General features: G+C 41.5%; 2 protein-coding genes and 2 long non-coding RNA genes across 8 annotated transcripts in view; 2 read left to right on the top strand and 2 right to left on the bottom strand.

Moving 5' to 3' along the window:
* Positions 1–3,878: 3,878 nt before the first annotated feature.
* Positions 3,879–19,574, bottom strand: LOC119872180. The gene is made up of 3 exons (XR_005360807.1): positions 19,537–19,574; positions 18,379–18,455; positions 3,879–3,992 (listed from the first exon to the last, which is right to left on the bottom strand). It is a non-coding gene; the product is annotated as an uncharacterized LOC119872180 (long non-coding RNA).
* Positions 19,575–23,037: 3,463 nt separating this feature from the next.
* Positions 23,038–94,153, bottom strand: USP31 (ubiquitin specific peptidase 31). 3 transcript variants are annotated; one of them, XM_038540046.1, is made up of 16 exons: positions 93,494–94,153; positions 65,214–65,351; positions 63,773–63,861; positions 63,589–63,681; positions 62,808–62,943; positions 60,138–60,282; positions 53,513–53,690; positions 50,584–50,695; positions 49,904–49,998; positions 48,236–48,313; positions 47,373–47,502; positions 43,422–43,541; positions 40,912–41,137; positions 34,941–35,099; positions 33,314–33,466; positions 23,038–31,221 (listed from the first exon to the last, which is right to left on the bottom strand). In XM_038540046.1, exons 1-16 carry the CDS (start codon positions 94,151–94,153, stop codon positions 29,651–29,653), a joined length of 4,083 nt encoding a protein of 1,360 aa, XP_038395974.1. In that variant the 3' UTR covers positions 23,038–29,650. The 3 variants fall into 3 exon arrangements, with proteins under 3 accessions (XP_038395974.1, XP_038395976.1, XP_038395975.1); XM_038540048.1 differs by lacking the exon at positions 93,494–94,153 and adding an exon at positions 78,495–78,535 and having other exon boundaries at positions 65,139–65,351; XM_038540047.1 differs by lacking the exon at positions 93,494–94,153 and adding an exon at positions 78,495–78,535.
* On the top strand, positions 78,588–84,133 carry LOC102152938. Of its 3 annotated transcripts, none has more exons than XR_005360805.1 (4): positions 78,588–78,728; positions 78,971–79,273; positions 82,767–82,882; positions 83,922–84,133. It is a non-coding gene; the product is annotated as an uncharacterized LOC102152938 (long non-coding RNA). The 3 variants fall into 3 exon arrangements; XR_005360806.1 differs by lacking the exon at positions 78,588–78,728 and adding an exon at positions 82,507–82,636 and having other exon boundaries at positions 78,819–79,273; XR_005360804.1 differs by lacking the exon at positions 78,588–78,728 and having other exon boundaries at positions 78,833–79,273.
* A 26,864-nt stretch (positions 94,154–121,017) lies between the features above and the next one.
* Positions 121,018–121,896, top strand: part of SCNN1G (sodium channel epithelial 1 subunit gamma) — a 26,961-nt gene continuing 26,082 nt past the window's right edge. The window contains exon 1 of the mRNA XM_038540045.1: positions 121,018–121,110. The gene's annotated coding sequence lies outside the window, so the exon portion shown is untranslated. The remainder of the gene's footprint in view (positions 121,111–121,896) is intronic.

The raw sequence follows: 121,896 nt of genomic DNA, 5'->3' as shown, positions 1-121,896 counted from the left end.
ACCCACAGGGAGCCTGCTTCTCCCTCTGTCTGTGTCTCTGCCTCTCTCTCTCTCTCTCTCTCTCTGTGTGTGTGTGTGTGTCTCATGAATAAATAAAATTGAAAGAAAAGAAAAAAAAGGAAAGAAAGAAAAAGATAGAAAGACAGACAGCTCCTCTGGCCATATAAGCATAAAATTCTGTACTCCCAAAAGAGATGATATCCAAGCAGGGAAAAGAGGCAAAGCTTTGCAACAGCCCCACCTGGTTTTGAATCCTGGTTCAGCTATTTACCACCCATGCAACCTTGGGCGAGTTAATGTCTCTGAATCTTGAGACATTGAATTTTAGCCTCATTGGCTAAAATCAGGGTATTTCCGTTGATCTCATTGAATTACTGTGGGATAATTTATCCACTCATTCCACAAATATTATTGAGGTCCTACTATGAGCCAGGCACTTTTCCAGAAACTGAGAATATAATGGCAAACTGCTATAAAGTTCTTACTTTCTTGGGACTTATTGGCCAGTGGATTGGATAATATGTAAAGCACTGGTACAGTGCCTGGAATATAGCAAACATCCCATGGTTTTCTCTCCTGTTTCCTGATTACTCTCTCTCTCTTCCCCAGTTAAGACCTTGCACTGGGGCCGGAGCTATCCATCTCCTTAACCAGGCTTTGACCACCATTCCTTAACCGTCAGGTCACAGCTCCTTTGCTATATCCCTTTAAACATTTGTCTAGAGCCTGCAGTTTCTGCTGATCCTTTCTCACTGCATACATGAGGAATAAAAGACCTGAGTTAATTAGGATATCAGTGCAGCTGTTTATAGGAGAGACATCCAAAATAATAGTGGCTTTAAAAGTTATAAATTAATTTCTCTGTCATTAAAAAGTCTAGGTAGCAGGCAGTCAGCGTTTGGTATGGTGTCTGCACAATCACCTAGATACGAGGATCCTTCTAACTTGTTTCTCTGCCTCCCTCATTGCATGGCTCCATCTTATGGCCCAAGATGACTACTCTAATCATTACATCCATATCCCAGATAGTAGAAAAGGAAAAAGTGGGGAAGGTGTGCCCCTTTTTCTGTAAAAGCATAACTAAGAAGATACACCTATGGTTTATCCCCACATCCCACTGACTAGAACTTCAATCCATGGCCATGCTCAGCCAGCTGCAAGGAAGGCAGGGAAGTGCAGTCTTTGCCTGAAAGCCACACATCTTTCTGACCCACTGCAGGGGGTTTTGAATGCTGCTTATGGTTGCTAATCTTGGTATTGACCTCATGGTAAAACAGGTATTGGTGAATGATAGGGCCTTTTACATCATATAAGATTTGATGGTTGTTTTTCATCCAAACAACCTTCTCAAATATTTGTAACGTAGAAGGTCCAAAGAAGAGCTTACAAGTTAGGGGAGTTTCTAAGGAAGGTGGCCTTCTTGAGTTCCAAAAAAGCCTTAAAGGGTGGCATTTGCTTGGTGGTCAGTCCAGTTCTGTTTTTAAGGCTGAAATGTTGTCCAGACTTTGCCAGTGGACCCATTTCTCCAAAGTGGACTTACCTGAAACAGAAGTTGGTACGTAAGGTGTAATTTCAAAATATTCATTTACAATGAGAAATATGATTGTCTGGGGATCCCTTGGTGGCACAGCGGTTTAGGGCCTGCCTTTGGCCCAGGGCGCGATCCTGGAGTCCCGGGATCGAGTCCCACGTCGGGCTTCAGGCATAGAGCCTGCTTCTCCCTCCTCCTGTATCTCTGCCTCTCTGCCTCTCTCTCTCTCTCTCTCTCTCTCATAAATAAAAAAATAAAATTAAAAAAAAAGAAACATGATTGTCCACTCGAGCCCAATGGCCATCACAGTCTCTACTATAGAGAACGTCACATGGGAAGCCAAACTATAATCAAATGTTTGCCAGTGGGGGAAAAAAAACTGAGCTTGATTAATCACTCTCAAATGTGGTGGCCACAATGAGTTTGGCCAGAAGCCAGGGCCTTGGCTTCTTATTCTACTGATAAATGTCACCACAGGTTCTCAAGAGAAGGAATGCTATAGGCAAAATCAAGCTTTGTACAAAAAGGCTTTTGTCCCAAAACTAAACTTTTTGGCCCATTCTAAAGGTAGATCAAAGTCCTACTTTGGTGCAAGCAAGTCTTTCTCCCTGACCTCTTTCCCCACCTTTACTTCTTGATCTAGGGGCTTGTAGAAGACCCAGAGATACATCACTCAAGTCTCCCTTTGAGAGAAGCAAGCTGCCCAGTGGCAAGGACTATGAATAATTGACAGCCTCCATCTGGTAGCTCCTTCAGGGTCCTTACCTTTGAATCAAGGTAACACTCTTTGTGGGTTGGCCCCTGGCCAATGACTGAGCAAGGTTGTAGTACTAGGGCCTCGTCATTTTTGCCCATGTGGGACTCCTCTGATAGGCAGCCTGGGCTCTAGCACTCCCCCTGGATTGGGAGAAACCTTATGAGGTCTGCAATGTAGTCTCAGGGCTCCCCTGACCCCATCTTGCCTTCTCCCTTCTCTCCTTCCTTTTCTTTTACAGTGCAAAAAACCTTTGCATTCTGTCTCCACTGTGGTGTTCCAAGGAGCCCAACCTGCAACAGTGCTCTGAATCAGAGGCCAGCAAATTATGGTCCATGACCCAATACTGGTCTGTGGCCTGCTTTTGTAAATAAAGTTTTATTGGCACACAGCCAAGCCTACTGCTTACTGTGTCTATGGCCGCTTTTGCACTACAGTGGCAGTGTTGAGTAGCTGCCACAGAGCCTTGCAAAACCTAAGATATTTAATAGCCAGGGGGCCTTTACAGAAAGTTTGCCAACTTCTGCTCTAGATATTACAGTTGATGACAACCCAAGTCATGCAATGAAAAAAGAGGGTCTTTTCTCAAGGCCTGGATCCATGAGCCTGAGACATTACTCTGTACCTCATTTTATGTGTGTTCTTCCCTGGCTCATGTCTTGAACAATATCCTAAAGTAGATAAGTGAACTTCAAGTCAGAGTTTGGAGCCTGAAAGATATTGGAAGATCAAGGGAAGGGTCTCTGTCATCTCATGGGGTCCAAACTGTCTCCTCTCCCCAGCTGCTGCCTTTGTGATGAAGCTACAACAGCAATCCTACTATGCCCAATGTATCTAAGCTTAAATAGACTTACAAGTTTTTGTCATGACTGTGAAAAGCAGGAGGCAAGGATGTCGGGTAATCTCTTACTGCACCTAGCCAACATCTACTTTTGGAAACTGTACGCTGATTTTCCTCTGGGAAGCTACCCTTCTCCCATTTATAATCATGTGATTAATGTAGGGGCTAATCCCCCCTCTGGATCCAGGGATGGGCATATGACCCTAGTCTGGTCAATCTGAGTGTTCCACTCTTCTGAGTACCATAATCAGATTGCAGATGGGCACGTAACCAAAACTGTTTTTGACTAGAGGTATTAGAAGTCATTTCTCTACTGCCAAATTGCTGAAAAGACTGATATATAAACCTGGCGTTTCCAGAAGCTGTCTTGCTGTCACCCAGGGAATGCTTGTCTGTGAATGATGCCAACACCAAGGAAAGCAGAGTAAAGACTGAGGTGGATGCATTCCTGTGGGCTTCATTTCCACACCTGGATCCAGTCATGCCCAAGGCTAGATCCAGCCCCCAGAATTTTCAGTTATACAAGCCAACAGGTTCTCCATTGTGCCTAAACAAATTTGAGTGGGATATTCTGTCACTTGCAGTCCCAAAGACGTGACTCATCTTAGGACTACATCCACACCAGACCCTATGACACACTGGATATTCCAGAGAAGAGACGGGAACTTCTTGAGAGGAAAAAGACATTGAAAGGATACAAGGAAGAGGTGACCCAGACTTGCCTCTCTACATCCCCAGGAGGATGTGCAGGTGTCCTGGCTGCAGAGACTCAGACCGCAGTGATGGATGATATCTTTATTCCAAAGCCCTCTGCTGTGATTGTGGTGCCCTGAGCAGATGGTTTTCCCAATGCAGTGAAGCAATCCCTTCAAGAAACAGTCTTAACGTTATTTCCAAATCCTCAAAGGTGGGTAACCAGGGGGATTTTATTAGACATATTTATTCTATAATCCAGCGTCTCACAAGACATCTAGAAGCTTCTTTTAAGCTGCCTCTCCTGCCTCCCAGCTATAATTCTCGTGTTGCTTCCCAGACATTAAAAATAAAATGAAAAAGCCCCTGTTGTGCAGGATGAAACAGGCTTAGCTGAAAGGCTCTCGCTTCCGCCCCCGCCAGCTGGTGGACATCCCTGCCTTCTACCTCCTTCCTGTCTGTGCTAAGTCTCCTTGTGTCAGGGAGCCTTCACCTGCCATGGTCAAACCGACTTTAGATCTGCAAGGCTGAGGCAATGGTTGAAATGCAACACAAAACTACCCTATTTATATTTTCATTTCTATTAGACCTTTATAATGATTCCTTATTGAACTGAAGCTTAAATGGCTAAAGACTGATCGTAATAGAACATTTAATTGTTTGCTTGTCTAACTCTCTCAGCCCTAATTAAATATTGTTTTTCATTGAGCAGCTTACACGGCGATGTTTTTTTCCTGTCACTGAAGAGAGCAAGGGGGCTGAGGCAGAATTCAGATGAGCCCATGCTCACTCAGTGTTCTCATCCTATTCGGTTTTCATCCAACAGTGGGGAACAGAGCCCTCTGGAGGGAGAATCAGAGTTCTAGGGAACAGCTTTCCAAGATGACCTCATGCAGGCCCTCAGAGGGGAAGGAGTTAGAAGATGAGGGATGAGAGCTCATGCTACCTTGCAGGGATTCCTACAGAAGGTGCAAGATCTGGGTGTGAAAAGCTGGCATTGGAGCTGTCACTGTCACCTTTCTTCACACTCCCCTTCTCACCCACCTCCAGGCCGTCACCCTGGCCCACGCCACCATCACCTCTCACCAGATTATTACAGAAGCTTCTTGATTGGCCTCCTATGTTTATCCCAGCTTCACTACAGTATGTTTCCAGCACAGCAGCCAGAGTCCTTTCACGTCACTCCCCCTCCGAGGGTCCCCCAGTGGCTCCCAGCTGACTCAGAAGAAAGCCAGGGTTCTGACAATGGCCTCCACCCTGCTGTTCCCTCTGGCCTTGCCTCCTAGTACTCATCCCTTTGCTCATTCAGCTCCAGCACCACTGACCTCCCTGCTGTCTCCTCGGATCCTCTTCATAAGCTTCCTCTTTAGGGCTTTTCACTTGCCATTCCCTCTGCCTGGAATATGTCTCTCCTGGAAAGCTTCAGGGTTCACTCCCTCACACCTTTATCCAAATGTCACTTCTCAGTGGGGCCTCTACGCCTTACATACTCCCTATCCTCCACCTCCGTTTTATTTTCCCCCATAGATTTTACTACTGACATACACTTTAGTTCACCTACTTATTTTGTTTACTGTTTATCTGGCCTACTAGATGTTAGCTTTAGGAGGGCAAAGATTTTCCTCTGTTGGTTTCACTGCTGACTCCGGCACTGAATAGTTATGCAAATAAATATTGTTTTTGACTGACTGAAGTGAACGAATAAATGCAAACATGCATAAATGAATGAATTCATTTCTGGCCATGAATCCCAGTGGCCAGGGACTGACTACTCTAGGCCAGGAGCCTGGATGTATCTGCACTTTGCATTCCAGAATTCTGGGCATTAAAGAAATCTTCCCATGGGTGATGAAGGTGCTAAGGGCAGAGTAAAGTCCAGAGCTCAGAATGAGCCCCAGCCTTCTAGCTATAAATGCTGATTAAAGCCTAGGGCAACACTGTGAAAGAGGAGGGGGACGTGAACGTGAGTTCGAAAAGGCCTTGGTTCATAGCATGAGAAGGGGCAAGTTGCCTCAAGGAGATTCTCTGAAGGCATCAGGCAAGGACAGCTCCGTGAGTGAAGCCATTACTGTGAACACCCATGGAGACCGGGGAAGCTCTGGGAGCCTGGGGATGGTTTGTCTGTCAATTCAGAAAAACATTTCCAGAAGGGAAGAAGGAAGTAAGATATCTGGGATCACCCCCTTTGTACAGGACCGATTCACAGGATCACGGGGCTAAGGTCATATGGCCCGTCTCCAGGACCAAAATGATTGAGACACATCTTTCTCCAAAGGCTAATGGAGAAGGGGGTTCCAGTTTAACCCTGTTCATCAAGTCTGGGCTTCCAAACTTCTTACAGAAAGGTAGTATTTTCCTATGAGACTTCAACATTTCAGAACCTCATTCAGTTCAACCCAACATTTATTCATTCATCAAGTTTTCAAGGTATGCACATTTTACATTTTGACAGTTGTGTCAATCCACCCACCAGAAATATTGTAGCAGTTTATATTGTTCTTTTCTCATGCCTTACATTGAGTATCTATCTATATTTCTACCTGCTTTGAGGGAAATCACACTTCCCAGAAATTTGTCTATTTGATTTATCCTTTCAAAGTTCTGGTCCTTGATTTGATTAATCAATTCCACTGACTTTTTTGCTTTTGATTAATGTAAGCTCTTATCTTTATTAATTTCTTCTTCTCACTTTTATTTTGCTGTTCATTTTCTAGCTCCTTATTTTGAATTCTTAATCCAATTATTCTCATCTTCAGTGTTCAAGCATATTTATTTTAGTAATAACAGCTTTAGATTATGGATTTTACTAAGAATAACTTTAGTCACACTCCCGTATGTATTTTTATAGAGTGTCCTCATCATCTTAAATGTCTAGTCTGTTTTTTCAGTATCGATTTCCACTTTGACAGAAGGGCTATTTTTTATTTTGTCTCATTTCCAGATGGCTACCACTTATCTTAATTTAGGCATAGTCTTGCTATTAATGGGATCGGGAAATATAGTTTGTAAAATTTTAATTTGGGGATTTGTTGTGCATTGCTTTGCCTGGGTACATACATTGTATCAGTCAGGATGGGTTAAGGTTAAGCTGCAGTAACAATCAAAAATTCTCAGTGGCTTAAATAACATGGGTAAACTGGGTATTCTTCTCATCATGCTCACTCAGGGACCTGAGCTGATAGAGGCTCCATTTTGACACATGCTTCCATGATCACAGGGGCAGAGAAAAGAGAGCCTGGCTCTTAAAGCCACTTCTGTGTCCATTTCATTGGCCAAAGAAAGTTTGGAGGCCTGAGTTCAACAGAGCATGGCTGTCTTATCCTCTCAATGGAGGACGGCTGAATATTTGTGAATAAATATTTTACCATATGCATTCAACAGATATTTATAAAGGATGATGAAGATACCTCCCACTATACATCAAAAACTGTTAGAGACATTGGGATCCTGGCAGATATTGTTGGTTGGTGTCCTGCCTCCCATTCTCATCCCTGACCCTCCTTTTCCCATCCACTTTCCAGCCAGAGGTGGCTATGTGACCCAGATGTAAGTGGAAGTTGGTGGGACTCCTGGGAAAGCTTTTTCTTCTTTTTTTAAACTTTTGCTTTTCTGATGTTAGTGCCGCCTTGTCTTCTTCCTTCTTCCTGTCTTGACTGTTAATGTAGAGGCACACCAAGAGAATTCCATAAATATTTGCTTTGACATTGTTGAGCATCTATACCAATATCAGCAGCTGCCTACTTTCAGATTTCTCATATGAAGAAAATAGTAGCCTCATGTTCGTATAAGCCACTGTGGTTGGGTTTCTTGTTACTTGCATCTGAAAGCATTTCTGAGTCATAAAAGAATTCAGCATGTAAAACAAAATAGGGATCCCTGGGTGGCGCAGCGGTTTGGCGCCTGCCTTTGGCCCAGGGCGCGATCCTGGAGACCCGAGATCGAATCCCACATCGGGCATCCCGGTGCATGGAGCCTGCTTATCCCTCTGCCTGTGTCTCTGCCTCTCTCTCTCTCTATCATAAATAAGTGAAAATTGAAAAAAAAGACTAAAAAAAAAAAAAACAAAATAGACAATTCCCATCTTCAGTGAATAATAATTCTTTAAAAGTATTGTTATGAAATAATAGAAAAGAGATACATTGGTTTCTGCCCCTAGTTCCTGCACAGAACTCCTAAAACCCTTGTAATTTCCTAAGTGACCAGAGCACTGAAAACTTATTTTGTTCTAATATTTGACCCCAGTTCCTGACACAGAGTTCCTAAATGCCTTGGAATTTCCTAGGTGATAGTAGTGTCTTTTGGTCTAATGAAAGAACTCCGGGTGGGCTCCTGGGTGGCCCTTGGATGGAGGCTGGTCACCAGAAAGACCAAGATATGATTAGAAGCCTGGAATTTTCAGTCCCACCAACTCTCTCCTCCTCATTCCCCACAGAAGGAAAAGGGGTAGAAATGGAGTCAATAACTGATCATGCTGATATGATGAAGCCTCCATAAAAATCTCAAAGTATGGGGTTTGCAGAACTTCCATGCGGGTGAACATATCCACATACCAGGAAGGTGATGTACCCCAATTCCACAGGGACAGAAGCTCCTGTGCTTGGGACCCTCCCAGACCTTGCTCTTTGTATCTCTTTATCTTTTCATATGTTGTCCCAGTAAGTGTAAAAAGTGTTTCTCTTAATTCTATGAGCTGCTCTAGCAAATACTTGAATTCAAAGTAGGGTGGTTTATGTATACAATGGAATATTACTCAGCTATTAGAAATGACAAATACCCACCATTTGCTTCAACGTGGATGGAACTGGAGGGTATTATGCTGAGTGAAGTAAGTCAGTCGGAGAAGGACAAACATTATATGTTCTCATTCATTTGGGGAATATAAATAATAGTGAAAGGGAAAATAAGGGAAGGGAGAAGAAATGTGTGGGAAATATCAGAAAGGGAGACAGAACGTAAAGACTGCTAACTCTGGGAAACGAACTAGGGGCGGTAGAAGGGGAGGAGGGCGGGGGGTGGGAGTGAATGGGTGACGGGCACTGGGTGTTATTCTGTATGTTAGTAAATTGAACACCAATAAAAAAAAAATGAAAGTAAAAAAAAAAAAAAACAAAAAAACAAAAAAACAAAAAACAAAGTAGGGAGGTGAAGGTAATCATGAAACCTCTGATTTGTAGCCAAGTCAACAGAAGTTGTGGGTAACCTGTGACCTACCACTTGTGAATTGCATCTGAAGTGGGGAGGGGGGGCAGTCTTGTGGGACTGGGCCCTTAACCTATGGATTCTGTGCTACTCAAGTTAGTGTCAGAATTGAATTGACTATCCAGTAGGATACCCAGCTGGTATCATGGAGAGTTGCTTTGTGTGGGAAAAACACCATACATCTGGTGTCCAAAGTGTTGTGAGTGTGGTAGTTGTGTGAGAGTAAAGGAGAAAGACGCAAGAGGAAGGAGTTTTTCCTACTCATCTATGGACAGCTGAAAAGAATGCTAAATATGTATTCTAAATATGTAAAAGCTTATATAGTCCCAGATTATCATTGATCTTTAAAAATATGCTATGAGATGAAGTAAGACTGTCAAAATGTTGATAATTGTGGTACAAAGAATCTTCTTTTTCCCAATAAAACGTTTTTCTCAATTTTAATAGGCTTAACCACCACACTGTTACTTGGCCAACTCTAATTTTCACTGATATCAGTGATTTACCACTGTTATTTTTATAACAGCTTTATTGAAACTATAATTCACATATCATATAATTCACCAATTTTAAATGTACATGGTTTTCAGTATATTCAGAGTTGTGCAACCATCACCACAGTCTATTTTAAAATATTTTCATCACTCCAACAAGAAACTCTGTATCCCTTAGAAGTAATCCCTATTTCACCCAAACTCCCCCCACCCCCTCCACCCTTCCTCCATCCCACTTCTGCCCACAGCCTTAGGTAACTACTAATCTATTTTATGCTTCCATGGATTTGCCTATTCTCAACATTTCATATAAATGGATTCATATAAATGGAATGATACATTACGTGGTCTTTTAACATCAGCTTCTTCCACTTAGCATGTTTTCACAGTTCATCCATGTTGGCAGGTATCAGTACTTTATTTCTTTTTGTTCCTGATTATTCCATTGTATGAGTATACCACATTTTTTCATCCATTCATGTAGAGGCACACCAAGACAACACACACAACACACAACACACACACACAACATTTCAATTGTTTTCCTTTTTTAATATTGTGGATAATGTTGCTATAAATATTCATGTACAAGTTTTTGTTTGAACATCTTGATTTTGATTCTTTGGGGTATATACCTGTGAGTGGAATTACTGGATTGTTTAACTTTTTGAGGAACTTCCTAGCTGTTTTCCAAAGTGGTTGTACCAGTTTACATTCCCACCAACAGTGGATGAGGGTTCCAATTTTTCCTCTCCTCTCCAACTCTTATCACATCTTTTGTATTTTAGCCATTCTTGTAAGTGGGAAATGCTATCTCGTTGTAGGTTTGATTTGCATTTCCCTGATAACTAATAATGTTGACATCTTTTCACATGTTTATTGGTCATGTGTATATATATACATATATATATATATTTTTTAAGATTTTATTTATTTATTCATGAGAGACACAGAGAGGTAGAGACATAGGCAGAGGGAGAAGCAGGCTCCCTGCAGGGAGCCTGATGCCAGACTCTGACTCCATCCAGATCACAACCTGAGCCAAAGGCAGATGCTCAACCACTGAGCTACCCAGGCATCCCAGTCATGTGTATATCTTCTTTAGGGAACTATTTTTTTTTTTGCCCATTCTTAAAAGGAGTTGTCTTTGCATTTTTTAGTTGTAAGAGCTCCTTATCTATATTAGTACAAGTTCCTTATCAGAAATATGATTTGCAAAATTTATCTCCCATTCTATGGGCTGTCTTTTCACTTTTCATTTATGTCCTGAGCATAAAAACTTTTAATTTTGATGATGTCAATTACTTTTTTCCTTCTGTTTGTGTTTTTGGTGTCAAGGTCACAAAGATTTATATCTGTTTTCTTCTAAGAATGTAAGAGTTTTAGTACTTAATATCTCAGTCTTCAAACCATTTTGAGTTAATTTTTCTGCATGGTGTGAGGTAGACATTCAACTTCATTCTTTTGCATGTGAGATCCAGTTATCCCTGCATTTGTTAAAAAGACTATACTTTGGGGCAGCCCCAGTGGCGCAGCGGTTTAGCACCGCCTGCAGCCCAGGGCGTGATCCCGGAGCCCCAGGATCGAGTCCCACGTCAGGCTTCCTGCAGGGAGCCTGCTTCTCCCTCTGCCTGTATCTCTGCCTCTCTGTGTCTCTATGAATGAATAAATAAATAAATAAATAAATAAATAAATAAATAAATAAATATTTTTTAAAAAAAAAAAGACTGTACTTTCTCCCGCTGGGTTGTCTTGATGCCTTTGTTGAAAATCAATTGGCTGTAAATATGAGGATCTCTATCTAGATTTTCAATTCTATTCCATTGATCAACATGTCTATCCTTATGGCAATACCACACTGTCTTGATCACTGTAGCTTTCTAGTAGGTTTTGCAATCAGGAAGTGTGAGTCCTTCAACTTTGTCCTTCTCTTTCAAGATTTGTTTTTATCTATTCTGGTTTCCATAAATTTCCATATGAATCTTAGCATAAGCCTGTTGATTTCTTCAAGAAGTCAGCTGTGATTTGGACAAAGATTTCATTGAATCTATAGATTAATTTAGGGAGTATTGCTATGTTAACAATACTGTCTTCCAATATAGAGCCTGTTTATTTAAATCTTGCTTAATATCTTTCAATGTTTTATAGTTGTAATGTAGAAGTTCTAAATCTCTTTTGTTAAGTGTATTATTATTTTTGTGTTTTTATTATATTTTTCGATGCTATTGGAAATGGTATTATTTTCTTCTTTTCATTTCCAATTTGTTCATTACTAGTATAGAAATACAATTGATGTTTGTATATTGACCTTATATGCTGCAGTCTCACTGAATTCATTTATTAGTCCTAATCATTTTTAGTGGATTTTTTATGATTTCTACACACAAGACCATGTCATCTGCAATTAGAGATAATTTGACTTCTTTGTCCAATCTGGATGCCTTTTATTCCCTTTTATAGCTAATTGTCCTGGCTACAACCTCCAATACAATGTTGAATAGAAGTGGTGAGAGCAGACATCCTTCTTATTCTTGATTTTAGGGAGAAAGCATTCAGCTTTTCACAAGTATGATGGCAGCAAGTCACCTCAATAATATGAACTCAGATGTGGTTAAAGGGGCTTCGTATGAATAACAAAAGACACTCCTTTCATATTTATCACTCTTCTCAGGAAATTCCAAAGGTTTTAGGAGCTCTGTGCCAGGAACCAGGATGAAGACCAAATATGCATTTCTTATTATCAATCACAATATTATAAATGTCCTCTTTTTCATTCTCAATTTTAATAATTTGAGTTTTTTTTTTTCTTAATCAGTCTAGCTAAAGATTTGCCAATTTTGTTGGCTCATTCAAAATATCAACTTTTGGCTTCGTTGATTTTTCTCTATTATTTTTCTAGTCTCTATTTTACAAATTTCCACTGTAATCTTTATGATTTCCTCCTCCTTGCTTTGGGTTTAGTTTGCTCTTCTCTTCCCCTAGCTAATTTTAGTATCTTCTTTTTATACTTAGAATTTATAAAAATCCACAAAACATCTCCAAGTGCAGAGTTTTTTTTTTTTTCAACTAATCCTAAGCATAAATCAGGAAACCTTTTGACACAAAATTTAAGTATTCAGGTCAACCAAATTTCTCCTTTCCTTTGATTATTTCTTCCCCTCCATCTACTTCATTATGTATTTCTGGAACTCCTTTTTACATAAGTATTGAATAATTTGATCTAGTTTCATATCTTGTCTTTTATGATTTTTGTCTTTTTAAACCAAATTCTAGAGGAGTTCCTTGATAAAGCCTTTTAATTTATTCAGTTGATTATGCTATCCCATTTTTGAAATTATGCTTTGTATCTCCAAAATTTCTTTCGCTCCTCTGATGATACCTTTTCATAGGACCCTGCTTGTGCTTCTGTCATTACCTTACTCCCCTATATCTCCTGGCAACAGCATGGCTTTGGCTTCACAGTGTATACCTTGTCCTGAGTCTTCTGGGTACTTTCCCCTCCTTCACTTTGATGAATTCTTTCATGTGTCCAGAGGTTTTTCTCAGAAATAGGTGAAGATAGTTCAGTGCCAGTAGCTGAGAGTGAGCTTCATTAATGACTCCTCTTGTGGATGGATCATGAGACCAGAAGAAGGAAATTCTGCTTTGTTTGATCATTAGGTTGTTTGTCTAACTGACCTCAATTGCAGAAAGTTGAGGTAAATATGCCCTTTGGTTTATGGCATATTATCATATTCAGTCTGTGAAAAGCCTTCTTTTCATAAATAATTGAAAGTTCTTTCTCTTATTTATGCATATATTTAGTTATTCCCCTCACCCCCCAATAACCCCCTCCCCAAGGGGCTAATCACATACAGTACAGGATAGGTACTAATCACACACTACAGGATAACCCCTACCCCTATAGGTTGTGAATGCCCGCTCCAAGATTGTACTGTAGAACCCCTACTCCCTAGAACTCAGGACTTGTCCCTTGGATTGTCCTGTACTCAATGGTCCTTTTCTCTGTTGGGCTGGCTGAGAGACAGGGGCACCCAAAATGGCTGATCTTCCCACCAAGGCAACCGTGACCACCACATCATCTCCAGTAAATCAAAACCTAGTTGGAAAACTGAAACTTTCCATCTGGGACTTTCCAGCCAGGGTCCACCCCCCCATCGTCTGTACTATCCCCACCCCCAGCCAACCACCTAGGGACAGACACGGTGTTCCCTTGCCTAATTTGGCAAGGGGCCCACCCAGATCCAGACCTGGAACCAATAAGGCTTAAAAACCCCCATACTCTCCAACCCCTGCGCAACTTCCCCGACTCGGGCCACCTCTAGGAGTCACAGAACCTCACCTGGGAGCGCTCCCCATTAAAGCATTCTCTAACCTACTGCCTGGCTCTGCCGTTTTTTTAAATTTCTCCACCATTCATTTAGAAAAAAACCTAACATTCTCTATCCTTTCACTGATTCCACAGATGCTATGGGAAATGTGCTGTAGAATGAACATGGAGGGAGCCATAAAAACATCCTGCTACCCCACCTTCACCTTAGACCAATCAGAATCTTTAGGTGAGGGTTCTAGACATCAGGAATTTTTTTTTTAAATCCCTCCAGGGATTCTAATATGCGATGAGGGAAGAGATCCAGTACCTGAAGATTACTACTAAATTTCCAGAGGGCAGGAAAGCTATGCTCCTTTCTCTGTCATAAGAAGACAGTGCCTTGCTCAGCCCTGGTTTGGGTCAGAGTAGTTCACCTCATAAACCTAGCATCACATTTATACTCATGCTTGGTGGGGAGGGGAGGCAAGAGGGACTTTTTTTTTAGTGAGTCAACCAGAGAGAAGAGTATGTATATTTTCCCAAGGCCATTCCGGAGGTGAGTAGGCTCCTAACTCTTGGTACACAGCTCTGACTGCAAGAACCTTTTTGATGTGCCTCAAGGCTAGATCACTGAGTTCCATGGCCTTCCTTGTCCACTCACCTTTGATGAAGGTCAGGGAAATAATAGTCACTAACCCGATTAATGCCAAGCCAGACATTTTTCTAAATACATATGTGACACTGAGGCACAAAACTGCTAAAAAAAATTTTACCCAAGGCCACAAAGCTAGGAAGCGGTAAAGCTGGGACTTGAACCCAGGCAGTCTGGCTTCAGAATCCATGATTTCAGAACTGCTCCATTAGACCATCCCTGCTGCAGGAAGTGTGTGGCTTTTCCTACCACTAGCACCACAAGTCAGAAAGAAGCCAGCATGAGATTCTGAGCAAATATTTGTGGAACATCTACATGTGCAGGAACAAATCCACATAGTCTCACGGAGGTTCTGAGGCATCGGACACTCAAACCTCTCCTCCCTGTCCTTGTGCACACCTGTTCCCCTGGAGCTTCTCTGGCACATCTTTGCCCTACCTTGCTCTCTGAGAAACCTCTAGGTGGCTGCCTTCCTTCTGCTCCTCTGAGCTCAGGATGGCTCAGCAAAGACTGGGAAACTGGTCACCCAGCTCTGACCACTGCCACTTTTACCCTGGGAATAGCACACGTCAGACATGGGGCCAGAGCAACTGCACAGAGAAAGACTTTCTGTCCTGAGCTCTTACAGAGGGCCTGGCTGCTAAAGCCCCATTAGCCCAACCCACAGGCTTGGGGAGAAGGCATTCAGGGAACACAAGAGTGGTTGTTAAGTAGAAAGTGCCACGCATGTCGCCCCTTTGTTATCCTCTTTCTGCACTGTCACTCTGACAAGCTCTGCCTGACACAGGGGCATTAATTTTTCATGCCACCCTGCTGCAGACACACAGATTTGTTTGGAGCGATGATAAATGAAATGCAAATGTGGCTGGGAGCCCAGTGCTGAGATGCTGAGACTACAGGTCACATCATGCTTCCGCCTCATCCTCCTGTCCCCATGACACCTCCAGCCACTGCTTTACATCTGCTACATCCCGTGGCTCTGCAGAGCAAAAGGTGACTGCTGAGGAGAGGGAATACAATATTCTCGGCGGGTAGCAGCAAAGTTGATTAAGAAAAATTCACTCCCTCAATATGGTTTCTGATCTCATGTTTATCTTCATTTGAACCATCCTGGGTAGATGTGTTTTAATTGCAAGCAACAACCATTCCTTTTCCAGAAGCAGGCAGGGCATAAATTATAAAATAAATAAATGATTAAGAAACATCTAATTATTGTTATTAGTTTCTTACTTGAAGGTACTTCCAAGCCGCTTCTTATTAAAGTCATTCATCAAGGAGCCACCGTGCCCTTTCTGGAGGCGCTGCTCCCAGGACCAGTGCAGGACTCACTGTCTCATGCAGCACGCAGTGCTTAATAAACACGGAGAATATTGATGGCCGTGAATTCCTCCCTCAGCCTAAACTCCAGCATGATGGATTGATGCTTCCTAAACATGGCGAATATTCCTCCGGCCATTCATCAGCCCTACCACAAATACAGGTGTCAGCCGGAGCAGACGTCAGCCTCTAACTGCCTTCTCCAGAGCACACATACAGAGAAAAGCCCGCATTTCCCACACAGGGACCTCATCAATTTTGCATGTGCTGCAGTCCCTTGACTTATTAAATATTTATAACAATGTCATTATTTACCAAACAAGCTACCAGGCTGTGCCCACGGCCCCCAGAGCCATAAGCCTGAGTTTATGGAGCAGGGACCTCCTTTCAGGGCCTCCCTGCCTCTAGAGAGCCTTTTGAGTAGAGGCAATTGGGTCTAGCAGATAGGTTTCTCTGCCTTCCTTCAAAAATGCATGTGAAGGTCTCTCCATGTTTTGGAGAAGGAACAACAGGGCCAGAGGTGCATCATCCTGGTGGAGATCAAAGCACAGTGAAGTTTAAGGGTGTCCAGAGCTGGGAGCTCTCCCACTGGGAACCCGCATTTGCCATTCTGCCATCCTTGCCAAGATGTCCTCACCCTTCCCCTGATCTACTCTCTAAGTCACTCTCTTCTCTGATTCTACAATCCAGAGCTCTAATGCTTCCATGTAATGGCCAGTTATGTCTTTAGGCAAGAGACAAAGAACCTCATTCACTCCACAAAGATTTATTGAGATTTACAAAGATTGAGTTGCAAGGCACTGCCTCAGATGCTGGGCTGTCTCCCCAAACTCACTCCCCCAGGCTTCTCTGCCAGAGCCCACCCTTCTACCCTCCCAAATACTGGTTGGAAATGTCAGACACTTCCTTCGATTTTCTTGCAATTTGGTCATAAGTAGATAACCAAGATCCTGGTCAACAAGAGGGAAGTATTTTTAGAGGAGGCTGGGGATGGTCTCTGGGAAATAGTCTCTTACTGGTCGAGAGACCTAGGCCATTATGTTTACACAACTGTGGCAGCCACAGAAGACCAAGTTTGCGGACAAAGGCTACCATGCTAAGAATGGCAGACAGAAGAACCATGGTTCTCAATGACACTGATGAGCACTGCTCTAACCCCTGCACCTGCTCTGCTTCTAGACTTCTTACAAAATTAGGTTCTTAAAATGTCTTTCTTTTGCTACAGTAATAAAAAATCTCGCAGGCAAGATCCACTGATGGATTCTAAAATTTGAGTTGGCCAAAGTCTGAGATCTTTACATGCTAATAATATCTCTCCCAAGACATTTATTAAGTACAAAGGGGAAAATTAGTAATTTTACGGTAGAGAAACCCAAAAACATCACCTTAACCAAGTGACCAAGATTCTTATATAACCAGTAATATGACATAGCAATATCATATAGTGAGAAGGGGATATTGCTTCTGTGATATTCTTGCCAAGAAACACAAAACCCCAATCTAATTGTGACACTGCATGAGAAGACCCAAACAAAGGGACATTCTACCCAACTGGCTGTGTTCTTCAAAATTGTCAAGGACATAAAAGACTACGAGTTGTCACAGATTGGAGGAACTGAGACAATTAAATGCATTGTGGGACCCAAGACTGGACAGGTGTGGAAAAACTTGTGAAATCCAGGTGCCTGAGTGGCTCAGTGGTTGTATATCTGCCTTTGGCTTAGGCCATTTTCCCAGGGTCTTAGGATCAAGTCCCGCACTGGGTTCCCCATAGGGAGCCTGCTTCTCCCACTGCCTATGTCTCTGCCTCTCTCTGTGTGTCTCTTATGAATAAATAAAATCTTTAAAAAAAAAAAACCACCAAAAAACTCGTGAAATTTGAATGAAGTCTGTAGTTTAGTTGACGGTGTTGCACCAGTGGTATCAGTGATTCTGTTGCACCAGAAATATCAGTTTCTGATATTAAACGTTGTACTAGAGTTACACAATACCCTAACATCTGGGGAAGCTGGGTGAAGAGTATATGGGAATTCTCCAAACTATTTTAGCAACTTTTCTGTGTCTAAAGTTATTACTTTTTGTTTCAAAAAAAATTGAGCCAAGGAGGTTCTCCTAAATTCTGTTACCAAAAAAACAGAAATTTCCTCACTTCTTGAATTTGCCATAATAAAAATCACTCAGAGATTACAAAGAAAAGGACTTTATGCAATCCAGATTCTCCTTCTAGTAACTGCATGGCCAAATACAGTTCTATAGGTTGATTGTTTAATTCTTTTTTTTTTAGCATCATATAGGGAATTGGATGTAATAATGTGAAAAAAAACCCACAAGCATTGTAGAATTAGGCCTAATTCACATCCAACACCTACTACTCATTATCTGTGTGATCTTAGGTTAAGTTATTAACTCACTCCAAGCCTCAGTCTTTATATGCATAAAACTGAAATAATGGAGCCCATGAAATTTAAATAGGGTAATGAGATAAAGAATGAATGCAGAGTGAGAGGACAGCATTGGATACGTGGGTCCAAAGAGGACTTCCTAGGTAGGGTGCCACTGAGAGGAGAAAGGACTTGTATGAATACCTGGGGGATGAGCATTCCTGAGAGGAAGCACCAGGTGCCAAGACCCGCTTCAAGATACTAAGAAGTAGCTTCTGTGCCTGAAAGTGAAGAAAGGAGGATATAAAATGGGTTGGAAAAGAGGGCAGATTTAGGACATAGCTGTGGGAGTAGATCTGGACAGGGCTTGTGAATGGATCTGATGTAAGGATGGGAGTTGAAGGATGGATCCCTGGTCTGGCCTGAGCAGCTGGGGTGGACAGTAATACCATATACTAAGTTCTAGAATGTGCTGGGAAGATGGATCAGAAGCAACATTTAAAGAGATAATGGCTAGGGATTTCTGAGTGGCTCAGCAGTTTAGCACTTGCCTTTGGCCCGGGGCATGATCCTGGAGTCTTAGGATCGAGTCCCACATTAGGCTCCCTGCATGGAGCCTGCTTCTCCCTCTGCCTGTGTCTCTGCCTGCCTCTCTCTCTCTCTCTCTCTCTCTGTGTGTGTGTGTGTGTGTTTCTCTCATGAATAAATAAAATATTTAAAAAAAATAAAGAGATAATAATGGCTAAAAAGTTTCCAGGCCTGATTCATAAAGTACAGGATAAAAAGACACTTAAGTGAAACTAATGGAAAACAAAGAGAAGCATCTTCAAAGCATTTAGAAAAAAAACTTGCAACACATTTTCAAAGGAAAACCATGAGATGAATAATCAACTCACTTATCAACAGAAATAACAGCAGAGACCACGGACTGAAAAGGAAAGAAAATAACTTGCAACCTAGAATTCTATTCCCAGTGAAAATACCCTCCAAAAGTAAAGGCAAAATAAAGACCCTTCCAATCAAACAGAAGCTAAGAGAGTGCATCGTGAGCACAGGCTGGGGAGAAAAAAAGAAAGAAAGAAAAAAAAAAAACACTAAAAGGAATTCTTCAGGCAGAAGGAAAACAATTGCAGGAAACACACTGGTAAACAGGAAGAGGGGGATAAGCAATGGAAGGTGAACGTACTGGTTCATCTAAATGAATGCTGGCTTTCAACATTCGTAATAATGTTAGTTACGTGTATTATGTATCTGTGCTTGATAAATACACATGGAATTGTAATGCATGGCAACCAGTAACAAATGGTAAAAAGGGTAAAATGGAATCAAAGTGTTCTGAGATCCTAAAGGGGCAAAACTTACTAAGTTTTCTTAGATTCTTCTGAATCAGGGATGCTGATACCACAAGGACAGCCACTAAAAAGAAAACAAAGTTAAGAGGATGAATAATAAGCTAACAGAGGTGAAAAACTGGAATTTAAAAACTGCTTGATTGATCTAAAAGAAAGGCAAGAAAGAAGAGAAAAAGAAACATAAAACAGGTGGGACAAATATCAAAGGAATGGTAAGACAGGAGATAAAATCAAATACACTTGTAATTAATGTAATGTATTAAATGTAAATAAACCAACCATCCCAATTAAGGCTTCCAATGAGCATGCAGACACTAATGGCCACATTTTACAGGTGAAGAATTTGAGGCACAGAGAGGTTAAGTAATCTGCCAAAGGCTGTCCAGCTAGGAGGTCATGATACCAGAACTGGAACTAGCAGCTTGCCTCTGGGACCTAAGCATGTCACCCCTCCAGGAGCAGCTCGTGCCTCTCTGCCCACCCACTATTTTAGGTCAGCATTTCACAGACTGCACCCAGATTCCTGCAACAAGCTTCTAACCCGAGCTCACAGGTGCCACATTGTTGCCATGGTGACCATGCCAAGGCACAAAATGGATCTCATCTCTCTCCTAAATTAAAATTTCTTCCTGGATACTCATTTACTTCAGGACAAACCTAAGTCATAATAGGTCTTTCTAGATGAGGCCTCTGCTGGCCTCCCTTCTCCCTCCATCTACACTTCCTGCTTTCCTGCCCTACTTTCCTGGAATGTAGGATTTTTCCTGGAAAGCTGGATTCCTGGGGTCCCCAGTCAGGAAGATAGGAGCTCTGTGCCAATGGCTCCTCCTCTATGAAGCTCCCATGAGGGTCGGCCCCTCTCCCCATGCCTAGTGTTATGATTATGAATGGCAGTATTCCCTGAGCACTTTCTCTATGCCAGGTACTGTGCTGGATGCTTTATGAGCATCCTTCCTATTGTAACCCTCACACTCCATGAACCCGCACAGTTTTTCCTCATCTTCTAGATAGGAAGGGGGCTCAGTATGGTTAAGTGAATTACTCAAGCAAACCCACTGATTCAGGTAGTCGATTTTTACTAAGTACTAATATGCCTGGCACTCTCTGAGGTACTGGGAAAAGAACAGCAGGTAAACAAGCTCTAGAGATGAGCATACCTACTATATATGTTTACAGACTCTATGTTGTATATCACATATAGACTATATGTTGCATATAGACTATATACTGCATATGTATTGCTTATAGACTGATACAGCATATATACTACTGCACATAGACCAAATATTACATATATTGCATATATTCCACATTGCATATATACTGCAGATAGACTGATGTTGCATACAGACTGCATATACACTGTGGTAGTTAGTGACAAGTTACATGAAGCAAATAAAGTAGAGAAGAGGGAGAGAACATGAAGTAGGTTGCAATGTTTTAAATGGGTGGTCAGGGGAGGCCTTGCTGACCACTGACCTCCACTGACTTTACTCGATGACATCTGAGTAAAGACATGAAGAACATGAGGGCATGGGCCATGTAGGTACCTGGAAGAGAAGCCTTTTAGGCAGAATTCCAGGAAGTGGGCTGGAAAGAGGGACGGGAATGTGGTGATGCCTTGAGGGAAAAGCAAGGAGTAAAGAGCATGGCGGTAAGCACTGAAATGTTTATTATCAACCAACTTGACCAGGACTAGACCCTGAGCTCTTCAGGACATGGTCATATCCCCAACACATAGACATACAGGAAGCACTACTAAATGAAGGAACTTGCACTTCAGTCTTGAGTGCAACAGTAAAGGGGCACTTTCCCCACCACGAGCATTCATGGACTGGGAACCCTGACACTGGTGCTGCCCATCCTCAGCCACACTGTGCCGCACCCACACGTGCCTTCCCTACCCCTCTCTGAAGGGACAATGAATCTGAGATGGCCTAGTATACTGTGGGCTTCTACGGATTCTTCTGAAAGGCACAGGAGAGCCTGCAGTGGTGGAGTGGCCGGATTTCTGACTACAACCCTGGTTTCACTCACAACTTCCACTTAAAGAAAAATCAAGCTGTTATAAATACAGAGAACATGTCAGACTAACATCACAGCCTTGAACTCTGGAAGAAATGAGGTGCAAAGCCATCAGGCTATATGGCATGATGCAAAAACCTATCGCTTTGGGAGAGAGCCCCTGTTGTTTCTCTATGTAGGGAATGAGAAACATGGCTAAGACCAGACCAAATCAAGATTGAATTCCAGAGGGTTCTAGGTGAAGCAGACCCAACCCACCTAGAGAGGGGAGTTCTGCTAGATGAGATGACCTGTGCAGAGATGCCTGAGACCAGAAGAGGGCTGCAAAAAAGAAAACCAAAATCACTACTGGGGAGAACGCAGGAGCACGCCTCAGAAAGAGAAAGGGGACACTGAGGGTGGGGAATAGGCCTAAGCCCCATGCTGCAGAGCTAGTGGCCTAGAATCACTCCCTGGGCACACAGGAACATGTGGTTCAGGGCCAGTGGCTTTATCATGCCTTTGCTTTCTCCAGGAAGACTGACAGAGGATGGAAAGTGTACAGGGGGAGATACTGTTCATTTCTATGGAGACAGACAAAATGACCCTTAAATACCTGTGTAACTATTAAATGTGTGTACTTTATGACAGGTACTTTTAGGCATAATGAAGCCTCTTGAGTAATTGGTGTACTACATGGTTAAACTCTTTATGGATTCTAAAGCAAAATTTCACTACTTAAAATGAGAAAGGTTTGTAAGTGCTCTACCTTGGTTTTAGGGCATGTGGCTCATACCTGCCCTTGGTTAGGAACTGTTTCTCTGCCCCAACCCTAAACCATCATGCTGTGCTATAGAAAACAAGCTCTTCTCTATGACCTGCATTTAAGATTCCAGGAAAAATGATGGCTTAGTGGTACTTATCTAAACTGAAACCCTTGCTCACTGAAAATGCACTCAACTCATAACGAACAAGCATTTCAACAGAGAGGTGAAGAACGCAATTAGACTTTTAAACTACATTTGATGGTGGCGATCTTTGGTGCCCCCAAGTGGTCATAAGTAATGTGACATCTTCAACAGGGAGTCCTGTCCTGAGGGGAAATAAAAGACTGCCAGAAAAATTTTATCAGAACACGGTGGTTAAAAAAGAGGTTATCTGGGGGCAAGAGAGAGACCAGAAAAGAATGGCTCCTTCATTAGAACTGAGCCAGACTGTGAGTTCCTGCCCAGCCCCATGGCCTAGGACACATTACCGCTTGGAGAAAGTGGGAATAATAATCCCTGATTGTGAAAATTAAAGCATCGTTGTATTGTGATATCTTTAAAATTTTACATATAGAGTATCTGTCTATATTCTTCTGTAACTTGTTTTTTTTCACTTAACACTGTGGCCTTAAAGCATTTTGTAGAGATAAGTGTGGTACACAGATAATTTCTGCTTAATTTCCAAGGCTAGTCAACACCAAAAAGATACAGGTTGGCAAGGGGAGAAAGAGGAATATGGCTTAAAGAGGGCATCATGTAATAAATTTATTATATTTTGTTACATTTTCCACTTTTCTCTTAATTCCAACTGTATACTATATAATCAACTGCTGTTCCAGAAATAAAACGTTTTAAACATAAAAATATAAATTTTGCTTCTTAAAAGTGCATACACCTTGAATAATAAAACATACAAATAAATAACAGAAATCAGTGACATATCTCATGCACTTGTTCTAAAATAATTTAAAATGTATGATACACTTTTCTTCCAGCCTCAAGGAAAGATATCTGCATTCCATACTACTGTACAACTAAAGAAGAAAATTATACAGAAATCACTATGAATGGTGCATGAACAATACCAAAGTATTTTGTGTACAGTGACAGGACATGCAGCTTTTAAGACAACTACAGAAATTCCAGTGTAAAACTAAAGAGTTTGCTAAAGAAACTATTTTTATAATGGGGCTTGAATTTGATTTTAACCAGTGGTGAGAGGCACAATTGGTGAGCAAACCGATAGGGAACACAAATACATGTTTGAAAGGCCTACAAAGATAATGTGAGCTTCAGAAAACATAGGAACTGCCTTCCCATTTGGTACTATACCGTGCCACTTAGAATAGCACCTAGGCAACTTCACACCTCATTTTCACCACAATAGGCCACTCTGCTTCAAGGAGGATTTCCAACTTGGATTTTTACTTAGATTTCATTCCTTGAAATGTTGAAAATACCAGGTAAATTGTTTCTTTCTTTTTTTTTTTTTGTAGGCAGCATAATGCTCAACAGGATGAAACCACCTGAGAAGCACAGCAGACTACTTTGAAGATGTTTAAAGTGCATTCAGCTCACCACAGATTAAAACTAAATTTCATTTGCCTCCATAGGTAACATACACTGCCAAATTTTTGGATATTATTTTTTTTAATTACTTGAAAAAACAGAGGGTTACCAAAACAAAGACTCCCAAATAAAATGCTTCACATTTGTTTTTAAACTAAAAGTCAACTCCTAAAACGACACTGTGGATAAGTAGAGAATGAGCTAACTAGGAAATTAGGTGGCAGCCTCGAGTTTGCTATTGTAATTACTATGGAGACATTCTATCAAAATCAGGAACAGGTTTTCCAAGGCCATGAAGGTTTTACTTCAGCATTTTCTAACTCAGAGTGACTTCCCAACTCCCCTGTGGGTCTGGCCCTGTGGTGGTAGCCAGAAAAAAAGGCTCTGTGAAGGATGCACACCCTACAGGGGACTCTTGACTGCTCCAGCAAACTGAAGAGCACCAGATCCCACGAGACTGGCAAGTGTTCCAAGCACCCAAATAGGGCCTCAAATCAGAAAGGCTCCCTTATTTCAAACAGAATATTAGTATCAGTAGTTCTCAATCTTTTACTTCCTCTCCAATGAAACAGGAGTCTGAGTCACTCCTGAGTGCTTCACATGGCAGTGATTCTCACCATAGGGACAGTGTAGCACAGTGGCTCTCAATTCTGACTGAAATTAGAAACCCCCAAGAGCTTTAAAATATATGGCAATTCCTGGGACCTGCCCCTACACTAATTAGATCAAAAGCTTGGGAGTGGGACCCAGGCATTTTTAAAAGTTCTCTAGATGATTCTAGTGAATGCTGAGTATCAGAATCTCAGACAAGTCATTCAGAAGAGGCCTAACAGAATCCTGTGGAGAGTATGTGTATGAGACTTGGAAAAGCCTCCTAAGCCTGCAGTGGATCTCCTTTCCCTCCAAAATTGGGAAATAACAGTTTTAAATGCATGTGAAATAGATCTATAACCTAATCCACTGTAGAATGCTACCATAAATTCCATGAGCTTAGTCTTAATTGTGACCAGTGATTGGGAAGCTCCAAAGCTTTCCAAAACACCTTTAAGTCTCTACAAAAGCATTTTAAAATTGTTAGCACTATTAGAAGCCACATTCTCTTCTTGTGACCACGATAGAACCCTAGAAGATATAAAAAATTAAAATCTATAAAAAATGGCAGGTTATTTTTAGAACAAAATACTTTAGGAAAGTCTTCAGGCTAAATACAGTATATAAACCCGTGTGTGTTCAACATATCCAATTCCACTCCTGCTTGCAAAATACTTATTTTACATACAATCTTGCCAACAATCAAAAAAAAAAATCAGCAAAGAGAAACATGTGCAAAGCAAAACAAGAAAACACATTCATGCTTTTCGGTACTGATGATTAAGCCACATGTAAAAAATTACAAATTCAAAAATAGAGCTCCATAATCCAAGAATTGCCTTTTTAAAAATTTACATTTAGCGTATTTTTTATTAGTTGTTTGCATAGGTTGTAAGAACATGCTTTCTGGGTTAGACGGAGGCCATGCAAAATTGTTTTCATTACTTGGGGGAAAAAAATGACTGGTCATGCTCAAATTGCAGCTGCAAAACAAACACTATGAAAGTTGATTAAAAGGCAGTGTGAAATACTAAGTGTTCATTTAAAGAAAGCATAGGATTTCCCTCCCAAAAATGTAGTGAAGTTTAACAATAATGTACCCTTTATGAAAGTAAAGATGACCAGTCTGCACAGTAACAGCTACTTTATGTTTATGATATAGGCACTGATTTGTCAGCAAATTTTGCTCTTACTTCCAAATAATACAAGTTCAACACACCTCACAGAATATGTTTTATTGAAACTGTGCTTATGATTTCTGTAACTATCTCAAAAATCCAACCCAGAAACACTAATTATCTTGACATTCAATAATTCTGATAACCTATGTAGGAAACAACAACTTTAGCTGTTGGGTAATTTGTCAGAATGAAATGTAACATCATATGTCAATCTATTTTTAAAAACACATTTATTTGAAATAAGTGAGCTCTGTTCACAGCTCTTCTCTGTTCCATTTTTCCTCAAGGCTGCCACTGCTGCTTCCTTTACATACTGTCCCTAGTTTTTTCCATGATAGTTTCTTTAGAGGGATGGCAATTTGTCCCCCGCCCCCCCATCCCCATATCTGTTTCATACAAACATGGATGACCAAATTCTAATGGAAAGTGACTTTGTAATGGATTTTCAACCCCTAAGTAGCAGAGACAGCTCAGTCTGAAAAAGTAGATGTAAGAGTAAAATGTCTCCAAAGATGAAGAAGGGCACTTTTGGTTTCCGGAACAGGAGAGACTTGCTCAAGAGGACCACAGGCCTTGGCCAGTTCACCAGAATCCACTTGCTCTCTTTGTTCGGGGGTCGGGGACCGTCACTCCATTTGGGGTATCACAAGCATCCCTTGGCTCATCAGCTGCGCTCCCAGGGCTCCTCGGCTACAGCAAATTCCTGATGCTTTCTGCTCGCCTTTACGAGCAAAGCAGGCCCTCAACGAACGTTTGCAGAATGAATGAATGAATCAATGAATGAATCAATGAATGAATCAATGAATGAGGAAAGAATAATTACAAGGGTTGAGGGCAGCCTCATATCAAATTACAATATTTTACCAGACCACAAATATTCCCACGTCCGTTTCTATTGGTCCAGCAAGGTATTCTTTTCAGTTAGGCTGCTTTTAGGATGGGAAACCATAAGGGCTGGGAGGTGATCTTGAGATGAAGTGAGCTTAACGGTTTCTTTGTGCTTCCACATTATATAAGGGATTACAGAGGCAAGGTGCAGGGCTGTCTGAAGGAATGACATAATCTCAGTGCACTGGATGTTCACAGGAAAATAAATCAAAAATAAAAAGTTTTTTAAAAGCAAAAAACAATACAGAACAGCACTACTGTCAGGGATTATTCTGTGCCTACCAGGAAATGACTGCTCTACTCAGACCCACCTAGTTGTCAACCAGAAACCCAGGCCCACCATCCTTAGCAGATAATTTTTAACCTCAAAGCATAGATATGCTCAATGTGCCAAACATCACTGGGAAAATAAAAAACAAAGCAAACACCAAGTCCCTACCAAACAACTAACTTGCCTACCAAACAACTGAATTGAACCAAGTAATAATTTTCCAATAAGATCTTCCACACCTCAAAGAGCATCTCCAAACTTTTGGGCAAATATCCTTTTCTGTGGCTTAAAGGTTGTACCTGTAGCTAGGGATGTAATTTTTATTATTTACCAAGGCCAGAAATGAAACAGCTTAAAGATGCCTAGACAATGCCACACTTCCTGATTTTTTTCATTTATATCCAAAAAAGGGGACTAAACTCCATAGACATATAGTTTACAGATGCTTAAATTTTATTTCTAGATCCCATGGAAAATTAAAGACATTTGGAGAATTGTTTTTGCTTAAAACACTAGATATAATGGAAAATCCATTCCTGGAGGACTCGAGAATAAAAATATTTGCCACTATGAAAATTAAACTACAATCTACTAATGCTTAACTGATAGTAGCCCTAGAGAAAGGTGTTATTAAAATCCTTTTTGTAGTCAAACTCAATTCCAAGGCTATTGCAGAGCTTCAGATAGATTTCACAGGATATTCACTTATTTCAAAGAAAGACAAGAAGCTCCAATCAGACAAACATTCGATTCCTGGTACTGACGATCCCATACTTGGTGTATCTTTTCCAGGAAATAAAAGTGACACTGAAAAACTAGCAGTGGCCAAACACTGATGGGGCTGTCAGTGTCCCCGCAGAGGCAGGAACAACACTGATGGCAACCGGTCTTACACAGTCACACTACAGCAGAGGAGAGGAATGCTGCTTTGGGAAACCAGACGCCTGTGCAGTGAATCAGGGACACCTAGTGAAGGGGTGAGTATAGGACCAAGCGCACAGGGCAACAGGCTCACGTTCAATGAACTTCATGGAGCACTATGGTAGCTTTCACAAGGCTGAGGAGCTAAGTCTTAAATATTGCAAGGGTCTAAAATTCTAGCTATCCTCAACATAAATGGCTTCCAGACTTGCAAGTTACCTGCTAATGCTCAAAATAGCAGCAAAATAAAGTTAGAAACCTATGGGAAATACTTCCCAAGAGGTACGGGGGGGGGGGGGGGGGGGAAGGCAGTGCAGAATTCATAACTATTCATGTGCATGTGTTCTAACTACTTCACACACAGCAATACTGAAAAGGAAGGTTATAAATGGATCTGTGCACCAAGAGTTCAGGAAGAATTGGAAGGCTTTAATTTTTTTTTAAAAAGTTAATATTTAAAAGCATATAAACTTAGCATGCTATACTTCATGGCAAAGTGACAAATGCAATTCAAAGAGAATCAGGACCATGACTCTCGACATTTTAAAAAAATATAAAAATGGGGGAAAAAAAAGGCTATAAATAGCCAGGATACCTCTAGAAAGCTTGAAAAACTACATATCTTGCTTATCTGTGAGATTCTGTGAGGTTCTCTTGTTTTCTAAACAAGAAATGTAATTTGCACTGACAATGCCAGATGGAACATGCCCCACTCCTACTTTTGAGTTCTGGTTAAGAGATGAAATCTTAAGCACAAAGAAAAAAATGACTTACTGAAAAGCAATCTACAACTTTGACTGACAGGCAGGCAGGATCAGAAGTACACACGTAATACTGTGTCACACATTGCTTCAACACGCCATCAACTAACTGACTTTTGGCATTAGGCAACTTCTTTCTTCTCCAAGTTACAAGAAACACAGGCATGTGCACGCAAGGCAGCATGGAGCTTTCAGCTTCTAACACAGAAAAAGGCAACACCAGAGAAGGAAAATGGTACAGATTCATGCATCCAGTTCAGAATCCATTTTTTTCCAGGAATCTTTCAAATGTGTTAACTGCTCTACTGCATTTCAAAATCCCAAAGGCCTTAGTGTAGCAAATTTAGAAGAAAAACAAAATGAACTAGTGACTGGCTCTCTGGCTGTCCAAATGTGCCACCTCTTAGGACATATCCTAAGAATCAAGACAGCTTATGATACATACATCTGTGCAGACATGAAGGTATGAAAGACTTCTTTCCTACCTCTAGAAATTTCTATCTGTGGCAGTCAGAGAAATGACAGTCACCCCACAGGCCACCTCCTTCATTAACCCTTTTACTGATGCGCATCCACTCTAGACTAGCTGAGTATATACCTGAGAAACATTAGTGTTAAAATATTGCCCTTTACAGAGACTGGTAGATGGGGCCAAAGTGCAGAAAGCAAAGTCTTCTCTCGGTTTGTTGGTTTCACTGTTAGTGTCACAGTTTTTAGAGCTCCTGGTGCCACACGACAATCAGCTGTGAGGACAAATCCTGCTCAGATGAAACCCAAGTCAAATAACCCAATCCTTCTACAGCACACACTAATGACAGCTTAACTGGTTCACAGATTTCCAAACCCTAGTGTCCAACAAAAGTCATTAGAGTTCTCTAGAAAGAAGTATGTACAATTGCTAAAGGGACCGCCCAGGGTCTCATCTACATTATTCCAGTTAGCTTGTATCAATGCTTTGCCTATGGCTGTTATTTGGTTCAATGGCAGAATAAGGCGACGCTTTTAACAATCTGCAGTTGAATTCTACACACACATACACTCGCGCACGCACACACACGCACACCAGGCACATGACCCAAAACATACAAAAGCATAGAGGGCTTTGGTGGGAGGGAAAGGGTTCTAAATAAATAAACATCTTTACAGATAAAACACTTGGATTGCAGAAACATCACTGAGGTTTTTGAGAAGGCCGTGCAGAGGTTTGCATGCTAGAAGATAACTTTTTTGAGGATTTCTCAGCAGACTGCCTGCCACCAGGAGACGAGGGCACTCCAGAATCTAGCTGGGAAGACTTGGATTTACGAGCAGACAGCAGGGAATGTTTAGCAGAAGCAGGGTCCTTAGAGACAAACTGCTCTTTTCCAACTGTACTTGCATTTGGCTGCTGGGCACCTGGAGACTGGTAGCCTTTCTCTGCCTTGTCGTCCATGCCACTCTTACCAGCCAGCTTGACAGAGCTCCCAGCAACCTTCTTGGAGAGCAAGGTTGTTTTGCCAAGGTCAGTTGACCGCCGGGTTTCCTTCTGTCTCAAGGCTGACTTGAAGAAAGACAGCCCCTTGTCCTCCGACTTGCTGTCCCTCTTGAGACCAGCCTTCATGCTCGTGCTGGGGGAACGCAGGCTGGCCATGGAGGAGCTCCTGACATGCTTTCCATCCCCGCGGCCCTCCCCTGCCCTGGCCTGGCTCACCCGGGGGGAGTTGGGTTTAGAGCTAGAGGTAACGCTGGCTCTATCCGAAGCAAGGCTTTGCCTGGAGCCCTCTCTACTTAAGCTCCGGTCTGAAGTCCTGCTCTTCCCAGGAGGGAAGGGGCCCCTTGCAGCAGGGCCCGAAGCTTTTTTGGCAGATGTAGAGGAAGCGGTGTAGGTGAGGGAGGAAGAAGACTTTTGCCGCTGGGGCGAAGGAGATGACACGGAGTCCTGGGGTTTGGGGGAGGACTCCTTTCTGGACTGGCCAGGGGCAGGGGAGGAATGCCGTCCACTGGCCCTGGAAGAAGAATCTGCTTTGCTTCGGGAGCGGGAGGGCTTTACAGAAACTTTTACAGGAACAGGAGAAGAAGGGGATGTACTTGAAAGAGATGATTCCTGGCTTGCCAAGACTGGTCTCCCCTTCCGCAAGCTTCTATCTGGTTCAGAAGCGCCTTTGGAACTGGGGGATCTCTTGGCTGTGCTGTCTGGTTTCTTTGTGAGGGAGCCCGGGTGGCTTGTGGGTTTCACCTCTTTGACTGGAGAGCTGTCTACAGAATCACTCTGATCCACATAAGCAATCTGGTTATTGTTATCAAATGGATCGGAGATGGGGGGCACACGATCCCCTTGTGCTGAGTTTTTGCTCTGTGTGTCTACAACACTGGAGTTCAATTTGCGGGTGTCTGATTCATCTCTGAACACACCTTCCATGACAGCCAGAGGGGCCCGACCCACAGCCTTGTGCTCACGTCGGCTGTGACTATCACTTGGTTCCTGGTAACTGCTGGAAAGGTTCCGCAAGCTGCCAAAGCAGGAGATGGAGACTTTGTCATCCACTGCCTCCCCAATCTTCTCCAAGGTGGAGGCAGAGGTGTGGATCGGAGAGTCCCCTGAGAACCGGGAGGGAGAATTGGAGCGCATCTGCAGCTTAGCGGACAGGGACCAAGAAGGTCTAATGCAATTGTCATTAACGGCCAAGGGGCTGGTGACAGAAGATCTGGATGACAAGCTCTGACGCTGGACACTTCTCACGAATGGCCGAGTGGAGAAACCGCCTGAATGTAGCAGAGAAAATAGCATTAAGTTAAACTGAAAACATGTCCCAGCAACACCTTAAGATAACTGAAGAAGGGAGGAAGGCAAGCCTGGAATGACAGGAGCGTGACCTTCAGAGCCAGCACATCTGGAGTCAAGGAGCAGCCACATGACTTCAACTTTTCTGGACCCAGTTCCCCTATCTATAAAATAGGGACATTCTAACTCAGGGATCGGCAAACGGTCCCTTTACCTTCTTGCTGTACATCAGGAATTGAGAGACTTAAGGGCCCAGACAGTTAATACTCTAGGCTTCGTGGACCAACCACTCAACTCTGTCACTGCAGCATGAAGTGACACCACAGAAGACACATACACAAATGGGTGTATGTGGTTGTGTTCTAATAAAACCTTATTTACAAATAAAGGTGGGGGCCAAATTTGGCCCATAGGCTGTCATTTGCTGACCCTTGCTCTAATTTACAGGGCTGCTCTAAGAACTAAATAAAGTCCTAAAAGTCCTGTGCCCACCTGGCACTTCACAGACGCTCAGTAAATGTGAGCTACTGATCTGGCTTCTTCAACTAAGAACCAGCAGGGCCCACGGAAGTCAAGTAGTGGGCTCGAGATTACACAAAATCAGAGGCAGAGTTAATACCAGAACCACAAACTCTTGTCCTTGACTCAATGCCACATACAGGTTGGCCTGTAATTACGGCCTATAACAGCAGACTGGTGGAAAGAACCAGAGATGATACACTCTTATCCTGAGTGATTTCAAACTTCTGAAGAAAAAGTTCATAATTAGAACTATACACTTCTATTTTGAGTAGCTTAAAACTTCCTTCCAAAGAAAATATTCTAAATTCAATTCCATACATACTTGGCCCTGTAGCTGTGGTATTTATAAAACTGTCCAGATAAGATCCTCAGAGACAGACTCTATTCTGTGGGCACCACCCAGTACCACTGTGATGATGATGCTTAAGAGGATCCTGATTTCACCAACTACTCTGTCTAAAAACAGACCAAGGGCAAACCAGCTTACTGTTAACACAACAGTGAATTCTAAATTTAAAGGCTGCATTGAGAAAAACCTCTACTTAAACAAGCAAAGATTCACTGGCCAGTTTTCCATAAAATGCCAGGAGCTTAGCAATTCCAGCTAAGTACTCTTGTTAACTTACAAATGCAGAGGCAAAAAGCCAGAAGCGAGAGCAGGCGTGGAGCTGCAAGGACACAGACCTCCAGGGCCAGGCGGCCCCTTCCAGGCTCCTGCTGTTTCCCTCCACTTTGAGTTCTTACAATCAACCGTCACCAGACGCAGATTACAGCAACTGACATGTTAGCCGCAGAAGGAGACTTGTTGGGAGATGAGTCACCGTCCTCGTTAGAGAAGCTGAGCTCACTCTCACCTACTCCCTGCCTCACTGCCTGGACTGCCTGATCCTTCCAGCACCACCTGGGGTTCCTGTCAGAACCATGGGTTCTGCTGCTATTACTCACGTGGTAAGGAAAGGTAAAAAACACAACAAAAACACAGTTCTATTTGTATCATATTTCCCAAGTTTTTGCCATGTGACAATCTTCAGAATTCTTAAAAACTATCTTTATGCAGAGGCAAGAGTTTTTGTTGTAGGTGCTTCTGTACTCAAAAGAACACGATACAAATTCCTCTAAAGGAAACCACGGTGGAAAGGGGAGACGAGTCAGGAAGTCCAAAGCAGAGTGGAGTCAACACAGTGACTCCTCCTTGCCAGGTGGCCCTGAGCAAATCACCACCTTGCAGAGTCCCCTTACAGATTTTAGTGACTCTGAAAAGCACTTTCAAAGAAACGAATACACATTTTTGCACAGAGTTAAAGCCCCAGCCTCCACACTAGACCTTAGAAATGGAAAATAATGAAGTAGGAGAAAGTCTTCCTAGAGGTCACAGAGGAAAAGCAAATGACCCCGTTTATAGAAAATGGCACTTATGATTGTAATGCACAGCTACGCAGCTCTTTTACCTTCTCCCGCAGTCTTCTTGGGGCTTAGTTTCTAAGTACGAGGGACCCTGTGCCATGTCTGTGAGACACCATTTTGGAAATGTGTTACATAACCCATACCCACCATCATCTTCACTCCTCTCCCCGGCCATCTCCACCGACTCAGACAATGAGGCCAGGGAGGTGCGTCTGGAGGAAGCTGCGGAGGTCACACTGGCTTGCTTGCTCCCCGGGAGCCGGCTCACCCAATGTTCACACAAGGAGGAACTCGTGGAGCCTGTAGGAAAAGGAAGCAGGCACTGAGGTCAGGCCAGAATCCTGGGCCAGCTGCTTGGCACACACTCTCAGGAAAGTGCTGCTACCAAGCTGGGAGGTGGCCAATGTCAGTATAACTCACTCCTAGACCCCACGCTGTGCCTGCTTGAATATCCCATTCAGATGAGAAGGAGGGCAGACTCTCACACATGTTTATAGTAACAAAATCCAAGTATAGGCATGGACACTTCATAATGCAAAGTGCAAGTCTTAAAGTGATGACAACAGAATCATTCATACTAGTTGTACAAATATTTTTTAAGTACCTACTGCCGGGCACTGCTCTAAGCACACACAGGAAAAATTCTGACACAGAGCAAACAAAAGCAGCAGTGCTCCGTTATCTTCTTAGTCTCACTGCTTTGTGGAATCATTAAGTCATTTTCACAATATTAATATACAAAATACATGCACACACCCAGGCTATCTGCCAACCTGTAAGTCCATTCCAGGGATGCCCTGAAATATATTCTGGAGCAACAGAAAATGCTCTTGAAATGGAGAACACGACTCAAGTAGACCTCAAGAGGGTGCAGTTTCCAAGCATATCTCAGGCTCTGGAAAGCACTGGGGGAAAGCACAGAGCACTGGAGTGCTCACTGTCTTAACGGAGTGAGCGGCTATAGAAAGGCAGGTATACTGAGTGGGGCTTGACTCCAACAGAGGGTCACTCTGCTTCAGCAGTGCTTCCTTTTCAGTAGCTTCAAACCCACTCCTCGCAAGCTTCTAGGGGATCCAGGGTAAATACTCTCTAATGTGATCCCACATTACCATATCCCTGTCCTCAGCCACAGTCTCTTAAATTCTGCATTAAGAAGCATGCATCACCTTGTCTGGACTATCTGTGGCTACATCGAGACTAGACCCTATCCAGCTACCCAGCCCATCTAATAGGACTATAGCCTTCAACCCTTGTAACAAAACAGTCCGACTTCACAGGGGAAAAAAAAAAACATTTCTAATGGTGCCATACCTTTTCTAAAAGGCTCTAACATACACTGACCTAATCTGATGCACAGAATGGCCCCATAAGGCAGGTATTATTAGTACTCCAACATTATAGAAGATTAAATATGTGGCTTGGATGGGCCGTGCTCCCAGATGATCCAACCAAAACATGGCAAAGCCAAGTTTCATTCCTTCTTGCTTTTAGAATAGCATGCTATACTGCTTTTTTTCATTCACTCATTCCACAAGCAAACATGGCAACCTCATTTTGAGACAGGCTCTCCCGGCTTCCATGGGAACTCTGCTGGTTTGTGGATTCCACTCCTATTTCCTTGACTGCAATCATTTTGGTTTCTAGATTAAATGCAAATATGAGAATTTATCTGATCAACCCAAAAGAGTAATGAGACCTTGTGGAGAAGTTCTCTGGACCATTAATTATAATCTTCTGTTCTAGAAAAAACTGCCAAAGAAGAAGTTGGTCTTACCTGCCACTGAGCTATTGGCTGACCATGATGGAATAGCTGTCCGCCTCTGGTAGAAAAGGATGTATGCTGTCTGTGTGCAAACCTCATCTTCTGATAGCTGTTGCACATCACTGTCATCAAAGCAGTACCAGAGGCCATCCACAGAGTTCTTACAGTACGCTGCCAAAAAAGAGTCTGTCATGAGGACCAGGGACGGTGGGCACCAGCCACTCCACTCTGTCCAAACCAGTGCTTTGGCTTATATAATTAATTCAAGAGCTTTTTAAGGTTGTACATAATAATGCACAAAGTGATTTAAAAAAAAAATCCAAATGGCCTATCATGCTCAGGCAAAATTTTTTGAGAAATTCTAAACTATTCCAAATGGACAAAATTCTATTTAATCTTAGAAAACACAATATACTCATTTATTTAAACCAGTGGGTCTCAACCTGGGACAATTTTGCCCCTGTAGGGACATCTAGCAATGAATGGAGACATTTTTGACTGTCACACTAGAGGGTAGGGTGCTACTGGCATTGAGTGGGTAATCAAGGATGCTGCTAAACATTCTACAATGTGCAGGACAGTCCCCATGGCAAGAATTATCCAGCCAAGCTGTCAAGAGTGCTGAGGCTGGGAAACCCTGATTTAAGTATGTTGTCACATTTTAGCATTTATTAGATAGAAAATAGAACTAGAAATGATGATACTAATACTAAAAGCAGCTACTATTTGTTTAGCATATATTATGTGCCAAACCTCTCAGTTAATCCTATGAGATTTGCTCTACTATTATTCCCATTTTACAGAGGCTCAAAAAGATTAACCAGTTTCCCCAAAGTCAAGCAGCTGGTGAAGGGCAGGGCCCAGCTCAATTCAGGTGTATCTGGTCTCTGAGCTAACACTTAAACTACCCCACCCTGCTTCCCTGAAGGGTAGCACAAAAAAATGCATCCATGAAAGTTCCCTGGCAAACTAACATTTGAGCTCATAAATGCATGCATGTTTCTCTTCAGTTCAAATTCTAAGCCCTGAGAAAGAAAGACCACTCAAGTACCAGCAAAAGCAGACAAGAACTCAGTGTTCCTGGAAACCACATGATCTTGTAAGGATATTTCAAAGGGTGTGATAAGCTTGATCCAGAGGGATACAATTCTTATCACACTTTCTAAAAATACCCATTTATTGGAGTAAGAATAAATGAGTGCTAGAATATTTAGCTGAACACTCCAGGGACAGGGCATATAGGGTTCTGAGAGGCACCCAGGCAAGGAGGGCTACACCAGATAGGTCCCCAAAAAGAGCAGAATAAGAATCTTTTGATCATGGGGAGGGAAATCACGTACAGCTATGGACCCCTAAGACCAGAAGGGGAGAGAAGCAGCAATAGAGGCACCTGATTAAACAGCAACTTGTCATTGGTGTCAGGCCAGGTGTGAAATAGAAATGACCCGGCTGGTGAGGTGGCTGCTATTCTGGAGTGGGACATCCCTAAAAGAAGGAGACAGAGGGATCCCTGGGTGGCGCAGCGGTTTAGCGCCTGCCTTTGGCCCAGGGCACGATCCTGGAGACCCGGGATCGAATCCCACGTCGGGCTCCCGTTGCATGGAGCCTGCTTCTCCCTCTGCCTGTCTCTCTCTCTCTCTTCTTCTCTCTCTCTCTCTCTCTGTGACTATCATAAATAAATAAAAAAAAAAAAAAAAAAAAAAAGAAGGAGACAGAGCAGCCCAGCACTAGCATCAATCTATTCCTCTTCAGGGTGGTCTATTCTCAGTCACATCATGGCAACTAAGGCAGCACAGTAAATCATTAATGGTTTAACAGTGTTTTTACAAAATAATTCTACTTGCTTTTCTTCCTGGCAGTAGCTTCTCAAATGTTTTCTAGACAAGTGTTATTTAAATGGTGGTTCGCAGACTGGTCCTGGTCCACAGCAAGATAAGCACCCAAACTGAGATAAGCATTTAAAAACTTTTATAGCAATCTGACACTGTTATGATATTTTTACAAAGGTACTGACTCATTAAAAATTGGAAATTAGGGCAGCCCCGGTGGCGCAGCGGTTTAGCGCCGCCTGCAGCCCGGGGTGTGATTCTGGAGACCCAGGATCGAGTCCCACGTCGGGCTCCCTGCATGGAGCCTGCTTCTCTCTCTGCCTGTGTCTCTGCCTCTCTTTCGCTCTCTCTGAATAAGTAAATAAATAAATCTTTAAAAAAAAAAAAAAATTGGAAATTTAAAAAAAAAAAAATAGGCAGGCTCTTCATCATAGAAGTTTGAATTAGAATCCGTACACAAGTTAGCCATAGGGCAGCCCGGGTGGCGCAGCGGTTTAGCACTGCCTTAGGCCCAGGGTGTGATCCTGGAGACCTGGGATCGAGTCCCACGTCAGGTTCCCAGCATGGAGCCTGCTTCTCCCTCTGCCTGTGTCTCTGCCTTTCTCTCTCTCTCTGTGCCTCTCATGAGTAAATAAATAAAATCCTAAAAAAGATTAAAAAAAACAAAACAAAACCACAAGTTAGACATACACGTAACCATGTGATTAACAGCCTGAACTAGTGCAAAATAAAATTCCAAATGAAAACTTAAAAACTCATCTTTAATTCAACAAGTGAAGGCATTTAAAATGTTGTCTAAACTAAAACCCTACACTTTTATATATCAGAAAAGCAGTGGTATGGCCTAGGCATCAAAAAGGGGAAATAATGCAGACAGTGCCTAAGCTCTTCCTAGGGAATAACAGGTCCTGAATGGCAGGCCCAAGCACTTCTAGATCACCGGTGTAGTCACCAAGTTCATATAAAGTCACCTGCTGTAGGTCACAGAGCATGGATGAGGTGTCTAGCTTCTAGCCCATGCTCCTATCTCCAAACTGTGCTATCTCCAAAGTACCTGTAGGTTTTCTGGCATTTTCCCAAGTCCATTCTATACAAAGAGTAACATGATAGGTTAGAATCCAGTACTGTCCTATTTTTCTCAATACTCTCTTGCTAGAAAGTGCATTATTTTCCCAAGAAACAATATCAAAGGAAGACACATTCTTTACCAAAGCTGAAGCTAGGTGAACACTACCCAGGCAAAGGTGCTACTATACCTGCTACCCAGTGAAATTAAATAATCTCTAAATCCTTTCCATCTGAAGAGTCTAAGAGTATATAATTCTATGACTCAGTATCCAAGAAAAGACATGACTGGTAATGCCACAAAGGCAAATATCCAATCAGATACATGACATTTATTATACAAGTGGGCCCCATAAAATATAAACACAAAATCTACAAGACATAAAGTCTTATCAGATTTTAAATTTGATTTAAACCAAAATATAGGGATCCCTGGGTGGCGCAGCAGTTTACCGCCTGCCTTTGGCCCGGGGCGCGATCCTGGAGACCTGGGATCGAATCCCACGTCAGGCTCCCGGTGCATGGAGCCTGCTTCTCTCTCTGCCTGTGTCTCTGCCTCTCTCTCTCACTGTGTGCCTATCATAAATAAATAAAAATTAAAAAAAATAATAAATAAACCAAAATATAAAGTAAACTGTATCTAAAAGTTTAATTAACATTTAACTTTTGTCTTCTATGGACTTCAACTTCTCTCATTTTTCTCCCTGAGTGTGCTTCCCAGGGCAGGCAGAGGCAAAACAAACCATTCCAGTATGAGATAATACTTGGAATTGGTATAATTCCTCTCACAAATAACTGTTGCCTACAGCATCTAAGTACTGCAAGAACTAAAAGGGTTTCAAGAATAAAAGATTACTGTATGCAGTCATTGGTGGAGGGGTTCAGGAGCCCAACATGCTTCTTCAGCCTGCTGAGCGGGGGTTTTGGAGCTAGCTGCTAATGGAAGTGTCTCACAGAATTTGAAATACTAACTGGTGAAGCCCAACCTCCTCCACCTCCCCTGACCTTTATGAGTCAATGGCACCCTGAATTTTGTTGCGTGAAGCACTGAGTTCAGGAAGAAAGGAAGTCCCTGGAAGTACCTATGTGAAATGCGTTGAGTCTGAAGGAAGCAAAAATCCAAGTCCTGGCCACTCACCCATACAGATTGCCAAATTAACAGCAGTGCTCTGTGGACTCCCCCACACACATAAATGTCCAAGGAAGAGTCCCCACACCTGCCTGCTCCCCTGAGGTTCACACATGTCTTTAAGCCAGTAATTCCAGCTCTGAGACTCAGTCTCAAGGAAATACAAAACTGGAATATAAACTAAAAGATATGCATCAGTGTTACAGTTAAAGTTAAACACCAGGGCAGCCCGGGTGGCTCAGTGGTTTAGCGCCGCCTTCAGCCCAGGGCATGATCCCGGAGACTAAGGGATCGAGTCCCACATCAAGCTCCCTGCATGAAGCCTGCTTCTTCCTCTGCCTGTGTCTCTGCCTCTCTCTCTCTCTCTTTCTCTCTCTCCCGCTCCCTCTCTCTCTCTCTGTCTCTCTTGAATAAATAAAATCTTAAAAAAAAAAAAAAAAAAAAGTTAAACACCAGAGACAATAGACATGTTCAACAATGGGGAACACCTATATAAAACTAGAGTTCCACCAACAGAATGTTCTGTGGTCATGAAAAACAGTGTTTATAAAAATTAAGCACCAACATCCAAATACTTCTATTATAATGGTAAGCATGAAGACTGGGATACAGGGAATGCATGGAGGACTTGCACTTCATTGCGCTTCTGATTCTGATACTTTTACTGTCTATCTCCCTGTCAGCCCATACAGTCCTGAAGTGCAAGCAGCAGGTTACCATCCCCATGGCTTCTCCTGTGCCTCCGATACACTCTGACCATGCTCCCACAGGCCCTTCCTCTACTGCCCAAACACATTTCCACCACAGAACGTATTACACGTTACTGATCTTACATATTATCTGGTCCCCTACTTGAGTACACTCCTGGAAGACAGAGGTTGAGGCCTATTTGTTTCTGATGTGCCTCTGACAGCCCAGGGCAAGCTAAGTAGGACATGTTCCATGAATGTTCACCTAAATAGAACCTACCAGTACAATCATGACTGTGTAAATTAATGGCCAAAACATCTAAAAAAAACACCAGAAGAAATGTTACCTACATACAATGGTATATTATTCAGCCTTAAAAAAAAAAAAAAAAAAAGGAATTCTGACACATGCTAGAACATGGGTGAATCTTACAGACATGCTATGTGAACTAAGCCAGACACAAAAGGACAGATACTATATGGTTCCACTTATAGAAGATTCCAGGTGTAATCAGATTCGTAGAAACAGGAAGACTAGTGGTGACCAGGAGATTGGGGAGAAGAGGAGAAAAGGAAGTTGCTGTTTAATGTTTCAGTTTGGGAAGAAGAAAAACGTTCTGGAGAAGGATGGTGGTGAGGGCCTCAGAACAACATGAACGTACTTAATGCCATTGAACTCCACACTTCAAACTTGGTTCAAATGGTAAATTTTGGTATGTTTGTTAATCACAATGTTTTTTAAAAAGTTACCAATCATTATTTTTGAGTGATGAGCCTAAGGATGATGGTACTGTTCTCTCTCTCTTGTCTACAAATTTTAGATAATGAACATAACTTTTAAAAATGAAAAATAAATTTAGCCCTAAAACAAAGAGAAAACTCTTTGAAGTCACTTTAAAGACAGTATAAAACTGGTTCATATAATCACTCAAGGGAGAAGCTGGAATTTCAAGGAGGTAGAATGAAACCTCAAGAGTGGAGTGCAGGGGAGGTAACCAAAGTGAGCCCTCAATGGCCCAGACAGTGCTGTCTGCATGCACCCCTCCTCAGTCAGTTCAGACAGCTACTGGATGATCCAACTCAAGAAAAGAAGGAAGAATTTTCATTTTTTGTTCGTGGACAGAGATCCTGAGGATGAGAACTGCTCTCAAAGTTGGCACAGTGCCTACTAGAAGAGAAAGGGAGATTTTAAAGCAAAAATAACCCTGTCACAAGCAAAACATGTGTGAAGGAAGGGTCAGCATAGACACCCGGCCCCTCGCACTGCAGACCTGTGTAGTGCCCCCCTTGCATGGTGCCATGATGATTGCACACAGCATACAGGTCATAGACGTAGTCCTCAGGGTCCCTCCCGAGTCCATAGGGCCGTCTCCACGGAGACCAATGGGATGGCAAGCTCCAGCTGCTCTGACTTCTCTTAACCACATGAGGTGTCATGTCCAGGCCAGTCAAGGGGAACTTGACCATGTTCTGAAGTTTCATACGCCTGTCTCCTTCCTGTTGCAAGAAGAAAAACAAGTTCTGATGATATTTTCATGCAAGTGGATGGCAGATCAGTTGTGTGTGGAATGTGGACCCTATCAGCAAGAGTGGTTTTAGTTACCGATCTGAGGTTTCCCAAGATACATACAAAATAGGGAAACACATTAAAAGCTTTAACTATCTGGAGGAACAGGTTATAACAGCACTAAAAATAGAACAAGCAATGACCTACATGTAAGGGGTGATGAACTTCTTTGAGTCTCCTTATCTGATAGAGGAGTTTTAGGTTTTTGACATACAAAATTGTCAGTATCAGGCAGTTCATCCTAATACCTCTGTCACAGAGGCATGAAAAGTAATGGAGTAATCATGTATGTGAGAGATGAAGCACACTGCTGGCATAGAGTAGCCACTGGATAAGCACTGCACTCCTTTCCTCTCCATCTCTTCCAACAAGCATGTTAATGCTTAAACTGACTTAATATATTTATTTAGCTGATAATCTTGGGTAATCTGTATTTTCCATTAAGGCCACCGGGAAATCCTGAAATCCGTCAGCTCAATAGCTGTCTTCTGAATGCTTCCTGTGTCTGAGGAAGCTTTAAGAAATTAACCAGGCATAGATAAACACCCACCTCAAGAGCTGTGAATCTATTAAAAGAAGGAAAATGTTTATAAAAGAAAGGCAGGATGAGCCCTGGACTGTCATGAAGGTCAGACTAAAGAATCTGGACCTTACTTTGCAGTCAAGCGCTAAGGCTTGAGGGAGGGGACGTCATTAGGGCTGTGTAAGCAGTGTGCAGGGCATGACACTAAGGGAGGAGCAGCTTAGGTTAAGAAATCAAGTAGAAGACAATGCAACTGCAACCAGCTGGAAAGTATCACAAATCTGAAGTGGCACACTGGCAGCAATAATGAGGGAAGGGGGCACACTCAGGAGGCACTGCAGAGGCACAACTGAACTGAAGAGATAATTGGGGAGGGTCCAGAGAGAAGTCAAAAGTGACTGCCTTCAAAAAAAAACAGAAAGCAAAGGAAGTTAGTGTGCGTGTGTCGAAGGGGCCAGAGAAGGCTGAAGGCAGGGCTCTGAACCTCACCAACTCTCTACCTGCAGATCCCAAGGGATGCATGCAGTTGGGATACTCCACCATTATAGGAGCCAGACCCCCAAACCTTTGAGTGAAAGCCCAGCCCTAGGGATCCTGGGCGTGTCATCCCAGATACCTCCACTTCATCAGCAAGTCCTAAACATCTGCTCAATCTATTCGGGTCTTATCTACTGCCACAGCTTCATACAAGCCATCAGCATCCTCCCTTGGATGGTTGCCATGGCTCCCTTCAGATCTCCCTAGCTTCATTTGTGCAGCCTCACATTTTCCATACAGCAGCCAGAATGGTCTCTTCAAATAAAAAATTTGGTCATGTTGCTTCTCTGCTTGTAATCCTTTATCAGAATCCCACTCTGCCCAAAAGGTTCTGCTTGGACAGCCAGTCCCTAAGCAGCCCTTCTACCTTAACTCACACCTTCCCCACCCTCCAGAAGTCTAGCCAAACTGGCCTGCTCAGTCTTTGGCACATGCTATCTCCTTGCACACATCGTTCCCTCTGCCACTGTGTACATGGCCCTGCGTCCAACTCACCTGGGAGATGCCCAATCCTAATCTTTCAGATACAAACCTAAAAGCCAGGCCTCAGACTTCTTAAACATTTACCTCCTATTTACCTCTCTTACAATGGGGTCTGCCCAGGACATTCCTAACTTTAGGGAATAGACAGCCTTTTTGGGAAAAACTGACTCAAGAGTAATACAACTCAAAGCAGATTTTCTTTGTATACATTTATGACTCATCTTCCCAACTACATGACAGCTCCTGGGGAGCAGGATGACACCCATTATTACTTTAGGTACAAAGAGAATTCTACCCACCCCCAGAAAGGAGCTCTACATTTGTATGTTTGTTTTTTTAAATCCCAAAGTACACTTAGCAAAATTTAAAGCATAACATTTGTAAATCTAAAACACAACATTTATAAATCTAAAGCAAGTCCTCAAGAACACAGTAAAATATCTGCAGGATGAACTAAAATGTTTAGAATTTAAAGGGTCACAGAATGTTCACATTTTGCTCTGGGTAAGATCAAAACATGTCCCCAAACACTGAGACAGATGTGTCTGTAACAACATGAACAGGACCACCAGACCAAAGAGGGACAGCCAAAGAATCCCTATGCAGTCCACTGGTAGGGGCGTAAGAAACTTGGTCATAGCTTTTCTTGCCATGACGGAGGGTTTACCTACCTGTCGAAATCTCTTTAGATGTATAATAAGCACATCAGGCAGAGTCCAGAGGCTTAACGTAATGCTCCCCTGCTGCAGCTGCTTACAGTGTGGGCAACGCCAGGCATCATCTGGGGCAAGCTGAAAACAAGGAGCATGAAATGACTTCCATTAAGCTCCACTTAAGGCAAGACTTTTTTTTTATAGGAGACCACGGCACTCATTTCTTGCTCAGGGCATGGTACAACTCAGAATCTCTCTGGAAACCACATTTGATGGGGGAGTCAATGGAAAAACACAATCACAAGAGGCACTTGGCCAGAGCTGAATAAATTCTCCCTCAAAAAGGGATGACTAACAGGCCAATATTATACAGAGGATGTTCAATGTTACAGAAGAACCTCAAATTCCACAAACTCCTGAACTGAACCTGTTGCCTTTCCATCAATATACTTCCTCTTCCTCTTCTTCTATGTCCTACATTTGCAACCACCTCTGCCACCCACTAAAAGCAGCACCAGCGGCAGGAGCAGAGGGCGGGTATTGCAAACCCTCAAACCCTTCCCTCTTCCTCCTGCCCCACATCTACCCAAAGTAATTGTCTCTGCCATGTCTCACACCTGTCTCCTCTACTCCATTCCCACTAACATGGCCTTCACTCAAAGTCCTCACCCAGGCTCTTACCTGGACTTCTGCGAGTCTCCTAACTGATCTCTCTCTCCCAAGCACTGAACGACTCCAATCAATCCTCTCTACTCCTGCTATCAATAAGGTCTTTCTGAACATTAATCTGAGGCTTCAGGTCCACATGTCACCTCTTCAGGATGGGGACATATTCAGTTAGAGGTGCCCATGAGGCATGTCTGGTGAGAGATTTAAATCTCCTCTGGAGTTTAGAAGAGGTATCAGATCTGGGACCATGAACATGATGAAGTAAGGAAACCATGGTATGGATGACAATCAATGCCCACTGAGATGGAACAGACAGAAGTCAAGAACAGAATCTTGAGGAATGCCTCTTTCAAAAAGAAATACTAAAGCTGAGAAACCACCAGAGTCTGAGGATGCATAGTCAGAAAAACAGGCAAACCAGAAGCATTCCCTTTTATGCACACCAAGGAGAGACAATGGCAAGATCCTAGAGAGGTCAAATGCAGACGGAGCAAAGGCCACAGAAGCGAGCAAACCAGGGGCCACCGAGAATTTCAGAGAGCAGTGTCAGAAGTGCAAGTGAGATGGTGGGAAGGAAGGAGCTGAAACCCCTAAAGGGGAATGAGGCAGAAAGGAGGAGGAGAAAGGCAGGCATGGCTCATTGGAAAGGAAAGCAGAACTGAGGGGATTTTTTTTTCATACAGGGAGATCCAATCATGTTTGTAAGAAATATGGGGAGAAAAACAAGTTTGGGTGGGTGGAAATGACTCAGACACTTAGACTGGCAGGGACCTACACTGTTACCCTACACTGTTACGCTGCACCTCTGGGTGACATATTTATAGTCTCCCTATGTGGCCATGCAGCCCAAGGCTTGTGGTAAAGGGCCAGGTTGTTATTTGTTTTAATTTCCAATACAGATACTTTTATAAGATACAATGAGAATGTCCTGACAATGTCTAACAGCTATAGCAGTTTTTAAAACATCTCTCATTTCTGTATTATCACACTGTAAGGTGCTACAAAGAGCTCCTAGACCTGCAGACCATACTTGGAGCAACACTGGTCTAGCTAACTGCCTAGCAAACAAAAGGCGGCTGTCTCAGTAGGCAGCTATTTCGTTTTCAGAAGGTCTGTCAGAGTTCTTCCTCATATTAAGACAAATTCATTCTCCCTGTAATTTTCAATCCTTAAGTTCTGCTTTTTAGATAGAATTAAGTCCAATCCCTCATCCACAGACAGTCCTTAAAGTGCCTAAAAATAGCTATCAGATCTCTACTTAAGGCCTCCTCTGTCAATTCAGCATGTTATGGTTTCCAGATGCACCATCCCCTAGCCACTGTCTCATGCCCCGGTTTGTCAGTCTCTTAACCATGAACACTTAGGTAATGAAAAGAGCAGTGCTATCACCATCTGAATTCTGGACCTGTTTTAAAGCATCCTTAAGGCAGCAGCTGATAGTGGCTGACACATGACACTGCAGATCAATACTGAGCTTGCAGATAACTAAACTCAAAGTTAACCATCTTATGGTCTGCGGCTAAATCCCTAACTCCCTAAATCCCTCCTCCATACCTCTACTACCCAAGTAATACACATTCATTCATTCTAATATGTACTTACTGAATGCTTTCTCTGTGCCAGGCACTGCTTATAGATGCTAGGGTTATTTTATAACCAGGACAGACTGTCACAACTCTCTCCCTTATCCCTGTGTTCCAGCCACATTGGCCTCACTCCTGTTTCTCAACCACAGTAGGTTCCTTCCTTGATTTACTTATTTATCCCCACTAGACTATAATCAGCCCAAAAGCAGAAACACTGCCTGGCTTGGTCCCTGTTATATCTGCAGTACCATGGGTAGCACCGAGCGCATAGTATAAACTCAGTGAACATTTACTGAATAAATGAATCCCTACTAAAATATATCTTGCCAGCTTGAACTCATCCTTCTAAATCAGTGAGATGTTTTGTGGAATACAAATATTGTCATCTAGTAGATCTGCTCAGTTTTAAGCTTTGTAACATTCTCAAACATCCCCTCCTCAACCAAAAAAAAAAGCCCAAAATAGGACAAGGTACCACACAGAGTCTGCCATCAACCTGTTTTAAAGTCAACTAACTATTTTATAATTAGGCCCCAAACTGGGAAAAAAAAAAAAAAAAAAGATCTTATGAAAAACTATTATTAAAGGAACTAGCTATGAACAGCTTGGGGGAAAAGGACTCTATTAAAAGTATTTTCAAATATTTAAAGGGTAGACAAGTGGAAGACAATTAAGACTTGTACTCAAAAAAAAAAAAAAAAAAAAAATAGACTAGTCCTCAAGAATCCTTAACGAACTCAGGAGAGAGAACACCTGTTGGTTGTAGTAGCCTCGGGCATATTTCACGAAGGGCAGCCTCAGTGACCATTAGAGATATCCAGAGATGAAATGGTGTGTCTCGAATAGAGACTAATGCCTCATAACTAAGGTATTCAAACAGTGGCTGGACAATCACCTATTTGGAATCTGATAGAAGAACTCAACCATTAGAAAAAAGGAGTTTTAAAGTCCCCTCCAACCCTGAAATTGCAGGGTTCACTACATACAAGTGTGCGCAGTAACAATTAGTGGTCAAAATTATGATCCTAAACATGAACTCAAGATTAGCTGAACACCCAGGTGCTCTAGTCAAGGCTGCTCAAGGTGTATGAACTTGGAAAGTTTTAAAAACTACACAGGCCTTGATCCCATCCACAAAGACTTATTCATCCATGTATCTGTCCATTCTTCCATTCAAATACTTACGGAGTCCCTACTATCTGCAAAGCACTGTGCTAAGTGGTCCAAACCATGCTGTCTGATAGAATTTTCTATGTATACCTGCACTGAGCACTCCAAATGTGACTAAAGCAGCTAAGGAACTGAACTTTTAATTTTAATTAATTTAATTAATTTAAGTTTAAATTTAAATAGGTCCTGGTACTTATGTTCTTAGTACCAAAAAATTAAGAATCACTACTCTGGTTACTAAGGCAAATGATTTAAAATCTCCAAATCGAAACAACAACAAAAAAAGTGTTGTTAAAAAGAAAAGAAAAAAATTACAAAGGTTTACTTCTAGAGCATTTCAATCAAGGTTTTCTAATAATCTAAATGACTTTATGTTAAAGTCCTAAAAAGGACAGCACTTAGGTGCCCATTATGTGTGCAGAACTTACAGGAGTATAGTATGTCTGGGGACTTTTCTGGGGCATAATTTGCTTCTCTGGTATCATCCTACCACAGTTCCCTCCCTGCTACCCTCACCACCCAAGAAGTGCTGCCGGGCTCTTACCCGCTCCTCTTTGGTGTAGAGCTGGAAACACTGGGATAAAGTGCAAGTCTGAGGCTGATGATGACGCTCCCTCTGCAGACGGACACTTTCTGCATCAGGAATATACTCATCTTCAGTATTTACAAATAAGCTGCAATGGGGGGAAGGCAGGTATTCATCAGAGAATGTCTTGCAAAACTGACCCAAAAACTGCAGCTTTACAATGTGACTATAAATTTATAAACCAAAAAGAACCAATGTGTAATGACACCAACAGGTTATTCAGCTGGTCATGCAACTATTCTGTGTTCCAAAATACGCTTGAAAAGTTCCGTATCTGTAAAGTTATTTTCAAGAAATAACTTTATTATTTCTTTCATGGGCTTGGCCATGAACTGTTAATTCATAGATCCTTGTCCTTTGTATATAAGGGTATATGCATTTGGTGTAATTTACTAGAGTTAATAGGCCTACAATAAAAATCAAAGGGGTGCCTGGGTGGCTCAGTTGGTTAAGTATCCAACTCTTGATTTCAGTTTAGGTCATGATCTCAAGTCATGAGATCAAGCCCTCCACCCAGTGTGGAGCCTGCTTAAGATTCTCTCTCTCTCCCTCTCTCCCAGTTTCCTCTCTAAAAAAAAAGTAATTGGCCCTGTACAAGGATAAGTAAATAGCTCTGATAGCAGCAAACAAATGTTTTGAGGTCTTTGAGATCCGGACAACAGAAAGTATAGGAAAGAAATAACCAGTTAAATAAAAGATTAGCAACTCATTTGGATACTTAAAGAGAGATTTGTTTCAGCTAATCTGAAAGATCAAAGGGATGCTATTAAAATGATAATTAAAACAATGATTCTATAAGCACTAAATAAAAAAATACTCACAAGTCTTTTGTTTCCTTGTCCCATTCTACCACTAACTTCACATGTGCAGTGCCACCTGGTCCACAAGATTTTAATGCCCTAGAGGATGGAGAGGGAAGTGACATATTATGTTCTAAATAAATTTTACTTACATGATTACCTGCAATTTGATATCATAACAGGATTACTGAAAATCTTCATCATTGTTCCTCATCAGGAAAGGTTTCTGGAGAGACTGTAATGATCTCATATTTAGAATAACTAGGTTACAATTGGACAAAAAAATCCTTAAATTAAAATGTCCGGTATAGAAATAGATTAGAAAAAATCAGCCACATGTTATAAGGCTGTGCACAATCACTTTTAGATGTTCTTTATGACCTTTCCAACTTTTTGTCTCATTTCTCACCAACCCAAATAGAAACCGGATGATAGTTCCTCTGGGAACAAAGTCTGCTCCTGCATTTCTCCTCTCCTGTAAACCATGCCTGGCCCTTGGACTGTGCCCACGCCAATCTAAACTGACCTTCCTGTAAGGTTCCATCTCTGTCCTTTATAAAGCCCTCCCCCTAAGCTCCCTGTCTTATTGCCATCTTCTGAGAAACTCTTCAGCATTACTAGTCAATATTAATTACCCATCTAGAATTTGTTATGCTTTGCAGTATTCTGGATAACCTAATCTCTTAACTCTTGTCTCGGGTAGCCCTGGTGGCTCAGTGGTTTAGTGCTGTCTTCAGCCCAGGGCCTGATCCTGGAGACCCAGGATCGAGTCCCACATCAGACTCCCTCCATGGAGCCTGCTTCTCCCTCTGCCTGTGTTTCTGCCTCTCTCTCTGTGTCTCTCATGAATAAATAAATAAAATCTTAAAACAAAAAACAAAAAACTCATCTCTAAAACCAAACTTAAACTTCTTTCAAACAGAACCAGGTTATATGTGTATGTATGTATATATATATTTTGGAATCCTAAAATGAAGAAACTATAATATTTGTTACAAATTATAATAAAAACAATGTGAGCTTTTGTATTTATGTATCCATATATGTATTGTGTATATATACACACACATTTGTATTGTTTTATTAATACAGTAGGGTGTCAGAAGCATGTAGAAAGCACAGAGGTAGCAGAGTGAAGTGACTGTCTACTGAGGGACAGGAGGGACAGAATGATCAACAAATGACACCACATGTGCAAAGGCACACACAAAGCTGTGCCATACATTCCAACAATCCTCATGCTCTGATGCTGCTGAAGGTTTAGAGAAGAAGAGCGGGACCTGACAAATGGGAAGCAAGCAGGGTTCAAACTGTGTAGAGCTTCATAGACCGTGGAAGTCTGGGTTTTATCTTTTAGGCCACAGGTTACCATTTAAGATTTCCAGGAGGAAAGTTGCATGATGAGAACTCTACTTTGGAAAACTTCCATCTTGATTAAATATGGAAGTGTAATTTATCTGTAGTCCTGGGAAATGCATTAATTTGCTTTCCTGACAGGGGTACTCCAGGCTTTTCTGATTTTAAAAAAAAGATCGTAATATCATATTCAAATATGAATGAAAAGTAAAATAAGTACATCTAAACAAGCCTAAGGAGCCTACCACACTTAGGTGAAAATTATACCAGACATCACTAGAAAATACACAGGAGCATAAATAAAATTCTGGAAGGTGAGTTACTGATTTTTACCTTTCTACTGTTGGGTGGCACAGCGGCTGCTCCTCCTGGGGCAGCAAGTATGTTATCCCCACAACACTGACAACACGCAAACTGAATGGACACACCTGCAATCAAACAATAAAGGAAAATGTGGCTGAGTTTCTCTTCAAGGCCATGTGCGCCACAGTGGCTTTTCCAAAACAGAAGGACAGCAAATGGTTTTGCAAAACTTCTGATGTTCTGTTACGTTGCTGAGCCACTATTATACACTTTAAAGATGATTTACCTAAGTGCAACTCACATATCAAATATGTTATACAGGACAAGTAATATGCTGCTTTAGGCTGAACATTAACTTAATATAAGTCTTAAGTTATCTTAAGGATATCTTAATATAGTAATCCTAATTTTGAAAATACACAGCTAATCATGTGCTAATCTTTAACAATAAATATGTATTACAAAGAAATACCTAGCAGTTCAAGGAAATTCTTGCAATGGCCAGAAAATGAGGAATTAAGTCCTTAGTCTTGAAAATCTGAACACAGCTGATTTTATCAAACAGCTTTCCACCAGGGCTCCTCAACATCCCAAATCCATGCCTAGTCTTCCCTAAGCACAGGGGTCCAAAATTCAAATTTCATCACAGTGACTGTTCCTTCACTGGGTATGCACCCATGCTATGCTAGAGTGTCAAAACGCTTACCCACCTGAATGCAAACTGTGGGCCTCAAGAAATACTTCATCTTCTCCAAGATTTCCTTCTGCAGAAGGTCCCATGCTATTGTCTTCTCTAAGTGCAGAACAAAAGGCAGTCCAAACCTAACACAGATAAATATTGCAATCACCTTAAAAGTACGGCCATCCCTTTAATGCTGTAATTTTTTATTTATGATTTCTTAAAATGGAACAACTACATTATTGGGTTTAGGATGGTTCTCAAAATAGGAAATTTAATAGTTATTTTCATAAGTGGATGAAAAAGTCAGAAGAGAAGCTTAGATTGCTAAATGAAATTTAATAGTTCATGTGCTAAAATGGCGACTGGGGATACTACATAGCAAGAGGACAGGATCAATGAATACAGTGAGGAAAGAAGACAGAAGTGGACATAGTCTAGCAAACAGTATGGGTCTACAAAGAACGGGTTGGGTGCTAGAGGAATAGACAGGGCTGGAAGGTCTGACATGCAAGACAGCATTACCCTGGTAGTCTGACAAGGAAGGCACTGGCAAGCAAGTCACAGTAAAAGTCAGCTGCCAGCCTAGGGTAGAAGCCATGAGGCTCCTGCCTATGCTAGGCCCCCAGGAGTTAGAGAATCAGAGGCAGGGCCACAGTTCTCTGCTCTGGCTGTACACGAAGATTACCAAGGCAGCTTTAAAACACCAAGATGTCCAAGGGCACCTGGGCGGCTCAGTGGTTGAGTGCCTGCCTTTGGCTCAGGGCATGATCCCGGGGGCCCAGAATTGAGTCCCGCATTGGGTTCCCCACAGGAAGCCTGCTTCTCCCTCTGCTTATGTGTCTGCCTCTCTCTTTCTGTGTCTCTCATGAATAAATAAATACAATCTTAAAACAACAACAAAAACCATGACGCCCAAGTGCAGCCCTCCAAGATTCTGTTGTAATCACAGTGGTATGTGGCGGGAGCACTGAGATTTGCTGAGGAACCCCACCATCAGAAGTGGTTGTGATATGCAGCCAGGCTGTTCAGACCTACTCTTTGTGCCTTACATGTGTCCTACCCACTCTCTGTGCAGCAACTCCCTCCCGCCCTGCCTCTAGGCTATCTCCCCTTCACCACATCAAGACCCTGCGGAGGGATTCTTCTCCAGGAAGCACCCTATTGATTTGTTCCTTGGGCTATCTGGGCCATGGTGCTACAAGTACCCTCTATCTTCCTGCCTCTACCAGTAGACAGAGTTATCTGATAGCAGGAACTGTGATTTATTTATCACAGTAACCCAAAGAGCCAATGCCTAGAAATCAATAAATGCTTAATGAATGAATGAACAAGCCAAGAGTTTGAAACCCTGACTCAGGCTGAAACAGGGGCTCTCAGACCAGGAGAGCTGTTTCTAACAGCCTCCGTACACACAACAGTCCTCCATACACGGCAGGTCTTCCACACGTAGCAGCCCTCCACATACAGTATTGTGATGTGAAAGAAATTACAAGTGTGTATAAATCAGCCACTCCTGTTTTTCACACGGTCATGTCTTCACTTGTAAGAGAAGGGCATCACAAAAGGGACTCCACAAGTTTTTTAGTTTGTTTTTTTGTTTTTTGTTTTTTTAAAGATTTTATTTATTTATTTATTCATAGAGACAGAGAGAGAGGGAGGCAGAGACACAGGCAGAGGAAGAAGCAGGCTTCATACAGAGAGCCCAACATGGGACTCGATCCATGGTCTCCAGGATCACGCCCTGGACTGCAGGCGGCGCTAAACCGCTGCACCACCGGGGCTGCCCAGTTCTTTAGTTTTTATCAATGCGCTGAGCTGCCTTTCTTTCTGCCCCCTTTTAAACATGCCAAGCTCCTCTTAGTCTTAGGGTCTTTGTACTCATGTTGTCTCAGTACAGATCCTTTTCCCCAGAGGTTCCCATCACTCACACTGTCTCCTCAGAGGTATGCTACTTCCTCGGGTGGATTTCCCCATCCCCCTCTTTGGTGCAGCCTGGCTACACCCCTGACCAGCACACTCTATCACACCAGTAAAGACACTTGTATACGGCCAGTCTGTCTAAGCTCCACAAGAACACAGCCTGTCTCCTTCACAGCTCTATCCCCAGTGTTGGAATAGTGCCTGACACTGTAAACACCCAAGTATTGGTTAACAAATATCATAAATATACAAATCAACACATTTTGCACTTATGTTATTTAACCATTATTAAATGAGGAAGTTATCTCAAATCAACATTTGAAAAGGATAATAAAATGTTACCCTGACAAACAGGAGAAACAGAGTCCTTTGTCCCTGAAACATACCCATATCTCGTGATTACTCAGGTTACATTACTATTGTGATAGGGCTGCTTTAAAACACAGTCTAAAAAAATAAAAAAATAAAAATAAAATAAAATAAAACACAGTCTAAAAGTCCCAACAATTCTTAGCAGGAAACAGACTTGAGAGAGATATGCGACTCCCAAATTTCTGACTTAAGCAGCTGAATGAATAGTGGTGCCATTTGCTGAGAGAGGAAATACTGGAAGACCAGATTTACAGGGAATGAGAGTCTGTTCAGTTTGGAACATAAGACTGAGGTGCATGTACCATCCAACAAGATATGTTAAGAATTAAAAAAAAAAAAAAAAAAAAAAGCTGTTAAGAAAGTAGCTGGATATAGGCCTGAAGGCCCCACGAGGAACCTGAACTAAAAAACTAAAAATAAATACATCCATCGAGCCTTTAACAACTAGATGAGCTTGAAAAGCCTTTCTAATTCAGATTCTATCATTCTAATTTTATATTCTCCCCTTCTCAACTCCTCAAATCAGGTCAACTTATACGTATACTTTTTCTAAATATCAGAATCAAAAATTAATAAAAGTAAGGGGTTTTCGTGCCCACATTTTTAAATGTTTGAAAATATTAGACTTTTACAGTTTCAGCACTTATTGGTAATCTGGTTTTTACCTCTTCCCTTGTTGCCCAGTGCAGGCTCGGTTACACACTAATAGAACAATCTTGTCGCCTCCTGCTCTTGTTGGGGGCAAGTCTGTTTTCCCTTGCTTTGCTAATGCTTGTGTAGAAGACAGTCGATGATGATCCAATCCAAATTTCAAGTGGTTTAGATTGTTGTTTAAGTGGATTCCTGGAAAAATAAAAAAATAAAAAACAACTTATTCAAGAATTCAAAATTCTTTTTGTCATTCATTACAAAAAATTTACCCAAAAGAGAAATTAAGAAGTTGCATCATGTAATTTAAACTATAATCAAAAAAGAAACCAAATGATCTACTTTGAGATAATGCATCTAGCCATTAAAACAACTTTTTCTGGGGATCCCTGGGTGGCTCAGCAGTTTAGCGCCTGCGGTTGGCCCAGGGTGCCATCCTGGAGTCCCGGGATCGAGTCCCACGTCGGGCTCTCAGCATGGAGCCTGCTTCTCCCTCTGCCTGTGTCTCTGCCTCTCTCTGTCTCTCTCTCTCTCTCTATCATAAATAAATAAATGAATGAATGAATGAATGAATGAATGAATAAATAAATAAATAAATAAATCTTTTTAAAAAAACCACAACTTTTTTTTTAATTTCATTTTCAAGTAGACTCCACATCCAGCGTGGAGCCCAAGTGGGGCCTAAACTCACAATCCTGAGATCAAGACCTAAGCTGAGATCAAGAGTCAGAGGCTTAACCAACTGAGCCACCTAGGCACCCACCATTAAAATAATTTAAGCATCATCGTTTCCTTTAAATTAGCTTTAGGTCTTGAAAACTGAAATTTAAAACTGTTCACTTGAGGGCACTGAGGTGGCTCAGTCAATTGAGCATATGACTCTTAATTTCAGTTTAGGTCATAATCTCGGGGTCCTGGGATCCACATTTGGTGGGGAGTCTGCTTGAGGATTCTCGGTCTGTCTCCCTCTGCCTCTTTCCCGTACTCACACACACACTCTCTCTCTCTCTCAAATAAATAAATCTTTAAAAAAAAAAAAACAAAACTCTTCACTTGAGTGAATATTGGATACAGTTTTAGAAGAGCAAGTTTGCAGAGATGATTCACCAAGACAAATTTAGGGTGAGACCATACAACCAGCAACTAAATAAATTAAAAAAAAAATAAGACTAGTAAATGTGGAATGATCTTCAATATTCTAACTGTAGTTTTTTCTCCCTAAAGAGCCAGACTTTAGAAACAAAAGATAAACCACACTTACTAGATTCATAGTCATTATAGGGCATGTCACCCTTAATAAAACCAACCACACTGGATGGACCTACATTTAAAGTGAACAAAAATATATGATTGGTGGGCATGAAACAGGCTGTTGAAAATCAGGTCTTCAGAAATGCCTGAAAGCAGTGCTATCAATCAGAGCTACTACTTAGCAATTCAGCACCTAGTACAATGCCCTGTACTTAGTAGAAACTCAGTAAGTGCTTTATTAAACAATTGTTCATTTCGATAGAATACTATTCAGCCATAAAAAAAAGAACGAAATCTTGCCATTTGCAACAACATGGATGGACCCTGAGGGCCTTATGCTAAGTGAAAGAATTCAGACAGAGAAAGACAAATACTGTATGATCTCACTTATATGTGGAATTTAAGAACAAAACCAAGCTCACATAGACAGAAAACAGATTAGTGGTTGCAGGAGGGTAGAGTGTCAGCAAAATCAATGAAAGGGGATCAAAAAGTTCGAACTTCCAGCTAATAAAATAAGTAATGAGATGTAATGCACAACATAGTGACTATAGTTATTAATAATACTGTATTGTATATTTGAATGTTGCTAAGAAAGCAGATCTTAAAAGTCCTTTAAACTCATACCAAAGTTTAAAGGAAATCATACTCCAACTTATAAATAGAAGATAGCCCTCCAGAAATATCAGGGAGGGAGACAGAACATGAGAGACTCCTAACTCTGGGAAACGAACTAGGGGTGGTGGAAGGGGAGGTGGATGGGGGGGGAGGGTGACTGGGTGACGGGCACTGAGGGGGACACTTGATGGGATGAGCACTGGGTATTAGTCTATATGTTGGCAAATTGAACACCAATAAAAAATAAATTTATAAAAAAAAAGAAGATAGCCCTCCAGTACACCTAGGTGGCTCAGTCAGTTAAGCATCCAGCTTAATATAACTTAATATAACTTGCAGCTATATTCTCTTGGGGTCCATGATCTTGGGGTCCTGGGATGGAACCCCACATCAGGCTCCCTGCTCAGCAGGGAAGAAGAAAAAGCCCTCCACTGCCACCATCACCACACACACACAAAAAATAAGCACAACACACAAATAAGAACAACAATAAGAAAAGAAGAATAAAATAAAAAGTGGCTTGTACAAAACCAAAAGTATTCATAGCAGTATTTTGGCAATAAACTAAAAATCCATCAATATGAGATTTGCCAAACCTATTAAGGACATCAGCATTACAGCAATTTAAAATGACCAGTATGTGATTAATATAAAAATAAATTTCAGAAGAACTCGAGTTTAAAAAAAAAAAAGTATATAGAAACTAGAAAAAAGAAAAAATGGAATCTTCATCAGGCTATTAGAGAGAAGAAAAAATTTTAAACTAAAACACCAAAAACAAATTACAAAAGGAAGAACAGATTTCACTTCACAGTCACTTTAAACTTTGGTATGAAAAAATAAAAATAAGAGGATTTTGAATTTGAGACAATGAACGACCTGACTTCATTTCCTAGCTCTTTTGCAGAAGGCTGGTAAGACCTGTTCTAAAGTGATGAGGGTCCCTAATGAGAAGAGGGGGTACCACTCAACTGCACAGAAATCAAGCTCTGTGTTCAAAAAGCACACCCACTTACTACCAGCTGCATGACTGGGATGGTTACTCAACTTCCCCAAGTCTTAGCTCCTTCATGTGTAAAGTGGGGAAGGCAGCAGCATCATAAATCTCAAGTAATTCATTTACAAGGCTTAGAACAGAGGCTAATACTTAGTAAGTGGTATGGTCAGTCTTCTGACAGGGGCATTCTCTGGTTGGTAGATGACAACCTTGGACCTCACCAAATTCACTTAAAAACAGAAACTTAGGGCAACCCGGGTGGTTCAGCAGTTTAGCGCTGCCTTTAGCCCAGGGCATGACCCTGGAGACCCGGGATCGAGTCCCACGTCGGGCTCCCTGAATGGAGCTTGCTTCTCCCTCTGCCTTTGTCTCTGCCTTTCTCATGAATAAATAAAATCTTAAAAAAAAAATAAAAAAAAAGAGCTCAAATTCTTTTAAAAAAAACAAAAACAGAAAGTGTTAACTCTTCACACTAACAGGGGTGCACAAAGGGATTTGGGCAAATTTTCAGTTGAATGGACATTAATTGGGCTCTTATTGTGCATTAGGAACTATACTGAACTGCTGGGGTATAAAAGTTAAAACAAAACATAGCCCCAACCGCAAAGAATTTCACAGTGTAGTGGAAGGACAAGAGAAGTACACACAATGTGCTGCTGTCAGAGATTAGCAGAAGACATGATGGAACAAGAGGAAGGCAGCCAGCCTGACATGGGGGAAGTGAGGAAGAGCTTGCTGGAGAAGGTGATAATGGAGTTTTTTACTGTAATATAATTAAAAGTAGAAAACAATTTCAGCAAACAAAGCACGCACATGAAAATGCAACTGGAAAAAAAAAGAGCTGCTAGGTCAAAAAAAATTAAAGCTGAAATAACAAACTACCTAGAAAATAGTAATGTAAATATGAATATACCAGAGATAACTGAATCTTAGTCTGGCAGTTGAGAAAGCTGACCAACCCAACATAAAGAATTACCAAAAAGTTCAGAAACTGGGGCATCTCCGGAAGTAGGTGGTGGAGGAAAGGAGGAACTAAATTAAGGACTTACAAAATAAGGGCACCAAGATCATTCAAAGCAGAAAGAATGGTCTCTCCAGCTAGGAGAGTGCTAGGAGCTAGGAGTACTGACTATTTACATACAACAAAAAAATGCAGGTAGACCACCACCTCAAACCATATACAAAAATTAACTCAAAATGGTGCAAAGATCTAAATGTAAGAGTTAAAGCTTCAAAACTCTTAGAAGTAAACACAGGAGTAAGCTTCATGGTCCTGGATTAAAGGATGAAATCTCAGATATGACACCAAAAGCATAAGCAACAAAAAATCAGACTTCAAAACTAAGAACTTTAAAAAAATAATAATAAAAAAATAAGAACTTTTGTGCATCAGAAGTCACTATCAAGAAAGTGAAAAGGCAATCTACAGAATAGAAGAAAATATTTGCAAGTCAGATATCTGATAAGGGTCTAGAATCCGTCTACCATATATAAAGAGTTCTTACAACTCAATAACAAGAAAAAATTTTTAAATTTAAAAATGGGGAAAAAATTTGAATAGATATTTCTCCATAGAGGATAAACAAATTTCCAACAAGCACATGAAAAAATGATCCATCATCATCCAAACACAATGCATGAATAAATGCAAATACAAGAACAATAACACATCACTTCACACCCACTAGGATGGCTATAATAAAAAAGATGGAAAATAATAAACGTTAGCAAGAATGTGGAAAAATTATAATCCACATATATTGGCGGGATAAAAAATTATTCACCTGTTGTAGAAAACAGTTTAACAATTCCTCAAAAGATTAAACACAGAATTACCATGACCTAGTGTTTCCACTCATAGATGTGTGTGTATCCCAAAAGAACTGAAAACAGGTATTCAAACAAACACAAATAGTCATAACAGCACTATTCCATAATGGGGAAATAACCCAAATGTCCATCAACAGATAAACTGATAAACCAAACATGGTGTATACATACAATGAAATACTATTCAGCCATAAAAAGGACTGCAGGACTAATACACACTACAACAGGGATGAACCCTGAAACATTATGCTAAGTGAAAGAAGCAAGTCAAAAGAGGCCATATATTATACAATTCTGTTCACATGAAAGTCTAGACTAGTCTACAGAGATGGAGAGTAGAAGAGTGGTTGTTTAGAACTGGGTGGGATGGGGAGACTACAGGGAGGTGTGTGTAGAGGAGACAAAGTAGGAGCTGAGAAAGGAACTGGAGAAATGAATTCTCAACAGAGCAAACCAAACGTATAAAAGTACATGGCATTCGAGACATACAGAGTAACCGAGATGGGATATGTGGAGAAGGAGACAGAATATAGTAAAGAGACTGGAAAGAAAGGTAAAGACCAACCATGGCAGGACATACATTCTTCTAAGGTGCTGATATATAATCTCAGACAAAGGGGGAAACACTGGCAATTCGATAAGCATGTAATACAATCAGAATATATATCCAAGTAAGTCTGGTGGCACCATTATTTCACCAAAAATAACTGAACAGAAGAAAGCTTACAGGTAAAGCTATTACTAGAGAAGTTACTAGAAAAGCCCAGTTGAGGCTGGTCTGAGCTGTATCAGTGGCAAGAGGACGAGGAGGAAAACTGTATAATGTTTAATAAGTTCTACATGAATTTTGAGGGAGAAGTGCTTGGGTTCACCTTGGGTGAAGAGAAGGATGGTGGCATCATGATTCCAGAGAAGAAACACAGAAGGATTGGGTCTAAGAAATGCTGGGTATTAAGATATGTTAAGTATTAAGATGATGCAGGACTTGTAAGCAGATTTCAACAGACAGTTAAAAGTCAGGGAATGGAAGCATAAGAAAAGACAGAATGAGCAGGGAGGTTTCAGTTCTAAAAATCATGGCAGTAGAAAGACATTGTTGAGCCTGGGTTCTCATTTCAGCAGTTCTTGAACTTTGGTGTACATTAGAATCACCTGTGAAAAACAGCATGCTGGGCCCCATCCCCGAGCCACTCGTTCAGTGGGCCTGGAGTGGGGTCCAGGAATCTGCATTTCTAATCAGTTCCTAGGTGCCTCTCATGCTTTAATAACTACTGGAGTAGAGAAAAAGAACAGAGGCCCCAGAACCATGAAGAACACTAAGGCCAGGAACAAAGTTGGAGTTGCCTAGCAACTTTCAAAATCAGAAATAGCCCCCAGATCCTCCAAGCACAGTAGAGAGAGAGATAGGCTAAGTTCCAAATCACAGCCCAAACCACAGGAAAAGGAACAGAGTCCTTACTCTCTTTTGCTGCCTTGATGCGAATTCCTTAAAAGCAAGGTATCAAAAAACATTCTATAGCAAAGAGTTAGAGTTTAGAAATTAAGCATCAGAGCAGATAACAAAATGCAAAAAAGAAAAAAAAAAAAGAAAAGAAAAAATGAAAAGAAAAAGAAAAAGAAAAAAAGCCATCATGCATCCTCCCAAATACTGTTAAAAGATGCTTAAGAAGCCACTTAAGGGAGGATTCAATCAGGTTTGAGCCTCAGACAGGGGCTGCTCCAACTGTGGGCAGGAAAGATTAGAAACTAAGGAAATATCCTTGCCTGAAACAGTGAGAACTGCCTTCTTCCAGAGAATGTTACCATAAAATTTATGCCATCACAAAAATAAGTATTATGTGTATTTTACCATAATTTTAAAAAACTATGCCATCATATAATAGACATCTCAAAGGGTAGACAGTTGTGAAACCTGAAAACCCTTATGGAAACAGATGCTCATTTACCTCTTTGACTGAGAATTCCTTCAGGCCTAAATATTTCTGGAGTCTCAAAGGCAAAAATGCAGTCGCTTTCATGGACTGTTTCCAGGTCGTCTGTGTCACAAAAGGAACGATGGAACCCATCATAGTACATTTCCGTTAACACAATCTAAAAATGGGAAAAATGTAAACAGTTGGATAACTGGAAAGTCAATACAAATTGATCTCCCGATTCTACCATGAACTCCAGCCCATCAAGGCTTACGGCGATGAGAGGGCTCTGAAACACATCACAGAGACCATACTATCCACTTTCAGTAAGAGAATCTTAGAAGCAGGATAACCTCTATACATGTATAATATACTCTCATTTCAGAATGCTATGGCACTGAATCCAGAGTTCCTCTAAGTTTTCGTGAAGAAGAGTCCCAGGAAATGATAAAGGCTAACCCCCTTGTCTCACAAGGGGAAGAAATTGAAGAGAGGTAGGAGACTTGCCAAAAAGTATCAGATTATTCAGTCTCTTGCAGCAAGAAGAGTCCACATCTGATTCCAAGACTTTCTCCTACATCATTAACTTTTCTTCATTTCAGGTTTAAAAAATGTCATACAACCATAGATTTTGTATTAGGAAAAAAAATGAAATAAATTCAAATATCTAAAAAAAAAATTTTTTTTAAATTCAAATATCAATAGGAACTAGTTAAATATGTTATAGTCCTACTGTAATTATAAAGCTATTACAAAAAAAAATGAGCCACATATATTTGCACTAACATGGAAAGATATCCTAGTAAGTAACATAAAGAGTAATGTGTGTAAATGATTCCATTTTTTATAAAATAACAAATGTAGTAAATGCACAGGATAAAATAGGAGTGAATACACAGCACACTATTAGAGTTAGTAACACTTAGTTCTAAGATACTTAAGACACTTCTACTTTCTAAGTCCCATTTCTGAAATGGTTGAATATTTCACAATAAAACAGAAAAACAAAAGATGGGAGAAAAAACAATGGAAACATTTAGATGCTCATTACATGCTCAGTACCACTGTCTAGAGATAAAGCACTGGATTGGGCATGAAGAGGTTCCAGTCTCAGCCTGCCACCAACCAGCCCTATGTTCTTGAACAAGCTACACGGTTTCTCTGGGCTTCCTTCAAATGAGGGGGTTGGAACGGACTCCTAAGATCCCCTCTTCTAACGCAAACACACTACAAATCTGTGAGGTGAAAGAGGCTGGTGGCACATTCCACAAATAGTCCAAGAAAAATATTCCTGGCACATTCTTCTTCTAATGATTATAATGACCACATTGTTTTTCTGCAGGTGAACATTCAAGTGTAATTTACTTTCTCTAGCAAGCTAAGGTCAAAAACAAACTTGTAATTCTATCAGCCATTTAAACCACATTGCAAAAAGAGCCAGAAAGCACTGGAAGCTTTAAACATACAACCAGATCTGCCCTCAACACAGCCCCTCAGCCTGCTTCCCTCTTTCAAAAGTCTTTCCTCCCATCCTGAAGGGAAAAAAAAGAATCCATAAACACTTAAGAGTAAGGAAGGACATGAACATTTTATTAACATGCCAGTACTTGCCTATGAAAATGTGAGATACTCACTATATTAGAGCAACACCACTGGTTGCATTTGTTTTACTGTAGTATCTTCCCAAATGAAGCCACATGAGGCCAAAGTACAAAATACTTCTATTAATCACATGATTCCATAGCAGCTTCCTGAAGCTATCTAGGGAAAAGTTATTCTACCACAGAATCATCTTTCTTAGTAAATCTAAAATAGGAAATGTTTTTCTAAATAAAATCATAATAGTGAATGGAGTAAAAACTGTGGCAAAAATGTCAAGTCACAAACAGGTAAAAAATACTTAGGGTCAAATCTTTAAATATGGGGATCCCTGGGTGGCTCAGTGGTTTAGCACCTGCCTTTGGCCCAGGGTGTGGTCCTGGAGTCCCAGGATCAAGTCCTACATCGGGCTCCCTGCGTGGAGCCTGCTTCTCCCTCTACCTGTGTCTCTGCCTCTCTCTCTCTGTGTGTCTCTCATGAATAAATAAAATCTTTTTTTAAAAAAATCTTTAAATATAACTACTTATCAAAAATTTACCCCAAAAAAGGCGGCAGAAGAGGTACAACGTTCCTTTCTCTCATCTAAACAAAGTGTGTCTCTAACCCAGCTTTAAGCAGAAAGTGAACCATACTGAGCATCTATATGTACTATACCAGCAAGCAGATATCCATTCTTATCACCATACTGGAAAGGGTCAACTTTTCTAAGCCTCTCTGACCTTCAAATACCAGAGGGATGCTCTACCTATTGCCCACAGAAAAATCCCTAAGAATGGCTTAAGAGAGGCTGAGTAATTATAAATGAAGCTAAAAGGAAGGTCTTGGTGTAAAATCATAGCTTTCCTTTTAAATATATATATATATACAATTAAATGAAGCATGAAAAGTTTTAATGTACATTTTCATCCTTTGGGTCTTAATTTTTCTTTCCTCCACACAGACACAATTGGTTTTACATTTCTACCTAACCATACTTGGCAGGGGACTGTTAAAAAATTCCAGAAGAGAAAGCAACATTTTTGTTTTGTTTTGTTTTGTTTTGTTTTGTTTTAGAAAGCAACATTTTTATGGCTCATGTGTAACTGGCCTGAGCAGGCTTATTACCTGATCAGTGGGGATCTTTGTTTCCATAGACACTGCTTCCCGAAGCCTGGCGACAGTCCCAGACAGAGGCACAGCCACACCAATCCTCATGCAGTGAGAACATTTCCCCTGATACACTACGGTAACATAGAGAGGCCTGTGCAGATCAAAGTCAGATCTTCTCATTAGGCACTTATTTCAACTAAAATACAGAAGCAAAACAAACCTGATCTGAAATTAACAAAAAACAGAAGCTAACCCACATCTCTATCTGGAAGCCAAAGGGAAAAAAATCTCATCTGGACCTAAGTAGAACCAGAAAACAAAAACCAAGGCATCTTTGGAGAAGGTAGCCAAACAAAATATAATATATCAACACTTGACTCTGTGCATTATATGTTCTTTACAATTCTCAGAAATTTCAAAAAACAGCTCAAATAAAGCAACTAAAAGTGCAAAATAAAGTCTCTGGAAAATCTAGAAGACACTCAACAACCCTCCCCCTGCCCGACACTATCAATGGATGAGCAACTGAAGAGACTAAAACCACAGGGACTGAAAAGACTTACTTGTCCCGTATGCCTGCTCACCCTGCAAATTCAGACAGGGTGGATTTGTGTCTTATTTATCTTTGTGTCCTAATGCCCTTGGCAAACCTCAAGGTTTTAATAATGTCTGTATTCAATTTATCACTAATTCCATTACTTGTCTAAATAAGTAAGAAGGAAGGACTAACAGGAACCTCCAGAGGAAAAGAATACACAGGAATGTACAGTGTTAATTTTATTAAATCTGTTCTTACCTTGTGTGGGGTAGAGGAATTGGCAAAGAAATGCAGAGGAACGGGTCAAAAGTGTTGCTCTGTTTCTGACAGTGAGGACATGTCAAAGAAGATCTTCAAAGACAAAAATGAAAGACATGCACAGTAGGATCATCTAGAGCAATGTCAAACAGAGCACATACGAGACAATTTGATATGCTCTTACCTGTACTGGGCTTGAAAAAGTTCTTGTACAAAAGTGCTACAGACAGGAAAAGATGGTCCCTCGGGCATCATATCAGTCTCTGATGGTGGCTAAAAAATGGAAAGTACAATTTCACAGATTAGAAGTACCAATTCTTGATGGAACCTGAAACAGTCACAAATGTCCCTTAATTCCTCTACAAACTGTGCATCCAGATGTTCCAGTGAAAAGGATGTGCTAATGGCATCGGAACACAGTGGCCAAGGCGGGGGTCACGAGGACTCATCTCACAGGCTGTCCCACAGACCATGCCTGTGCTGATCTCTCCACCCCCAATCCACCCAGTCAGGGAGTGCTCCCTGAGTGCTCCCACCTCCCTCCAGTGCAAAGTCTCCCTCTTTAGGACTCCCTCCCTCTCTCAAAGCCTCTTCCAGGAAATAACCCCAACCACTGTGCCCACTCAGTACTCAAGGCCCTGCCAGCTGCGCTGCTCGCTTTAGTGCCCAGCCACTCTACTGCATACTTAGTTAGCCTTTTCATGTCCATCCATCTGACAGTCACTGAACACTTGCTACCACGTGCAGAGAGCCCTGAAAAGGGCATTAGGACACAAAGATAAATAAGACACAATGCCTGACCTTGAGTACATCCCAATCTGGTGGGAGAGCCAGCCACAAGCACGTGGCCATATAATAGTAGAGTGTACAGGCACAGAAGGACCTTGAATCAGAATTACTTAACACCTTACCAAAATCAAAGAATGAAATTTTGAGGTACAGTGCAGAATTATCAAAAACTTTTAAAGTGGCAAGAGAATCGCAACTCTTTGGTCTTAATTATTTCCATTATATAAATCATTTTACCAATCGTATTAAGGCTGCATGAATAAAATTGAGGATGAATCACTGTTTCTTAGTAAGAATATTCTAGGGGTTCAGTTCCTACACTCAAATCCAATTGTAACAGCAAAGACACCCATTCATTTCCTTTATGAGTATGTATTCATTTCAGTGAGCTATAAGGCTATGGGTCTCAATGGAAAAGAAAAAATTTCTGCTTTAAAAACAGCTTAGTGAAAAGAAAAAAAAAAAATAAAAAAAATAAAAAAAATAAAAAATAAAAAAAACAGCTTAGTGAACTGGAATCACTTGACTGTCTGTAATCTAAAGCTAGTCATACATGCAAATATGTCCCCTCTCCCTAGACTCTTAAGTTCTTTAGACACAGCATTTCTCTTATGCTGCCAGCAAGCAGTAAACATGGGGAAAATCCTCTAAATATCGCTGAATTTTATACTCACCCAGAGCTTACTTGATTTCACTATATTAACCAAATGCAAACTGCAACAACTCCTCAGTGGAAGTTTAAGAGAAGAAACTATACTCACTCCATTCGATTAAGCCACCACGGAGCACCCTGTTCACTTGCTTCCTGGCTGCCCCAGCAGGGTGCGCACCCTCACCTTCACAGGAGGCTGGCCACTTTGCTTCACAGCATGATTGAGGTCTTCATGAACTCGGTCCAGAAGCCACAGCAGAAACTCCTGGGCGTCATGCTGGGAATTTCCCCGATATTGCAGTGCATTCTTTGACACAATACTCTACACAGGCAAATGAATCAGCATGAACAGTTGTGAGTTCCTGGCTTTAAAGATAAACGATTTATAATCTCAAAGAGGGATGCAAAACCTCAAGGGTGTTAGAGCACTTCCTAGAAAGACAGTAATATAAAAACAGATGTTTAATGTAAAAATGCCACTCCTGAGAAACAGGTACAGAAAACTTCAATGTACCTACCCAACAATCCTACTTTGAGGAATATATCTAAAAGAAACCATCAAAACAGCATGCCAAGACTTCTAAGAAAATATTCATTCATCAGGTTTTATAACAGCAAAAAACTGGTAATAACTTGAACATTTTAAAAATGAGAGCTCATTAAATAAATAACATAGTATTGAATTATAAACCCAAATATAAAATAAACACATCTACAATATATAAATGATTGAGTAAATAAACAAGGGGAAGAGATAAATCTTTATTATAGAATTCCAAATAATTAACATCATTAGTTCCCTCACAGGAGTTAGACCTTAACCTCCTACCTTGAGTAGTGACTTGCTTCCAAAGACTAGAATATGGAAAGAAGGGTAGCCAGTGAAAGGTTCTCGGTGAGCTAGTTAACTAAGTCCATGGCTCTGAAGCATACGGCCTGGGTTCAAATTTCTATCTCACCACTTGTATTTGTGAGACCTGGGCCTACCCTCTTCCAAAGCAAAAGGGAGAATAGTGATTTAATGTGATGGTTATGTGAGAATGAATGCACAATATTTCACATGTATAATAAGCACTCAAATTTCAGCTCTGAGTATGGGATTTGGAAGCAGGGAGGAAGAAGGGGAGATGACTGCACAAAGGGAGGACAGTTAGGAGACAAAGCTGATAAGGCAAGAAATAATAAGGGTCCAAGCTAAGGCAGTGAGGACAGAAACATGAAGGCAGGCCTGAGAAATTTAGGAACTCAGGCAGTAGACTCAATAGGATTTGTGACCTAATGAATGGGGACAGTGAGAGAGGAGGCATTTATGTTCCCAAGGTGTCATATCTGGATGATGGGCTACTGATGGTACCCTTCATCGAGGCAAAATGAAAAAGGAAGATGTCTGGGAAGATGATGGTAAGTCCACTTTTGAATCCATTTAAAGTTCTGTGGAATCTCCAAGTAGAAATACCTGGTACACAACTGAAGAACCCAGTTCTGGGGCTCAGTGGAAGAGTGTGTGCTAAGGACAAAGATTTGGGAATCAATAGATGGGTGGTAATTGAAATCATAAGTATAGCTGAGATTGCTCAAACATGGTCATGAGAGATCAAGCCAGAGGACAGAACCCAGAGGACACTATTATTTGGGGGCTCTAAAAGGAGACTAAGAAAAGGCCACCAAAGACATGGCAAGAAAAGCAGGAGAACTGTCTGTAATCTAAAGCTAGTCATACATGCAAATATGTCCCCTCTCCCTAGTCTCAAGAGTCCAGAGAAGAGAGTTATGAAGGAGTGATCAACAGCATTAAGAATGATAAAATAGGACAAAGAACTAAAAACTGTCCACTGTATTTTCCAATTAAGATGGTTATAGGGGAGTGCATGGCTGGCTCAGTCAGTGGAATGTGCAACTCCTGATCACAGGGTTGTGGGTCTGAGTCCCATGTTGAGTATTGAGATTACTTAAAAATGAAATATTAAGGGGTGCCTCAGTGGCTCCGTTGGTTAACCTCCAGGTCTTGGTTTTGGCTCAGGCCATGATCTCATGGGTAGAGGGATTGAGTCCTACATCAGACTCCAAACTCAACGCAGAGTGTGCCTGAAGATTATCTCCCTCTACCCCTCTCTGCACTCACTCTCACACACAGTTTCTCTCTAAAATAAATAAATAAATCTTTAAATATGTTTTTTTTAAAAAAGGGACAGATTTACAATTTGATTATGAAGAAGAACCATCATAATCTGATAATCAATTAGATGTGAATAACAAAAAGATGATTTACGAAGATTGATATTCAAGGAGAAAAAAATCAAAGGGACACAAATGAGAGAGAATATACTGAAGTGTCAACTGGCAAAATTTACTAACTGGATAAAGTGGGCAAAGGAGAGGAAGGACACTAATAACAAAGTTTCAGTGACTAGAAGGATAACACTTGAATGCTATCTCAGACAAAGGTAGGCAAAAGGTGAAATAAGTGTGGGGAGTCTTCACCATACTACAAAACTTCTCCCAGAGTCAGACACCACCTAAATCACCAAATCCAGAGTTTTCTTTCTTGGTCCTCACCTTCCTCAATCTCCCTGTAGCATTTTATACTTGACACCTTATTTCATCTTGAAATAGTTTGGCTTCTGGCCTTATGCACTCATTTAAGGGAATCAAAGCCAGAGCCATTGGTGTGGACAGTGGGAAAATGTGAGCTAGAGAAGAAAGAGAAGATTTTCCAGTAAAGAAAAAAGACCAATAAAAGACATCAGCACTAGCAAAACCATTGATGGTATGGCCAATTCAGGATGGAAGAGAAGCACGTGACTGGTAATACTATATTAAGGGATACAGAGAAGAAATGAGAGAGGAGGACACCAAGGTTTTTAGTATCTGATTTAGATGGATAATAAAATCAGGAACAGAGGAAGAGACTGGGGGACAGCAGAGCTTTGAACATGCTGAATTTGAGGTACCTAGAGGATCTCCAGTGAGGTGAAGTCTGATGCTCAGGAAAGAGATCTGAGCTGGAAAGTTAAATCAGAGCAGCACTCTCTTACCATATGAACAGAGAGGAAAAAACGCAGGCAGCATCTAATGAGAAAAGGAGGCAGGTAGATTCTTGAAGAATGCTGGCACAGAAGGGACAAGTCACAATAAAGAAGTTAAATAAGATAAAAGCAGCCAGGCGAGCCAGAGAGAAGGAACAGCGATGTAAACTACTGCAGAAAAGCCAAGACAGGGGCAGCCCCAGTGGCGCAGCGGTTTAGTGCAGCCTGCAGCCCAGGGCATGATCCTGGAGACCCTGGATCGAGTCCCACGTCAGGCCCCTGGATCGAGTCCCACGTCAGGCTCTCTGCATGGAGCCTGCTTCTACCTCTGCCTGTGTCTCTGCCTCTCTTTCTCTCTCTGTCTCTATGAATAAATAAATAAATAAATATTTAAAAAGAAAAGAAAAGCCAAGACAGGCACTGAGACAGACCTTTGGAATGGCCAATTAAGAAGCTGATGGTGCAATTTCAGTGAAGCAGAATACTGACCAGAGAAGGTGAGAAGAAAAGGTAAGGAAATTGAATGATTCCAAGAAGACCACTCTTTATATGCAAGAGGCTCAGTTATAAAAGGAAGGAAGGAGGAAAGATGCTGTGCCTGGTAGGGGACTCCCAGGAAGACAAACTTACATACTGAGGGGAAGAACAGGAGATGCCTACAGAAAGAGGATTCTTCAGTGAGAGGCAAAGGAGGGATTCAGAAAAGAAGTAGTGAAGTGCCTTAAACAGGAGGTGGGAGACAGCAGAGAAGGAGGTAAGGAGGAACACCTGGGTAGCTCAGTGGTTGAGCATCTCCTTTGGCTCAGGTCGTGATCCTGGGGTCCTGAGATCAAGTCCCACCTCAGGCTCCCCATAGGGAGCCTGCTTCTCCCTCTGCCTGTGTTTCTGCTTCTCTCTCTTTAAAAAAAAGAGAGAGAGACTCTCTCTCTCTCTCTCTCTCTGTGACTATCATAAAAAAAAGAAAAAGAGAGAGAGAGAGAGAGAGAGAGGAGGAGGAGGAGGTAAGGATAGTTATGGATTCAGAGGTTAGAGACAGGAAGGCAGGGAACCTTTGTTTTTGTCAGTTGTTTTGGGTTGTTCCTTTTGGGGAAGCACAGGACAGCTGCCAAGAGGAAGTCTGTGTGGCAAGGCTAACAACAAATCTCATGGCACATGGCTGGGGCACGCAAACTGCCTGAACATGGCATGGGTCTGGTTTAAAACCCTCTCTTGTGTTTACTTCCAGTGGCAGTGGGGAAGTTCTCAGCATACACAGGTTCTTAAGAGGTTAGCCAAAATCAAGCTCTTCACTATGTATCACGGCAGGTAATTCATGCACAGTGTTCATCAAATTTCAGAGTGGAGACTACACAATTCTTTATCAGGACTGCATTAAATCTGATTTATGATTCCTGCCACTATCACTTCAACTCATCTACCACTTATCCCCCGATTGCTGTGTACAAAGTGCTGTGCAGAGGCTGCTCAACCAGATTTTTGTTGGGCACGACTTAACAGGCAACAGGACTTCTACAACCTCTGTAACTAGGGCAAAAAATGCTCTAGGTCAACCCCACCCTAAATCACTATATCACAAAGTAAAGGACACTTTACAGGAAACCTCCCTGAACACACACAAACACAAAGGCTCTTTTTTTCAACCCCTTTACCTACTTCACAATGATGACCTCTTCCCACTGCAGAGACCCAGGGGACTATTTATTTTACTTCTTACCAAGACAAAACAAAACACACAATAATCTAATAACCATTGTTTAGTATATGTTACAGAAGAAAGAAAATAGTTGTAGTCAAGAAGGAAAAATAGCGGAAATCAAGAAACGTAGGCCCAATCTCTGGCTCTGCCACAAACCACTGGTTATCTCGGGGTGGTAAGTCAGGGAACTAGTGATTTCTGGTTTATAAAGGGAAGCAGTTGAGTTGGCCATCGATGACACCCCTGTATCCCAAATCTCCCCTAGACTCTTCCCCTAGAGTTCTAACAAGTGATCTGATTTTTCCTTTGGGCCTCATCTGATGTTGCTTTGGTTTGCCTTTTATAATTTTTTGCATAATTAAACCTTAGTTTATTTTTGTTTATGTCCTAAAATCAATCTTTCTGCAGTTTTAAAAAAAAGTTAACACTAGAATATGTCATCTATAAATAGGAGCATCGCTACAATCTGAGAAATTATTTACATTTGTCACTTCTATGAAAAATAGAATATGTGCCTTCTTAAAATTAACCTTGCATATTTATGTCTATTTTATAGAATGTGAGTATAGTGCTTGTTTGGAAAAAGATGAACTAACCTATTAGTTTAAAAAAGGAGTTGGAAGCATGACCCAGAGAAGAAAAAGAATGAAGTCTATCCAATTGGCATGGTAAAATTAGACATGAGGTTCTTTTGTTCTAGGGTGCTACTCTAATATAGAAGCAACAGAATACTAAGCTCCAGAGTAAAGACAGAATCGTTCAAGATACACTTTACAACCCTAAGAAGAAGACAACAAAGCAATGGCTATTGATGATCTCCACCTAAGGTGAATGGACATGATGGTATTGATTTGATCAGGAGGTGGGTTATTCCTCTTTCGGGGAAAAGGTAGCTTGCCAGAACTCACCAAACCAAATTATCACCCATTCTCCTTGATTCTATGCCAGAAGAAATGTAGAATTTATTTCCAGTGATGCTGGGTAAAAAGCAGATCTTGAGAGGACAACAGTATTTACATTTAAAGAAAAAATTGAAATGTGAACAGCTGAGTTCATAGATAGCATCTAAAAGTGTAATTTGGCTTCTGGACTGTATTGGAAAGAATGGAGTAATAACACTTGTCTTGAGAAGTTTCATCTTTTGAATTTGACTTTATGGACAACTACTGAGTTGATGAAGAATACTTAACTAAAACATAAGGGATGAGATTGGGGATGAATACTGTAAGACCAGATATGATCCACGAAAAACAATAATAGAGAATGAGTCCATTCAACAGTGTTCCATACCAGGGTATACAATGCAGCCATGTCAAAAAGGGTCCTCTGACTCCTTCATTCATTCTTTCCTCCTTGTCTTCACCTCTGTGAGGGAAGTCTTTTCACATAACACAAGTTAGGCTGAGAGGCCCTTGGTATTAGCCAGCTGTGGCAACAATGGGACCTTGAAAAAGACTGTAAGGCCTCCAGACTTTCACACATACTCGCCCTATGACAGGAATGCCCTCCACTCCCATCCCTCAAATACATTCCTTCACTCTCTCCTTCCTTGGTAGGATGGAGCTGGGAGCTCTGTAGAAGAGGAGAGAGATAGAAGAGAAAGAAGACAACAGGAAAGGAGCTTCAATCCAAGATGGAATGACAACTCAATGATAATAGTAGAGAGTGCCACATGGAACCTGTTTATGTATTTGAGTTTGGCCAGAGGGGAAAGGGAGTTAATTCCAGTACAGAAGGGCCTAACATGAGTAACTTGAGTCTAGGTGTCCCTTGTACCCAAGTTCTCATGATCCAAACTAAACACATTTGGGTAGCAAGGGATATTTGCATTGTTAGAAGAGTAGATTTGGCTATTAAACACACTTGCATGTACCACAAAGACTTGGCAACAGGGATTCATTGCTGCAATATAAACTAGGAAAAGTTTATACATCTTGTCTAAAAGAGAAAGCTATGAGTGTTGAGAAATAGTTACTGCTATTTCAAAAATTACAACTAAGCTGGAAATAGAGCTGGGATGAAAGGAAGAAATACAAAAAAAGAAATACAAAAAAAAAAAATACAAAAAAAGGAAGAAATACAAAAAAAAAAAAATACCGCATACCCCAAGCGGTTCAGCCACATGAACAATGAGCAAAGATTTCACAACAGATCATAAAGCTATACAGGTAGAAAATAAAGCAGCAAGAGAAGACCCCCCCGCCCCCCGCCATACACAAACAGTGGTTGGAAGTCTCCACTAGAAATGCAATAGAAACAGAAAAATTGGATTCCGAATACCTGGGTTCAAATCCTCTTTCCTCCACTTTTTTACCTCATATGTGTTTTGAGAATACTTTTCTAAAAGAATTGCTGTGAAATTTTAATGAGATTTATTTTACAAACTATATAAAATGATTTTCACAACAAACAGTTTTATAAAAGCATTTTATAAACTCTAAAATTCTACACAGCTTCTATTATTCAAGTTTCAAAAATCAAGAAAAAAAAGAAATGAATTATCCTATATAATCCTGGAAAATATCAAAGAAAAAGAAAAAATATCTAAAGCACTGGCTTTAACACTTGGCTGTACATTAGAATCATCTAGGGAAATTAAAAAAAAAAAAAACTGGGAGCAACTCAGAGATGCTGATTTAATTATTTACAGTGTGACCTGATCATTGTTAACCTTTTTCAAGTGTGGTTTAAAAAAAAAAGAAAGAAAATTCTATTTCTCATGTGAAGCCAAGACAGAAAGAGCACGGCCGCAGTGGAAAAGTTCTAAAGTTTCACTTCCAAAAGTACTAAAACTTATGGGAGGCTCTTCTGTCATAACTGTATTATACCATTTATTACACTGTATTTTATTCATATGACCAAAACACATAACCTCATATCTGCCTCCACCATTAGACAATGATCTGGAATGTCTTATTTAATATTATTTTCCCAACACCTAGCAAATTCAATACTTGAAACAAACAATAACAATTAATTATTGAGTGCTTATACTGTATCAGGCATTATACCAATTGTTTATAGGTATTATTTCCTATAAAATTAACCCTCAGAAATTCCCTATGTTGTTAAAATACTGTTATCATTATTTATAGACAAAGAAACTTGGGATCAGAAAAGTGAAAAACTTGCCCAAAGTTACCACTATTCTTCAAACTCCTCTGATTAAAACAGCCTTAAAACATTTTTGTTCATAATCCTTCAATAAATGATTTTTTTTTTCCTTACATGACTCAGAATCATACAGGGCTTGATCATTCTGAATGTCATTTCTTAATATGGACATAAAACATATGTTAGAGACTGAACTACAGCTGTACCAAGCCTGTGGCTTCTGGGAGCTTATTTGCTTTTAATAAATCCTTGTTAATCACTGTTTGTTTTGTCGTAATTTGCATTTTTCCTATGACTGAAATATGGCCCAGAAACAAAAAATGGAGTTTATCTGAGATGTTATTATTTGAGGAGTAAGAAGGAATTTGGACTATGTCAGAAGATCAAGTTGCAGTATGTGAAGGAGAACTATGTCTGCCTGAGTGTCCCACGATGCTGGAGAAAGCCAACAACAGAGACAACAATCTGGCTCTGAAGAACTACATCTGTCTCCCATAGCAAATGTAAAGGAAGGTGTTCTTTACCTTACTTACAATGCTCAAGCTGCTCTGCTGGTGGCACTGAATTCTGATCCTGTCCATCCTTCCCAGCATACTCTATGTGGTCAAGCCTAGGTGACTCCAAGGTTAAAGTCAACTCAGTCAACTCAGGTCATCAAAAGTGTTTATGTATCTAATCAACTAACTTAAGTAAGTCAAGAATATCTTCTTTTCGGTCTTTCTGTCTTTATCCAATACAGTCTAAGATTCTTCCTAACTACAATAAAATAAAAGCATTTTTAAAAGCTTTTTTTTTAAAGGAGGAAGGAGGAATTTTTGACTAACAACACAGTCCAAAAAGCAAATGTCCAGTCCTGGTTTAGCTAAAAGGCTATCTTATGGGAATGTAATCATCTTTAACAGTTAAAAATCAAAACAAGAAATCTTGGAGCCCTCTCTACTTGCTAAGTGGGATGCTGCTTGATTCATGAATTATTTATCTAATATAGATCTTTAAATTTTTATAAAAGTCAAAACAGAAAAGCCAAAAGTCATTGAAATATCTAAGAAATTATTGTACATTCCTACCATGGAACTTTGCAAATGCTTACATTTTAGGAAACATGTAAAATTAATACATAATACATTAAGCTTTGGAAAGAAGATGCAAAACTACATGTGAACATAATTTCAAATTTCTAAAATACATTTTTAAAGATTTTTTTGTCTTTTAGCCTTCTAAAATATACACCAAAACATTAACAGTCATTGCCTGAGTGGAAAGTTTTAGCTGATTTATCCCTTTCTTTCTTTATACATTTCCATATTTCCCACATTTTCTAAAGTGAATTTGTTGGTAACAATGAATAGGTGCCACTTAAGGAGATCTTATGACAGCACACCCTGGTATACTGGCTAGGGAACCCAAATCTTCTGCACGAAAGATGGCTGGCAAAACAAAGAAATGTACCTTATTTGTAGTTGAGGCTTTGGCCCCAAATACCAGTGAGTTGGACTGCACTACGCCGAGAAGGTCTTTTTTCTCTGCTAGACAGACCTAAGGAACTCAAACCAAAGTTTTATGCCTATAGTAATGCTAAGCCCAAATATATACAAAAATTTGGATCTTATCACTGGAGAAAAAAAAGGGACAGTGGCTAGCATCAAAGAAAAACGGGAGAAAGAGAGAAAAAAACAATTTATGTCTACAGACACCCACCAAGGGACTTTAAAAAAAAAAAAAAGATTTCATTTATTTATTTTAAAGAGAGAGAGAGAGAACAGGAGCAGGGCAAAGGGCAGAGGGAGAAGCAGACTCCCTGCTGAGCAGGGAGCCTGTCCTGGTCTTGAACCCAGGACCCTGAGATCATGACCTGAGCTGAAGGCAGCAGCTGCTTAACCCACCGAGCCCAAGTGCCCCTCACCAGGGGCCTTTTTAAGCCACCCTGGCTTGCCAAGTCAGACATAAAGGCTTAGTCTTAGGAAGAGAAAAAAGAGAACCCAGAGTCAGCTTCCTGATCAAACAGAAGCAGAGAAAGAACACAGGATTGGTTTATAAACTCAGCATGTGGCACTACTCACTGGAACAGGGGCCAAAGTTCTTGGTTGAGTGGCACTGCTCTTTGGGATGGAAGTGAAGTGACCTATATACACCCTTGGAGGTGGAATAGGGTGAGAAAGACAATCAGTGGGGGATGCATAAGGTCAAGTCTTTCAACTATCCCAAACCCAAATCTGTAATCTGTGTGTGATTATACACAAAGAGACAAAGTATGCATCTTCTTGATTCTGAATATATTGATGGTAAACAGATCTAAAACGTTTTTGACAAACAGCCAATTTTATAAAGGGATCCAAAATATTCTGGAAATAATCTTGCTTTGAAGCATTACTGTTACTGCATCTTGATAACTGAAACATCAACTAGTAGTAACCAAGAGGCATCATTCATAAGCAGATCCAGGAAGTTTCACTACAAATTATGAGTTCATATTGGCATAAACCTGGAGTGCCATAAGCCCAATAAATCTTAGCTGGCTAAAGATCTTTCAAGTCACGGCCTGCCATATTACTTCTCCACACCCAACACTGTGTGCCTGACAGTCAAGTTGGGCTGACTCCTGAGCCACACACAGGTATAGCCTCCAAATCAATCCTGGCCTCTTCCAGTTCTTTCAACCCTCACATGAAAATCAGATTGCATAAAAACCCACACAAGGTGCTCGTCCTGGTTCCAGGCTTTTCCTAGCAAAGTACAACTTAGAACCTTTCTGCCTCAGCCTGGTCTGGCCTGACCAATTCTAGTTGGTTCAGGCCTTGGTCATCTCCTGTAGAAGGTGAAAGCTAAATGGAAGAATGTGTGAATACAAAGAACAAAGAGAATCTGTGAAATTAATACATGGTAACTCCCTAAGTTGTCAAACTGTTACTATCATATAGGTATGCTTCCACTTTAAAGAATAGATGAAGCTATCCTACCACACTAGTAATCAAAGACATGCAAATTAAAATAAAATGCTATTTTCCATTTATGGACATAAAGACTTCTATTCTGCAGCAGCAGGGTACAAAAGACATTCTTACATACTGCTAATGTATCCAATCCTATAAAATAAGGTTAAGGACCTTCAAAACAGATAGCTACTGACCCAGGAATTTCAATTCTATATATCCTAAAGAAATAATCAAAAGTAACTATAGTTTTCTTACTGATTTTAAGAACTCATATATGTTATGAATAACAATAATTTTATGCTTATAAAAAGAAAAAGCTAAAGATATATATAAAAAATACTCATCACAACCCATCCTAAATAGGTTATCACGTATCTTCATACAACGATCTGAAGAGTTTTTGTGACAAAAATTAATAATACAATATGAAATGAAAATCACATAATGCAAAACTGTATATACAGTTTGATACCAGTTATATTAAAACACACCCAGAACGGAGAAAAAAACAAGAAAGTAATAACCCAATAATTTCTATACATTTTCAATTTTCCTCTATTTTTACATATTTTCTAAGTCTTCCACAATAACTTAGATAATATTCTTATCAAAATAGATTTTATCTCATAATGAACTTTAGCAAAAGAAATCAAACACAAAAGAATATATACTTAATGTAAATCAAAACCCCAACAAGGAGCGCATAACTGGCTCAGTCAGTGATGCATGCAACTCTTAATCTCAAGGGTTGTGATTTCAAGGCCCATGTCAGGTGTAATTTCCATAAAAGAATGATGTCACTTAAAGAAAAAAAAAAATGAGATACCACTTCACACCCGCTAGGATGGCTTTAAATTAAAGACAGAAAATAAACAAGTGTTGGTGAGGATGTGGAAAAACTGGAACTCTCAAGCACTGCTAAAGGGAATATAAAATGGTGCAGCCACTGTGCAAAAACAGTTGGGCAATTGCTCAAAAAGTTAAACACAGAGTCACACTATGACCCAGCAATTCCACTCCTAAGCACACACCCAAAAGAAACGAAAACATATGTCCACACAAAAATGTGTGCATGAATGTTCACAGCAACATTATTCATAAGAGCCAAAAAGTAGAAACAAACCAAATATTCATTAATGGGTGAATGGATAAACAAACTGTGGTATATTTATGTAATGGAGTATTTTTCAATCATAAAAAGGAATCAAGTATAATGATGAACCTTGAAAACACACGCTAAGTGAAAAGAAGCCAGGTGCAAAAAACCACGTTGCAGAACTCCATTTATATGAGAGGCAAATCTATAGAACAGAAAGTAGATTAGTAGACACCCAGGGCTGGGAGGTTGGGGGGAAATGAGGAGTGACTGAAATTAGGAATGGGGTTTCTTTGGGGGATAATAAAAATGTTTTAAAGTTGATTATGGTTATAGATGCACAATTCTGTGAATATACTAAAAACCACTGAGTTGTATGCTTTAAATGGGTGATTATATGATATGTAAGTTTTATCTCAATAAAGCTGGGTTGTTGTTTTTTTAATTTTAAGTAGGATCCATGCTCAACATGGGGCTCAAACTCTTGATACCGAGATCAAGAGTCACATGCTCTACTAAATGAGTCAGCCAAGCGCCCCAATAAAGGTGTTTTTAAAAAGAATACATACTTTATTATTTCACTCATAATAAAACTCAAGAACAGGCAAAGCCTGTTAGAGGTGTTAAAGGCCAGAAGAATGGTTCCTTTGGGGAGGAGGGAGAGGGTGGAGCTTGGTAGGGAGCTATCAAAGTAGTTTCTAGAGTGCTGGTAAAGTTCCAATTCTTGTGGATTATTATCCCTTTAAGATAATTCATCAAGCTGTACACTACTGATGTATGCATTTTTCTATATATATGCCGTATTTCATTAAAAAGTTAAAAAAAAATTAGTGGTGCCTAGGGAGCTCAGTTGGTTGAGGGTCTGCCTTTGGCTCAGGTCATGATCTCAGGGTCCTGAGATTGAGCCCTGCATCAGCGGGGAGTCTCCTTGTGCCCCTGCCCCTGCTCGTATTCTCATACACTCTCTCTCTCTCCTTCTCTCAAATAAATAAAGTCTTAAAAAAAAAAAAAGTTTAAAAAATTAGTTGACTTCAAAAAAGGAAAAACACTAAAGTTTCTTATTTTAGCCAGACTCTCAGGCCCTACCTCAGTTTATTTAGTCTTATTTAGAGCTGACTGTACGTACCGGGTTACTTAACTAGAAGCAGATTAAAAATTGCAAAAGATGGGAATGAAGAAGCAGGAAGTATAGATTCCCAGGATAAAGTAAAACACAATAAAGCAAAAGAAATTAAGGACCATGAAGGAAGATGGTAGGAAGTGAGAGAGAGAGAATTACAAAAAAGCAGAATTAAGAATTCAAACAATACAGCAATCCAAAACCATTCCTAACATCCCACAGGACTTACAGCTCCACTAGCCCCAAAGAAACCTCCATTGTACGGAGGAACACAAGAGATGATGCTCCTAATACTCTAAAAATCACCAAGGACAGAGTAAAGGATGTCCAGAATTCTCTCTCTAGGTAAGTACGTAATTACTTACTAGGTAATTCTCTAAGTAAGTATGTAAAATACTCTATCAAGTCATCTATCAAATAATAAGGTTAAAATTTAAAGACCTGATGTTCAAACAAGTAATTATGTAGAAAATAACTTACACAAAAGACTTATTCCCCCAAAGGGCCAGATGAACGGGTTAATATTATGTCATTCAAAAAGATCATAAAATGACAACACAATGGCACAGAATACACCATCCCCCAAAGTACCCTCTAGGGACAGATACCTCAGTAGAGCCGGGTAACTCTGTAACACTGGAGATTTAAATACCACCCCTTCAAAAATAACCTATAATTCAAGGAGTCAAAGCCTAGAGCACACATGCATCAAAGGTAAGCTACAAAACAATTAGACTTGCAAGGCCAGAGAACATTCTGATGAACATCAGAGAACATTCTGATGTAGAACACATTTCTCTTTAACACTTAACTACAGTGGACTTTTATGAGATCCTCCATGTTTTCTTCCTACCAAGGTCCCTTTCCTTTGTCCCAGGCTTGCTCTTATAGGCTGGGGTGGTGGATGTATGAGATGGCTGGTTGGTTTTTCCTCCTAAAATGTTCCCATCACTCAGGTGTAAAGAATCAATAGTTGTCAAACCTTGCAACCTGGGAAGCTGGTATCATACGGCAATAAAAAGGAAAATAAGGAAACTGAGGCTCAGTGACCAGCTCACCTAACCCAAAACTCATGGGTTCATATTTCCAAAAGTAAGGAGCAGACCTGCACCACGTTGCCCTCACCGTCCTTCTGGCACGATCCTCTAATGCTGACCGACAGCCTGAAGCCTGAGACATAATCAGGTATCATCAGGAAGCAGGTGTGGGCAGTTATAACAGCCTACTCAGCTGCCTGGCATCACAACAGAGCCTCAAAGGTAACAACCAGCAGGTCTCCAACCTAACCAACCCTTCCTCCCGCTGGATAGGTAACAAGCTGCCAACGCTCCTCTCCTCTCACCCACCTGCAGGGAAATGAAGTTACTCTCCTCTTTCCTTCCTTCCTGTCACTATTAAAATTCTGATATCATTAACTAGTAGCTATTTCCCATGAGCTACTGCTTTTAAAGGAGTATGTCTTTTCTTTAGCATCTCTAGTTTATTCTAACTTTCATGGAGATTTGCCAAGTTGTCACTACGCTATTAAAAAGGTTCTCCTGGGGTGCATGGGTGGCTCAGTGGGTTACGTGTCTGCCTTTGGCTTGGGTCATGATCCCAGGGTCCTGGGATAGAACCCAGAGCCCCGCTTTGGGCTCTTTCTGCTCGTTGAGGAGCCTGCTTCTCCCTCTCCCTCTGCCTGCCACTCCCCGTGCTTGTGCTCTTTGTCAAATAAATAAATTAAAAAATATTTTTTTAAATAAAAAGATAAAAAGGGACTCTTATTTTAGGGTAAGATTAAAGTACATTCCAAGTTAATGTATCTTTATAATTACTGGGAGCACCTCTGGTTAGAAAAGTTCTACTATTCTTCTCCACCTATAGAGAGCTCTGGATCTCAAATAACAGGCTTGTCTCCTTCCCTAGTTTAAACACAAGCCTTTCGGGACACCTGGGTGGTTCAGCGGTTGATGGGACACCTGGGTGGTTCAGCGGTTAAGCGTCTGCCTTTGGCTCAGAGCTTAATCCCGGGGGTCCCTGGATCGAGTCCCAACACCGGGCTTCCCGCATGAAGCCTGCTTTTCCCTCTGCCTATGTCTCTGCCTCTCTCTCTGTGTGTCTCTTATGAATAAATAAAATCTTTAAAATAAATAAACACAAGCCTTTCTCTGCCTTCCTCATTGTTCAAAGTACAGCATATACATAAGTTCTTGGCCCATTCATTCACTCATAAACCTGCATACAAAGGACAGGACCAATTGTTATGGGAAACTTAGAGAGTCACAGAATTAATCTTTTTTTTAAATTTTTATTTATTTATGATAGTCACAGAGAGAGAGAGAGAGAGGCAGAGACACAGGCAGAGGGAGAAGCAGGCTCCACGCACCGGGAGCCCGACGTGGGATTTGATCCCGGGTCTCCAGGATCGCGCCCTTGGCCAAAGGCAGGCGCCAAACCGCTGCGCCACCCAGGGATCCCAAATTTTTTTTTAATCTTTTTTTTTAAAATTTTTATTTATTTATGATAGTCACAGAGAGAGAGAGAGAGAGGCAGAGACACAGGCAGAGGGGAGAGTCACAGAATTAAAAGTCTGTAGAAATGCCTGTTTCTTCATCTGTTAAGACAGAAAATAATTTATGTATCTACTTTACACTGTTATAAGAAATAAAATAATCCACTGTGCAGGGCATATGGTAAGCACCCATATGTTAGCTACGGGAAAAAAACAAGATGGAGAAAATTCCATACACCGTGCTACCATTTATCTAAATAAGAGAAAATATGAATACACACACACATATATACACACACAAAAGCTAGAGAAAATTAATGATTACATACACAATACACACACATATATATGCACACACACAAAGCAAGAGAAAATTAGTTTTTATATTAAACAATGAAAGAATAAATCATAAAATTTAGGGAGAAAGAGACCAGGGTGTCAGGATCAAAGACAAACTAGACTTCTTTGAATAGATCTTATGTTGGACACTTGACTTCAGGCCATGTATTTTATACATAATTATACAACAAAATTAAATTTTAAAAAGCAATGCTCAAAATCAAAAGCAAAAAGAAACAAATGAATTTAATAAGAATCCAGTTGGTGACAAAGTCACACTGAGAACTATTCCAAGTAATTTTAAGACATAGTAATTTGACTCTATAGGCTTAGTAAGCCATGTCCTATTGAGGGGGGAGGGAAGGGGACCATGAAAATAAATCAGATATTTTTCTTTTTTTTTTTTAATTTTTATTTATTTATGATAGTCACACACAGAGGGAGAGAGAGAGAGAGAGAGAGGCAGAGACATAGGCAGAGGGAGAAGCAGGCTTCATGCACCGGGAGCCCGACGTGGGATTCGATCCCGGGTCTCCAGGATCGCGCCCTGGGCCAAAGGCAGGCGCCAAACCGCTGCGCCACCCAGGGATCCCATCAGATATTTTTCAAATTCTCATAGATGGTGGAAGTATTGAGATTATTATCCCGAGACTTATAAGTGCATTGTGGGATAATGCAAATGAGAATTTACACCGATGCTAGGAACAGGGTTCAGCATAGGAGAAAGGAGAAACAGATGCAAGATCAAGGAGTTAAATAAAAACCCTCAAATCCTGATTGGGAATTATCAATATGAATTCTTGATTTAGTATGTCTTTAAAAGAAGTTACATACTTCCTAGCTCTGTCTACTTAGAAGACATAGGGATCCCTGGGTGTCTTGGCGGCTAAAGCACCTGCCTTCAGCTCAGGGCGTGATCCTGGAGTCCTGGGATCGAGTCCCACAACAGACTCCCTGCATTGGAGCCTGCTTCTCCCTCTGCCTATGTCTCTGCCTCTCTCTGTGTGTCTCTCATGAACAAGTAAATAAAATCTTAAAAAAGAAAAAAAAAGAAAATAAAGAAGACATAGACACCACATGCACCCCTAGTGCCCAGACTGTGACTTCTCAGTGCCATTTGCCAATAAAAGACAACCAGGGCTCCTTAAAGAAATGACTGATCCCAGATCTAGGGCAGAAAATGTGCAAGATGAGCCTGGAAAATCTTCCCTGGATTTGGTCTGACATCACAGACTACTAGTACCATGTCAAAAAGATTTAGGAGCTCACTTCTACTGGCCAAAAATGGCACAATTTGAGCATCAATAAGGTTAATAACTGTAATTGAGCCACATCAGATACACATTTAAATCTATGAGTTCGTACGGTTGCAAACAAAAAACTCACTGACCATATTTGGATATTAATAAATTACAGATACCTGGGTAGCTCAGCAGTTAAGCATCTGCCTTAGGCTCAGGGTGTGATCCTGGAGTCCTGGGATCCTGTCCCACATCAGGCTCTCTGCAGGGAGCCTGCTTCTCTCTCTGCCTCTCTCTCTCTGTGTGTGTCTTTCTCATTAATTAATAAATCTTTTTAAAAAATTACTTTTAAAACGAAAAATTAGGGAGAAAGAAACTTCAAGCATTTATTTTGCCTTTCTTCTCTAAATTTACTTTGCAGTACATAAATTGATGAGGGCAAGAGTCTCTACAGAAGTGTTCTAATAAGAATGTCAAAGTTATAATATCACCATTTTCGACCCTTAATGAACTAATGGATCAAGGAATAATCATCAATGTCTACTACCATAGTAAGACATAGAACCAGACATTATAAGCTTCCTGATCAAAGTTTATAACACCACCAAAAAAAGAAAGGGGGAGGGATTTTTTTAAAAAAAAGCCTTAATCTTATTAAGAACATTTTAATTGAAACTACAGGAATATAACAGGCAAAATCAGACTTTGGGAAGCTCTATGGCAATAACTCTTCAAACTGTGACCCACGGACAGGTGCCCATCCATCTATGAACTTTTTGTCACCAGTATATGACTAGGTAAGTACAGAAATTGAAAGCAGGCATTTATTTAGAAACACTTAGAGCAAACTAACAGAAGTTTTATGTCTATAGAGTCTAAATTTTTTCAATGGGGCTGGTTTTATGTATGCTTTTTATTTCATTTTCTGGAAAAGCTTAAAGGCCGAGTTAAGAAATGTATACTGTGTTTTGAATATAAAAGAAGTAAAAGCAATTTTTGAGAAGAAATAATGTAATTACGGGTAAACTTTAAAATTAATTTGGCAACAATAAAAACTGTCCAGTGGAAGAGACAGAATTTAGAAATGAGGAAGGGTACTTGAAGGCCACAGTCTTAGAATGACTGCCTTCATTAACACCACTTGCTATTTATTGAATAATTACTATGTGTAAGTTTCAATACTAAACCCTTATTTATTTGTACCTTCTTTCTTAATTCTCATAAAAACCAGGCAAGGTTCTGCTTACTATCACTGAACCCAATATCCTAATTTCAAAAAGGGAATAATCCCTCTTTCACAGGGCTGTAGTGAAAATTTGATGAAAAAATTGTATGAATGTACAGTTGATCCTTGAACAATGTGGGAGTTAGGGGCACTGACCTCCATACAGTCAAAAATCCGTGTAACTTTGGACTCCTCAAAAACTTAATAGAACCACAAGTGATCACTTTTTATTGCAATATACAACTTACTGGACAGACTAACTGCTCACACAGAGATAATCAGCATCACTTGGCATTTTAAGTGGATGCTTGCAACACTCAAGCTCACCGCCAAGAGCAAGAGGAGGGAGTCATGAAAATATTACAGTAGTACAGTATTTTAATACTTAATATTTTATGCAGTTATAATTTAATCCTGCTTCCTACACTTGTTTACATTTGACTGTAAATGTGCCATGTACAGTCTGTGTGTGCTTAAGTTTTGATAAATTTTAACTTTTTGTAATAGGTTTGTGTATATTTTATGGTAGTAAATATTAACATAAACTAGGATCTAATTTCATGCATTTGTGACATACATTAACTTCCACTTAATTTTTTTGTTATTTCTAGGCTATGCAGTTCATCTGCCAGTTTAATTGCCACAAATCTCCAAAAAATTCACATATATATATATGTATATATATATATATACATATATATGATTTTTTTTTTCAATTCTGCAAACAGGAAGACCCGCACAGTTCAAACCAGTGTTGTTCAAGAATCAAATGGACTCTGCAAATGATCTGGCTCCACACAAATAAATGGTATTTTCATTATTATGATTATTGTTTCTTAAATCTCCTGAGAATCAGATAGCTCTCCCTTGCTTTTAAAGATCAGAATACCAGGGGCACCCAGCTGGTCAGTTAGAAGAACACATGACTCTTGATCTCAAGGTCATGAGTTCAAGCCCCAGGTTGGGTGTAGAGATTACTAAAAAATAAACAAACAAACTTTAGAAGGAAGAAAGAAAGAAGGATTGATTAGAATACCAAGAATTAAAGAATTTACTGAGCTGGTGATGCGCTTACAAAGATTTCTTACAATAGAAGCAACAAAGGCATTTCCTGACCAGTCCCATGAAATCTTCTAATGCGTGAACTGTTTGTTTGCGGACACATTGTTTGCTACCATCCAAGCTCAACAACCGGAGGGAAGAAGCAACAGATGTTCAGTGACTGGCCAATTCCTCTAGGAACTGCCACAGTCCATGGCATCAAACAATGATTTCTAAATGGAGAAAGACCACAGTCAGATGAAAGACAAGATATCTTGATGTGCTCAACTGCAAAAATGTTGTTTGTTAAACATAAAAGGTCATTTGAGGAACAGCCAACAAACGAATAATTAGCAGTGCAAACAAGAATATTTTTGAGGGAAAAAGCTACACAGGACAGAACTTTAAATTACTCAGCTTTCAATGATTTCTTTTCCACTATTATATATAAAAGGATTTTTGTGGAAACCATGAGGTCATTGTTTTGCAGAGTCTTTACTATAGGAAACAGCTGTGGAGAACTACACAAACAGTGAACACTGCCCTATTTAGTAGCCCCTTATTGTGACAAGTGCATAGACGGGGACAGGAAAAATCCATCAAACCACACTCTAATAACAAAACAAAAGAGGCAGAGTCAAACAAAAAACTTTAGGCCACACAAAGGGAGACATAAAACAACTAATTCAGGATAAGCATCTGTAAGTTAGGACAAACATCTCTATTATTATATCTATATCTTGACTTAAGAGCTAATTCCAAGAACAGCTCCTTTCTACATGGGTTACCAAAATCTCAAATGATTCACTTTACACAGTACCTGATATATGACAGACATACAACAAATGTAATTTTAAAAAGAGGAGGAGGAGTTGTTCTCCTAGACACTTATGTTCAAATACTACATGACCTATCTGAAACTGAACTTACCCACCCACCTCCAGAATTGTTTTCCATTCTGTGCTTCCAGACTTGAACAGTGCCATCCCAAGACACCCTGTTTGAATACCTGCAAGTTATGTTCATTTCCTCCTTCTTATTCATTCTTCACACACCCATAAAGCTGCCAAACACTGTCAACTCTGCTTCAAATATACATTTTATATATGCTCAAAGGTCAGAGGAAAGGAACAAAAGACAAGGAAAAGGAAATAAATTAACTGAATCCACGCCAATCCACTATAGGTTATGTGACTCCCTTTACAATACCACCCAAGACTCTACTTAAACTTGTCCAGTGATAAAAAGACAATTATGTGAGATAGTTCACATAACATGCAGCTGAATCTAACTCTACACAGCTAGTTGTAGATTGCACCATAGTTCCTCTATCAAGACTCTTTCTTAAATATCTCATGACCCCTGACTCCACATTTCAATTTAAATGCATGATCTTTTCTGCCCCTTGTGCTCCACAATCCACTTCCCCTCTCCAACTGCTCTATTTCTATCAGATAATCCCCATTATTTTCTCCATCCCTCAGGTCTGAAACCTTAGTGTCTACTATTCCATCCCTTGGACTCTCCCTGAAAACGTCGTGATGTGCTCCAAAATGTCCCTTGGACTCACTCTTTCCTCCTCCTTTTCCTCGATTTATACCTATGATTGCCCTCTTCCTGCATTTACTTTCTCCTCCATCTGATTCATTTGTGCTTACCATCAAATCAACTTTTCAAAAACATTTTTTTCATCAAATTAGTGTCTGCACAGCTCAAGAAGCCTATTTTTTTTTTCAAGAAGTCTATATTGAAACACTACTGATTGCTGCCTCAAGGCTAAGCTGTTGTGACAGACTTTCAAGGCCACCCACAATCTGCCTCCTCTCAGCTCATTCATCTGTACTTATTTCCCCTTCTCTCCAAATCAGCGGTTCTCAACTGAGGCAGTTTTGCTCCCCAGCAGACATCAGGCAATGTTTGTAGACATTTCTGATTGTCATGACCAGGGTTAGGAAAGGGATACTACCAGCATCTAGTGGGTAGAGAACAGGGATACCGCTAACCATCCTGATATGCCAGGACAGTCCCCGACAAAACAAACAAAACTGACCCTGTGAAAGAAAATAATTTTAAGTTTAAAAAATGATGAACAAGGGCAGTCACTGATAGGAGGAAGCACATGTCAGGGCAAGTAGGCCCTAGCATGCACTGTGGATGAGTCAGACAATCCTGTCCTCTACAGCTCTTTGCTGGGCAAGCTGGTAAGGTGTAGCCACATTTTAAATGCACCTTCCCTTTGACTCAACAGAGCCACTGCTAAGACTCAGTCTTTAGGAAATGAGACTCAATATTTGTTGAAGGACTGGCTATCATGATTAAAAACTTTATACAACCTAAATGTCCATCATTGGGCTTCTATACAACTGTTAAGAAGAATGAAATGGGCTTGGATATATCAACAACAAAAACAAACAACAGAAAAACAAAACAAAACAAAACAAAACAAAGAAAGCCATGCTACTCCCCCCCGGAGAAGAGCAAGTTCCCTACAGAACTATATGCAGAGCATGAACCCATCAGTGTAAAAGATGCATGCATGTTTATATATGTATTTAAGTGGTCTGAAAGGATTATTTTTAAGGCAGACTTCCAAAAGCACCTAACCGTGAGAAGCAATGGCATATACATAAAGCTAGCTCAGTTGACCTTATGTTCACTAAGATTCAGCACCACGTCTTAGAGGAAAAAAACACTACACGTTTCAGGACAGCCCCCCCCACACACACACCTCTTTACGTTTTATGCTGAGAACTGCCATTTCAAAAGTTGCAAAGATAAGGCAACCATAGGCACAGGACTCAGTGTGTGCCTCAGCAATAAGGGGGTGACAAAGAGTGAAGTCAGAACTCTGGTTTTGCTCCCTCGGTCTCTAGCCAGCAAGTGAACCTCAGTTCCTTCACCTAGAAAAGCTAAGGTCACATTTGCCCCACATCTCCTTCTTAGTCTAAAATGTGAGGTCTCTGGGGATCCCTGGGTGGCTCAGCGGTTTAGCGCCTGCCTTTGGCCCAGGGCACAATCCCGGAGTCCTGATCGAGTCCCATGTCCGGCTCCCGGCATGGAGCCTGCTTCTCCCTCCTCCTGTGTCTCTGCCTCTCTCTCTCTCTCTATGTCTCATAAATAAATAAAAAAATCTTTTTTAAAAATAAAATAAAATGTGAGGACTCTGTTATCTCCTTTCTCTGGAGAGATGTGGAACTTCACTAAAACAAAAGTGACAACGTTTGACAGACACGGGAACTGACCAGGAAGAGACATACTGTCTATTCTATAGTGGGCCACAAAGCTAAAGGTGACCTTTACAACTTTTTTTTAGTTTTCAAGTGAATTCAAGGAGCATCTTGAAATCTGAGTACTCCCTGGGAACCACCGTGAAATATCAATATATTCAACATCTTCTCACAAACAAGGAAAACTTAGACCATAGGTCTGCAACATAAAATCAGAGCCCCCAACAGGAGTATGAAAAAGTAAGGTGTGAAAGGTAGCCAGTATAACCTTGACTGCTAGCTTGTCTACCACTACTCATTTATACATTTATTCCCTTTGTAACTTGAGAACTTTCACCTAGTAAGCACCACCAGGTACCACAGTTCAAGGGGAAAAAATATGGAAGAGAAATTTCTTTTTTTTTTTTTAAGATTTTATTTTATTCATGACGGGGGGGGGGGAGAGAGGGAGAGAGAGAGAGAGAGAGAGAGAGAGAGAGAGAGAGAGAGAGGCAGAGACATACACTGAGGGAGCAGTCTCCATGCAGGGAGCCCGAATGTGGACTCAATCCCAGGACCCCAGGATCACACCCTGAGCCTAAGGAAGACACTCAACCGCTGAGCCACCCAGACATCCCAGAAGACAAATTTCTATTCATCAATTATTTTTTGTTTTACTGCAAATTTGGAAGGATTCCTCATAGCTCTTTTATCAGATCACTCTGTTCTAGTTGTTCTTTGGGAGCACAGTTTGAAAACCGCTGCTGCTATAAGATGTATCTTTGTTACTTGAGAGATTACCATTCATCTTTTTACTGACTGCAAAAGAGCAGAGCACTAGAAATCAGCATCAATAGGAACCTGCTAGTATCCTATTGGTTAGACAATAAACTCATTTCCTCTAAAACAGCATATTGAGTATTTGAGTTTCAGAATGAATTCTTTTCTCCCATTGTTTTACTAAGACAGTGATCCAAGGATCCTGCCAATGAAGTCCAAATTTTCTTCTAATGCTGCTGGCAAACACACTAAGAGGACAAAAAGTAACAAAGCAACCTTCTAAAGGCTGAGTTAGTAAGAAAAACACCCAAAGGAGACTCCAAACATTCCTCCAATGAGATGTTTCTCAATCTTAGCCTTACCCACATTTTGGGCTAGATAACCCCTCAATGAGGGAAGCAGAGCCCAAAGTACCCTCACCCCAGTTCAGTCAACCAAGTATGTCTCCAGAGAGGCCAAATGTACCCAGGAATGAAGGGCTTGGGGAAAGCAAAAGAGCCCTGGCTGAGAACCCTGTTCTACGAGGAGAAAAATACCTGCTTAAAAAAGTGACGGGGGGGGGGGGGGGGGGGGATCCCTGGGTGGTTCAGCAGTTTGGTGCCTGCCTTCAGCCCAGGGCGTGATCCTGGAGTCCCGGATCAAGTCCCACATCACGCTCCTTGCATGGAGCCTGCTTCTCCCTCTGCCTGAGTCCCTGCCCCTCTCTCTCTGTCTCTCTCTCTCTCTCTCTGTGTCTCTCATGAATAAATGAATAAAATCTTTAAAAGAGAGAGAGAGAAAGAGAGAGAAAAGTGACAGAAATTTCTTAAAGTATACCAAGACTGGGCCAGTCAATCAATTTCATTCTGGGAAATGAAAGTCCTACCTTAACAACCATCTAGCTCACCAAAACCAAAAATCCGTTTACCTGGCAAGCTCCTAAAGCTCAAATAAATCAATGTGGTTAGAAATCAAGAAAGAATTCTTGATTGGAAAACTTACAAAGAAAATCATTAGTGACTTAAGGAAATTTTAAGACGATAAAAGCACAAAGACATACTAAGTGCTTTTTCGAGACCTCAAGGCAAACTCTCAAGATGGCAAATTGGTTTTATCTTCTCTGCCAACTCCAATCAACTGGTAGTGGCTGCCTGGAGCTCAGAATAGAACAGGATTCTGAGGCTGAATGTGAGCTCAAGGAAAGAGTATTTGTAGCAAACATCAACATGTGCAGGTAAGGAGCCATGGTAACATGGATGCCTAGCATCTACCTTCTTGGTGTTCCACTCAACTTCCTTTGTGCTCAAAATAACGCCAATCAAATTTGGGGGGGGGGGCAGTAATCCTCCACAGTGCCAACAGGCTTACCTAATTCTGGGGGGGAGGGGGGAGAAGAAAAGAAGAAGAAAGAAGAAAGAAGGAAGAAGGAAGAAGAAGAAGAAAGAAGCAGAAGAAAGAAGAAAAAAGAAAAGAAAGAAAAGAAAAAAAAGAAAACAAAAGAAAGAAGAAGAAAGAAGAAAGAAGAAAGAAGAAAGAAGAAAGAAGAAGAAGAAGAAGAAGAAGAAGAAGAAGAAGAAGAATTAGAAGAAAAAGAAATAATCTGATTCTATCATTCTACTGCTTAAAAATCAGCCCTGGATTCTCAGCTTCCCGAGGAAAATGTCCAAACCAGCACAGCCTGCAAAGCCACTCACAATCCACTTACAACACACTTCTCCCAAACTTTCTGTACCTCCATCGCTTTCCATGGTGTAACCAGCCACCAAACGTCTCATGGTTCCCCCAAAACCACATGCCCTTTCATGCCACCCCCACCCCTTCTCTGCCTAATTTCTGTTCATCCTGCAGACCACAGCTCTGTGATACTTTACTTGTTCCCTGAACCTACAACATCACAGCATCACCTGGGAGCTTGCTAGAAATGCAGAATCTCAGACCCCACCCCAGTTCTGCCAAATCCACATCAGCTTTGTAACTAGATGCCCACGTGAATTATGTGCACATTAAAGAGTAAGAAGTGATGTCTTGGGAAATGTACCAGGCCTCACTAGACTCAGTTCTTCACAGGCACGTACAGTGTCTTCCCAAAATCAAAAGTGCCTCACACTCTAGCAGGCTGCCTCTGAGGCAAATCCCTCCTTACTCACCTCCTCCATTAAGGCAAGAAAACCTAAATATCCACCTTCCAGCCTCCATGGCAGCCAGAGATGGCCAACTGACATGGTTGTAAGTCAATGAAATGTAGCAGAAGCCTGCTGGGGAGCTGCTTCTAGAAGGACTTTTATTTTCCCAGTGACTTCCTGCCTTGACAAACAGTAAGGATAAAAAGCCAAAAATGTAACAGGGACAAAATAGCCAATGACAAGAGTGGAAACAGAAATGATCTGAGTCCCCGTTGGGCCCTTCAAGCCACTGTACCACATTAGTACATCTACCTCCAGGCTTACTGTGGGAGCCAATTCAACATCTTTACTGCTTAAGACATCATCATTAGGGCTTCCTCTTTCTTGTGCTAAATGCATTCCTATCTGATAGAGTAAACTCTCAATAAATGGGAAGCGAATGAGTGAATGCAATGTGGAATCTACTAGAGATTCAGAAGATTATATATTTTAAAAACAGGATCTCTAAGAATCTGTTCAACTTTGCCAAAGCATGCTTATAAATTAGCCTCCACATTTCTAGAATTATTGACCCATTTCTGTTCACAGCTTTTTAATGGATCCAAAAAAAAAAAAAAAGACAACCTCTTAAAATGCAATGCAATGGAAATGTTCACATACAAAAAGGCTGCAGAAATTGATTTTTACATTTTGGAAGGAGTAGAAAACCAAACTTAAAACACTGGGCTATGACCTTGAAAAGTTTGCAACTGCTGTAGCTACTTACAACTAGAAGCAAAGAGGGAAAAAGAGAAGAAAAAAAGACCTAAAATAACTGGTTGGTTGCCATTCTCTCCCACTTTCTCATTTTGAGATCTCTGACATGGATCTCATTTTTTTCCAGTCCCTATCCCAGTCAAATATTTTCATTTAAATTCCCAAGATCAAACAGCAATCATTTTTTTTATTTTTGAGAAAAACAGAACATTAATAAATATAAATAAAATGTATTAAAAAGAGGATGAGTGTGCTCTGACAGTATTATTGTTCCTCAACCAGGAGGGTCCTCAACAAAGTGCTAAATCCTCAGATTACCATTTTGTATTTTAGTAAAATCATTTATTTTTACTTAAATTTTATTTTTATTTATTTATTTTTTTTTACTTAAATTTTAGAAAGAAACTTCACAGCATCAATGGAAAGGCATTTGCCACAAATAGAAGACAAATGAAAAACAAACACAATGAAAACACCACCTTATTAAATCCTAGCTACTCCCAACTGCTGAGGCCTTTTAACTTAAAGCTTGGGGGGGGGGGGGGGTTTGGTTTGTTTTGTTTGTTTGTTTTAAGGAAAAGTTAAAAAAGGAAAGGTTGGGGGAGTGAGTGTGAGGTGTTTAAGTCAGGCTATCACCAACCTGAGACCTTTTCTTGGGCATAATCAGGACAGACAGAACAGAGAAGGAATTAACTTTCTCACTGTGTGATTTCATTCTATTTAACATCATATCCATGTCCCACTTCAAAGTATCCCTCATACAATCTCAAATCATCTTCCCCTTTTTTGCTCAGAACAAGAGCCCATTTCCTTAGTGCAGCCTAAACAGCCCTACACAATGCAGCCCAGCCCAGGATCATCTGAGAGCTCACTACACCTCCCACAGCACCAGCAGACAAGGACCCGCGAGGGCCATTTCTAACCCACTGCCTGTTTTTGTATGGCCTGTGAGCTAAGAACGGTTTGTAGAGATAAATATTGGTAATCAATTTGATGACAGGGAACATTAAATTTTGAACTCCAATTAAGCTAAAGGTTATCCCTTCCAAAAAAAAAAAAAAAAAAGAATCTCATTCTTCTCATTAGACCTGTATTACAAAGTTTTATATTCATATTTTTATCAATGAAAAATGTGTGGAAATTATATTAACTACCTACATAACAGCCTCAAGTATGCAACCTGACCTTTTACTATATGGCCCTTTCCGAAGAAAAGAGTCTGTGGATCCCAGAGCTACAATGTTCCTCAAGTGGGCTTTAAGGCTCACTGGGCTCTTAGGCTTTCACTTTTCTTACACCTGGGAAGTGATTCCTCCTGACCTCCTCAAGGCTGGCTCTCCCTGGTTACTCCAGTCTCAGTTCAAATGTCCCCTCTTCCAAAAGGTCAGCCTTCCCCTGCCCCCTCCTCATTCAAAGTAGCTGCCAGCACATCAAATCAGGTCACCCACCAGTTTTACTCTCTTCCAACCATTATCGGATATCACCTTCTTTACCTTACTGAAATCTTAATAATAAAAACAATAAACGGGGCAAATGCACATGGTGCTATGCACCATGGAAACGATTTACCTACCAGGCTGAACCCTTTAAAAGTGCCAACCTGGGGCAGCCCAGGTGGCCCAGCGATTTAGCACCTGCCTTCGGCCCAGGGCCTGATCCTGGAGACCAGGGATCGAGTCCCATGTGGGGCTCCCTGCATGGAGCCTGCTTCTCCCTCTGCCTGTGCCTCTGCCTCTCTCTGTGTGTCTCTCATAAATAAATAAAAAAGTCAAAAACGGTCACAAATGGGTAATCTCCTAGAGTTCAAGCTAACATATCCACCTGTCTGCCGCTCACAACCACCTATGATGTGGGTACCGGATGAGGAAAGTGGCAGAGAGAGATTGAGTAAGCTGCCCCAGGTCACACTGCCTGTAAGTGGCAGGACGAGGATCTGAAGCCAGGCTCAACACTCCCATACCCAAGAATGTAAGTTCCACGCAGGCAGCCGGTCTTACTCCTCCGCCATATCCCTCCAGGGCCCATCAGCGGGCCAGGCGTGTAGTAAGCCCTTCCACAAACACACGATGGATGGATGGATGGATGGATGGATGGATGGATGGATGGATGGATGGATGAATGAACGAACGGGTGCTCCCCTCTCAGGGGAGAGGGGACGGTCCTAGACTCGGAGCCCACACCTCTTTGGCCCGTGCGCTCGTTAGCGCCCGCCGCGCCGACGCACGACCTGGGGACCCCAGCGGCGCGGGGCGCGGGGCGCGGGGCGCGGGGCGCGGGGCCCGGCCCGGCGGGGCTCACCTTGAAGTCGCGGCTGTGCTGCGGGGTGTACTCCAGGGTCCAGAGGGCCCGCACCAGGTGCGCCAGCTGCTCGGTGACCTCGCCCTGGCCCTGCGTGCCGCGGCCCACAGGCTGCTCGGGGTCAGGCGAGGGCTCGGGCCGCCCCGCCCGGTACTGGCCGAGCGCCAGGTACTCGGCGAAGAGCTCGGTGTTGCTGAGACACTGCAGCGTGGCGTTCATGAAGCACGTGTTGCCGTGGTTCCGGAGCCCCGCCACCCCGGGCACCGGCTCGGCGGCGCTGGCGGGCGGCGCGGGCGCGGCGGGCGGCGGCGGGCACGGCGGCGGCGTGGGCGCGGCGGCCGGCCCGGGCGGGAAGCAGCTGCGGAGGCCGCCGCGGTCCGGGGCGGCGCCCTCGGAGCTGAGGTGCGAGAGCGTGGACAGCGTCTTGAGGACGCGGCTCATGAAGCTGCCCACCGAGCGCGCCGACGAGGGCGAGGCGGGCGCGGCCGGCCCGGGCCCCGCGGGCCCCGCCGCGCCGCCGCTGCCGCTGCCGCTGCCGCCGCCCGCGCGGCCGCTCCGGAACAGCCGCTTGCTGAAGGAGCGCTTCTCCTTCCCGCCCGCCGCCGCCGCCGCCGCCGCCGCCCCCGGCGGCCCGGGCCCGGGCGCCGTTACCTTGGACATGGCGGCGACCGCCGACGCTCATCACCGAGCCCTCCCGCCCGGCCCGCGGCCCCGCCACGGCCGCCGCCGCATCCCGCCGCACCGCGCCTCGCCGGGCCGGGGGGCTCGCCGCCCCACACACCTCAGAGCGCCGCCGAGCGAGCGAGCCAGCAAGCTAGCGGCGGCCGGCTGGGCGGGCGGGCGCGCGCGCGCGCGGTCCGCCCAGCTGGGCCGCTCACGTGACCCGCCCCTCGGCGCCGCCCGCCGGGCGCTGAAGCCGCCGCGGCTGCCATGTTGACTGTGGGAATGGACGTGCCCCTCCAGCCAGACGAGACGGCTCTCGGGCCCGGGGCGGTCCCGCTCTGTGAAGTCCGAGAGAGGCCATGTCTAGTGTGGGCATGCTCCTGGCGAGGTGGACAGCGCTGGGCTCGTGCCCGGGGATGGACCCCGGGGGTGGGTCTCTCCGTCTTCTGATCTGAAGGCGGAGGCCTGGAGAAAGTGCGGAAATCAGGTTGCCGCCCCTTACCAGCCCCGGGAAGCAGTGATGGACCGTGGCCCTGACCCAGTCCTGCCTGAGCAAGCCGGCCCTGCCCCGCTCCCGGCGGACCCGGACAGCCTGCGCGCATACCGGGACGCCATCACAGAACCTGGCACGTCCCAACAGGCTTGTCTTCCAGGTGGCACCTTGGGCTTGCAGTGAAACAGTATGATCCGAATCACCTTGCTCCTCAGACTTACCTTTAAATCCCCGCTAAGCTCTACCATCATTCATTCGTTCAACAGTTTCTCCTGCATGCCAACCACAGCTAGGAGCTGGGAATATGACAAAGTATGGAATTAACACGGTTTTGCCTGCCCTCTTGGCCTTTTTTCCACTGGCGAATGCTGATAATAGCTGCTATGTTTCAAGCATTGTGCTAAGCATGCAATGTTTCCCGTAATTTTCAGTTCAGTGTCTTTGAGATTGCTACGATGTATCCATTTCAAACCCAAGTTTGTTTCAAAGCCCCTAGACTTGACCTCTAAACGAAAGGTCACAGACCCACAAATGTCACAGGGACCAAGATAGGTCATATCAGTGAGTTAAAGGATCATGGTGTTTTAGTCATCATTTTGACCAGTTAATACTTCAGGTGACTTGACTCTCAGTGTTTCGGAGAATGTAAGGAATGATGGGGACCACGGCAAACTGCAAATCAACTTCTTTCTAAAGCCACTGATTATGCTGTATGTTGGCAAATTGAACTCCAATAAAAATAAAATAAAATAAATAAAATAAAATAAAATAAAATAAAGCCACTGAGCTCCATCCAATTATTCCAAGCAAAAAAATGAGGGCTCAGATCATCTGACTTTTTATTTTATTGTTTTGTTTTGTTTTGTTTTGTTTCATCTGACTTTTTAAAGAGAAGTTGGGAATCCTGTTTTTAAATGTTGGTTCAACTAAAAAAAAAAAAAAAAGTACATCTTTGGGCTACCTTCAGCTCAAAATCATTTGGTTTATGACCTCTCTGTAGATTCTCCTTTGCTAACCTTTAACCTGAGTCTTGGTTAGAGAGAAATCAGAAGGGAGAGCCCTTCAACTTTTTAAAACATAAGTCCCACCTTATACCACATTTCACAGTAAATAGCTTTTGCCAGAGCTTTCCGTCCCAAGTAAACAGGGTCTTTATGGTGATACCCCAACCCCAGGGTGCTCTGCACTAGCCTTCAAATCACCTACATTCCTACCTCCTACTCAAAATATCTATTCTTCACTTCATCTTGAGCTTGTCTGGACACCACGAAGAAAGCCGTCTGATCATTCATACTTCAGTGTGGATGCAATGGCCTTCAACCTTTGCAGACATATTTGAGGGGTTTTTTTCATATATGAAAATCATGGGGGACGGAAGGACAAAAGAAAGGAATAGCTTTTAGTGGAATTTCAAGCACTTTGACAACACTTTATCGTGATTCACAGCCATTGTGTTAAAAGTTTGCTTCCTTGCTTGTTTGCTTGTCTTTAGGTGATGGGAAGGGTCTTGGGGCTGTGGTCTCCCTAAATATCAAATGGACTTAAAAGTTAGCCTTTAGGGACACCTGAGTGGCTCAGCGGTTGAGCGCCTGCCTTCGGCCCAGGGTGTGATCCTGGAGTCCAGGGATCGAGTCCCACATTGGGCTCTTGGCATGGAGCCTGCTTCTCTCTGCCTGTGTCTCTGTCTCTGTCTCTCTCTCTCTCTGTCTCTCACGAATAAATAAATAAAAATCTTTTTTTAAAAAAGTTAGCTTTTAAATAGTTATCCCATGCTGCTTCATTTTTTTTTCTCCATTTTGGACCTACATGTTCGTTAGCACCTTTCTGCTTGCTCAAAATCTGCAAAAGACTATCAGTACTTAAGGCAGAGACTAGATCTGTTTTGTTGACTATAGACGCCCAGCATTGGACCAGGGGTCTAATAAATGTTTGGTTGAATGAATAACTGCACTAGAAAGAAATGGAGCATAGCAAAAGCTTTTCACTACCCATGTTTTATGCCCTGAATCCATCTCCAATTTCAGCCACCTCTATAAACTGTGTAAGCCATTGCATTGTGAGAGTCCCCCACTTCAAATGCCTGCTGTGTACCTCTTTGCTTTTCTGCCTCAGGGTTTTCTCCAAAGCCCTCACCAGAGGGGAGTTTGAATTAACAACTCCTTCTCCCCCAACGGGGGTAACCTTCAACCAGTAGGAAATACCAGCCACTGGGTAAACCCCCAGGCCTTGCATCCTTTGGAGAAACAACTCTTTCAGATGCACCTAATGGAGTTCTTCAGTGTTTCCCGAGGAATGGAGCCCCATTTGCCCTCTATAACCTGTTGAATAATGCACCCTTTTCTGAACTACTCTACTTCCCCGTCCTCCTCTTCCTACTCTACTTCCTCACTCCTGCTTTCAGGATCACTTCCCAAATATATTACCTTCATCCAAGTCTTTGTCTGAGTCTCTGGTCTACGGACCACACAAACTAAGACACAGAGCCACTTTAATTAGGGCTAGGTATTTAACCCAAGACAGATCTGGAATTGGTCAAGATCAGGTTTTCTCCTATCTGCTGGAAATAATCTTTCATCTTATCTACCAAGAGGACTTGTCCATGTGACTGTCCTGCTGACTGCTTTCCAGAACATAATTCTTTCCTTTTACAGTCATTCATGGCTGACAGACAGCAGGTGCTAACAAATCCTACTTTTTAAAATTTATTAAACTGAAAGTCAAAAACCAGTGGGAAGTTTTATCATACTGCTTCTCTTTATACTAGAGTCTTAGCCTGAATATGACCCTAATGCCCAAGCCCTCCTCTCCAGTCCAAGCAAGCCACATGGAATCCAATTTCATCATGCTCTTCAAAGAAATTAGGGCTGAGCCCATCACCAGATGTGACTTCCTTGACTTGACACAGGGGCAAGCTCAGGCTCACCCTGATTGAACATTGCCCCACTGCAACTCCAGTCCTCAGCACTATGGAACATCTTGGTCTTAACCTCCACACCTTCAGGCAATTTGATCTAGACACGTGGGCCTTTGCTCAAGCTGTTTCCTCTATCCCAAACGCCTTTCCTTGAGCCTTTTCACTAGCTAACCTCTCCTTGTCCCTTCTGCGGGCTCTCTCAGCACCTCTTAGTCCTGATACTAATGTTACCACAGTAGAAGTCTGCTTACAACCTGTCACCTGCCCTGAAGTATAGGCTTCCATACAGCAGAGGCTCCTCTTATTTATTATTGGATACCTAGTAAGGTAGCCATTGTTACAGCATATTGATTATTTGGCAGCAATATATCTAAACAGCATGGGACCACCTTAGAGGGACGCATGACCCCCTTCCCAATCAAGCCCCTCCCACCACTCCAGGTTTATCGGTTCCCATAGGGCCCCAAAGCCAACCTACCCCAGCTTGGCCAGAAGAGGATTGGAAAAGAATTCCTAATTGGAGCACACAGATGGTTTTTTTTAAAGACCTATTGCAAACAACATTCTGTAGTAAATCTTCCACCATCCCTCTCTACCCCTTACCCATGCAAGGGAAACACAAATTAGAAGGAGTGGTGAAGTGAATAATCATCATGATCCAATCTTGGTCCATTCCTGCAACTATCTCCTTAAATTGACACCTCTGGTCAAAGGTATCCTCATTTCATATTTTGATACCTATTGTCATGCTGACCTCCAGAAAGGCTTTATCCTGCCATCAATGAATGGGAAGTGTGCATTTTCCAATCCCAAGACAGTGTTGAGTTTTTCAGTTGGTAGAAATGAAGTTGAACATCATGTGCTGTTTCTTCAGCTATCTAGCATCTAAACAGACTTTGGAAAGGATCCTGAATTAGACAGGACAGCTCAAGCTCCCACTGTGAAAAATGAGCAGGAACTGGGGAACAGATATTCCCCTTCTAACCCCAGGATGCCAGAGCCCAGGAAGGTGACCGAAGCGAGGGCAATCAGATGCTCCCGCCTGGGCCTTGGCTCTGGAAGTATTGATACAAGGTTAACTGGACACAACACAGCAAATTAGTGAATCTAGGGGCTCTATATTCAGCACAGGTGAAGTAGTGGTGGCAGTGCCAGCAATGGTGGCAGTGAGGGTCCAGCTGGCTGCTCTAGTGGCAAGTTCTTACCGGTATCTGCCTTCCTGGGTTTCTGCCCAAGCCTGTTTCTCTGGCTCTGTTTGTTGTGTGAGCTAGCCTGATAGGCTTCCTATAAATTCCTTACTGCTGAAACTAACTCGTGTCAGTTTCTGTTGTTTGCAACCAAGAAAATACCTTTTTTTTTTTTTTTAAACAGTTTGTATTTTTACTGGTGTGATCTACTGTCCACATCATTTGCCCATTTTTTCTTTGATTCTTTCCTTTTATAAATGTCTGCTAATAAAAGCACTTTGTATACGAATTACATTACTCATTGGTGTATACCATTTGATTATTTACATTTCATTGTACTTACAATGTTTTGATATTAAATAGAAAATTTTAGTTATTTTATATGGTCAGGTTGATTAGTTTTTCATAAAGGTTTCTGATTTTTTTAAATAAACATGATCAAGAAAATAGCCCTTCCCCACTCCAGAATCATAAGAATACTTACTCTATTTCCATTTAGTGCTATTATGTTTCCTTTTTTTTTTCTTTTGCCTATTTTTAATGTTGCCTTCATCTGGAATTTGTTTTTGTGTGAGAAATGAAGTGGGGTTCTTGCCTTTTATCTACCTACATGGCTAGCCAGCTGTCTCAGCACCATTAAAAAAAAATTACCTAACTTCTTCCCACTGCTTTATAATGTCACTTTTTATCGCATATAGACTCCATATTCAGGGTGCCTGGGTGGCTCAGTCAGTTAAGTGTCTGCCTTCAGCTGAGGTCATGATCCCAGGGTCTTGGGATCAAGCCCCACATTGGGCTCCCTGTTCAGTGGGGAGCCTGCTTCTCCCTTGCTGCTCTGCTTGTGCTCTCTCTGTCTGTCTCTGTCAAATAAATTAAATATTTTTAAAAATAAAAATAAGCTCCACATACATTTAGAGTTCTTAAAAATTCTGTTCTATCTCATTAATGTGTCTTTATATTCCCTGATAATATAAGTTTAGAATATATTGCAATGTTTGGTAGGCCAATATCTATTAGTATTTGATTAGTTGGCTCCTTTTTCTCTCAAATGAATTTAATCATTTGGGGGAATTAATTTATACAGATTAATTTAAGGAAAATTCACATCATCACAATATTTTCTTATCTGAGAGTAAAGTATGGCCTTTAAAGATTACATGGGATCCCTGGGTGGCGCAGTGGTTTAGCGCCTGCCTTTGGCCCAGGGCGCGATCCTGGAGACCCGGGATCAAATCCCATGTCGGGCTCCTGGTGCATGGAGCCTGCTTCTCCCTCTGCCTGTGTCTCTGCCTCTCTCTCTCTCCCTCTGTGACTATCATAAATAAATAAAAATTTAAAAAAAAATAAATAAAGATTACATAAGGACTTTTTAATTAATTAATTAATTAATTTATTTATTTATTTATTTATTTATTTATGAGAGAGAGCACACATAGGGGGAGAGGCAGAGAAAGAAGGTGAAGCAGACTCCCCACTGAGCAGGTAGCTCCAATCTGGGACTCAGTCTCAGGATCCTGGGATCATGACCTGAGCCAAAGATAGATGGTTAACCAACTGAGCCACCTGGGCACCTCTACCCAAGGACTTTTAATGTCTCTCAAAACACAGCAATTTCCTTCCATAGGTCTCTGTAACATCAATGAGTTTATTCTTCTCTGCTGCTATTATGAATAGGATATTTTTATGCCATTGTATTTTCTGTTGTTTGCCCCTAGAACAAAATTATTTTTGTAACCAGCCACCTTGATATATTTTAGTTCTTTCTCATAATTTTCCGTTGATTGTCTTGGGTTTTTCAGGAACTCATATCAATGCATGAGGTAATAACTTGGCCTCTTCCTTTATAATATTTGTACCTTGTCATTATATTTTTCTTATCTAATTGCCCATCCAGAATTCTATTAAGTAATATTAATGAGAGTGGGAAAGCCTGCATCATTCCTGACATTAACAGCAATGCTTCCAGTGCTTCACCATTAAGCATGATGCTTGCTTTTGGTTTGAGATATATATTATTTATTGCATTAAAGTGGTGTCCATTTATTCCTCCTTCAGAAAGGGTTATTATCAGAAATGGATCTTGAATTTTATCAAATGCCCTCTGGGCATCGACGGTAATGAGCATATGCCTTTTTAATTTTTATTTATTTATTTATTTATTTATTTATTTTACCTTTGATCTGTATACCTATCATAGGTTTTGGGTAACAAATAACATAAACTATTTTTAGCTAACTTAAGCAGAAAAGGAGCTTATTGGAAGGGTGGGTAGAGCAGCTCACAGAACTGTCAGAAAAGCCTCAGAATCAAACTTGGAAAATCAGAGGAGAAGGTACACAGCCAAGCACGTGTTTCGGATAATGCTGCTTAAGATGGCACCATCGGTGAAGTTGCCACCAAGACTGGCACCATCATTTAACAGTGGCAGCCACACTGCTGAACTTTTGGTTCTGCCGTAGCCACTCTGAATAATCTTGAATAATTTCTGATTGTCTTTGAGCTTTTGCTGTCACACCTTCAAAATCTTAAGCCAAAGTGGAGGCACTCATTGTGGTTGAGCTAGATCCTAGTTCTGGTCATAAGCTGCTAGGTTGTAGGGACAGAACCATATCTTCCTACAGCTTCTCTCATGGGAGATAGAACTATCTCTCATCTATCTTGAGACTCTCTCTGAAAGGAGGACCACTGAATGCTAGGCAGCCGAAATGATAAATGTCCACTGTAACCCATTCATGTGGTACACCATATTGATAGCATCAAGCTTATTGCTTTGTCTGCTTGCAAACGTTTCATATAGAATTTTATAACTATTTTTATAAGAAAGCTAGCTTGCAGGCTGTGTGTGTGCTCGGTATTCTTGTCAGGTTCCAGTTTTACTAGCTTTTTGTTTTTAATTTTTTTTTAAGATTTTATTTATTTACTTGAGAGAGAGAGAAAGCACAAGCACGGAGAGCTGCAGGCAGAGAGAAAAGTAGAAGCAGATCCCCACTGAGCAGGGAGCCCAAATGGGGTTCCATTCCAGGACCCCAGAATTGTGACCTGAGCTGAAGGCAGACGCGTAACTGACTGAGCCACCCAGGAGCTCCACCAGCTTTTTAAAAAACAACTGTGAAGTGTCCCTATTTTCTTTAGATCTGGAACAGTTTAAATGATGTGTTTTCAAAGGTTATAAAATTCACCCAATTTACTCTTGTAGAGCTGGCAGTTTTTTGAAATACTTCATAATTTTCATCCATTAAAATTGATTGGTCTGTCTAAATTTTCTTTCTCCTCTTGAATTAATTTCTGCCATTTTATCTCATTAGAAAATCACCCATGTTTTCCAGTTTGCTAGACAAATCTTACAAAGAATTATCTTAAGGTTTTATTTTCATTTTTAACTCAAGGACACGGATGTAAGCTAAATCTACTCCTCAATTTGCACCTCTGTTGTCATCGGTGTGGTGATGGCTTCCCCTGTTCCCCTGTTCCTGATATTTTCCCTGCTTCCAATCATGACAAATTGTGAGGTGTAACACTCCAGAGCTCCCTGAAGGCTTAGGCTAAAGATACTCTTTCTGAGCCTTGCCCCTCATCCCATCCTTGCTTGACTTCTTCCTTTTCTATGACCTGCTCCTCTTACCTCTTAGGAGTTTCTTCTAAGAGCTCTTCCTTTTTAAAAAAAATTATTATTTTTTTTATTGGAGTTCAATTTGCCAACATATAGCATATCACCCAGTGCTAAAAGCTCTTCCTGATTGAATCACTTCACATGAATTCTCTTTTTTCTTTTTTAATTTTTATTTATTTATGATAGTCACACAGAGAGAGAGAGAGAGGCAGAGACATAGGCAGAGGGAGAAGTAGGCTCCATGCACCAGGAGCCCGACGTGGGACTCGATCCCGGGTCTCCAGGATCACACCCTGGGCCAAAGGCAGGCACCAAACTGCTGCGCCACCCAGGGATCCCCTTCACATGAATTCTCATCTGAGTCTGGCACTGGGGAACTGGCCTAGGACAGAGATGATTTAACTTATTCCCAGCCCAGGAAGACTGGTAAAGAAATGCTGTAAAACACTGTCCTTAGAGATACAAATGAGATCCTGTGAATTAGAGAAGTTGAAGTTAATAATTCAGTTGGGAGGAGGTAGGAAGGACTTCATTTAGAAAGTGTTAGTCAATCTGGGTTTTCAAGGATGACTAGGAGTTGGCCAGCTAGGAAATATAGTGTGGGGTGGGATGTTGCAAGAAGAGGTAAAATGGGCAAAAATTTCTAGTTACAAATAACATGCGGTTCCTATGCTTTAGGGATTCAAAATGTAGTGAGTGAACATGGGAAGCCAAACAGGTCTCAGAGAAATTATAATGCAAGGAATATATAAGGACTAGAATACACAGGATACTGTTGTTCTTGCCTCAGAGAATGAGCTGGGTTTGGAAGAGTGAAAATTAGTTTTCTAGACAGAGAAGGGAGTAAGGGAAACTGAAAAAGAATCGCATGTGTAATGATGCAGGGACATGAAAAGGTCTGGATGTCAAGGAGGCTCAAGTTCAAAGTAGCTCTACAGACTCAGAAATACAGGATAAGAAAAATATGTCCTTCCCATTCATTTCCTTTTAAAAGACAAAGTCTCAGCATGGGGCTAGACTGCTTTGTAAACTGCTCCAACACTTGCTAATCTTTCACTCTCTTCTTAAACACCAATGGAGCAGGCTCCCATTCAGAGCCTTCAGTAGACAACACTATTGGGATAGTTTGTAGCTTACATCCCACTGCTCTTTGAAAACCTTGCCACTCCCCAGTGAGAGGTAGAGTCTATGCCCCCTACTTTTGGAAACTCAGTAGGCTTTTAGGGCTGTGTTGACTAGCAGAAGTGACTATGTAACTTCTGAGGCCAGATCATAAAACAGACATATCTTTCATTTGTCTCCCTTGCTCTGTCTTAGGATGCTTACCCTGGGAACTCATGCTGTAAGGAAGCCCAGGCCACATCGAGAGGCTCATCTAGAACCAAGCCCAGAGTCCTGAGCCTCAGGCCCTGGCTGAGCTCCTGCTGACAACCAGCACCAACCTGCCAGCCATGTGAGTGAGCTACCCTAGAAGTGGGTCAATCCATCCAGTGATGCCCATACGTCAAATAGTGTATGATGCAGCCTTCCCTGCCAAGCCCTGTCCTGGTTGCAGACTCATGGGCAAAATAAATTATTGTGTTGTTTTAACCCATTGTGTTGTGGGGTAGTTTGTTACTTACAACTGGATAACCAAGCAAGTATCTAGATAGATTTTAATTACATTGTTTTGTTTTTCTTTTCTTTTTTTTTAATATTTTTTTAAATTTTTATTTATTTATGATAGTCACAGATAGAGAGAGAGAGGCAGAGACACAGGCAGAGGGAGAAGCAGGCTCCATGCACCGGGAGCCCGATGTGGGATTCGATCCCGGGTCTCCAGGATCGCGCCCTGGGCCAAAGGCAGGTGCCAAACCACTGCGCCACCCAGGGATCCCCTGTTTTGTTTTTCTATATTCATTTTTACAGTTGCCCTCTATTTATAGTAACACTGATAATCCTCTTACTACAGTGATATGATAAAATACATTTATTCATTGACTGTGGACTTGGTGACTCACTTCCAAAGAACAAAGTGTGGGAAGGGAAAAATAATAACTTTGCAATGGAGAGACCTAGCAGCCACTAACTTAACCAAGTGATCAAGTTAACATCACCCACAGACAAGTCAGGTTGATATAAAGTAACCCCTTGTCATAACCAGAGTTCTCCAGAGAAACAGAACTAATAGGGCATGTGTGTGTATATACATACAGAGAGAGAAAGAGAGAGAGAGAGAGAGAGCAAGAGATGGCATGGGGCAGAGATGAATGGGGGAAAGACAGAAAGAGGGATATATTATAAGGAATTGGCTCACATAATTATGGGGGTTGACAAGTCCCAAGATTTGCAGTCATCAAGCTGGAAATCTAAGAGCACCAATGATCTACTTCTAGTCCAAAGGCCAGCAGGAAAAGCCAATGCTTCAGTTCAAGTCTAAAAGCAGGAAAGAAGAAAAAATAATGACCTAGTTCATTCAGTCAGGCAGAAAGAATTCCCTCTTAACTGGTGGAGGGTTGACCTTTTTGTTTTATTCAGGCCTTCAACTGATTGGATGAGGCCCACCCAAATTGGGGAGAGCAATTTGTTTCACTCAGGCTAACAATTTAAATGTTACTTTCATCAAAAAATACCCAGAATGATGTTTGATCAAATATTTGGTTGCCCCATGATCCTGTCAAGTTGACATATAAAATTAAACATCAAACCCCAGTATACAATGTGATGAAGAAGACATTTCACCTCTATGGTATTCTTCACCAAAACCCATAACTCTGGTAGAATCAAAAGGAAACACTTAATATAAAACCAAATTTAGGGGCATTCTACAAAATTACTGACCAGTACTCTTCAAAAAGCCAGAGTCAGGAAAATCAAAGACTCAGAAACTGTCAAAGACCAAAGGAGACTAACAAGATATGATGCCTAAATGTAATGAGGTATTTGGGATTGGATCCTGGAACATGAAAAAGATTTTCATGGAAAGGCTGATGAAATCCAAGTAAAAGCTGGACTTGAGCTACACCAATGCTAATTTCCTAGTTTTAATTGTACCATGGTTGCATGAGCTGTCAACCTTGGGGGCCACCGGGTAATTTTATATAGGAACTCTATCCTCTCTTTGCAACCCTCTGTACATCTAAAATTATTCCAACATTTAAAAAAGTGTATTAAAACATATTTTAGTTTAAAAATGAGGGTAGATTTAAAAAATAATATTGAATAATCAATATTTTTTGTAAGGAAGACTTGAGAATGGTAGAAGAAATAAGAATCCCTTTGTGGGAGAGTTTGCATCTGGGCATCTTGAAAGACAACTGATGCACTTGCTTGGTACAAGGGGCTCCTACAGGGGCTCTCAGCTTCCAGAACAGGCACTTCCAAATGGAGGGGCAGTCTGACCCTTACTCACATTAACAGAGGCCAAAGACCAGAAATCCTTCCAGGAATTGTAAAACCATCATAGACAGTAGTCAGGAATAGGGAATGGAGACTCTGGACGAGTTGTAGACACCTGAGTGACACCAGAATGCCATGGAAAAGAAAAAAAAAAAAAAGGCAGAAAAGACCATAAGTCTCTCTCTGTGTGACTATCATAAATAAATAAAAATTAAAAAATAAATAAATAAAAGTCTTCCTTCTTCTGCATTTTCTATTTATTTATTTTTATTTTTATTTATTTATGATAGTTACAGAGAGAGAGAGGGGCAGAGACACAGGGAGAGGGAGAAGCAGGCTCCATGCACCGGGAGCCCGATGTGGGATTCGATCCCGGGTCTCCAGGATCGCGCCCTGGGCCAAAGGCAGGCGCCAAACCGCTGCGCCACCCAGGGATCCCTGCATTTTCTATTTATTTTCTTTTCTTTTCTCTCTCTCTCTCTTTACAATTTTATTTATTTATTTGACACACATACACAGAGAGAGAGAGAGAGAGAGAACAAGCGGGGGGAGAGGGGCAGAGGGAGAAGCAGGATCCCTCAACACAGGGCTCAATTCCAGTACCCCAGGATCAATGACCTAAGAGGAAGGCAGACACTTAACTGAATGAGCCACCCAGGCGCCCCCTCTTCTGCATTTTCATTCTCTTGGGGCCCTCAGTGGATTGGATGATGCGCAGCTGCATTGGTGAGGGTGATCATCTTTATTTAGTCCACTGATTGAAATCTCTTCCAGAAACACCCTCATAGACACATCCAGAAAATAATGTTTTACCAGCTATCTGGGCATCCTGGAGCCCATAAACCAACCCAATTCACTTATCCAAATAAAGAACATTTTAATGCAATATTTAGGGAAAAAAACTAACAGGAAAAATTCCATGATCAATAAAATGTCAAAATTGTAAATAAAAATAGACACTGATCCTGCTCTTGGATGACCCTGCCTCACTTACCCTAAATCCCAGCTCTGCTCAAGAGCTCTGGGAGCCTAGATGTCTTCTCATCTCCCCACAGCATTAAAAGACGTGACTTGTAGTAGCACGCCTGGAAGCTAATGAGAACTTCAGGTCCTGCTGCTTGCTCCTGTGTCTGCCCACAACTGAAACCTGAAAATAACAACGTATCTTTTATCTTCCAAATTCTTTATGGGTACCTCACATTAGCAAACACTAAGAAAAGATTCTTAGAAGTGTAATTCTAGGCTTCCTTCCTGTGATGCCAGGGAAACTACAGAAGAGGGAGGTAAGGCTGTCAAGTTAGTTATGGCTAATCCAGCAGAGAGATGTCAAGAAATTTCAAAAAGCTGGAATCAGATAAAGATAGTAACAGAACTGAGAAATATCATATCAAATATTTTCAGAGAGGAAGAAAACAACAAGGAACAATTTGTAGCAACTTGAATGGGCTACAAATAACAAATAACAGTGTTATGGGCTGGATTTCATCCCAGCACAAAATTAATATGTTAAAGTCCTAAGCCTCAGTTTGTCAGAATGTGACTGTATTTGGAGGTAGTCTTTTTTTTTTCTTTTTTAAAGATTTTATTTATTTATTTATTTGGTAGAGGGAGAGAGATCACAAGCATGGTGAGCTACAGGCTGAGAGGGATAAGCAGGCTCCCTGCTGAGCTAGATCCCAGGACCTTGAAATCAGGACCTGAGCTGAAGGCAGATGCTTAACCCTTAACTGACTGAGCCACCCAGGTATCCCTGGAGGTAGTCTTTATTATTTTTTTTTAAGATTTATTTATTTATTCATGAGAGACACAGAGAGAGAGGCAGAGACACAAGCAGAGGGAGAAGCAGGCTCCATGCAGGGAGCCCAACGTGGGACTGGATCCTGGGTTTCCAGGATCAGGCCCTGGGCTGAAGGGGGCGCTAAACCACTGAGCCACCTGGGCTGCCCTGGAGGTAGTCTTTAAAGAGGTGATTCAGGGGGCGCCTGGGTGGCTCAGTTGGTTATATATCTGATTTTTGATTTGGGCTCAGGTCAAGATCTCACAGTTCTAGGCTCCAGCTGAGGACATCATGCTCCCTGTTCAGCAGGGAGTCTGCTTTAGGATTCACTCTCCCTCTGCCCTGTTCCCCACCCCCATCCCAGCTTGATCTTTCAAATAAATATATCTTTAAAAATATATTTTTTATTCATTTTTTCATGAGAAACACAGAGAGAATGTCAGAGACATAGGCAGAGAAAGAAGCAGGCTCTCTGTGGGGAGCCCAATGTGGAACTCAATCCCAGGACCCCAGGATCACAACCTGAATCAAAGGCAGGTGCTCAACCATTGAGACACCCAGGAGCCCCAAATAAATACATCTTTAAAAAATAAAATAAAATAAATAAAGAAGTGGATCAGTTTAAATGAAGTCATTTACAGTGGGCCTTAATCCCAAAGGTTGATGTCCTTATACAAAGAGATTAGGACGTAAATGCACACAGAGAAGGAAGATCACCTGGAGACACAGGGGAAAGATGACCATTTATACTCAAGGAGAGAGGATTCAGAGGAAACCAACACTGCTAACATTTTGATCTTGAACTTTGAGCCTCCAAAACTGTGAGAACACAAATTTCTGTTGTTTAAACCATCAGTCTCATTAGTTATTGCAGTCCCAGCAAACTAACATAGTCAGAAATTAGGGGCGTTAGCTCCAGCAAAAGATGATGTAAGGCATGGGGCTCAACATAGGGAACCCACTCAAAAGTCTATACAGTTGACCCTTGAACAATGTACAGTTGAACTGCTTGGGTCCACTTATATGTGGATTTCTTTCTTTCTTTCTTTCTTTCTTTCTTTCTTTCTTTCTTTCTTTCTTTCTTTCTTTCTACGAATGCACTGCAGTACTGTAAAGCGTATTTTCTCTTATACTTTTTTTTAAAGATTTATTTATTTATTCATGAGAGACACAGAGAGAGAGAGAGAGGCAGAGACACAGGCAGAGGGAGAAGCAGGCTCCATGCAGGGAGCCCAACATGGGACTCAATCCCAGGTCTCCAGGATCAGGCCCTGGGCTGAAGGCGGCGTTAAACCGCTGAGCCACCCAGGCTGCCCTTCCCTTATGCTTTTCTTAATAACATTTCCTTTTCTCTAGCTTGCTGTATTATAAGAATATGGTATATGATGCATATACATACAAAATATGTGCTTATTGACTGTTTTTTATTATTGGTAAGGCTTCCAGTCAACAGTAGGCTATTAGTAGTTACTCTCTTTTTTTGTTTGTTTGAACTTTAAGGAGTGGCCATTTATTGAATTTATTTAATTGCTCTTGATGGACAGAACTTTAGGTAAAGAATGGAGCCTCTATATTTACCTGTCAAAGGAATCTGTCAGTAGATACCTTTGTGAGGAGTCAAAAGTTACATGTAGATTTTCAACTTGTGGGAGTTAGAGCCCTTAACCCCTGCATTGTTCAGCTGTTCTGAACTATTCTGAAACCTTGTAAACCAAGTAAAAGATTACCACCTAAAGACTGAGACACCATCTCCAACCTAGCCCATTTTTGCCATTTGGTCCCAGACTGATGTAGATGACGGTAGGTGGGAAATTTGTGTTCTTTTCTAGAGAAATAGACAGGGCTCTGATCAAAGTCTCTACACAGTGACACTTGGGGTCTGACACAAATGGCTGGTTTCCTTCTGAACATCTTACATTGAAGCCTTCTGAGTTGAAAAGTCATGCCTCATATCCATAGCTTTTTAATACCTCACTTTTAAAGATGAATGGTCAGCTCAGAATCATCAGACACTCGAGGAAACCCCTCAACTTTGAAAAACAGACAAAACAAGCAATCAGAAAAAGAAAAAGAAGCTTGAAGGACATTGAGACAAAGCAGAGAGATGAAGAAAATTTATCAAAAATTATGTGTAGCACGTTTGAAGGGATAAGAAAGTATATTGCATCTGTAAAACAATGACATGATTTTTAAATAAATAAATAAATAAATAAATAAATAAATAAATAAATTATATATATATATATGGCTTTTGGAAATTAAAGTTGCAGTAGAAGAAATTTGAAATTTAAAAAGTTGGAAGATAAAGTTGCAGAAACCTCCTAAAAAGTAGATTTTTAAAAAGCTAATGAAATTAGAGAATTAATTCATTGATACTCAATAATCAACTGGCCAGGAGTTCTAAAGAAAGCATGAATTTCCACCAGGAAGTAATAGAAGAAAATGTCCAGGACTTAAGAACATAAGCATTTAGATTAAAAGTACCCAGCATGGGGCAGCCCAGGTGGCTCAGCGGTTTAGCACCACCTTCAGCCCAGGGCCTGATCCTGGAGACTCAGGATCGAGTCCCATGTCGGGTTCCCTGCATGGAGCCTGCTTCTCCCTCTGCCTCTCTCTGTCTCTGTCTCTGTCTTTCTTTCTCTCTCTGTCTCTCATAAATAAATAAATAAATCTTAAAAAAAAAAAAAACTTTGTTAAGAAAAAGGCACCCAGCACAATGTATGTGAAAAAAATCCCCACCAAGGCATGTAATTGGGAAATTTTAGAACACCAAGAACAAAAATATCTTAGAAACTTTCATGCCAGAAAAAACAGGATGCAGTGTCACAAGAAAAGAAAGAAAGAAAGAAAGAAAGAAAGAAAGAAAGAAAGAAAGAAAGAAAGAAAGGGAGGGAAGGAAGAGAGGAAAAAAGAAAAGAAGTGGAAATCAGAATATTATTAGACTTTTAGAAGCAGCACAAGAAGCCAAACATGATGAAGTAATGCCTTCAAAATAATGAGGGATAATTATTACCAACGTAGAATTCTATTCCCAGAAAAAAAAAATTATGCCAATTAAGAGCAAGGATGGAATAAAGTTGTTTCTATCCAGTGTTTTATTTTTTTTATTTATTTTTTATTTTTTATTCATGAGAGACACACAGAGAAGAAGAGACACAGGCAGAGACACAGGCAGAGGGAGAAGCAGGCTCCATGCAGGGAGACCGATGCAGGACTCAGTCCCAGGTCTCCAGGATCATGCCCTGGGCCGAAGGTAACACTAAACTGCTGAGCCACCTGGGCTGCCCTCTATCCAGTGTTTTAAAAGATGTACTTCCCATGACTTCTTTGTCAGGAAACTATTCGAAAATATAGTCCACCAAAATGAAAGATTAAACCGTAAGAACTGATTAGGCAACCTGGACACCGGGAGAGATGAAAGAAAATTTCAGAATGCTTAGAGGAAGAAAGTCTTACTCAATTCAGACTGAATAAGATTGCAGAAAGCGCTAGGAAAGAAGTATCTAACAGTAGAAAAAAGGGAAACCATGTGTCTGACCACAAGAAAAAACAAAACATTTTCTTTTTTAGTGAGGTTTTGCAATTCTGTTGGAGAGTTTAGGAAAAGTCAGAGATGGTGACACAGAAAACTAAGCAAACAAAAACAAGAAGCCACAACAACTCCAAGGAAAACACAAAAGTTGACCAAGAGAGGAAATGTAATCATAGCACACCACACAGATCAGTATGAAATAATATTTACACAACCAAAATAACATAAAACACTAAATTAAATAAAAACTGTGTCTTAACCATATTGGGAGGGTACAAGGAGTATGTGGTGCTATGAAAGCATAAATCTTTTTCTGCATTGTGGCTGTCACTGTTAGCTGCCCACCTAATATTTATTCTCCTCTGGATTTACCAGTAGAACTCTGATTTTGTTTGGGAAGTGAGGCATCCAGCTTAAAAGTTCCATTTTCACCTCCCCTGAACCAAGGAGTAACTAGACCCAGTTCTAAGGGCTGAAATGGAACAGGAATCTGTAGAGATTCCCGGGAAACTTTTTCTTTCCTGATCTAAGCACTTTCCTGATCCCTTCTGTCTTGTCACTTGCTCCTTCTTCCCCCCAGGAAAGCAGATTCCAGACCTGGGGATGTGGGAACCATTGTGTGACTCTGACATGCTATAGATGATGAAGCCAAAGAAAACAGGGGACTGACATCCTTGAGCAGTTGCACTAGCTTCTGGACACTAGTAACACATGAGCAGAAAATGAAACTAAACACAAAACGATTTGTAACAACACCCAAAACCATCATATATCTGGGAATAAATCTGACAAGAAACATAAGACCTTTACACTGAATACCACCAAATATTGCTGAAAGAAATTTTAAAAATCTAAATAAATGAAATACTAATAAATAAATGTTCAAGGTTAGAACATTAATATTACATTATTATATTCACAAAACTTCCAAAGAGTTGCAGCACTAGTACTAGAGTTCCTTAAACCCTTCACCCAGCTTCTACCTTTGAGGACATCTCAAATAACTGAGGTACAATATCAAAACCAGGAAACTGATATTAGCATAGCATAATGGCTAGACTACAGACCTTATTTGGTTTTCATCACTTTTTTTTAAAGATTTTATTTATTCATTCATAGAGACACACAGAGAGAGGCAGAGACACAGGCAGAGGGAGAAGCAGGCTCCACGCAGGGAGCCCGACGCGGGACTCGATCCCACGTCTCCAGGATCAGACCCCGGGCTGCAGGCGGCGCTAAACCGCTACGCCACCGGGGCTGCCCTCATCACTTTTAATATATACTTATTTGTTCATATGAGAGGGGGGAGTTCTATGTGGTTTGATCCCAGGTAAATTCATGTAATTGCACACCATCAAGATATAGAATTGGATACACAAGATACACAAAGGAACTCCTCCCTGCTACCCCTCTATATTCCCACTCGTCCTCTCATATCCCCATCCCCATCCCTTAGCAACCATCAATCTAGTCTCCATTTCCTCTCATAGTTTTGTCAATTTGAAAATGTTAAATAAATGGAATCAAGTAGTATGTGATATTTTGAAATTAGCTTTTTTTTTTTTTTTAATTAAAAAATGTTGGGAGCACCTGGGTGGCTAAGTCGGTAAAGCCGCCAACTCTTGATTTCAGCCCAGGTACACTGATCTCAGGGTCATGAGTCAGGCCCCATGTTGGGCTCCCTGCTGGATGTGGAGTTTACTTAATTTTTTTTTTCTTTTAAATTTGAGTATAGTTGACACGCAATGTTACACGAAATTAACTTTTCCCCCTAAGCACAATGCCCTTGAGATCCAGCCAAGTTGTTACATTTACCAATATTCATTCATTTTTATTGCTGAGTAGCATTTCATTGTATGTATGTATCAGAGTTTGTTTAACCCTTCAGCTACTGAAAACCTTTGAGATTATTCTCAGTTTTTGGTTTTACTAATAAAGCTGATATAAACATTCACTTCTTTGGAAAAAATGCCTTAGGATGCAATTACTAGGCTTTACAGTAAGTGCATGTGTGGTTTTATAAGAAGCTGCCAAACTATTTTCCAGAGTACCAGTTTACATTTCCACCAGTCATGTATAAGAGATCCAGTTTCTCTGCATCCTTGTCAATAAATATTCTTTTTAAATATATGCATTAGGGTTATAAATTTCTACCTGAGCATTGCTTTAGTTGCATCCTCTAGACTCCTTTGTTTAAGCCATGTTAATCAGGGTTTCTGATACTCAGAACAGAATGAAATCTTAATTAGTTGTGCCCCACACAACTCCAGTGGGGCACCATTGACATCATGGTCTAGAGTTTTGAAAACAAAATTTGAAAGCTTCTCTTTGGGTATCTTGAATTCAGGTAGGGGGAATATTCCTGACTGGGATAGTCTGGAGAATACCTGCTATCTCTTCAAATATATTTTTTAACTTTAGAGATGTTTTTCAATTTTTGATTACTTGCAACATATTTTAATAACAACTTTCTGGCTAAATGGGATAAGGAAAAATATCTATAGACCAAGAAGTATACTATATTAATAATGAGGTGAGACTTTTCTGAGATAAGTGGCTATTAAGCATGATATTCATTTTTTTCTGTATTGCTTAATATCTTTACAATATTATCAAATAAATTTAAGTATATGTCAATTTTTAAAAAGATTTTAATTATTTATTCATGAGAGACACAGGGAGAGAGGCAGAGACATAGGTAGAGGGAGAAGCCGGCTCCCTGTGGTGAGCCCGTTATGGGACTTGATCCCAGGACCCCAGGATCATGACCTGAGCCAAAGGCAGATCCTCAACCACTGAGCTACCCAGGTGCCCCTATTCCAATTATTTTAAGAAAAGAGATATCTAAGAACACATGAACAGCCATTGAAAAAGCAAGCTCCCTCTTGAAAATCTAAATGAATTATTTGCGAAGAGATACATGACAACATTGTGATTATCAATCAATTGTTAAGTAAGCTATTGATCAAATTATGAAGCAACAGATCATCAATTTCTTTCTTTTCTTTTTTTTTTTTTTTTTAGTGGGGCTTGGAGCCCATCATGGGGCCTGAACCCACAACCCTAAGATCAAGACCTAACGGTCTCTTGCTGGCTCATTCAACCCTCCAGCCTGCAGTTATCTGGGCATTTCTCCTGCCTGAGACAACCCTGCTCTCCCCAGACATCCCCTTCCAGAGCCATGGGAGCCAACAATAACCCAAATTAGAACTGATTCTATTATTTTACTCACTCATTTATTCCGAAAATACATATTGGGCTTCTACTAAGTGTCAGGCACTATTCTATACACTGGAGATAAAAAAATAAATAAATCAAGCAAAAATACCTGCTCTCAGGAGCTTACATTCTAGTGGAGACAAACACAAACAAATAACATATACATCGGAACCAATGAAAATTGATGCTATGGAGAAAAACAAAGCAGGAAAAGGGGAACATAATTACCCCTGCAATTTAAATCAAGTGATGATCAAAGTCTTGCCAGGAAGGTGAATTTTGGGCAAAGACCTGAAGGAGGTGAAATAGTGAGCCAGGCAAAAATTAGGAAAAAGGATGTTCTAGGCAGAGGGAATCATAGTGCAAAGACCTTGAGACAGGAACATGCCTGGTTGTGTTTGAGAAACAGCAAGGAGAGCAGCATGGGGTGAATTAATGAGAAGCAAGAATGGGATATGAGGGTTAGAGTGGTAACTGGTTTAGGGGCACTCAATCATGTAGGGCCCCAGGACAGACCACATGGTAGGGCATAAAACAATTCCTAGTATATTTAAAAGATTGAAATTATACAATATACGTTCTCTGACCACAGTTGAGTGAAATCAGAAATCAGTAACAGAAGAAATGTGGGAAATTAACCAATATGTGCAAATTAAGTAAGATACTCATAACTACACAAAGGTTAAAGAATAAACCCCAAGGGAAATTAGAAAATACTTTGAAATTTTTAAAAAAGCAAAGAAAATACTTTGTGATGAGTGAAAATGAAGATACAACACATAAAAATTTATGGGATGTAGCTCAAGGAGTTTTTAGAAAGAAATTTATAGCTGCAAATAACTATATTAAGAAAGAAGAGAGGTGCCTGAGAGGCTCAATTAGGCGTCTGACTCTTGATTTCAGCTCAGGTCTCAATCTCTCAGGGTCATGACTTTGAGCCCCACATTGGGCTCTATGCTAGATGTGGAGCCTCCTTAAAAATTAAAAATTAAGAAAATATAAATTTTTTTTTAAAAAGAAAGAAGAAAGTTCTCAAGTCAATAATCTAATTATCCACTCTAAGACACAAGAAAAGGAATAGCAAATTGTATTATGTAGGACCATATGGGATTTGGCTTCTATAACCTCTGAGTATCTTTTGGAATGATGGTTACTTTTATGTGTCAACTTGTTTGGGGTAAGGGATGCCCACACATCTAGTAAAACATTATTTCTGAGTACTTACTTCTGTGAAAGTGTTTCTGGAAGAGATTAGCATTTGAATTGGAATGAATAAAGATCATTCTCACCAATGTGGGCAGGCATCATCCAATCTATTGAGAACCAGAATAGAAGAAAAAGGCAGAGAAAGGGCACATTTTCTCTTTCCTCTTGAGCTGGAACGTCCATCTTCTCTGCCTGCTTGTTTGAGCTCCCATGCTATAAACAAGTGTCATTTTGCAGCCTATTTAGTGCTCTGTTTTTCACATTTTCATGCTTTTTGTTGGTGATGTTGCTGTTTAAATCAGCACCCCCGTGTAGTGCTGACATGTTACCCAGTATTTGTAATCACCAAAAAGCTGTGATACACCTTTCAGAGAAAATATATGTGTTAGATAAGTTTCATTTATGCATGAGTTACAGTGCCATTGGCCATGAGTTCAATGTTGATGTTTCAATCATATATATTAAATGAGGTATCTTTATTTTAAAAAATTTTTAATGTTTATTTTATTATTTTTTTTTAGAGAGAGCATGCAAGTGCTTATGAGCAGGGGGAGGGGCAGAGGGAGAAGGAGAGAGAGAATCCTACTCAGAGAGGAGACCCGTCATGGGGCTCTATCCCACAACCCTGAGATCATGACTGAGCCCAAATCAAGAGTCAGATGCTCGACTGACTGAGCCACCCAGACGGCCCTACGTATGGTATCTTTAAACAGAAACACACATTTAAAATAATTATGTATTGATCAATTGATGACTATGTTATGATCAGAAACTTGCAAGAATCTAACTCTGTATTTGGCATAGAAGTGATAGTTCAGTATCTGCTAATTCAATGTTAGAGGCAATTTTATAGAGCATAACTATCACAGGGATGAACATCAAGAATTGACTATACATTTCTAGTTTTATTTTTTTATTTTTTTAAAGATTTTATTTATTTATTCATGAGAGAGAGAGAGAGAGAGAGACAGGCTCCATGCAGGGAGCCTGACGTGGGACTCAATCCCAAGACTCCAGGATCATGCCCTGGGCCGAAGGCAGACACCAAATGGCTGAGCCACCCAGGGACCCCTACGTTTCTAGTTTTAAAGGCAATCTATGACATCTCTTATCCATACCAACGAAATAACCTGGTTGAAGGAGGTCACTTTCACTATTTCATTCTTCTTACTGTATCTATCTTGAAGCTGCAAGTGATATTTAGTAGAGCAACTCCCAGTGGAGACCTCCTGCATAAAGGGAGAGCCCACAAGTGCTGCTGTCCACGGTGCTGATCACACAGAGGCAGCTTCCTGCAAGACTTTTTATCTGTTAGCCAAATGCTGGCTAAACTCACTCCAAGGGAAGATTTTCATTGGCTGGCTTGGGAAGTATGCCCTTCCCTGAACCAAATGTGGCCAGAGACAGAAATGTTATGATTGGTGTTGAGGTTAGGGTTCCCACTAGCGTCACATAGGCTAAGGCAGGAATTGATGTTTCCCCAAAAGAAAATACAGGATCTGTTGCCAGTAGAAGGTGGAAAGGATTCCACATTGGCAAGAGAAACAGATTGCATCAAGAACTCCACTGTGATACTCATCTTCTGTGTGCTTTCAACACACCTCCCCCATCATTATAGGTAATCAGTGTATGTCTCTTGATCTTTAAAGAATCTGATTAATGAAAGAATGTTTTTTTACACTAAGAAAATGATGCTAACTTTTGTCAGAAGCAGGAAGAAAGTTAGGGGTTTCTTTGGAGAAAGAAATTGTCCTAGAAAATGGATGTAACCATATTTGCATTTCTTTAATATTGCATCAATTGATGTTATTGCCCCTAGCTAAGGTTACACACAGAAATATTATCTTGATCATTGGAAACTAGAGTCTGATTAATAAATAAGAATGATCCTTTATTACGCCACCACTCCTCATTAGCCCACCGAGCTGTAGAAGTCCCAGAATCCTACCATCATGTACATATATATGTAACAATCCTACCATAGTATACATATGAGCCTGGAAGTTTACATACTACTGTTCCTACACCTGATTCACATCATGCTGTAGGTTCTGTGGAGATAATTTGGTGAACTTTAGGGCTTAATGAGATAGCTAAACAGGTCTGGGATCAAGGAAAGTCTATTTTCCTGTTAGAATTCTAATTCTCTTTTTCCCTTTCCATAGCATAAAGTTCTCACTAGTGTCATCTAGCATAGGAAAATGTACCCCAGAAGATTTGTAGATTCTTCATCTGAGACTGAATATAGAATACACTCACTTTGAAAAACAAAAATGGCAGGGCACCTGGGTGGCTCAGTTGGTTGAGCATCTGATTCTTGATTTTTGGCTCAGGTCATGATCTTAGGGTTGTGAGATCAACCTCAACCCTCAGTGTTGTGACACTCTGCAGGTTGTGCAGAGTGTCAGGCTCTGCACTTAGCAGGGAGTCTGCTTCTCACCTTCTCCCTCTGCCCGTCCCCTACTCACATGCTCACTCTGTCTCTAAAATAAATCTTTAAAAAAGAAAAAGAAATAAAAATGGCATCACTCCACTCAAATGGGAAATAGGACTTTTATCCTCTATATTATTTAGGAGTCTTTTAGCTTCTAGTGAAAGAAATTGAATTCAAAATGTCATAAGCACAATAGCAAATTTATTAGCCCAAATGACTAAAATGTCTGGGACATAGACCCAGCTTAAGGTAGTGCTGGGTCCAGAGACTTATTATTGTTAGGACTGGAACCCTTTCCATCTCTTAGCTTTGTTTTCCTTTGTGTTGACTTCATTTCCAAGCCCCATGTGATACTCCCCACAGCTCTTGAATCACATAGTCCTTTCTGCTAGTAGCCCTGCCACCAAAAGAGCCCTGGTAGCTCAGCGGTTTAGTGCCACCTTCAGCCCAGGGTGTGATTCTGGAGACCCGGGATCGAGTCCCACATCGGGCTTCCGGCATGGAGCCTGCTTCTCCCTCTGCCTGTGTCTCCACCTCTCTCTCTCTCTCTCTCTCTGTCTCATAAATAAAATAAAATAAAATAAATCTCAGAAAACAACCTGGGTAGGCCTGACTTTCGTTGGATTTAATTGGGGCCCATACCTACTCCTGAACAAAACACTAAGACCTGAGTGATAAGATAAGCTGATTAGATAGACCTAGAGCCAGAAGTGGGATCAATCCAACTCAAATCAAACCACATGGACTGAAAAAGGGTGATGAATGGTTCTCCAAAGGAAACTCAGAGATGTCTCCAGAAAGAGATGGAATAGATGCTGATGGAAAAAGAAAATAAAAGAAAACATGACCGCTATACTACTGCTTTTGGCAAAAAGTCTATGTACTTAGGGGATAGGGTAAGTCTCATCTCATATTGATTTTTCCTAAGTGGCCTAGAAGTGCTACTATTGACAACAAAGGGATGTGTTGGTTCCTTTTAAGGTTCCTCTCTCACTCACTCTCACCACATTCTCAGAGAGATGCCCATCCACCTATAGTGGTAGACTTCTATGGCCATATTCGTTTATGCATTACTATCCTCATGGTGCTTGTTGAATGCACCAGGGATGAAGACACCTGACTCAAAGAAGCTAGTTATTGCCAAGCTGATGGCCAATCGAATTCTTTCTGGGGACCCACTAAGGCTGAGAGGGGTTTTAATTTTGCTTACATTAATTTGAGTTGGTTTCTGTTACTTGAACCCAAATGACATCACCAATATTTATTCCAGTCACAGCATTGAGAAAAGAACACCTAATGTTGAATGCAAGTGATTTTACTGTTCTCTGAACCGGCCCCTGGTGGTTGCATTTCCTAGGGTCTGAGCTCTTCTATCAGCAGCTTGTTGCTGAACCTGTCATTAGTCCCAATAGCCTTGAAATGCAGAGTCTCTCAAGGTTTCTTTTTGAGTGAGGCTGTATCAGTTTTCAATTTCCACAGCAAATGCATAACTCAGGTGTCTGGAATCGGGGGTGGGGGGGAGGAGCTGGTTAGGCAATTCTGCTTATCTTTATTGGTCTTGGTATACAGAAAAATAACATAGAAGGAATTATTTGGATGGATAGGAAGTACTGGGAATGTGAGAAACATTGAGCTTTTAGATAGGGTAGCCAGGGAAGTTCTAACTGATAGAATAACAATAGAGCATAGACTGAAGGAGGCAAGGGGGTGATTTTCATGATTATCTGGGTGCATGTGTGCACACGTGTGCGTATGCATGTGTGGATGTGTGGATGTGTGTGTGTGTGTGTGTGTGTGTGAAGAGTTGGTGCTGGTAGAGTGAACAGCAGTAACAAATCCTGAGGCAGGAGTATGTCATCATATCCAAGGAACAACACAGAGGCCAATGAGAAAGAAGCAGAATGGAAAAAAAAAAAAAAAAAAAAAGAAGAAGCAGAATGAATCAGAGTGGTAGGAGATGAGGAAGGGTGATAACAGGGGTCAGACCAGAGAAACTTGTAGATGACCCTAGGGCTTTGGCTTTTGCTCTGGATGAAGTAAAACAAAACAAAACAAAACAGAAAAAAACAAAACAACTATCGAATAGGTTTAAACAGAAAGACATGCTCTGACTCTAATTTAATAGTATCCCTTGGCTAGTACTTTGACCATAGGCTGTAGAGGGGTTAATTAGGAGAATATGGCAACGATACTGGTGAGATATGGTGACAGCCCAGCAACAGAGACATCACCTAGAAAATTAGAAATGCAGATTCTCAAGCCCCATCCCACACCTACCGAGGTAGAATCTGCATTTTGACATGATGCACAGTGATTGTATGCATGTTAGTCTGAGAAGTTCTGTGTGAGAACAGGCCACTTCCTCTCTCTGGGCCTGTTTCTTCCCTACTGGAAGGGGCTGTGACCGAGAGGTATCTCCATGGTTCCTTCCAGTTGCAATTTTCTAAGCTCCTTTCCTACAGCTATCTGTGTGAGTCGCTATAAAAAGGCAGGGGAGGGCAGCCCGGGTGGCTCAGCGGTTTAGCGCCGCCTTCAGCCCAGAGCGTGATCCTGGAGACCCGGGATCGAGTCCCACGTCGGGCTCCCTGCATGGAGCCTGCTTCTCCCTCTGCCTCTGCCTCCCTCTCTTTCTCTGTCTCTCATGAATAGATAAATAAAATCTTAAAAAAAAAAAAAAAAAAAGGCAACTGAGGAGACCAAAGGATAAGCAGCCTGGTTGCAAGGCCCCTGCTGCCCACAGCCAGGCGCAGGTGGGCCCTGGAGCGGCTTCATGACCCAGGTCTGGAGGCAGCCCGGCGGCGTCAGAGGCTGCCTGGGATTTCTCCTGGCGCTGGGGCGCAGGGTCGCCCAACTGGAGCAGTGCGGGGCAGTAACAGGGCGGCAGGAGGCGCTGTGAAGTGCCGGTGGAAGGCGCGGGAATGCAGGGCGCTGGGTGGCCCCGGCGGGGCGCAGTGCCGGACGCACCGCGGCGCAGAGCGGCCTCAGGCTACAGCAGGGGGCGCTGCGGAGTCGCGGCCGGCGCGTCCCGGGCCCCCGGCGGAGCACACCTGGGCAGGTGGGGGAGGCCCGGGGGGCGGGGCTCCAGGGGCGGGGCCCAGGTCCGGCCCACAAGAGCCGGAGGCGGCGGCGGCGGCGGCGGGATGCTCTCGCTGGCCGGGCGGCAGGACGCAGCGCACGGGGATCGCGCGCACGGGACCGAGCCAGGTGAGCCTAGCCAGGCCGGGTCGCACGGGTGGGGGGCGCCAGGCACCCGGGCGGCCGCGGGGCCGTGGCTTCTCGGGCGGCGTCGGCGCGGTGGGTGGCGGAGCGGGCCTCAGCCCGGGCTGCCTCCGGAGTGGGATGCTGGGGCGCCTCCCCAGTCCGTGCGGGGTGCGGGTCCAGCCAGCTGCCCGGGACGCGGAGCTGGGCGACAGGCGTGTCTGGGCGACTCGGGAACAGGGTCGGGGCAGCGCCTCGCCTGGTCTCTCCGCCCAGCACCTGTGCAGCCCCCGTCCTGGGCCTCGGTGACGCTCGACCACGGCTGTTCCCCTTTCCCTCCGGAATGCCTTCTCGGGGGTGACTGACTGTGGTTGCAGAAAGAAGCAAACACTTGAGTCGCGCTGGATTCCGCACGCTGGCTTCTGCCCCAGCACCGCTGCGGTCGCCCTGTGCCGGGCGGGCCGCGGCGGCGGAGTCGGGGGCGGGGCGGGGGGGTGGTGGGGAGGCTCAGTCCCGCGCCCAGAGCCTGATGCTTGGAAGCCAGGTGAGGTCGGGGGTAAGCCCGCGGGGCGCAGGGGGGAGTCGCTGTCCTGAGCAGCCCTGCAATTTGAAAAAAGTCCTTTGAATCTTGCTGTGTGGCTTGGGGCCGATCACTCTGCACCTCAGTTTCCTCCCCTGTGAAATGGGCACAGTCCTAGTACCTCATATAATTAGAGTGAGCGTTAAACAAGGTAATGTGTAAAAAAGAGCTGCGTAGGGCGGCTGGGAGTAGAAAGGGCTCAATAAACGATA

This window comes from Canis lupus, chromosome 6 (genome assembly GCF_011100685.1).
Source record: "Canis lupus familiaris isolate Mischka breed German Shepherd chromosome 6, alternate assembly UU_Cfam_GSD_1.0, whole genome shotgun sequence".
Taxonomy (NCBI): Eukaryota; Metazoa; Chordata; class Mammalia; order Carnivora; family Canidae; genus Canis; species Canis lupus.
The sequence above is the reverse complement of the archived record's forward strand: the minus strand, read 5'-3'. Positions and strand labels throughout refer to the sequence as shown.

Bases quoted from the DNA above. Each gene is read 5' to 3' on its own strand.
- USP31 (XM_038540046.1), bottom strand. From the start codon at position 94,153: ATGTCCAAGGTAACGGCGCCCGGGCCCGGGCCGCCGGGGGCGGCGGCG. The intron at 60,283-62,807 runs GTAATAAGCCTG...TCCCATTTTTAG, and splicing joins CAAAGATCCCCACTGATCAG to ATTGTGTTAACGGAAATGTA. The intron at 33,467-34,940 runs GTAAGACCAACT...CTTTTCCTACAG, and splicing joins AGCCAATAGCTCAGTGGCAG to GCTCCACGAGTTCCTCCTTG.